The sequence below is a fragment of the Sarcophilus harrisii genome, chromosome 5 (genome assembly GCF_902635505.1).
Source record: "Sarcophilus harrisii chromosome 5, mSarHar1.11, whole genome shotgun sequence".
In the NCBI taxonomy this organism is placed as follows: domain Eukaryota; kingdom Metazoa; phylum Chordata; class Mammalia; order Dasyuromorphia; family Dasyuridae; genus Sarcophilus; species Sarcophilus harrisii.
In genome coordinates this window covers 13,255,938-13,393,492 of record NC_045430.1, presented here as the reverse complement: position 1 = coordinate 13,393,492, position 137,555 = coordinate 13,255,938, and the positions used below count along the sequence as shown (strand labels likewise).

Sequence of the window (137,555 nt, the reverse complement as noted above, 5' to 3'; positions counted from 1 at the left end):
GTGTAGAAAACAGCAGGTGTTTATTTAACCTTTATTGAATTGCTTGCTGTCTTGGAGGGGGAAGAGGAGTGGGAGAAAAATTTGAAACACAAAAGTTTTGCAAAGGTAAATGTTGAAAACTATCGTTAGGCCCTGGATAGCAGGCCATACACCCCCCTCCCCTTTTTTATTTGTGCAATTAGACTTGGAAAAATTGAGTTTAAAAAGAAAAATTCAAACCTTGAAGCTCCGACTCCCCTCCACATACTACTGCAACACAATAAAGGATAGAAAAGAAAAAGTCTCCAGGTGCTCGCCTCTCTGACTTCATCCCTATCCAAAAACTACCCTGGGAATAGAATTATTATCAGTCTGTCTGACAGGGTCTGAGCCACAATCTCCAAGCTGTAAGTGCCAAGTTAACTCTTCTCTCCCTCTCCTCTCTTTGAGGTAAACATAACAATAGCTACAAGACTAATTGCACTGTCCCTTCTGTATTTTGCTTGCTAAAAAACATGGTATAAACAGTGTGCTTATATATTGTATTTAACATATACTTTAACATATTTAACATGAATGGGACTACCTGCCATCTGGGGAAGGGGGTGGGGGGAAGGAGGGGGAAAATTGGAGCAAAAGCTTTTGCAATCGTCAATGTTGAAAAATTACCCATGCATATAACTTGTAAATAAAAAGCTATTAAAAAAAACCCTTCTCCAGGTTAAGGAGTCTATTTTTTTTCTTCACAACTACAATACTCCTACTCCTGGATGTTCTCTGAGCTGTCCACATCCCACAATATGGCACCTGGAACATACCCACCTTCTCCAGTGATGCATTAGCTGCTGGGATTCTGCTCTGTTCCACCCATAGCAAAGCCTCCCTGACTCACCCGGACACATTATGTCAAATCCACATTTGTTCAAACACCCAAGAGGGAAGATTTCTTCCTAACATTCTCTAGGGAGGCTCTATCTAAATCACATCTCTGCTGATTCTGATTGCATGATCATTTTTGAGTCTCTGGGTCTCAGTTTACGTTCCTGTAAAATGAAGGGGGTGGGGGCCGATGGTCTCTGCAGTTCCTTGCAGATCTGAGAATCTATGAGTGTGTGAATGATGGTCCTCTCTTTCCCCTCCAAATGCAGAGGGCCTCTCTTCACCTTGGATGCACAACCCCCTCTTCCCCATCAGTGCCCCCCCTTTCTGGAGAGCAGAAGCCTTAGGCCCGGCGTGCCCCAGAGACAAATGAAGTCCATCAATCTGTCTGTGTGGTGAGTTAGCTAGAGCACCGCTGAGCTCCCAGAGAAGCCATCAAATTTATGAGTTTTTCTATTCAGGCTGTAGGCTGCCGGCTGCCCCCCTGGCCCACTCTTCCCCCTCCCCTTTGCCAGGGGAGGAAGGAGGCTCAGACTCTCCAGGCCCTGCACTGATTACAGATGGAGCAGGAAACCAGTGTCTCTCACAGCAGGAAGATGGCGGCTGGTTCTTAGAAAGCCCATTCTTCCCTTGCCTCCCCCCCAGCATCATCCGTGATTCAAGGTAAGAAACATGAAGTATTTATATGTCCTTTAACTAACAGACAAGGGGTCCTCACCACCACCAGCAGCGTCCTGGGCACCAAACTGCAGGCCAGAAGGAAGAAAAGGCTTTATTCCCATTTCTACTGTGCCCTTCTCCCACCAGTCCCTGCCGACAGACACAAGTACTATTTATGCCCATTTTAGCAAGGAGGAAACTGAGAGTCAGTGAGCCAAGCAGCCAGTCAGGGGGGTCCATCCCCACACTGCTGGAGCTCTCCCTTCATAGTAATGTCCCATGAGGGGTAGCCAGGCCCCAACCGTGCCGCCCCTGGGTGCCGGAAAGCCAAAGACTCGGAGCCGACAAGGATTGTCTCACTTTCAAGATGGGGAAACCGAGGAACAGAAAAGTAGTCATGTGTTCAGGGCCCTCCAACTCGTCTGAGGCAGGATTTGAACTCAGCCCTAAATCTTTTTTCACAGAAATCAGTCAATCAACAAGCATTATTAAGAAAGTCATCTTCATTTGCAACATGCAAATGCCTGAGGAGTGAAAGTTCATTTCAGGGAGAAAAGGGAAAGCTATCCAGAGGCAGAGCAGAGTTGAACCCAGGTCTCCTGAGTCCCTGCCCCAGTGGCCAACTCCAGCATAAGCAGAACTGTGGCTGCCGCTAATAGCTTTCCGTCTGGGCTTGGTACGGCCAGTGCCAGCTCGATAAAGCCTTGGCCGGGCCCTTAGAGATGTGATCTGGGAGCCGGCCGACTCATAACGGAGCTGGGAAGGAGGGGACGGGAGGAGGCAGGAGGAGGGAGCGGATGGGAAAATTAACTTTGTCATCCACTGGGGCGAGAGGCGGGGGCCCTCTCTGCAAGCTCCTGGGGCTGATTTAAGGTGGCTGATGAAAGCTTCTGAGGAACAGATGGGCTTAATTATTCTAGCACCGGAAACCGAGAGCCAGGGAGGGGAGAATGAGAAGGTGGATGGGGGGGAAAGGGGGGCACCGTCTTGAGCCTGAGGCTGGAGCAGAAAGGGCTGCAGAGAGCCTGGCATGGCAGCAGATGGGTGGAAATACAGGAGCCCAGCTCAAAGCTTCGCTATAGTTTTCCAGACAGCCCCTCCCCTCTCTGAAGCCCCTCTTGCTTTAAGGCTGGGGGCTTGCTGGGAGAAGAGCCCCTGAGAAGAGCCTGGCTTTGGGCTTGGCCATCATTGGGGTGGGGCTCCTTTCTTTCTCCATCTTTACCTCTGTGTCCCCCTCACCCCATTCCTGACCTGAGATGGGCTTCTACTAGCAAAAAACAAAAGGATGTATTTATGGAAGGGGATGGGATTTACAAATATTATCTCATTTGATCATGACATGGAGGGGGGACAGATGCCCCCCTCTTCAATCTTCAATGCCCCCAAGGACCTTAAAGGAGGGGTTTGGGCACATTTCCACCAAAAAAAGCCCCCCCTATAGCAGCCTGTTCAGGTTGTATCTTGGGCACAATCTCTTCCAGGTACCACCCAAACATCCCAGACTTGTGCCGTGAGTGTAGCTGGGGGATGGGGAGCGTAGGAGGCTCGGAGAAATATAAGACAAAGACTTTCCTCCCTCAAGAGGGTCATAGTCTAGTTATGTGAGGGGATTTGGAGACCACAACCTCTACAGAGGCACGAAACCATCCTCTACGAGCATCAGTCTCCATTAGAAGCAGGGTCACCCCAGTTCAGCAGGCAGACTGATCACATCTCATCTCTGGTCGTCTGGGCAGAGACCTCTGCTTGACCAGCTCGATTCCTCTTCAGATCCTCTCTGTCCTTGATGATGGAGGGGTCACACCTTAGGAGTCAGTGACCATGAGTAATATCACACAGCCTAAGGATGTTCCTCTCCCTCTCATCTAATCTGCTTTCTGAGATGTTGATGGTCTAATAATGCTTTATTTCTATTTAATAATATATTTATTATATGTTATATTTATCATATATTAAACATATTTAATTGTGTTTATATTATTTTTATTTAATATATATTTTTATGTTTATATTTATATTAATTTGATATTTATATTTAATATAAAATTTAATTTAATATAAAATTTTTATTTAATATAAAATATAAATACATTATACTTAGTAACTTCCATCACTCAGGATTTAGTATCTCTGATGGCGTCCCACAATCCCCAGCCTTGCAGAGTCATTGGGAGAACATCAGTGGTAAGAAGGTGAGCCTTGCCTTGATTAGGAAACAGCTAAACATGCTGAGGTTCAAGGATGTAAAGGAATTACAACTGTGTTGTAATAAATGGCAGATATCTAGAATTCAGAGAAGCACCCGAAGACTTATATGGACTGGTACAAAGCAAAGGAAACAGAACCAGAAAATTAACATGCTAATGACTACAATGATGTAAATGATGGTATCATAACCCATAACAGAACAAAACTGAATTTTATTTAATTGCAATGATTATGCTTGACCCTACCGGAGAGTTAAAGAAAACATATTCTCTCCCGTTTTGTAGAGATGTGAGAACTCACAAAAACTGACAGATGCCCTCAATGAGTCGATTTACTTGAATTGTCTTTTTCTCCTTTTTAAAAATTCTTTGTTAAGAATATTAATATTAATATTTATTCTTTTGTTTTATTTTTTGATGTTCTTTGGACATCTCACTGGGTAAGATGGGAGGGATGGATTCAGAAAAAAAAAGATGATGCAAAAATAAAAGCTATCAATAAAATATCTTAAATGGGATTTAATGAAAGAGAGATGGAAATATACACATGATTAATTCATTTTCCTTCTGTTTGATTCTTTTTCATCCAAGATATGTGTTCTAATAGATTAAGTTAAAAGGATAGTGCCTTTCTCAACTTCATGTCATCGTCTGGACAATATGGATCTTTCATCCACTTGGTTTTTCCTATATAAATGATTGGAAGGACCATGGGTTTTATAGTAGCATGATAAAACTAGAGTGGTCAGAACAATGCTTTTTCTCTTCTCAAAAATGTATTGATTCAAGGCAATTCCATTAGATTTGGGATGGAAAGAGCCATCCACATCCAGAGAATGGATATTATGGAAACTGAATATGGATCGAAGCATAGTATTTTCACTTTTTTTTTTTTTTTTTGGTTTTTTGTTTGTTTTCTTTCTCATGGTTTTTTCCCCTTTTGGTCTAATTGCACAAATGACAAATATGGAAATATCTTTAAAAGAATTGCAGTCAGGTGGTGCAGTGGATAGAGCACCAGCCTTGAAGTCAGGAAGACCTGAGTTCAAATCTGGCCTGAGACACTTAACACTTCCTAGCTGTGTGACCATGGGCAAGTCATTTAACCCCAATTGCCTAAGAAAGAAAGAAAGAAAGAAAGAAAGAAAGAAAGAAAGAAAGAAAGAAAGAAAGAAAGAAAGAAAGAAAGGAGACATAGGGGTCCCTCACTCCTGACATCTTCTCAGTTACCTTTGATGGGGAGGGGAAATCTCATTATTTTGTTATTTTATTTTGTTAAATAATATTACATGTTTAAATAATTTTTAAAAAACAATTTTAGAAGTTTTGAGTTTTAAATTCTATCCCTCTCTTCTATTCCGTCCCTTCCCCTCTCCCTGAAACAATAAGCAATCTAACATAGTTTATACATGTGAAATCATATAAAACATTTCCGTGTCTTTTTGTATACAAAGACTTGATTATCCATTCTTTTGAAATCTTCCTCTTGTGCCATCTCCAGGATAGATTTCCTTAATTTGTATTTTTTTCTTTCAGGTCCAACTGTGTTTCCTGATTTCAAATACTAGAGTCAATTCCATTCTCTGACAGCTCATTGATTACCAAGGTTGAGACCCAGTGTTATGATGAGACTAGGCTCCTTTAGGAGCACAGTGGGAAGACAGCTTGTTCTGGGTTCTCAGGAAGTGGGTACAAATAAAGCCTCTCTTACTCATCCTTTCCGTGAAGGTGGGCAGATAAAATGAACTTCCATACGTAAGTATCCTCATGTCCAAATCAAGGGGGTTAGAATCTATGAAGTTCCTTTCTGTCCTAACTCTCAAATTTGTTTCAACTTTCCTTTTTACAACATTCTTGGGAAACAGACTCACTACTTTAGAATGATATATTTGGTATCATCTAATATTGGAAATCTATTTCTTTAATTTGTTTTGTATTATATTATATATTTTTATTATATCGTATAATAAGTAATATATTGTATTGTATATTGTATTATATTGTACATTATTAAAGTTCAAATACAAAAAAACACTGTCTTGATAAATCTAATCTTGTAACTATTTTAATTCTTCAGAAATAACTACTAATACATGTTTAAAAGATATATAAAATATTTAAAAGATATCTAAAAAGATATATTTTTAAAAGTTCTAAATTCTAGAATTATGCTGATCAGTCCTATTTTCATTGCTTTTTGTTGGTTTTTTTGCTTTAGGGATGATCTGGCTCTATGTTTCTTTTTCTCTTCAGTGGTTTTCACTGTTTTTGTGAGTTAGTACTCATTAACTAATGATCAATTTCAATTTTTAGAACTGTTGAATGAGACTCATTATTTCCTTTCCAGTGCCTTTTAATTCTCTTTTTGAAGAAAACATCCACAATGTACCCGAGTGTGGTTTCTGACTGCCTACAGGTCTTTGACCTCTTCCATTCTTTAATTGGAAACTATTCACCAGCATACAATTTGTTGTCTTTCTCTGTGTCCATTATCTCATACAATCCCAATACATGGCAAGCACTTCATAAAAGTCTTTTTGATTTAAGTAACCAAGCCTTGATTACTGGCTCTGTATCCCAAGGAAATCTTAAAAGAGGGTAAAGGACCCACATGCAAAACTGCTCGTAGCAGCTCATTTTGTGTAGCAAAGAACTGGAAAATGAGTAGATGCTCATTGATTGGAAAATGGCTGAACAAGCTGTAGGGTATGAAAGTAATGGAATATTATTGTTCTATCAAAAATGATGAACAAGCTGATTTTGGAAAGACCTGGAAAGACTTACATGAATTGATACTGAGCGAAACAAGCAGAACCAGGAACACAATGTTCACAGTAACAGCCAGAACAACTAGTGCAATGATTAACTATGAAAGACTCGGTTCTTCTCAGGAGTTCAGTGATCCAAAGCAATCCCAATAGACTTTAGACAGAAAATGCCATCTGCAACCAGAGAAAGAACTAAGAGACTACGTTCACTTTTTTTTCTGTTGCTTTTTTTTTCCTCTCCCATAGTTTTTCTCTCTTGCTCTGATTTTTCTCTCCCAACATGATTCATAAAGTAATATGTATAAAAAATAAATAAATTTGGGGCAGCTAGGTGACACAGTGCTACCCCTGAAGTCAAGAGGGAACTGAATTCAAAACTGGCCTCAAACACTTAACATTTCCTAGCTGTGTGACCCTAGCAAGTCACGTAACCCCAATTGCCTCAGGGGAAAAAAATTAAAATTAAAATAAATAAATGTACTAGGAAAAAAGAGTAACTGAGTTGGCTTGGACTAGAGAATCTGATTGAATAATTCATAGAATTTCTCTCTTTCATCCTCTACTGCAGACACTGACATATAGATCGCCACTGCCTTCATGGTAGAATTTTTATTTACACTTTTATCAGGTCCTACAAGGCAAGATGGCAGAGTGTCTCTGAAACGATGCCCTGTGGTACACGATGAAACCGACCCCACCAATCCCTCCCTTTGGCTGAGAATATGAGAATTTTCCTCCATGGTAAGCTACTAACACGGATATGGTTTGCCACTTCCCAAATTTCCTCGTATTTAATTACTTTGTACATATTTTTCTTTATCAACTTTGTTATTTATTAATATAGATATGTGTATATTAGTAATGCATTAAATAAAATACAAGTATACATTAATATATGACAAGTATATATAACATTTAAGCAAGTATTATTAATGACATGTTTATATTAAGTACAATTATATCTAATACACATATATAATAACATAAGTATATATTAATATACAAGACAAGTATATACACTAATATTTAAGACAAGTATTAATATGATGTGTTTATATTAAGTAGAATTATATTAATTATGTATCATATTAATTATATAAATACAAGTATATTAATAATGACAGGTATATATTAATATATAAAGCAAATATATATGAAAAGTATATAAATTGATATATGATAAGTATATATTTATATGTAAGACAAGTATGTTAATATATATGATGAGTGTATATATAAGACTATATATAAATATATGACAAGTATAAATTTATATATCAAACATAGATTGCATATGAATGTAGTGTGTGTGTGCCTGTTTAGTCTCCATCAGCAAGCTAGATTCTAGCAAATAGGGATTGCTTCATTCTCAAAGTGCTTGGTACACAGTAGGCGCTTACTAAAAGCTTGACTGAATGGTCACAGGACTGCAGATCTGGAAGTGTAAGAAGCCTGAGCTTGACTTCCTCATTCTCCCCTTTATTTATAGATAAGGAAGGGCAGTGACTCACCTAGTCAGGAAGGGACAGGGGCAGGATTAGAATTCAGTTTCTCCTCCTCCAACTACTGTATCATGCTGCCTCCTTATTTATTCATCTGACAAAAGGGGAAACTGAGGCTCAGGGAATTGAAGACAGCCCTCAAACCCAAGCCTCCTGACCTGAAATTCTTCACTCTTTCTGCCATCATAACTATGCAAACGAAAAAGTGACTCCCTGAGACTGTCTGTTGCAAAGTGCCCCCAAGGTGGTCCTGACCATAAGGACCCCAGGAGTCAGGAGAGAAACCTCCAGAGGTTGCAGAAAAAGGGACATGAGCTGGACTTGGAAGGAAGTGAGAGGGACACAGAAAGGAGCAGAGTCACAGAGGGAGTCAGTTCTTGGTCTGAGATAAGAGGCAGAAGGAGGAAGGCATTAATTAATTAAAAGGGCAGTGCCAGTGGTCAGAGCAGCCTGGCAGGGGCCCGTGAGCCACAAAGGTGCTGTCTGAGCTCGGGGACCAGATCTGAGGGAAAACTGAAGGCTGGGCTAGGGGTGGTCTTCAAGGCTACTGCCGCCATCTTGATTAGCACTGTGGAATGGACAGGGACAGGGAGAGGAAAAGGACTTTCAAGAGGCAAAGTGCACACTGGTCCTAGAGATGGAATCGGGAAGAGATGGATTCAAATTCTACCTCAAACACTTACCTGAGCAAGTCATCCAGAATCGCATCTGTAAAATGGACTTAACAGTGTCTAATTCCCTTCCAGTTCCAAAATGAGCCTTGGAGCCAGGCAAGTGCAGTGGTTTGGGGGGGCCGGTGATTTGGGCTGCTCTAGCTTCCCCTTCCTCTACTTGAAGCTGGCGGAGAGTAGCTATTTATCATCCAAATGGCTAGTACTAGGGGAAATAAATACTAATTAACCAAGCCAAGGTTTCCCATTAGTGAACATCAACTTCCCTACCCAGAGGCTCATTTGGCAAATCACTGGCTGGTTGCAAGCTGAGTAACAGGCCACCAGGGCCAGGGAGGCAGGGAAAAGAAAAATTATCTTTGGCTGGACTGGTTAAGTGGAAGTGACTACAGTTATGGGAGAAGGGGGGAGTGAGAAAGGATCCAGGCAGGACTTGGGGGCATAAACATGTTGGAGGAGGGGCCAGGCAGGAAAGCAGGAAAGTGGAGAGATAGAGAGCTGAGGAAAAAGGGAAAAGGGAGGGAAAAAAGCATCTAAAGCAATCTCCAGGTTCAAGCACCTGCCCAGCTGCTTAATATCTATCATTTTAGGGAAATTCCTGTTTCCTCATCTGCAAAATGGTCTCCCACCTCCATCATCCTGATACTCTCCAGCTCTGCCCCCTCTATATTCTCAGGGAGAGGAACGCTTCTTTGCCTTTGAAATAGAGACCATAGTTATATTTTGTTGGAGATACTGTGAGAATCTATTGAGATTAGAGGTTTCTCAAGCTGCCCTCTGGCCTTCTGGAGTCCCAAGAGTCTGGGCAGGGCCGGACTGACAATCTCAGCCAGAGACGGGGGACAAAATAGCTAAGTCACCTAGCAGGGGCTCAGTTCCTGTCATGTAGAAAGGCGGGGGGAGGTGGGACTAGATAGCAGCAAGGTGACACAGGGGATGGAAGGCTCCTTGCTGAGGGCGAGGACCAGGCCGTGGCAGCCCCCTCCCAGAGCTGTTGTGAGGATCCACTAATAAAATACATGTAAAGCTTTTTGCAAGTCTGAAAGTACTCATAAATGGAAGCTAAATGAAGAGATTATATCGCTTCTCTAAGGTCCCGCTCAGAAGGAAGCTAGTATTGCAGTGGGTACAGCTTCTAGAGGAAATATAGCAGTAATCCTGAGGTCCCTGACCTTAGAGGTTCTAACCATCTGTCAATAAAGTCTTCTGGCCTTAGGATAGTCCTACAAACATTGCTGATCAGGGATAACCAAGTTCCTGAGACAATAGTGAATGACCACCCCTCAAACCTACCTGTGAGCCATAAAATGAGCAAATAAGTAACATGAAATTCTGTTCGAACTTTGTCCTATACATTTATCTTCTTTATCCTGGTTCTTTGCTAAATCCTTTTGGAACTTAGTCCACTTCCATTGGCGTGACAATTACAATAAACTTTGCCCCTTGACTTGGAGGTGGGTTCAAGCCTGACAATTAAGGTACCTTGTGATAAATGGTCTGCAACCCCAATCTTTTGGGGTGTCCTGAACCTCAATATGATGATTATATCAGTTCTCTAAGGTCCCCTTCAGTTCTGGGATTCTAGTAGGCCTGGGGTCAGAGTCCAAAAGAAGGCCTGTCCCTGAGGGCACCTTGTCTCCCAGACATTGGGGCTAGCCCAGTCCCTCCTTATTTCAGTGTGCGCTCGGGACCCTGCTGAAGTGAGACCCCGCTGAAGTGAGACCCCCTACATATACACATGGGAGAGGGGGGCACAGTGATTATAAACAGATGTCAGCATTTTCTAAACGATGTGGGGTATGGATGGGTGCCTCTCTGACTTCAGTGGACATTGGCCAGGGATTCAGAAAAGATAATTTTCAACATTCATTTTTGTAAGATTTTGTGTTCCAAATTTCTCTCCCTCCTTTCCTTATTTCTCCCCTCCCCAAGACAGCAAGTAATCTGATTGATAATAGTTAAACATGTGCAATCTTTTTAAACGTAGTTTCATATTTGTCATGTTGGGCAAGAAAAATCAGACCTAAAGGGGAAAAAACACAAGAAAAATCAAAGTAAAAAATCTTACAATTCCATCCACATTCAGTCTCCGTGGTCTCTCTCTGGCTGCAGATGGCTTTTTCCATCCCAAGTTTATTGGAATTGCCTCGAATTGACTCATTGAAAAGAGCCGTGTCCATCAGAATTGATCATAGTATAATCTTGTTGTTGCCGTGTACAATGATCTCCTGGTTCTGCTCATTTCACTCAGCATCAGTTCATATAAGTCTCTCCAAGCCTCTCTGACATCATCCTGCTGGTCATTTCTTACAGAACAATAATATTCCATAACATCCATATACCACAACTTATTCAGCCATTCTCCAGCTGATGGGCATCCACACTCATTTTCCAGTTCCTTGCCATTACCAAAAGGGGTGCCACATTTTTTCCTCCAAGACAATTGGAGTTAAGTGACTTGCCCAGGGTCAAACAGCTGGGAAGTGTTAAGTGTCTGAGTCCAGATTTGAACTCGGGTCCTCCTGACTTCAGGGCTGGTGTTCTATCCACGGCACTAACTAGCTGCCCCTGTTGCGAATATTTTTGCACATGTGGGTCCTCCCTTTTTTATGATCTTTTTGGAATATAGGCCTAGTAGAGACATTAGTGGATCAAAGGGTGTGCAGTTTGACAGCCCTTTGGGTTCTTCAGAATGGGTGGATCCATTCACAACTCCACCAACAATGTATCTGTGTCCCAGTTTTCCCACATCCCCTCCAACATTTATCATTATTTTTTCCTGTCATCTTAGCCAATCTGACAGGTGTGTAGTGGTATCTCAGAGTTGTCTTAATTTGCATTTCTCTGATTAATAATGATTTGGAACACTCTTTCATAATGATTTCAATTTCATCATTTGAAAATTGTCTGTTCATATCCTTTGACCATTTATCAATTGGAGAATGGCTTGGTTTCTTAAATTAGAGTCAGCTCTCTATATATTTTGGAAATGAGGCCTTTATCAGAATCTTTAACTGTGAAGATGTTTTCCCAGTTTGTTGCTTCCCTTCTAATCTTGTTTACATTAGTTTTGTTTGTACAGAAGCTTTTTAATTTGATGTAATCAAAATTTTCTATTTTGTGATCAATAATGGTCTCTAGTTCGTCTTTAGTCACAAATTTCTTCCTCTTCCACAAGTCTCAGAGATAAACTATATAGACATATAAACTATATAGACATAAAGAACGAGATTATAAACAAATTGGAGGAACATAGGATAGTTATAGAGATATAAATATAGAGATAAACTATATAGACATATAAACTATATAGACATAAAGAACGAGATTATAAACAAATTGGAGGAACATAGGATAGTTTATCTCTCAGACTTGTGGAAGAGGAAGAAATTTGTGACCAAGGGCTTCTAAGGTATCTAAACACCTCCAGGAGCGGGGTTGCACTAAATTATCAGGGTCCTTCCCAGCATGCAGCCCTGATGTTCCAAGTTCTAAGCCCCTTTCAGCTCCAACAGTCCCTGTTCTGAGGTCCTTCCCGACCCTGCCATTCCATCTTCTAAAGGCCCCTCCCAACAGCATCCCTGGTCTTGGAAGGTAGGAAGTCGCTGGGCTTCTCTGGCTGTGGTCTGGAGGGTGTCCCCACGGTGCGGCTGCCTTGGTTTCTGGCCAGTTCCAAGGCTGCCCTCAGGGATTTGGGGTTCAGACCACTTTTCTACCCCCCCACTTCCATCCCCTCCTTAGAGGTGGGTCTCAGTCAGTAGTTGTTTCCACAATTGAGAGGAAATTGGGAACCAATCACAATCACTGGCATGATCCAGGCCAATTTGAAGTTTCTGAAACTCTAGCGTTGGCCAGGAACCCCGTGCATCTCATTCGAGCAGAAGGGCTGGTGTTCCAGGTTCTAAGAAGGGCGATGTGGGTCGTGGCTCCTCACTTGTGTAGATGGGTTTGTGACTAGCTTGAGGTCTCTTTAACAAGCAGCTGGAGAGGTGCTTCTGATTGTTGGGAGTTGGACTCAATTCTACCAAATCCTGCCAACTTCTTCCTCTTCAGGGCTCAACTAGAACCCACCTTAGGGAGAAAGCCCCCCCGCAGAGACCTCAGGCGAGACCCTCCACCCCCTGGCCTCTGGAAACCCGCCTCTTCTGTAGGAAGCTTTGGCCTTGATGGCCATTCTGAGGCTCCCGAAGGTCTGGGAACTTCCAATCTAATTCCCTCCAGTCCCACAAGCATTAAAAACCGGGCTCCCCCAACCCAGGTCAGCCCCAGTGAGAAGCCAACACGCTTCTTGGAGAAAAAGCTTACAATTTTAATAAGGGTGACTCCAACACATACACAAGAAAGAACCGGCGGGGGGGAAGGCTGTGTAAAACCGAGGCTGACCATTTTCAGCCGGAAGGGACGACTGCGCGGATCAGGGACGCTGTTCTCCAGCACAGGGAACAAGACCCAGTAAATGGCCCCGCTTCCTCTGCCCCACCATCATGAATCCCTCCTCTCACCACATGAGACTTCCCATCGCTGGCTTGTCCCCCCCAACAGCTGGGAGCCCGAGCCTGGGGCACGGTGACGCTGCCAGCCCGGTGGCACCCTCCCCCCACTTCCTGGTCAACAGTCCAACACAAGAAAACGGCAGCAAGAGGCCTGACCATCCCCGCTTTGTCCCTGCACCCTAAGGATCCTGAGGCGGAAGTGACGGGGCCAGCAGGCCGGCCGCCATCCTAGAGAGCGAGGAGCAACAGTGGCCACTGACTATATACATTAAACAACAAGAAACTGCACATACACACACACATCCCACCCCAACAACACACAACTTGTTTTCTGGGTCACTTCACTAGGACATTACAGCGAAGGCCTGGAGGAGGCTCCCTCCATCCTCCCCAGACCCTCACCCACAATGGCTGCCCCAGCTGCCTTTAGGACCCGCTAAGTGGTTGGCTTGTGGCTCTAAGAACATCTCCACTGCCCATGGGCTGCCCGGCGGGCTGGGAAACTGCTCAGGAGGGGGTTAGAAGCCCACAAGGCCTTGCACCCACAGGCGGCTCCCTGCCTCTGATCCCCTTCAATGTACTGGCCACATGGCCTGGGCAGGGGGGTGAAGCTGCTGAGAGAATGGGGGCAAAGTTCAGCCCCAACTGCCCCAGGGACCCCAGGAGCTGCCAGCCAAGTTTGGGCACCAGGAGAGCAAGCTCCCTGCCCTCCATCTCCTGACCAACTCCCTCACGGCCCCTGTACACAGCCGTGACTCCTCCAGTCTGCAATCCACGGCCTTGAGTTTGTCCCCCCTCTCCCAAAGAGAACCAGAAGCCGCAGGCAACCAGCCTATTTTCCTCCAGGGGGCCGAGACCCCAGTGAGAAGGTCCGAGGCAGTGATGGCTCCCCAGGCAGCTCAGAAGGCAGCAGCTGCCCTCGAGGCCCCAGCTCTGACCACAAGGGGCATTAGAAAGGCTCCTGCCTCGCCCTCCAATGAGGAGGCCCCAGTCCCAAGCTCTGGTTCCAAACTGGGACCTCTCAAAACCGCCTTAGACAGATTCCAGCCCCTCAAACTCCTGCCCCCCCCCAAAACTTCCCACCTCAAAAGGAAACCTTCCCTCAGCTCACCAGGACCGTGGTGAGATCCAAGCTCTGGTGGGAGGTGTGATGTTGCCCCCAGGACTTCCACTTCCTAAAACGGGCTTGGAAAAGGGCTCCCCCCACTCCCCTTCTCTGCTCACAGCAGCTTCAAGGAGAGGATGGGGGGAGGAGGGTCGGGCCCACCTGCTCCCATGGGTGATGAGCCATGGGCATAATGAAGGGGAAGGGGGTCTGGGAAACCCCTAGGCTGGGGCTCTGCTGCCCGGGCAAGGCCAACAGCATTAGCGCGGGAGGGCGTCAAAGAAGGAGGCAGCGGCTACAGCCTCCATGTAGGAGGCTCTGAAGAAGAGACCCCGATGAATCCTTCCCAGCAGGCCTGGGCCGGGCCAGGCTGGCCCCTCCCTTCTTCCAGAGCTGGGGATGGTCTGGCAGAGGTCCGGGAGGGGAGGCAGGGGAAGCCTTCTCTGCGGCTACCTCTTCTCCAGCTTCTGCATCTGCAGGCTGAGCGACGTGAAGCTGGCCAGGAGGTCGGTCACCTCGTCCACCTGTCAGAACCAAGCAAACTTCTAAGCTTCCTCATGGGTCAAATGGGAAGAATTCTAGCAAAAACCCAAGGAGAAAAGTCAGAGAACACAGGTGCACCCAACTCCCACTGTAGAGGGCAGAAGGCCCTCCCTCTTTCTCCACAAAGTACGGCTCCTGCTCTGGCCCTAACACCAGGCTCTGGGGGCCCTGGGATGGGCCAGCACTTGGCAGGCCTCCTGACCCCCGACCTCCCACACCAGCTGCCTCAGCCCCTCCAGAGAAGCCCCTCTGCAGGGCGCAGAAGAACTAATGGCCAAAGTACATGGGCACACATCCATCAAGAAAGGGGGGCTTCCCCTAGGGCGGCCGCCTCCTCTTCCTCCCACTAGATAGTCAGCAGAGCTCTCTGCGGGCAGTTCTGCCCACCTCAGGTCAGGGAGGAGCCAAACCAAAAGCTCCTTGGGGTTTCTCTAGAAATATAGCCCCTTGCCAGGCCTTTCCTGGGGCCCAGGACAAAAGGTCTTTCTTAGGGAGGGGGAGAGCCTGACTTCCCCTTGGAGCAAGTGGCCCACAACCAACCTGGCTCTCCTTCAGAAAGGATCAGGGCGGAGGGGAAGGAGCCCAGGCCCTAAGTGACCACTGCCCTAACCCCTGGAAAAGAAGCTGACCCCAAAGTGCACTGTAACGGAGCGTGACATTTCCTGGTTTGAGACACACCTAGAGATGTCAGCAAAAAGGACACCTGCCTGAGGGCATGGGACGGTGCCAGACCCGGGCAGGTCCTGGCAGAGGGGCTCCTATTGGGCCCAAGCAGGGGTAGCAGCCAGATACCTGCCTGTGTCCACCTGAACCGACGCCCACCTGTGCCCAGATACCCACTTGAGCCCGGACACCTGCATGTGCCCAGCCACCCGGCCAGGAACTCACCTGCTCTTTGGTGCTGGTCATCTGCAGGCGGGTGCAGAGGTCATCCAGCCGATCCCGCTGCTCGTGCTGTCCCAGACGCTCCAAGTACTCCCTGAGCATGTGGATGATCTACAGAGACAGGGGAGGGAGGGAGGACAGGAGGCTGGGAGGCGGCCTGCACCCAGTGTGGCTGCACAGTGCCCGGGCCAGTGCCAGCACCAAGCCTCCCAACAGCCCCATTTTTTAGCTGGAGAAGCAGAGTAGAAGTGAGGGTTCCGGCCCTCTGAGTCAGCTCTTCTGCCTTCAGTCTGTGCCCCATCAAACGGGGTTACCCCCTTCCCACTTCAGCTCAGTTTGTTTTAAGGGGATCCGCCTCAGAGAAGGTGTGCCCCGGGGGGGGGGGGCTCATGCCCTTGGGCAGGATCAGGAGATCTCCAAGGCCAGGGCAGCTTCCAACATTACTACCCTGACTCAGCCCCACCAAAAGCTGGGACCCTGAGTTAATGAGGGTGCCACAGGCACGTTGTGCCAGGGGTGGTGGGTAGGATCACATGAGATCCTGCCTGGCACTCAGGAGGCACCACAGAAAGGGCCAGGGCCCTGACTCAGGTTCCCCAGTTCTCAGGTTTCTCATCTGTAAAATGGCCCTGGGCTCTGAGATGCTCCACAGTATCCTCAGGCCAGAGCATGTAGAATGGTGCCTCTCTCCTTCTGGGGCTCTCTGGCTGGCACGGAGTCACCCCTTCCTTATCTAAGAGGAGGAGCCTATGCCCCCCAAATGCCCTGTCTGGTCACCGACATGCCAACCCCCAAACTCTTGACTCCTGGGTCGTCCCTGACAAGAGATCTCTCTCCCCACCAGCCCACTGAGAAGTCTCCTTGAAGGGCCTCCCCCTGGGCAGGGGCCAGACCAAATGCCCTTTCGTTTCTGCAGTAACCTGGGGAGCCCTGGTTGGGGCCCATGGTTTATGAAGGATGGTGGCTTCATGCCGAAGCACAGAATAAAAACCTAATCTGCCTCCCGACTCTCTGGGGGCTCGCTGTGAGCTCCCAGGGCGGCAGACCCCCAGGGTCCTCCCAGAACGCTTCCTTCTCATCGCCTCCTCAAGCCTCATTCTCTCAGCTCTGGGCCAGCCCTAAGCTGGGGGCGCACGATGTGGGAGCGAGGGTTCCCCTCACCTGTTTCACCTCCAGCCGGACAGCTTCTAAACACTGGGACTGCCCCTCCTGTAGAATGTTCAGCTTTGACTTGGCAAGGTGCAAGGGGGTCCTGCCGGCCCGGTCCAGGGCGTCCACCCGGGCCCCTGGGAAAGGAAGAGAGAATGAGGGATGTGAGTGGGGGTGGGGCTGGGGAAAAGTGGGGGCAGGAGTTAGGGAGATTTGCCAAGACTTTACCTCCTCGGAGCAGCGTGGTGATGACGGGCACATGGTTGGTGCAGGCAGCTGTGGGGGAGACATGGGACACATCAGGAAAGCACCAGATGAAAGGGCCTCCCCTTTCTGGGCGTGCAGAGCCCAGGCCTTCGATCACTACCCAGCCAGGCCCATTCAGACTCAACCTAACCATCCCTTGGAAGGGCAGTGGCTTGAGGGGGGAGGGAAGAAAAGTCTCTCTGGGGCATTTCTCACTAGCAGGGGAGGGAGAGAAGGGGGTTTAGGGACTTTCTTTGCCGAAGAAGCCGATCTGAGCTGAGGGTGGGGGCGGGGATTCTCCTCTCTCAGCGCCAGAGATGGGGTCAGAAGGCACTCTCCTCCTTGGCAGCTATTCTGCTGGGGCTCGGAGGAACCCTAAGTACCACCAAGAGAGCGCTGGGGGCCAGGATGAAGGCAGACACGGCGGCTTCTCACAGTCTCCTGGTCATGGCACATACCCAAATGCAGAGGCGTGTTCCCCAGCCCATCACGCTGGTTGGGATCAGCACCGTGGTCCAGGAGCAGCTGCACTGCAAAGAGGAAGCCCCCAAAGGAAGTTCAAGGAGCAGAGCCCCTCCTGCCCCGGCCTCCTCCTCCCACCACATGGGCAGGGATGCCCACCTTCTAGAGCAGCAAAGGGGTGCATTGGAGCTATTGTAATCCCAGCTCAGGAACCCCCTAAAAGTCACTTCCCTTGAGCCTGCTGCCTCAAGTACACAAGAACCTCGGAAAGAGCTTCTTAGGTCGACCCTTCCTGAATTCTATAGCTAATCAATTCACCCGCTTAATTCAGGCAGAAACCCCCCAAATTCTAATTCCAGAGATGATCCAGCCTGAGATCCAAGGGCTCCCCATTTCCCCAGCCACCATCCAGCTCCCAAGTGAAGGACCATTCAGGGAGCAAAAAGGGAGCCCCGAGGGAGGCGTCTGCGATGTCCAGAGAACATCCTCTGACAAGAGTCCAGAAGCAGTTGGCACACAGGAGGTTTCAGTACAAGAAGGACCTGGTTAAGGGGCATTCTGATGACTAAAGGGTGGTTCTGGCTCTCTCTGGTACACAAAATATAGAAGAAGCTCTCACCTGTTTGATATTCTATAAACTCTTTTGAAAAATGGAAACAGCATTTCATCAGGGGGTGGGGGGAGAAGAAAATGGCTCAGCACTTGTGCTCTCTCCCTCGGGCTACCTTGAAAATATATGGGGACCCCAGGTGTGAGAGCCCCTTCAACAAGCATCCTATCCTGGCCATGGAGAGTCAAGGGAGAAACTCCAAGATGGAGAATAAGGTGGGAGCCTCTCTCAGAGGAGGTGGTGGGGGGAGGGGGGGGGAAATGACAACAATGATGGGGCTAGCCAGGCACTTCAAAGCCCAATACAGAGTTTGGGGTGAACTGAGCAAGGATGAGGAGACCATTGGCTTTAAGAATTAACTCCATTCTTTGACAAAGAGACCTAATTCAGATTCAATTGATCAATGATGGACAGAAGCAGCTACACCCAAAGAAAAAACACTGGGAAATGAATGTAAACTGTTTGCATTTTTGTTTTTCTTCCCGGGTTATTTTTACTGTCTGAATCCAATTCTCCCTGAGCAACAAGAGAACTGTTCGGTTCTGCACACATACATTGTATCTAGGATATACTACGACATATTCAACATATATAGGACTGCTTGCCATCTAGGGGAGGGGGTAGAGGGTGGGAGGAAAAAATCGGAACAGAAGTGAGTGCAAGGGATAATGTTGTAAAAAACTTACCCTGGCATGGGTTCTGTCAATTAAAAGTTATTATAATAAAAAAATTTAGAAAAAAAAAAAGAAAAAATATTTTTTCCTTTTTTGCTAATATTACTTATCAATTGGGAAATGTTTTAATGCTCTTTTACAATCTTAATCAGTTCCTTACATATCTTTGGAAATGGGGCATTTTTTTTTTTAAAGAGAAATCAGAATTTTTAAAATTTCTTTTTTTTTCTCTTCTGATTTTGTTTCTCTTCTAATTTTAATTTCATTAATTTTGTTTGTACAAAATATTTTCAATTATATAATAAAAATTGATTGTTATCTTCTTTAAAAAAAAAAAAAAAAAAAAAAGAATTAACTCCAGGTGAGGGACACTTCCCTGCTGTGCTCTTGGCAAACCACTTCTGCCACCCCCCTCTCTGATGTGCCGGGATGGGGGGGGAAAGATTCAGCATAGTCAGGTGGGAAGAAGCCTCAGTCACCCCTTAAGTACAATTCAGTTCACAGAAGGGGAAACTGAGGCACAGAGTGGTTAAGGGACTGGCTCAAAGTGACAGGGGAATTAGTGACAAAGCCAAGACTAGCGAGACCCTGAGAGTCTCTGGCACATGGCCTGGGTCCAATTCACAAACTGACTGATCTAATTTTCCAATGATCAGCGGCATCTCCTAGTAGGACGAGCACCGTTCCAGGAATCCAAAATCCCAAGTTTTGCTTGCGTGCCCACCAACTCCCTTCTGCAGGAAACTCGCTCCCAGACCCCTCTGTAGACTCACCGATCTGGTCGTTGCCATTGCAGGACGCGAAGTGCAGGGCTGTGCGACCTTTGTCATCCGCTGTGCATGGATCCGCCCCGTCCTCCAGCAGCTGCTGCACTGACACCGCCAAGGGCAGAGAAGAGGGGAGGGCGTGTTAGCGAGGACGAAGGAGTCCCTTCCTGCAAGCTGGCCTTAAAGAACAAGGACCCTCCATTCTGGGAACTCTGAGCCAGCCTAACACAGGCTGCAGAGCAGGGGCCTGGACACGGCTCCAGCAGCCCCCAGGAAATTTGGCTCGAATCACCAAGGAAGAGATGAGAAGAGATGGGCACCGAGACAGGCGCCGATGCCGCAGACGGGCGGCAGCGCTCCACGGGCCAGCCCCAGACTGGGTCTGCGCATGCAGCTGAGAGAGCCCCCCATGTCCTGGGGCAGCCCAGGCCCGCCGGGGCAGCCTCCTGCTTAGCGCTAACACAACCTCCGCCCATCCCAAACTCCCAAAGGGGCGTCAGGCGGGTCTCCCCTCCGCCTCTTGCCTCCCACCTAAAGGAGCTTAGTTCTTCCGTTAACAAATTCAAGAACCTTCCCCATCCAGAACATCTCCAGCTTGCTTGGAAATCCGGAGCTCCCTTTAACGCTCCGCCCAGACCTGTTCTGACTAGGCCCATGCTCGTGCTCCCTCAGGCAGCGCCAGGGACAGAGCCCAGCCTTGAAGCCAGAAAGACCCGCGTTCAGATCATGCCCAGGCTCTTACTAGCTTTGTGATGGCAGTGACTGCCATTGAACCTTTCTCGGCCTCCGTCAAATGGGGCTGTTCACGCCAAGGGAGAGCATACAGATAAAGCACTTTGCTGCCTCTGGTTACTACGAGAGCTACCTGGAGTCCATCCAGTCAGTCCCAACCCCACGTTGGAGTGGTGCAGGACACGCTCTTGGAGGGCGGGAACCCGCCTCTGGGCCCTCGTCTTCCTAGGGACAAGTCTGGACTCTGGCACATACTCTGACTGTCAGTATCTCCTGTGTAAAACGTGGTGCCTAAATGGAGCACAAAGAGTCTGGCCAGGGCAGAGGTCAACAAGAGCAACGCTGTCCTCCGGCCCCTCGGTGCAGTCTGAGGCTGCGTAAGACACAACTATGGCAGCCCCGGCTGTGAGGATCTTCCGTGACCCTCCGCGGGTCACGGGAAGCTGGGGTTAAACAGCTCGCGCAGGGCTCCCAGCTAGGGAGCGCTAGGGGTCCCAGGCAGGACCCGAACTCGGGCCCTGCTGCCTCCGCTAGCGGCCCAGAGAAGAGGACTCACCTGTTTCTAAGTCATTGGCGTTGGCAGCTTCCCGCAGCCTTTTCAGCGCTGTGGAGGAGAAGGGCGGAGGACGGGCGTGAAGCCGGGGGGGCAGAAGCCAGGCCCCTCCGCCGCCCCCCTCCCCGGCGGTCCCCGAGGCTCCCTCCCCCGGCGGTCCCCAGGGCTCCTCCCCTCCCCCGCGGTCCCCGAGGCTCCTCCCCCTCCCCAGCGGTCCCCGAGGCTCCTCCCCCTCCTCCCCCACCGGTCCCCAGGCTCCTCCCCAGCGGTCCCGAGGCTCCTCCCCTCCCCCGGCGGTCCCCGAGGCTCCTCCCTCCTCCCCAGGCGGTCCCCGAGGCTCCTCCCCCTCCCGGCTCCCGCGCTCCTCCCCGCCCAGCTCACCGTGTACCTCCCGGCCCGTGGGCCCCAGGCGCCGATGCGGCCAGGCTGCCCGCTGCAGGCGGCCCGGCCGCAGCTTGCCGCTCCGTTCGTTTCCGGGGCCGGGATCCGGGCCGGGGTCCGCTGCCACAGCTCGTGCAGGAGGCGCAGCGGCGCGGGCGGCGCCGGACGGCCGGGCCCAGGCCGCCCAGCACCGCGGCGAACCCGCCGAACGAGAAGCTGGCCTCGGGCCCCGCGCCGCCCTCGGCCCGCGGCTCCCACCCCCCGGCCTCGGTGCCGACCCCGGGGCCCCCGCCCGAGGATGCCATGGCAACCGCGCCGACCCCGGGACCCGCCGCCGCCGCCGCCGCCGCCGCCGTAGCGTCAGGGCCGACGTCACGTCAGCCTGCTCCCCCACAGTCGGCCCCACCGACAGGGGCTAGGCCGGGGAGAGGCCCTCTGCGCGAGGTTCTACGGGGGCGGACGAACAGTCTTTTGGACCAATCAGCCTGTCATCGCTGAGCGACCAAACCAATGAAGCCGAGGCTGGCGTTAGGAACGAGCATTGGTCGTAGGAATCCGACAGACAGAGCCACAGTCCAATCAGATAACCCGGCGTTCCACTATTCCTGCCCCGCCCCCTCCATGGCCAATCAAATCGCCTCGTTTGGGACCACCCTCCCACCGTGTTAAAGTTGGAATTGAGACCCTTAAGCCTTAGTCAGTCGCTACAAGAAGCCCGCAGCAGTAGCAAAAGGAAACAGAAGTAGAACGGGGCAACTTTAAGTCTGACAGGGTTTGGGGGTATTTTTTGGAGCTTGCGGACTAAGCTCCCGCTCGTGGGAAAGAGTCGCCACTGGATCCTCGTGGGGGGGGGCGGGTGAGACGGGAGGCTTCAGAGCGCATGCGCTTGAAAAGAAGGCGGGGAGGCTATTAAATAAAAAAAAAAGAAGAAGGAAAAAAAAGGCGGGGGACTTTGAGGGGTTAAAATTTCGTTTGCGTGGGGTGAGGAAGACCGGAGGCGTCCTCTGCGGGCGGGGCGCTTTACGCGCTCAGTGGAATAAGAGTTTATGCCTATTAAATGTAAATACATAATACAATATTAATTATGTCGTTCTTTCCCGTTCAAATCCAGTCTCAGACGCTCCCCAGCAGGGCGAGCCTCCTTACGTCCCTGTGCCTCTGCCTCAGTTTCCTCAACCACAAAATGAAAGCAACAATAGCACCTTCTCAGCGCACCCCTCACCCTCCCGACATGTTTTTGGTTCTGACTTACCGAGGCAATTAAATTCTGCCACGTCATCCATTCTCAGACTATTTTGCATTTTTCCCAATTATGCGATGTTTGCATTTTTAATAGTATTTCATTTTCTCAAATACATGCGATGTGGCGTGATTTGGGGGTCCCCGGACTTCGGGGGCCTGTTCTAATGAGGCCTGGGTCTTCCGGCTTTGGAATCTGTCTCAGGAAACTGAGCACACCCAAGCTTATCTGAAGCCCACCCTTCATTCGCTAGGAGATTAACTTCCCAGCCCTATCCTGGAGCTATAGAATTAACATTATATATCCATGATTGACGGTCCCTTTACTGAATTTGCTTAGAATTCAGCCATCACGTTGCTTTTAATCAAATCTTTGCTCCTTGACTAGGAGATGGGTTCAAGCTTGAGACACCTCGCAACACAGGTCTGGGACTTTTGGGGTCCCCCCTTCTGGACCTCAACACCTGCAAAGACAGTTTTCAACATTCATCTTTGGAAACTCTTCGGTTGCAATTTTTTCTCCCTCTTTCCCCTCCCCCGCTCCCTTAGATAGCAAAACAATCTGATACAGATTAAACATGTGCAATTCTTCAAAACATATTTCCATAGTCTTCATGCTGTGCAAGAAAAATCAGATCAAAAGGCAAAAACAAACAAACAAAGGGGAAAAAAACCCAAGCAAACAAAAAGTGAAAATACTCCTGCTTTGATCCCCATTCAGCCTCTCTGGATGCCATGGCTCTTTCCATCACAAGTCTATTGGAATTGCCCGAATCACCTCATTAATAAAAGAGCCAAGTTTTGAATATTTCTAGTTTCACAAGCCTCTTTTTATTTTTTTCTCCATGCTGCAAAGAATGAACATCTGTGCAACCAATACCTATAAACCAGACTAGGGCCGGACATTTAAGGCCAGAAGCTTCAAACCGCAAAGCAACCGAAATTGCTTGTTTCCTCCTCCCCTACTTCTTTTGAAACCATTGGAGACAAACCTTTCAGGCTCAGAGTTTTTTTTTTTTTTTTTTTTTTTTCAGTAAAAGCACCTTCCCCTACACTGAATCAGTAAAAATTTCCATTCAGCAGGGAAGAGAGAATGAACTTTTGCTGAGAAACCTGAGTTTTGACTCCCTTCACTCATGCAATCACTCAGGCCATCACTCAGGGAAACTTTAAATCCAACCAAACCCCTTCTGCTAATCTCACTGGGGAAAGATCTGGAAAAAGCCAAACCCTAATCTTAACTCTAGTGTAAATCAGACAAAAAGTGGTCTCCCACTGAGGCGTGGGGTACTAATATGATAGTCTTGCACCCTACCTTTTCCAGGACAAATCTTGCAAAGTGGGAGTAGTTGAGGAGATGACATGGGAAGGCGCAAGGACAGGAGCATCTTGTCTTTAAGGGGGCCTTTGTGGTCCTTAAGTGGTTCCTTGCTGAATGTTTAACACTGATGGACTGATGGACTTCTCGACCCTCCAAATACTGTATACAATCAGGAGACCAAGCTATAAATATCAACTTTGGAGATTTTGTATAACTGAGGCAAACAACATAGACTTTGCTTTGAGTGATTTCTCATAAAAGGTGTCACCTTTCCCCTAGTAAATATCAAGTTCATCAGGAACTTTGCCTAATTTCTGAGTTCCATGATAAAACTACTCCCCTGGAATGGAAGACTTACCATTTATGATACCAAGTTTTTTTTAACCAATCATAACTTATTCCCTGACTCTGAGGCCTTATTCTTTTTGGACTCCCCAAAAGCAATAAAAAAGAGAGCAGTCCCTTTTGTTTGGGGGGTCTAAGTTATTTATTGGTAAATTTACACTTTGTTAATAAAATGATTATGCAGGGCAGCTAGGTGGTACAGTGGATAGAGCACCAACTCTGAAGTCAGGAGGACTTGAGTTTAAATCTGACCTCAAGACACTTAGCACTTCCTAGCTGTGTGACCTTGGGCAAATCACTTAACCCCAATTGCCTCAGCAATAAATAAATGAATGAACAAAATTATTATGCATAGAACTTTGTGCCTCAGTTTACCTTATTTAAACTGTTACACACTTCCCTAGAAGAGTACTGATGTGCTTTAGGAGCACGTGTTTTCGAAACCAAATGAAGAGACTGTAAAGCATCAAATGATGTGGTTTGGTCATGTGAAAAAATGCACAATGGCCATTCTCTTTGGCAAAAGATCGGTTTATTTAGAAAAGGTTCAGAAAAAATGAAGAGACACAATAGACATCAGAAATGGTAAATATGAACTAGAGTTGGAAAACCATATACATATATATAATTAGCAAGAAAAAGGTTTTAACAATTGATAATGGAAAAGACAAGTTCCCCAGTGGAACTCTTTTGGCTGACAGGTTAAATCTATAAAAGAGCTTTTCACCCTAAAAGAGTTATTTAACAGGTTTGTATCCCAAAGAAATCATAAAAAAGGGAAAAGGACCCACATGTGCAAAAATGTTGGGAGCAACCCTTTATGAAGTGGCAAGAAACTAGAAAATGAGTGGATGCCAGTCAGCTGGGAATGGCTGAATAAGTTATGGTACCATGAATGTTATGGAATATTATTGTTCTATAAGAAACCATCAGGATTGCAATAACTGTATAAATATGTTTACATATATTAGATTTAACATATATTTTAACATATTTAACATGTGTTGGACTACCTGCCTTCTAGGGGAGGAGGTGGGGGAAAAAATTTGGAATGGAAAGTTTTGCAAAGGTCAGTGTTGAAAAATTACCCCCGCATGTTTTGTAAATAAAACGCTTTAAAGGGATCAAGTGATCTTTAAAACCTTCTGAAGACAATCAGAATCGATTCAACCGAGTCTTAAACCTGGATCATATACCAGCACCATTTTAGGAAACTGGATCATATTTGGGCCAGAAGAGGCTTCAGTTTCTTAGGGTACACTTTTGTAACTTTTTAGACTTTCTGGAGTACAATCAATAGCATTTTGAGGCAGAGTGGAAGTGGGGGAACATGTAAACCTTGGGGTCGGAATGTTAACTCTGTGGTTCCAAGAGTTGCCAAAGTTCAGGTCTGTTCAAATGGGATGATGTTTTCTCTGTAATTCATCTTAGTAGAACACATTGTTTGAGCAGGCAACATTTAGGATAGTAAAGGCCTCCTGGAGATAATCAAATCAGGTACAAGGGAAATCAAATAGTCAAGAGGGTCTACCTCTATATACACAACATTCATGGTCTCAGAGGTTACTTTTCAATACTTTTGGAGGAGCAAATATCTCCCCCAAACTGAAGGTACACAGGTTTAACTACCTCCTCCAAATATTTAACAATTTGAGAGTGTTAAAGGGCCAGCACTTGGGACCCAATTTCTCGTTTCAAAAGAAAAGTCATCCCAAACCTATTCTGTTCCTTAAATTCTTGACACGGGGGATGCTGTGAGTCTGGAAGAAGAGGCAAGTAGTACCTGGCTCCTTCTTCAAAGGAAGGAATGTTCCTCTTGGGATTTCAGAGAAAATAACTGAGAAGGGCTCATCAGATCCTCCTAGATACATTGCTTCCTACAACTGGCAGCTGTTACCTTTTAATGTATAAACCGTGAAAAATAGCTGCTATACCCAGGGGAGAAAGAAACAGTGCACATAAGAGAAAGCCAGAGTTAAGAGGCTTGAATAAATGATATAAATGAAAAAGTTTCTATTAAATGTTTACTACAAAACAAAATCTGAGGATATTAAAAAAAGGAAACTGAGACTCTTGGTTTTTAATTAGAAAAGACAATTCAACTACAGGATGAGTAAAAATATTCCCAAAACCACAGGATAAAAAATGGCAAGGTCCAATGATCTTTAGGGATATAGAAGGATGTTCTTTATGGGTAGCAGAAGTTGCAGGTATAGTCCAAACAGGACTGGTCTGTAATATGGGAATGGCTAGAGTGAGACAGAGCAGGCTAGAGATAGTGGTGGTTCAATTCATTTCACAGTGAGGAAGGCAAGTTTTTAAAAACTAAGACCTCCTGGAGAGGTTTCATCTTTCTAGGCAAAGGCAGTGTTGATACACATAAAAACACAAGGAGGGAAACGTGCTATGTTCACTTTTTTCTGCTTTGTTTTTTCTCTCCCATGGTTTTTCCCTTTTGTTTTCATTTTTCTTCCAACATCATTCAAAAAAAAAAAAAAAAAGTGTATTTAAAGAATATACACATTAAAAAAAAAAAAAAAAACAACGAAAAAAGAAAACATAAGGGAGAAGGGAACTTGGATCAGAGCACAATGATTCCCAGGTTTTGAAACAGTTCCAACGGCAGGCCCACCCCTGCACAGGCATTTTAAGAACACGGGTGTTTTTAAGTCCTGAGGGAATAGTGCTTAAATTGATTGTGTCAAATCTTGAGGGTGACTGAGCCTTGTGACTGTTCGACAGGCGTACTGAACCAGAGTTAGCAGGACAGGAAGAGAAGTACAATAGTTTCTAGTTCAGTTCATTTCACAGTTACATAAGCACAGGAATTCGGGGATTGTGAGTGTGTCAAGAGTCTTGATTTATCACCTTCTAATGCAGCATGTGAGTTGTAGCTCTGGTTACCAAGCTAGACTATTTTCTGGGAAATTGGAAGTTCTAACATGAATTAATATGGAAATCAATCTTTTGACACAGAAGAGGTAGAGATGAGATGCTCTTCAGGTCTGTCTGGAGCTGGGTCTCTCTGTGCTATCAGAAATCTCCTTTTCTGTCTCTTTCTTATTTGGCTGCCAGATCTTACAAACTTACAAAGTCAGTGAAAGAATGACAGGAAGGATGAGAAAAGAGCAGTAGTTCCCCAAATGGATCCTGGGCAAGGGGAAGTTAATTATCCCAAGGATCTCAAGGAGATCAGAAAACTAGTGATAGTTTTCCTTTGGCTACATGGGTAACAGAGGTTTGTGATCTTGAATCGGCTAATGATGATTAAGGACATCGAAATGAAGAGAATTTGCTCAAGGCTATTCCAAGGTGCCTCCTGAGCTTTCATTTTTTTAATATAAGGGTCCCCTGCACTGGGCTATTGACAATACTTCCATTTTCATGTTTCCAGGATTCTAGGTAGTAATTGGCTTAATGGGATTTAGGGATCAGGTCTCCCCACTTATTTCCTATAGGGACCAAGGTGCCACCCCAAATACCCAAACTCCTTCAAGTGGGCTGACCTGAGCCTTTTTATCACTGTTTTAGGAGCAGAGATTTTCCCAACAAGTTGGGAAGGAGGGAAAGAAGAAAAGCAGGAAATTAGTAGTTATTGAGCATCTACTGTATATCATTTTATAAAGGGCTTTATAAATATTATTTAGGGAAGTAAGGCAAAAAAAAAAAAAAATTTCATAGGCAAGTAGACAACCAAATCTCCTAAAGAGTTGGTTTGTTTTTGAAACTGTTTCTCAGTGGTTTGATCAATGCTAAGGGCAGTGTTACTGATATTTACTTCTCAAGAAAATACCATTACAGATGCCAAAATTTGTTTTTGGTTTGTTTGTTTTGGTTTTTTAAAGTCAAATGGTACATTGAAACTTCACATTGCTCAAGGGATGGAACAGACAAACAGAGCTACTGATACAACAGGCAGGAGGCTGGGGAGAAGAAGAGCAATAGAATCAGGCAGCTCCCGCCTGTCCAGGAATCCAACAGGGTAAGCCTAGAACAGGGTGATCATTTCCGATGAGCACCAGAGAGGTCTTTATATGCTGGACTGCTGATCCAGCAGCAAAGCATGTTATTATGAACCTCCTGGAGGGCACAGATCATGGGTGAGAGATATCAACAATCCCTAAGGGTTCTCCACATCCACGATCTACAATTAAGGCAAAGTACAGCCATCTCCAAGGTAGGGCTAAGGCACAGGAACAGGGTGTTTGTTAAAACACCGCCATAATCCAGATGCTTTTTTTTTTTTTAAACCTCCCTCCCTCCCTTCTCCCAAGATTATATCTCTCACCTTCATTAGAGTTGTTTCCATTTTCAGGGTCCCAGTGCTGCTGGCTAACAGGGACGGCAAGCCTGGGCTTTTTAATTCTTTTGTACTTCTGCTTAAGAGAAACACAAAATCTATTCTCTCCAAGCACCAAGGGTCTATGAAGAGCATCCCTTCACTCAGTTTAGACTGGGCGTTATCCTTAAAATCTTGGAATGGGAAAGTTCCCCCAGATTAGGAATTTAAGGCAGAAGCTGAAATTACAAAAAGACGACAGAAATCACATCTCCTAATAAGAAGCCAGGGTTTGGGTTTTATAAAAATTATTTCTCAGTGGCTTGGGCCACATCAAGAGGATGGGTTTGGAGACTCCCCTACAGTCTAGGCTTTCAGAAGTGACTTGTCTCTTAGGACAGCTAATAAGTCAACTGACGTTGGCATTGGCGTATAAGCCAATAAGGGCACTCCCTTTTCCAATGACCAAGCTGTTTACAGTAAAAGCACGCATTAGGGTGATAGGACCTCTGAGGACTTTTAGGGCCTTGCCAAACAACCACCTTCAGCTCTGATCTAAGCTCCCAGTAGACTTCAGCTATGGTTACTAATTCTTGCATGGATAGTTCTTTCCACTTCACATAAGTATGCAACTGTTCTTGAATTTGGGGGAGAAGGCCTTGGACAAAAGTGATCGCCATCCCTTGGGTGGCACCATTGGCTGGGTCATCAATGCCAGAGTGTTCCTCAAAGACTTTATTAAATCGATCAAAATACCTGCTAGGTTCCTCATTCATTTCTTGCTTACAGCTTATAATTTTCCCCCAATTCGATTTTTTGCGGCAGACCATTGGAATAGCATTGAGTAAAGCCTGCCAGACCCAAATTAAGTGTTTCCCTTTCCCAGGATCATCCATTGGCCAAAGTGCCTCTTCAAAGAGGTCCTTTCTGACTTTTCTGGGCAGTTTAATTTTCAAAAAAGTGTTTATGTCTGCCCAGGAGGGGTTAAAAATATCAATGATATAAGACAGCTGTTTCCTAAACTCCATTGGGTTTTCCTCAATGCTAGGAAGCTTATGAACCATAAGAAACAAATCCTGAGGTCTAATAGCACAATCACCAAAACATTTGTTCCACTCTGGGTACCCCATCCCTGCAGGTCTGGGAGGACACAGCCAGGTGTGTCCAGCATTTGAGACTTCTAATAGGGGTAGGGGTAAGGAAGAGGAGGGAGCTAGAGCCGGAAGTGGAGGGGCAGCAGCTGGAACTGGAGCCGGAGGTGGAGGGGCAGCAGCTGGAACTGGAGCCGGAGGTGGAGGGGCAGCAGCTGGAACTGGAGCCGGAGGTGGAGGGGCAGCAGGAGCCGGAGGTGGAGGGGCAGCAGCTGGAACTGGAGCCGGAGGTGGAGGGGCAGCAGCTGGAACTGGAGCCGGAGGTGGAGGGGCAGCAGCTGGAGATGAAGGTGGTGGTGGAGGGGCAGCAGCTGGAGATGGAGGTGGTGGTGGAGGGGCAGCAGCGGGAGATGGAGGTGGAGGGGCAGCAGCTGGAGATGGAGGGGCAGGAGCTTTCTTTTTGGGAACTTTTTGAGAACTCGGGATCTTCTGTTTTGGTGGAGAGTGATTTAAAGACTCAAAAGTACGGATCTTATCTTCCAGTTTCTTAATGGTATCCATATGATGCCGATTCTGAGCTTCTGTGTGCCAATCAAAGAAAGCTTTCCACTCACCTTGCCTGACTTTAGAGCCTTGAGCTTCCAGGACCTTCTTCAGGTGCACTATTTTACCCAAGTCAAATGATCCTTCTAGTGGAAACCACTGAGAGCCATCATAAGGCTCATCAGCTCGTGTAAGCCTATTCCAGCGAAGCAGAAATTTGCAGCACTTTGGCTGGTAATGGACATACATATATGATACTGGCGTTCCTACCTCTGGAAAAGCTTGTTTTCTACCTTTAGAAGTGTTGTTCCCCATTCCGGCAGCTCTTCCAACCTGTCCAATGAACAGTCCTGTTCAGGTTGACCTGAACAATGGCCAACCAAAGTCTCAACCCTCACCAATCCCTCTTGAACCCTGGTATGATACTCAACAGGGGTAATTCATGTGGCCTTTCTGCTACCCTATCACCTCTGTCCTGGCTCTGGGGCACCTATTTGCCTGCCTTATACAAATAATCTTAACTCCTAATCATTGTCTATGTGCAAAAAGAACAAGGCCACATCCATTAACCAAGCTGTAACAGTGTGGAGAAAGAAGATTTCATCCCTTTAAGTAAGCCAGGAGGGAACCCAGGAGAGATGCCCACAGGACTTTTGGGATGACCACAGGTACCAATAGTTAAAGAGTTCTGCTATTCTTGCTTGCACATCAATAACGGGTACCTTGTGTCTGAAGAAAAGAGCAGTGTCTGGGGCACACAACCAGCATGTGCCCAATGATAAAAAGCCTTCCTATCGCTTCTTGGGATCCCAGTCCCAGGACAGGTTTCTAACCAATATTAAAGTAAAAGGGCTTCGGAAGATCATGATCACCTGGTTGGAATAATCAGATGCAAGCAAGCTATAACCACAGACACTTTCAAAGTTAGTCTGACAACTAACTGGTGGTGTAATCCTAAAATCCCTCCGAGAGATATCAAAATGTCTTCTACTTACACACAGCGCCCAGAATTTGAAGGTGAGCAATCTGGTGAGAATTCCCAATAGATGCTGGCACCTAATCAAGGGCTCAGAGAACTGCAGAAAAATGAAAGAGAAACCATTTAGTGGGCTACAAGGAAACTAGCAGCCTCCTCTTTTTCTTTTTCTTTTTTTTTAATTATAGCTTTTTATTTACAAGATATATGCATGAGTAATTTTTCAGCATTGACAATTGCAAGACCTTTTGTTCCAACTTTTCCCCTCCTTCCCCCCACCCCTCCCCTCAAATGGCAGGTTGACCAATACATGTTAAATATGTAAAAGTATAAGTTAAATACAATATATATATACATGTCCATACAGTTATTTTGCTGTATGAAAAGAGTCGGACTTTGAAATAGTGTACAATTAGCCTGTGAAGGAAATCAAAAATGCAGGTGGATGAAAATAGAGGGAATGGGAATTCTATGTAGTGGTTCATAGTCATCTCCCAGGATTCTTTCACTGGGCGTAGCTGGTTCAGTTCATTACTGCTCTATTGGAATTGATTCAGTTCCTCTCGTTGCTGAGGATGGCCAGGTCCATCAGAACTGGTCATCATATAGTATTGTTGTTGAAGTATATAATGATTTCTTGGTCCTGCTCGTTTCACTCAGCATCAGTTCGTGTAAGTCTCTCCAGGTCTTTCTGAAATCATCCTGCTGATCATTTCTTACAGAACAATAATATTCCATAATATTCATATACCACAATTTATTCAGCCATTCTCCAATTGAAGGGCATCCCCGCAGTTTCCAGTTTCTGGCCACTACAAAGAGCAGCCTCCTCTTTTTCTAAATGGCTCCGAGGCACAGCATTTTGCATTTTTGCATGTAAATTACCAGTGCTTGACTAGATAACAGAAAATGGGTAATTAATTCAGAGTTTCCAGTGGGATAGGGATCTGAAAGAAGACTTTTCAACCAACCTCAGTCTAAGTGAAGGGAGGAAAGAGAATGAGAATGAAGAGGTCAAGCTGACAGAGAGGCAGGCTGCCCACCGGGATCCCAGAAGGGAAGATCCAAAAAGAAATTTATGCTTGAAACACGTTCCAATTGTTCAGTGACGAAGAAAGCCATATACACCTAGAGAGAGGCTTGTGGGAACTGAGTGTGGACCACAACATAGCATTTTCATGCTTTTTGTTGATGTTTGCTTGCATTTTTGTTTTCCTTCTCAGGTTTTTTTTCTGTTTATATCCGATTTTTCTTGTGCAGCAAGATAACTGTATAAATATGTATACAAATCTTAGATTTAACATATATTTTAACATATTTAACATGTATTGGATTACCTGCCATCTAGGGGAAGGGGTGGGGGCAAAGAAGGGGAAAATTTGGAACAGAAAATTTTGTAAGGGTCAATGTTGAAAAATTACCCATGCACATGGATTGTAAATAAAAACCTTTAACTAAAAAAAAAAAGGGGGGGGGGGAGCCATTTGATTTAGCAATTAATAGATCATCAGTAACTTTGGAAAGAGCCGTTTTAATTGATGAGGTTGGTAGCCAAATTATGGAGAGCTAAAAGAAGAAAGGAAGCAGAAGCATCAATTACAAGAGTTTAGCTTTTCATGAAGTTTAAACTTTAGCCTTAAAAGGAAGGTATGATAAAGGACAATCAATAGCTAGCAGGGTAAGAGTATTTTTGATGAAGAGGCGCGGGCATAGCTGTAAGCAGTAAGGAAGCAGTCAATACATAAGGACAGACCAAAGGTAAGAGAGAATGTAGTTGATGAAAGGGGCAATATGCCAGAGAAGATGGAGTGGAACGGGATCATTCGTCTATCTAGAGAAATTTGCCTTGGCAAGGATAGGGACTACCTTATCACATGAGAAGAATGCTAGAAGAGATTGTAGAGGAAGGAGCTCAGTTGAATTGGTGACCGTAGGGTCAAGAGAGTAAAGCAAAGAGAATATAACAACTACAAGGATGAGTGTTATGCCTCAGTTTCCCCGAGTTGGTACTGATGAGAGTAAAACTCTGCTTGATCTGTGGGAGCCCTGTAAAATGATGTAAAATCACCAACAAAACGTCTCCTTTGAGTTACTCTTCAGTACTCATCCCTCGTCAGTAGATGGGTCCAAATCCCCCCCCTCTTTCCTGCCAGCTAGGAACTGGGCCTCAGGATTCTGGCTGCTCTGTGTCAGAAAGTCATAAAACTGCAGATGGCTTATCTCCAAATGCTTAGATGACCCCTTATCTTTATAATCTCAAACATGCCGTCTCTAGCTTCTTCACTTATTAGAATTTATGATCCTTCCTTCTTTATCCCTAACCTGTCAAAACTGAATTTATGGTCCTTCCCTGTAGTTCCTGCTTCCCTATAGACCCTATATGAGTCTGGAATCTCTCGATCCTTGCTTTGAGGTAAGAGTCCCATTCAGGCGGACAGTCCAAGCTCTCCATTAATAAAACAACAAAAACCTCTCGTCTCTATCGTGCCTCGGTTTCTCTGGCGCTACATGATCTGGAAAAGACCTGAGGGATTTAGAAATCAGAAGTTATGACGAGGGTTAAGAGCAGAGTTTTGAGCTGCAAGGCAAAGGGAAAGGGGCCATGACAACAGAGTGACTAGTTAAGGGGATGGCAGCGTTCATTTATGGGGTATGGCAAGATCAACTATCTGTCACTAAGGGGGGGAAGGAAGAGCAGGGGATGGAAAATAAGCAATTACATGGACTGGGAGGTTTAAAAAAAAAAAAAAAGAAATTACGCTTTTGCTTCTCAAGGGCTAATGATGCCGTTTATCAAACTTCCCCACGGTCCTCCTAGAAACAGAAAAAACAAACAAATGAGAGAGGGCTGGGGGGGGGGGGGGGGGGGGGGGACCGCCCGCTTCCTGCACGCTGGACACGGGATACAAAGTAACGCAAACAGAAACCTGCTTAACCTACGTTGGGATTGGAGGCGGAGGGAGGGAGAAATTCAGGGACGCAAGATTTTGCGAGGGTAAATACTGAAAATTATTTTTGTATGTATTTGGAAAGATAAAAACAGTTAAAACAGTAAAAACAGATAAAAAACAGAGAAGATAAAAACAAGTAAAGATATTGTCTTTGGAGGTGGAAGACATAGTCAGCAAGACCGTTAAGTGCATTTTACAAGGAGGAAACTGAGGTCGGCGCAGGATTCGGACCCAGGTCCAAAGGAGCCAGATGCGCAGGATTCGGACCCAGGTCCAAAGGAGCCAGATGCGCAGGATTCGAACCCAGGTCCAAAGGAGCCAGATGCGCAGGATTCGGACCCAGGTCCAAAGGAGCCAGATGCGCAGGATTCGGACCCAGGTCCAAAGGAGCCAGATGCGCAGGATTCGAACCCAGGTCCAAAAGAGCCAGATGCGCAGGATTCGGACCCAGGTCCAAAGGAGCCAGATGCGCAGGATTCGGACCCAGGTCCAAAAGAGCCAGATGCGCAGGATTCGGACCCAGGTCCAAAAGAGCCAGATGCGCAGGATTCGAACCCAGGTCCAAAAGAGCCAGATGCGCAGGATTCGGACCCAGGTCCAAAGGAGCCAGATGCGCAGGATTCGAACCCAGGTCCAAAAGAGCCAGATGCGCAGGATTCGGACCCAGGTCCAAAAGAGCCAAATGCACAAGCAGAGAAGGCTCTGACTTAGGGGCAGTCGAGGAGAAAAGGACCTCAGAGGCAGGTCGCGAAAATGGCGCCAGGGAGGATGCTTTTCAACTGAGGGGTTTACCCAGCACAATTTCAAAGTCTCTAGGGCTAAGTTGTTGGACGCCTCCCCCAAGGCATCTGGCCTCCCCTCCCCCGCCCCTCGCGGGAAAGGTTGTAGGCGTCGCCTTCTAAAGGAGGAGGGGCGGGTTCCCTAGCCCTGAAGCATCGTGGGATATATGCGGGGACTTAGCTAAAGCATAGGCCCAACGGATCCCAAAGCATCATGGGATACGTAGTTCAAGCCAGACTCCCAAGCATCTTGATACAGGCTAAGGAATAAGGGCCCCTTTCCTCGCGAGCTGCCAGCGTGAGGATTCTGCCCCATACCCGCGAAGGACACAAACGTTGTCCATGTTTTTGCCCCGCCCCTCCGACGTGACGTAACGCTCCAATGCCGCCCGCACCCGGGCTGTCCATGTGTATCGCCTGCTCCAAGCCCAATGTCCACCAACGCCGCCAGAAATTCATCTCCCTTCTGCTCGAGGGGCATAAAAAGAGCCTTAAAGCGCTTCCACTCGCTCAATATATAGCCATTAATTGGGTCTGGGTCGCCTGCAACAGAAGCAGGCTTAGTTTAAACCCCTAAACACGCTTTCCAGGCTCCTCGGTCTGGTTTACTAACGCTGGCACGTGACCGGCGCGGAGTAGCCTCCATGTTGGGTGTGGCAGGCCAGGGTGGTTTTTTTTTTTTTTTTAAAGTTGGATAAACACTTGCTTGTTATTCCTGTTAATATAAAAACTAATAAAGCAGTATCTCCATATCTCAGGCCCTCACCAGTCAAAAACCAGAAAGACGTTTAAAAACCAGCCCCTTCCGCCACTCTCATTATGGCGGACTCTCTCGCTCGAAGCCCCCGGAAGTACGCTTGCGTCCCTTCAGCTTCCGGGAACTCTGCGCAGGCTCGGGCGGCCGGCACTCGCCGCACTATTGCTCGTCCCTTCTCTGAGCCGCGACTCTGAGCCGCCGCCATGTCCTACCCGGCTGAGGATTATGACAACGAGGTAACGGGGGCCCTGCTCCCCGGGCTGGGGTTAGGGGTCCGGGGGCGGGGGGGCGGGCGCGCAGTGAGGCGCGCGGTCCCGGCGGGCGCTCTCCGGCTCCTCCTTTCCCGGTTTTTCCCACCTTTCTCGCTTCCTGCCCTCCCCCACTTCTCCCCCTCCTCCCCCTTTTCGTTTCCCCTCCCCCCCCTTTTCGTTTCCCCTCCCCCCCTTTTCGTTTCCCCTCCCCCCCTTTTCGTTTCCCCTCCCCCCCTTTTCGTTTCCCCTCCCCCTGTCTGCTGCTTGCTCATCCTCTCTCGCACCTTTCCCCCTCCCCCTCGGTCTCCGCCCCTGTCCCCCTTCCCCCCGGGGGGGGGTGGGGGGGAGGGTTCTGCCCTCAGAGATGCTGCCCCCAGCTTGCGGGCTGCGGACGGGACGGGCTCAGAAGGGAGGTGCGGAGGGGCTGGGAAAGGCTGGGCTCAGGAGGAGCGCCGTGGGGGAGGGCCGGCGCTGGGCAGGGATGGAATGGAGCCTTTTCCCATTCAGCCCCTTGTCCCCGGGCACCTTCCGCTCCCGCGGTAAATCCCTCCGCTGCTTTTGGCTCCTCCTGCCGTGGGCCGGAGAGAGTCCTTGGGAAGGGAGGGCTTGGAGCCTTGGGGTTGGGGACCAACGAGGTGTTCTTTCTTTTCAGGCTGCGTACGATCCTTACGCGTATCCCGGCGACTATGACATGCACACAGGTGAGCGCTCCAGCCGGGCGTCATCTGGCCCGAGAGCCGCCTTTGGGCCGCGGGCCTTCGGAAACCAGGATCTACGGGTCCGTTCCGCAGTCGGCACGAGTGTTCGGCGGTGGTTGCAAAGAAAAGGCTTGGGAGGAGGGGAGGCGGTCAGCGGATGTGGGGGTCCGTCCCCCGGGAGCCGGCGCCTCCTGGAGAGATTGTTTAGCTCTTCTGTATCTGTGATGCCGCTGCCGAACAGCCAGGTGTGGGAGAAATCCTTTCTGCTGGCGGAGAGGTGACCCGCGTCACTCTTCTTAATACACCAAGTCTTACAGCTCTTCATGCATTTTGGGAGGATGCGCGGAGTTTGTGTCAAGTTTTGGTTTTAAAAGTGCCCGCTACTTCTGTGACTTGGGTTCGCTCTAAGCCTTTGCTTAGCAGCTTTGCCCCATCCCTTTGGTCAGTGGTGACTGAGAAGTGGTCTGACTGCTCTTCCACCTTTTCATCTCTCTAACCTGTAGGAGACCCAAAGCAGGACCTGGCCTATGAACGCCAATATGAGCAGCAGACCTACCAAGTGATTCCAGAAGTTATCAAGAACTTTATCCAGTATTTCCATAAAACTGTCTCCGACCTCATCGACCAGAAAGTTTATGAGCTTCAGGCCAGCCGGGTATCTAGTGATGTCATCGACCAAAAGGTCTATGAGATCCAGGACATCTATGAGAACAGGTATGGAGAGTCATGAGGGGCCCCTCCCTTGGGCTGCTTGGGCAGCCGTCTTCTCTTTCCTTCCTATATCCCTGGGAGACATCTGGATGGGGCATGTTACTCACGAATTTGCTTCCTCTCAAACCGCGCGGGATGGTTGCCATGGTTCAACGGCTTTCTGGTCTTTCCTGTCTCGTTTGGCTTAGTCTGTGTGCTACAGTATTAAACCGCAGTGCTTGTGTGTGGCCTCTCTGACCACTGGGAGCCTTGGAAAGTGTCCAGCCCGGTGGTCTCCAAGTAGCTCTCAATTCTAATGGGAGATCAGCTGTTATTCTTAATGAGTATGAAAGTGTCTGGTGCTATGGAGGAGCATCAGTCAGCATTCATTAAGCGCCTACTATGTGTCAGGCCCTGATAGCCACTCAAAATTAGAATCACAAAAGTGAAACATTCCCTCTTGCAAAGAGTTTACATTGTAATGTGGAGACCCTAATGGTGTGGGTGTGCAAGCTCACATGCATGCACACACTTCATGTTCTGTGCGTTGTACACACACATTTGTGTATCTCACATATAGATGCATGGACAGTAGGTGGTGCCATAACGGATGGGGCACTGGGCCTGGGCTTTGCAAGACTCCCGAGTTCGAATCCAAACTTAAACACTTAGATGTGTGGCCTGGGCAAGGCACCAATCCTGTTTGCCTCAGTTTCCTCACCTATAAAAATGAGCCCGAGAAGGAAACAGCAAGCTAGTTTAGTATTTTTGCCGAGAAAACCCCAAATGGAGTAACAGACATGAACAAGAAGAAATCAATATAACATTAAGGAACAGTTGTGTTCAGGATTATTAAGGACAGAGGACTCTGGTTAAGGGAATTGGGAGTAGCATCATGCAGAAGACGGTGCTTGAGCTGGGTCTCCAAGGGAGGGAGGGTGATGTGATAGTCAGCAGTCTAAAGGCCCAATAGCTACAGATGGGGTGTTCCGCAGGGGGCCAGATTGGCTGATTGGCAAGCTCAAGAAAAGGAAAGTGCATTAAGGCTGGAAGATTGGTCAGGGCCAGATCATGTAGGGCTTCAGTAGATAGGAAGTCACTGAGATGAAAGAAGTGAGCGCTTTGGGGCTGGATCTGCACTTTAGGAATATGAGCACCGTGTAGGAGAGACTAGGGAATAATCCCAGTAGGATGTGATGAGAGTCTGGCCCCGGGTGTCTAGTGAGGACAGAAGGAGTCATGCAAAGAGCTCTGGAGCAGTGGAGAGTCTTGTTTGGGAGAAGGTGAAGAAAGGGCTATAAACAGGCCACACAAGCTCCATTTTTCTTTGGAGAAGTTTTTAAGAAACCACATGAATGGTGGCCTTCTTCAAAATCCTTGGTTTCAAAGTCTTAACTTGAGACTCTTGACTATTCATTCTTAAAAGACCTGGTCGCTTTTTCACTCAAGTTGCCTGGGGGTTCCTGTTACCTAGAACTAATCTTGGGAGTGGAGGCCACATCTGGAGCAGGGATGTCTTTGGACCAATCTCTTAGGAGCTGGGGCTGCTCATCTGAGACCCACCTGGATGATTTTAGGCAGATTTCTCCCATGGTGCCTAGACTAGGGAGTCATCCTTTGTTTTAAGTAAATGAAAAACTCTGAAACAAGCTTGATGCTAGCCTTTATTAGGAGTTTTGTCTTGTTTTGTGCAAATGCAAGTGGACACATCTGGGGTAGAAATGGCATCATTAAACTATATGAAACTGCCTACTTGAATCTCCCTAAAAAGGAATACTCGGGCATTAACAAATTGTCTTTGACAGATTTTGGCTGAAAACATAAGGTGCAGACTTTCTCTTCCATGGTTCAAGGTTTCTTACTTGACAACAATTCTCTCTCATTCTCTCTGCGCTTTCTCTCTCTCTCTCCCCCCGCTTCCCTCCCTCCTCTCTCTCCTCCCCCTCCCCTCTTTCTTCCTCTCCCTCTCCTTTTCCCTCTCCCCTCCTCCTCTCTTTTTCTCCCTCTTTCCCCCTTCTCTTTCTCTTCTTCTTTAGCTGGACCAAGCTGACCGAAAGGTTCTTCAAGAATACCCCCTGGCCAGAAGCAGAGGCCATTGCCCCACAAGTTGGCAACGGTAGGAGTGCTGCTTGGGGCTTTTTTCCTTTTTGTCCCGAAGGACAATCTTGGGGAGGGGATGAGATGGAAATAGCCAAAGAAAACCAACCTTTGTCTTTGGGGTTTTCTAGGGGTTGCAGCAATTTTCTCTATTGATTAGAGAATTTTTCCCTGTGGGATGTTTTCCTAGGTAAATTTTACCTGTTGTACACCAGAGGGAACTGGAAGATATCATCTTTCCAGCCTGTCAGTGTCCTCATGGTTAGCAGTTTGGTAAAGAAATATCCATGGACTCCTCGCTAGATGCTGCTGCCACCACAGACATTTTAAGAAGTGCTCTGGGCAGCTAGGTGGTGCAGGAGATAGAGCACCAGCCCTGAAGTCAGGGAGACCTGAATTCAAATCCCACCTCGGACACTTAACACTTTCTGGTTGTGCGATCCTGGGCAAGTCACTTAATCCCAAATGCCTAAGCAAAAAAAAAAAAAAAATGTAGTGCCCTGTATTATTTGTGCTCAGAGCATGGATTCAAGGTTTCTAAAAATGATCTGGAATTTACTGCTAAAGTAAAGATTTCTGTTTCAAAGATAAGAGCAAGTTAATGGAAAGAAAGGACGTTTGTATGTCAAAAGATGTTAAGTACAAAATCAGGGCAAGATGTGAATTGCTTCCCAAACACATAATGGGAGCTGCTCTGGAATCTAAAAATACTGGCCAGTGGTTTTCTTAGTCAGAGAGTCATTAATTTCTTTACTCATAACTAGTTCTTCATCTGGAGTTAAATTAGCAGAGATTGCCACTCGATTCCCTGCTTGAAGGAAAACCTCAGGCAGTTACAGATAAATGACAGCCATGGGACCAACTAGGAAGGATTTAGGAGCTCGTAGGTCAGAGGGAAGGGTGTGCTTCCAGAGAGGCTCATCCTCCTTTGTACGGGAACAGTAAAAGAGTAGAGGATGCCGCTTCTTTGGAGCCTTTCTCCTGAAATTGAGGTTGTTGAAGGGGCTTCAGCCTGCCAGGTCTCACATCCCCTGGCTTCAATCATTGACCATTTTGGGCTGTTAGACCCAGCATCCAGATTCAGCAGATGTTTCATTCTCTCTGAGGGAACTGAGTCTCCCTCTCGGGTGCTCTGAGGGGGGAGAAAAGACATTGAATTGGGGGGTTGGGACCAGGAGGAGCTGCTGCCTTCTTGGGTGCGCTTGCTCAGGGAGAGGACCCAGTGAGGAGAAGCCCAGCCCCCAGGTCCTCGGTAACTGCCATCTCTCCTGACCTCTGCCAATTTTCCTAGATGCAGTCTTCCTGATTCTCTACAAGGAGCTCTATTACAGACACATCTATGCCAAAGTCAGTGTGAGTATCTGCCTTGGGCCGCTTCCTGTCCCCATGAGTCCTGCCACAAACCACCTTGGTTTCTGTGGCAGCAGCCGCCGCTCCCCCTTCCCCTTGGTCTTGGCTCTTGCTGTGGCCTATTTTAGCCTGAGAGCCAGCTGGTGTTTTCTGACCCAGATCAGAAATGATAACCGGCCTGGTCGAGGCAGGGAGGGGGAGATGGCTGCTGCCATCTGATTGTTGGCAGAATTCTCTTCGAAGTCCCCTGGACCTTGGGATCGGCCATCCCCATCCCCACTTCCTACCTTCGCTGATTTGCTCGTTCTGGACTCTGCCAATGGTGCCCTCCTTCCTCCCTGGTGAGATGAAGAGCCTTCTCACTCTGGACTGGGTGCTAGTCATGAGCTTTTTCTCCCATGAATCCTTTACACACCACCTTGGCAGTGTATTGTGGCAGTGAATTATGGGGTTGAAAGGAGAAATTAAGTTTGGAATCCTCATGTTACTTTTCCAGGGTGGGCCTTCCTTGGAACAGAGATTTGAATCCTACTACAACTACTGCAACCTCTTCAACTACATTCTCAGTGAGTCTTGGGCCTCCTAGAGGACTCGAGTAGCAGGGGAGGCTCCAGCTTTTTTATCAAGTCCTTACATGTGGTGGGGGTCGGGGAGGGGGCTGGGGTTAACTTGTCATCAGTTAGTTTTATGGGATTATCGGTTATGTACTGTGCGAGCCCTTCAGCCTTGGAGTGCAGAAAGTCACTGCCTGATCTCCCACCATTTAAACTGCTGTCTGCTGTCCCCCGCAGATGCTGACGGGCCTGCCCCCCTCGAGCTGCCCAACCAGTGGCTGTGGGATATCATCGATGAATTCATCTACCAGGTATCCTATCTGTGAAGGCCGGCCCCGCTCCGCCCTGGGCTCTGCACCTCTCGGTATCCCTTCAGGGGAGCTGGGTCATGAGGAGCATCATCTCAGCCCTTCTGCCAAGTGTAACCGGGAGGTGGAGGAGCAGTCTGAAACCACCAGTTGGCGTGGCCCCAGCAGTCCTGGGGGGTGGGGTGGGGGAGGCACCTGTGGGGGATGACCAAGTGTCCCATGGACATCTTATCTCCGTGGTAATCTCTTCTGAACCTCATGGCATCTTGGGGAGAATTGGAGACCCTGTCCTAGTTTTTCAGCTAAGGAAACTGAGGCTCACTAAGGTTTCCCCAGAGTTGTACAGTTAATCAGCAAAGAGACTGGGGTTCCAGTTGGCTGGGATTTCCAGCTTGTGACGTAAATGATGAGGTCCTGTTTGGGGGTGAGGAAGACTGACACCCCTGTGAGCCTTTTGAGGTTGATCGCAGTGAGCTTAGGCCAGCAGGCAGAGGCCCTCAGAATTAGAAGCTGTGAGGGCCTGCCTGAGACACATGGAGAAACTGATGCTCAGGGCAGGGAAGTAACTTCGTCAGTCTCAGATAATCTAGAGAGCTGGAGCACAAATCAGGCTTTCTTCCAGGAGATCTCACATCCCATCTGTTCCTCACTCCTTGTCCTCCAGGGAGCTGGACAGTGGACCTGTGGGACAATATGGCCAACATTTACTCTTAGGATTTAGAGCCATTGAGTAGGACCTTCAAGACCTTTTTTCTAGTACAACCCCCTTATTTTATTCTTTTCTCTATTTTAAAGAGAAGAGAATCAGCCTAGAGAGACTCAATGACCTCCTTTCAGTAGCTGAACTAGGAATCACATCCCAACAGCTGGTTGTCAGTGCAGGCCGCCCCACACTGAACCATGGTCAAGGGACTGTCCAAGTGAACCCAAGGGACCCTTGAAGCATAGACAGTGACCAGTCATTTTCCTCTGTTCTAAATGTCACTCAGGCAGCAATGTGTCTTCTAATTGGACAATTTAAAGTTATCCACTTCATCCAGAAGGAAACAGACAGTGCATGAGGACAGGGTCTTGGAGGGGCATCTTGCTCCCTGTCCTTGGAGGCTGTTGGCCCCAGTTCCCACTTTCTTTGCCCATTTCCCTTTGGCTGACACACATACTCTTTCTGCCAGATGTCATCCTGGTTGCAAATTCAATTGGTTAATTGGTCTATGGGATTTAAGAGGATCAGCCACATTTATCCTTCTTAGAACCGTGGGCTTGGGTTTATCTAGCAACTTTCTCTTAGAGAGCTTCAGCTCCTTTATCTGTCCAGGACAGACAATGGGAAACTCCTCTGGTGACAGACACGAGCTTGCTGATGTACCTTTGATGGTTTGACTCTGGTGCTTTTTCATGGGATCCATGAGTTTAAGAAACTTAACTAAAATGCCTTCTTGTTGGACACTTGTAAAATATTCAGTGGTGAGCTCTTACTTTTTCTTGACTCAAAAATCCATTTTTTTGAGTTTACAGAGATGAATGCAGGTTAGCTCTTTGGGAGAGAGGCCTTGGGTAGAAAATCATGGCAGCAGCTAATGAAGGAGGCCTGGAAGGCCACAGATACCTTTCGAGCTGCCCTCTAAAAGCACAGAGACCCTTCACGTAGTGGGTCAGTCATGCTCCTTGGAGCCTCTCCAGTGACTCGTGCTTTTGTTTTTCCCTCTCCTCTAGTTTCAGTCTTTCAGCCAATACCGATGCAAGACAGCCAAGAAGTCAGAAGAAGAGATTGACTTTCTTCGTTCCAACCCCAAGATCTGGAACGTCCACAGTGTCCTGAACGTGCTTCACTCTCTAGTAGACAAATCCAACATCAACCGACAGCTAGAAGTCTACACGAGCGGAGGTGAGGGGAGGCCCATCCTCAGGAGCCTCTGGGGCTCCTCATATACCCCATAGTCATGGTGCTCCAGATGGACGTGGAAACAGAAGCTTGTGGGGTCCCCCATCACCTGCGTGCGAGCCGGGCCTGACACTCGGGCTTCCTGGGCTGTCCTTGGGGCTGCCGTGCCTGCTTAGGGTGTCTCCTTGCAGAATGTACCCCCAGGTTTCTTTCCTGAGCCAGAGGGGAGGGCAGGTACCCAAAATGGGTCTGGCTGATGCATTGCAGGTGTGGCAGTGGAAGGAGGCTGCTCAGGGGGAGTCACCCTTCCTGTGTCTCAGGATATGTTGGCTTTTGGGGGCCTGGCTCTGGGACAGTCCAGGACTCTCGGGCCCTGGCCTTGGGTCTTTGCTGCTACCTCCGTGGTATCAGACTCACTCAGGCCCTGCCAGACCATATAACATTTGCTTTGTCAGACATTTCCTAATTACACTTTTAATTGGATTCTGGGGGGTAGAGGGAGCAGGTTTGATGCTCCTCAGGGGCCTACCTTGCCTTGCCCCTCTGAGACCCTGTCCTCATGCACTGTCTGTTCCTTCGGGTAACCTTAAATTGCCCAATGAGAAGACGCATTGCTGCCTGAGTGACATTTGGAGCAGAGGGAAATGACTGGTCACTGTCTGTGTTTCAAGGGTCCCTTGGGTTCACTTGGACAGTCCCTTGACCATGGCTCAGTGTGGGGTGGCCTGCACTGACAAGCAGCTGTTGGGATGTGATTCCTAGCTCAGCTACTGTAAGGAGGTCATGGAGTCTCTCTAGGCCTTTGGCTCCCAAGCTGGTACAGAGGTGCTAAATGCGAGTCTCTCCCCTACCAGGTGACCCCGAGAGTGTGGCTGGAGAATATGGCCGGCACTCTCTCTACAAGATGCTCGGCTACTTCAGCTTAGTGGGGCTGCTCCGGCTGCACTCCCTCTTGGGGGATTACTACCAGGCCATCAAGGTGCTCGAGAACATTGAGCTCAACAAGAAGGTAACCCCTCCCCAGAGTGGGGGGTGGCCCCGGGCTGGAGGAAGGGTCTGGGAGGCCTCTGGGTAGAGAGCAGCGGGTGAAGAATGGCAAGGGAGCACCCTCTGTGGGCTCCTGGGCCTTGCTGAATTTGTCCTCCTCTTATTCTTTGAGAAAGTCTGTGTTCTTTTAAGCTTTAGTAGTTTTTCTGTTAGTGAATTTATCAGCTACTTTAAAAAAAATTATTATTAAGCATTAAGATTTTGGGGACCTTCCTCCCAGTGTCTCAGTGAGGAATTATTCATTTTCCCAGCCAGAATTTCATGTAGTGGTAGAAGCAGTTGGTGGTGATTGTTGGGCAGTTTATGGAGAGTTCAGGCTCTCCTTTGCTTCCCCCAACTCTGAAGTAGGTGAGCAGAGGCCTCGCTGTCCCCATAGCGCAGGTGCGTGGGAAGGTATGAATGGTGGAAGCCATTTAGCTTCTGGGCTAGTGGGAACCCAGGCCCCTGATTCAGGCCAGTTGCCCCATCACGTTGGCCGGGGGCCACCTGTGCCAGACTCCTGGGTCAAAGCGAAGCGTGTTTGGAGAGACCGTCGGGCCGTGAGGCACAGCCTGGCCTGAGCACCAGGGAGGGCTTTTATAACATGGGAGCTCCCACTGTCAGGAGAAAAGCAGCTCCGGCCCCTCTCAGCCTGTCAGGGAGCCATGCTTGTGGCGGGGAGGCAGAGCCTGCTGGGCTGCGGTCACTCACGGCTGCCCGGTCCCTTCCCAGAGCATGTATTCCCGGGTGCCTGAGTGCCAGGTCACCACCTATTACTACGTGGGCTTTGCCTATTTGATGATGCGGCGATACCAGGATGCCATCCGTGTCTTTGCCAACATCCTGCTCTACATCCAGAGGACCAAGAGCATGTTCCAGAGGACAACGTACAAGTACGAGATGGTGAGCAGGGGCGGCCCTTCTGTGTCCCCCAGAGGGTGGGTCTGCCCCCGGAGCCTTACTGAAGCTTCTCTCGCCTCCCCCACCCCCAGATCAACAAGCAGAATGAGCAGATGCACGCCCTGCTGGCCATCGCCCTGACCATGTACCCCATGCGCATCGACGAGAGCATCCACCTGCAGCTGCGGGAGAAGTACGGCGACAAGATGCTGCGCATGCAGAAGGGGGACCCCCAGGTGTACGAGGAGCTCTTCAGCTACTCCTGCCCCAAGTTCCTGTCCCCCGTGGTGCCCAACTACGACAACGTGCACCCCAACTACCACAAGGAGCCTTTCCTGCAGCAGCTCAAGGTGTTTGCGGACGAGGTGCAACAGCAGGCCCAGCTCTCCACCATCCGCAGCTTCCTGAAGCTCTACACCACCATGCCCGTGGCCAAGCTGGCCGGCTTCCTGGACCTCACCGAGCAGGAGTTCCGCATCCAGCTCTTGGTCTTCAAGCACAAGATGAAGAACCTGGTTTGGACCAGCGGCATCTCGGCCTTGGATGGGGAGTTCCAGTCGGCCTCGGAGGTGGACTTCTACATTGACAAGGTAGGGCTCGGCATCAACGCTGTGGATGTGCCGGCTCCTGGAGCTTTCCCAAGGGTAGTCCCCAAGTGCCATTGGAGGCAGCTCATGCCATGGAGGGGCTCACTCAGGGACCCCCCCCCGCTGCTCTCTGCCCTGCTCTGAGCAGCTATGCCTGGAGGGCCCCTGGGGTGGGGGGTGGGGTCTCTGTTCCAGGAATTAACCAACCCAGAGGTGGGCTAGAATGGGGAGGGAGAGAGAGGCATCCCCTCAGGGTCTGGAGTGTGGGAAAAGGTACCCAGTATGGAGGAGGGAGATTGTCCTACTCCTTCCTGTCTAAGGCTGGATGATCTAGGGGCCTGCGGTCTCTGATTCTGCAAACGGCCTGAAGCTTGGGGGGGCCTCTTCCTCAGCCCCTGTATTGCCAGTGTCCCAAGAACCCAAGGCTTATTGCAGAATGAACTGGGTCACTGAGCCCTGGGCTGTCATGGGAGGCTCTCATTGGCTCAGGGAGGTCGTGCTGGCCCCGGCTGCTAGGCTGGGGCCAAGACCCAGGAGTGCCGGGCGCGCGCATTTAGGGTTAACCCACACCTCTCTCACTGCCCCATAGGACATGATCCACATCGCCGATACCAAGGTGGCCCGCCGCTACGGAGACTTCTTCATCCGACAGATCCATAAATTTGAGGAGGTGAGAGGCCTGTGGGGCCCGGCACAGCCCACTTGGACAGCCCTGGGAGTGCTCACGAGCACTGAGGGGTGGCTCCCCTCCCTGGCCTGGAGGGAGGGCCTGGGGGCTCCATGAGGGTGTGCAGGCACCTCTAACCTTGCCTTCTCTCCTCCAGCTCAATCGAACCCTAAAGAAGATGGGCCAGAGACCCTGAGGGTGCCCCGTCTTTCGCCACTTTTATCCAGAATTCCTGTGGATGCTGACGTCTCAGGGACAGAACACGTTCTCCACCTTGTTGTGTTCTGGCCTTTTGATCCAGACCAGCAGGTCTTCCTTGCTGGGGTCGAACATTTAAATAAATCCCAGGAAGATAGATAGCCTCCTCTTGGAGTGAGATTTCTTTTCAGTCACTGTTTCAGAAGACCATGATCCCCTTCCCTGGCCCTGCCTCCCGGGGAAGACGGACCTTCCGCACTCAGTCCGAGGGGAATCTTCAGTTGGGTCCCACTCTCCAAGGCTCTAACCCTCTGAGCCTAACATCACCTCCAGGACCCCACGTGCTGGGGTGGGCAGTGTCAGGGCATTGGCAGCTGGGGCCTCCAGAGATCAGCAGACACCCAGAGGAGTTGGCACATGGAGATGATTGCCTGGGGCCTGTCGGTAGTGAGCCACTTGCTTCTTGGGATCATCCTGGTCAGCAGCCATGGTTCTGAACCCAGGCCCCAGACCTTGTTCCCTGCCTCCTCAGGTCCTGCAGTTTGGTTTGCCCTTTTGGGGGGTCGTTCCATGTTGGTGGGCTGACCTGGGCCTTGTCTGCATGCTTAGTACCCCTATAACTGATGAGGTTGGAGCCTCTCCCCAGCATGTGTAAAGTGGCAGGAAGCATGCTGGTATCGGGCCCAAGCAGAGCACTAACAATAGGTGGCTCACAGGGTGCCCGGGGACCCCGTTAGCACCCAGGAAGTGTCCCCCAAAGGCCCTGCTGGCAGGTATTGTGTCAGACTTCTTTCTGGCCTGTTTCTGTATCAGAATGTCCCTGAGGTCAGGCTGGGGAGGTTCTGCCCGGCACAGCTGGGGCTCTTTCCCCATGGGTCTGGGCCAGGCCACCCGGGAGCCCCGGCTGCTGGCCTGGAAGGTTGGTCTAGGCATTGGTACGGCTCTGGGCTTCTGGCTCCCAAAGGTCCAGCTGGGTCTGCCAGACAACAGAGAGGCACCCCCCCCCACACACACAGGTCACATGACCTCGAGTCTCACTATTTCTGGGGGGGCTTGAAGGCTTACTATGAGGTGGGGAAGGTTTCCCATTTTGCAGATTATAAAAGTGAGGTTTGGAGGAGGGATTGCTCTGCGGCCCATCATGACCTCAGACTCGCACCCAGGACGCCTGATGCCGTGGCCGAGGATGCCTTTGGAGTCTGAGCTCTTCCTTTTACCGGCAAAAACCAGGCTCGGGGGTGGGCTTAGGTGCTTGGCCGGGAGTCTACAGCTCGGGAGTTTTCCCGACCAGTCAGGTGCTTACGGTCACATCATGAGAACGTACACGTCAGCTGGCCTTAACACTCATTTATTAAAGATCACCTCACCCAACAGCATCTACCCAGGCCTGGCCACCAACATTTGGGGAAGCAAAGAACTAAGCAGTTATCGAGCACCTTTACAAATGCTCCTGCCAACCCTGGGAAGGGGGTGGTGTTGGCCCCATTTTACAGCTGGGGAAACTGAGGTAGACAGCGGTTAAATCACCAACCCAGGGTCACACAGCCCGGATGTTTTTAAGGTGGAGTTTGACATGGGGCTTTCCGGATTCTAGGTGAACCCCACAGCTGGAAACCCCCGTGGGATCTGGCGCCCCCTAATTCCTGCAAAAATCGTGCGGGGACAGCAGAATTTACAGTTGAGATCTGTTTTCACCCAAAAAAGTAGCTTTGGTGCATTTGCGTTCTCAGGCTGCCTTTGTAGAAGACCAGCGGCAGTGCCCAGGCTGCGGCCTTGGCGGGCTGTGCCCAGAGGGCTGGGCCTGGGGCCAGCTGCCAGAGGCCTGGGAAAGGTTCCTTGGCACCGCCTTGTGTAGGAGGGGGCAGGCTCTGCTCCACTCTGCCTGGCACAGGCTGGGGAAGGCCGGGCACCGAGCCTGTCCCACAGGGAGCACGGATGCTGCAGTCCTGCCGGGGAGTACGGGCCGTTATGTTTGTGGGGGCGGGAAGCAGGCTGGGGAAGTGGCCCAGTTATGGGCATCTGAGACAAGGACGGGCAGTAGCAGAAGCAGGGACTACTCGGGACTTCTGGTCTCGAAGGTTGGCAGGAGCTGGGCAGTGCGGTTAGGCCCAGGCCCCAGCCCGCCCTCCGGGCCTGGTCCAGATGGACAGGGCCTGGCACCTCCCAGCAGGACCTGTGTGCAGAGGGCTCCGGGAGAACCCCCATTGAGGAAGCACCCCTGGGTGTCCGAGGGCTTTTCCCATAAAGGCCCCGCTTTCCAGGGGAGGAAGCTGCTGATGGGCCGGGGGAATGAGGAGCAGGCCGACCAGCGAGCCTTAAGCCTTCTGTGTGAGAACAGTGAGCCAAAGTCCGGGGAGATCAGGGCTGAAGCAGAGCAGGGGCCTCCCGGGGCTGTTGCCAGAGCCCTGCAGTGACCGGCTGTGGGCAGGAGCCAGCATTCTCCCTGAGAAATCTAAGGCCCCAGCCCCACTGAGCCTTTGTGGGAGCTGAAGTCAAGAGAGGGTGCTTTCCAGGACTGGGGGGCACGGCAAGCTGGGGGAGGGGGGGAGGAGGAGCACAGCACGTGGGTCTCAGGTTCTTTTTTCGTAAAGTGGAAAGGCTGGATTAGAGGGTCTCTGAGACCCTTCCAGCAGGACTTGCCTTTAGCTGGACACATAGTAGGCACTTAATAAATGCTTATTCACCAATTCCCTCAGTAATTCTAGGAGCTGCTCTTTACAAGCCAGTGGAAGGAGAAGAAGGGAGGTTCACTTCCGGTTGCCTAATTGTTCTGTCACCTGCTGCCTGCAAATGGAACTTTTCCTCCTTTCTGGCTCCACCTTCAAAACCCAACTTCCCCATCCTCTCCCCAGGACGCACCCCATTTCCAGCCTCCCTGAGCTGGGTCACTGGGTCCTGGCTTGCTCTCTGATCTCTCTCCTGGAAGTGGGACAGAGTATCTTTCCTAAGATAAGAAAAGTTTCTTTTTTCTTGAGATCATTTTTTTCCTCACTTCATGAGGAAAATCATCATTTTCCCATTTAATGTAAAGATAGTTTTCCACATTCATTTTTTTAAGCTTTTGAATTCCACATTATTTCTCCCTCCCTTACCTTCCCTCTCCCCAAGACAGCAAATAATCAGATACATTAAAAATGGACAGTTTTCTTAATCTTATTTCATATGTCTAGAACAATTGTACACGTTTAACAAAAACTGGATTGTTTACTGTCTAGGGAAGGGAGGGAGAAAAATTTGGAACATGAGGTTTTGCAAGGGTGAATGTTAAAAACTATCTTTGCATGGATTTTGAAAGTAAAAAGCCATTAATAAAAAATTTTAAATTATTAAAAAGCTATTAAAAATTAAAAATGTATCGCATGTATTTTGAAAGTAAAAAGCTATTATTAAAAAATTTTTCCATATTTGTCACGTTGTGCAAAAAAATTAGAACAAAAGGAAAAAAAAAACAAGGCATTAAAAAAACATTTCCATATTTGTCATGTTGTGCAAGAAAAATCAAAACAAAAGGAAATAAAAATGAGGGAAAGAAAAGCAAACCAAAAAAGGTGAAAATAATGTTTCGATTGATATTCAGTCTCCATAGTTCTTTCTCTGAATGGGGATGGCATCTCAATTCTATTGAAATTGTCTTGGATCAATGTGTCGCTGACAAGAGCTAAATCTGTTACAGTTGATCATCACACACTCCTGCTGTTACTCTGTACCATGTTTAGAGATCATTTATCAGAGTCCAGCCACTTTCAGTTCAGCATATTTATTTTTTATATTTTTTTCCTTTTTTTTATTATAGCTTTTTATTTACAAGATATATGCATGGGTAATTTTACAGCATTGACAATTGCCAAACCTTTTGTTCCAATTTTTTCCCTCCTTCCCCCTCCCTCCCCAGATGGCAGGTTGACCAATACATGTTAAATATGTTAAAGTATAAGTTAAATACAATATAACTACACATGTCCAAACAGTTATTTTGCTGTACAAAAAGAATCGGACTCTGAAATAGTGTACAATTAGCTTGTGAAGGAAATCAAAAATGCAGGCGGACAAAAATAGAGGGATTGGGAATTCTACGTAGTGGTTCATAGTCATCTCCCAGAGTTCTTTCGCTGGGTGTAGCTGGTTCAGTTCATTACTAGCATATTTATTATTACTCTGTATAGATTCCTGATTAGGGTCTGGGGAGAACACTAAGCAGGCTTCTTAACCCGAGGACCTCAGCCTGAGGAGGATTTTCCAGGAAGTTGGCAATCTTGGATGGGAATGTTAAAATTACATTTTTTTTCCCCACTAACCTCTGACTAGAATTCAGTGTTTCCTCATTTTATGAATCATTATTTATTTATTTATTTTTCAGAGCAGGAGTTCTGGATACAGAAAAGGGGTGGGAAGGAAGGTCAGCCTTGGACTGGCAGGCAAAAGGTCTGGGCATAAAGCCAGCAGCTGCCCTGTGCTAGCTGCCTAATCTATACCCGGGAGATTGCAGATGTGCCCCCTCCTTAGAAAAAGTCCGTCAGAATGTCCTTACTGTGCAAGGGAGGGTTGGGAAGGAGAAAACGGAGAGGGTTCAGGAGAAAGTAAATCAACAGCTCGATTTAGCTGAAAAAAATCATTGATATTGAAGCTGGAAGAGACTGTTTCCATTCTCATATTCACTGGTTGTATGACCTGGGGCTTAATCTCAGTGGGTCTCAGTTTCCCTCATCGGAGATTGAATAATGTAAATCCGTAAAATGCTTTCAAAGCTTTGTGTCATACAAATATAAGTGGCAATTGTTATTATTGTCAGTGAAATGGAGAGGATGGTACTAAATATCATGTCATGGGGGGGAGAATCCCTGCTGTGCCTGGAATCAGGACTTGGATTTCATTCGTGATTTTGCCATTGCCTGGGCAATGTAGATCTCCATTTCCTTGTAGGGTCAGAATAGATTAATCAATCAGTCAATAAGCATTTATTAAACACCAATCTCGTGCCACTGTATGCTGGGAACACAGAGATAAAGGAAACTGGCTGCTGGGAAGGTTACATTTGTTGGGGAGGTGACCTCTGAATAGAAAGGAACTCAGTAGAGTTCCCTAGAGAGGGAACAGCTGGAACAAAGATCAGAGAGGAAAAGTGGGGAGGGGGCGGCCTGGGTTGGAAGAATGGGGGCCGGATTTGGGAGGCCCTGGGATGCCAGGGATGGGAAGCCGAGGCCAAAAGGTGACTGGTGGCGGGCAAGGTCACAAATCAACCTTGAAGTAGAGCTCTCCATTATCCAAATGGATGGCTGACTTCATGGGGCAGAAGCTCGCCCGTGTGCCAGGACAGCTGTGCCCTTCCTGGTGAACCTTCTGCCATTGTCTTAGAGGGATGGGGGAAGACATCTTGGGAAGGATTGGGTAGGATTGTTTGGGATGAACAAAAGAGAATAAAAGGATCATCTTTTTTATTAAGGGTTTAGGAAGAGCCAGTCCCTGTCCTAGGTGCCGGAGCTACAGATGCAAGACAACGTCTGCCCTCAGAGAGCTTGTGTTCTACTGGGAGAGAGGAAAGGAGCTGGGCAGGGGATGGAGAACCCAGAGGGAGGGGAAGCTGAGCTAGAGGCAATCACCAGTGCCACTCCTAGAAGAAATGGTCCTTCAGGGAGAGCATGTATTGGGGGGAGGAAGAAGGCCTAGGATAAAGGCCCAGCTTTGCCATCTGTTCTCCATGGGGCAAGTCACTTGGCCACGGAAGTCCCAGTTTTGTCCTTTGAAAAATGACCGAGGAAACCTTGAGAGCTCTGGGGGATGGGGAGGTAGGCAAAGATTCAGTTTCCTTGAGTCTCAAAAGGCTTGAATTAAAAAAAAAAAAATGCACCAGTTTCAAGGTGCTAAATTACCTTCTTGAACACCTCGGCTTTGTAACAGTTTCCTGTCCCGGCATGTTGACAAACCAAGAGGTGCTGTCATCTCAGCTGTCCTGGGGCCCCCAGTTTTGGCCCAGAGTCATTTTCTAAAGGAGGGGAAAGGGGCAGGGTTTCCTGGCCACATCCCTAAAGATTTTCCCAGGAGGCTAGACAGGAATAACCACTCACAAATTCTCTAGAGCACATGACAGTTTACAGAGTATTTTTTTTAATAATAGCTTTTTATTTTCAAAATATATGCAAAGATAATTTTCAACATTCATCCCAGCAAAACCTCGTATTCCAAATTTGTCTCCCACCCTTCGCTCCGCCCCTGCTCTAGATGGCAAGTAATCCAATATAGGTTGAACATGTGCAATTCTTCTATATATATTTCCACATTTATCATGCTACACAAGAAAAATCAAAAAAGAAAAAAAAATGAGAAAGAAGGGGAAAAAAGCAAGCAAACAATAAAAAAGGTGAAAATACTGTCTTGTGATCCCCATTCAGTTCCCACAATCTGGAATATTTTCTGATAAATGAAGCTAGTGCCGGGCTTATCATTCCCATTTCACAGATGTGAAAACTGAGGCTCAGGGAGTCGGCCACATAGTATCAGGACTAGGAAGATAACTCAGGCCTCCAATCTATGAGTCTAGTTCTTGGTCTGCCAGAAACTCCCCCTCCCCAGAACTTCCCAGAGCATCCCTGAGAGCAAAGGAGGTGACTTCCTCCACCTCATGAGGGCCAAGTGAAGATCTGAATCCAGGTCTCTGGACTCCACATTTAGAGCTCAGTCTCACATGATAGCATTAGAGCTGGAAGGGACCCCAGAGGCTGCCTAGTCCAATCCCTCAATTTTACAGAGGAGGAACCCGAAGACCTTGTCCAGCATCACATGGAGAGATCCCAAGTCATTTAATTCTGGATCTCCAATCTTCTTTCCACACTCTTCCTCAGGGCCTCCCTATCTGAAGGCCAGCTTCCTCTTCCTCTTCTTCCATCATAGAATTGTGTTTTCACTTCTTTTTTTCTACTTTTTAGGAGGATTATTTGAATAACAGAGCAATAGCACCTGGGAAAGGACTTAGATTTTATACAGTCAGTAAGCTAAGAATGGTTTTTACATTTTAAACAAAGTATTATTGTATTTTAAAGTATAAATATAACAATATAAGATATAAAATACATTCCCAGTTTAAGGGCCAGAGACAGGTGGTCTGTTATATCTGTACTTTGCTGAGATCTGAGGCTCTGCTGCCGTCCCGGCACTTAGTTATTTTGTTCAATCATGTCTGGCTCTTATCCCCGTCTGGGGTTTTCTTGGCAAAGATACTAGAATGATTTACCAGTTCCTTTTCTAGCTCATTTTACAGTTGAGGAAACTGAGGCAAACAGTGTGAATTGACTTGCCCAGGGTCATCTAGCTAGTAAATGTCTAAGGCTATGTTTAAATTCAGGTCTTTTTGACTCCAGGACCTCTCTATCCACTGCATCATCCAACTGCCTCTAGCACATAGTAGATACATTTTATGAATGTTTTTTATCTTAAATTTCATTTTTATGTGTGTCACACTTGGTGAAACTTATTGGGCTGCTAGGTGCCTCAGTGGATAGAGCACCAGCCCTGAAGTCAGGAAGGACTTGAGTTCAAATTTGATCTCAGACACTTAACACTTAATACTTCCTGGCTGTGTGACCCTGGGCAAGTCACTTAACCTCAATTGTCTCAGCGCCAAAAAGAAAGAAAGAAAGAAACATTAACTCTTCATAATCATAAAAATAAATTTGTAAAGGAAACTAATAATATTGAAGTACAATTATCAGAATATCTAATTTTTTTTTAAGTTCATGGACTCAAGGTTGGTACCCCTGGTATAATGAATTGGTCATAGGGCTTGTAGTAAAGGCAGTCTAGGTACAGAACCTTCATTAGTACCAGTGACTCCGGCTCATGTACCCCATTTTCTTCATCTATAAGGAGAAATGGTTAGTTTGACTTCTAAGTTCCCTTCTGTCTCTATTGATTATCCTATGAATCTTTAAGGTCTCTTGGTTCTAAGTTTCTGTGCTTTCATTAGTAGTGGGGAAGGAAGAAGCAAAATCATAATCTTAGATATTCAGTTAAAGGTATAGAATCACTTTAAGAATGATGAAAAATATGGCCAAGGTGCTAATGCTTTAGAAATTATCACCTCAAGAGGAAAAACTCATAGAGAGATGTGTTCCTGTGCCTAATGGCTTGGGTCCTCCCTTCAGCAAGCTGGTATAGAAAGATTCAGATTCTTTCCACTCAAAGGTTGGCTAGTGATTCTTGACTTTCCCAAAGAATTAACCAGGAAAAAACTTTAAACCATATTACCTAATTCCTCTTTTGCAAACAACATATTCTGGTTTTTAATTGATTTTGTTATCTGCTTCTGTTTTATGGGAGTGTTTGTGCCATTAACATTCACAGTTATGATTTCAGTTGGGAATAGGATTTCCAACCTAAATACAAAAGTGAAAAAATAATTTGACATTTAAAATCTTACAAAAATGAATCTTAAACATATACTTGAACATATTTAACATGTATGGGACTGCCTGCCATCTAGGGGAGGGAATGGAGGGTAGGAGGGGAAAAGTTGTAACACGTTTTTGCAAGGGTCAATGCTGAAAATTTACCCATGCATATGTCTTATAAATAAAAAGCTATAATAATAAAAAAATGAATGTTTAAAACTATCCTTATGTGAAATTGGAAAAAAATATTGAAAATGAAAAAAGAAAAAATATTGCCATGTATATAGGAGATCAGAAGGGAAGATCCAATATAAAATGATAAATTTCCATTTCAAGAAAACTTATATAATAAATACTACACATAATGTTCAAAGCTTCCTTGTTGATTTTTTTTTTTGTTCTCTGCTGTGAACTCTTCACTTTTAAAAAAGTATACTATTCCCTCCCTTCCCCACTCTAAAGAAGGCTTCAATTAAACATACACACATACACACATAAATATAGGAAAATATACATATATACACATATACATTGATATCTATAAGCATATATAAATATATATACATACACATAGACTCTCATAGACATATAAGTAAGACTATAGTAATTCCTCCTACCATCTGTTTCTCTAGGATAGCTCCTTCCTTCCTAAGTCTGAGTTTTTCCATGTTTTTCTAAATCAGCTGGCTCATCATTTCCTGTACCACAGTAATATTCTTACCCATTCACATCCTATCTGAGAGACCATCCATGAAAGTTTTTTTTCCCAATTTTATGCATTCCTTTTATACTTGATTCTATTTTATGTATATAAAAAATCAAATTTAAGAGATTCAAAATTATCCTTTTTCCATAGAATCATAGATTTAAGAGCTAGAAGATATCTTAGAGGTCACCTAGTCCAGCTTTTGAAAAAACAATATATCTATATAGAGAGAATTATAATAAGTTCTAATTTTCAAAGCTTGTCTATGCTTCCTTTTATTTTCTTCTGGGTATTTAAAAAACTGTTATTATAATAGCACATACACCCCTTTTTTGGCATTACTATTACTAGTTCTCTAAAAATTGAGAGAAAGGCCTTTAATTTACAGATGAGGAAACTGAGGCACAGGAAGGTCTCTGTAGTGCTTGAGGGCACACTCCAGGAAATGGCAGAATCCAAGGTCTCTGGCTGTGGTCTCCATTCTTCCTCCTTGGATCCCCTCCTTCTTTTCTGCTCCTGACCCTGCTGCCTTAGAGCTGATGATGACAATCCATCATTTTTCCCACTCTGTGTTTTAGATGCAGTTAAACACTCAGAAGGTGGAAGGCCAGGCCTGGGAGGAGGATAATAGTGCCTCGGAGCAGCCTGAGGTGCACCTGGCTGACTTGTTGAGGGACCTGAGGCAAGCTTCTCCCTTCTGACTATCTCCCTAGCTGGAGGCAGCTTGTGCAGAGGACCTGCTGTGTAGGGGGCATTCTGGGACTTCAAAGGATTTTATTAGGGTTCAGCAGGAGACACTCACTGAGGGATGGTGGTAATTAATGGAAGGGTTTCTTTTTCCCTGAGGCTGATGAACTGTGGGATGCATGGGAGGTGGAGGAGAGGGGAGGTTATCTTTACCCAAGCACCTTCCAGGGCCACACAGGAAAGGAACTCAGGTTGGAGCAGGGGGTATTTATGTGCCGGTCAAAGGAGTATCACAGGTGAGGGAAAGTGTTCCTGCTTTCTGCCAATAACAGATGTAGACCCCTTCCCTGGACCTCAGTTTTCCCATCTGCAAAATGAGGGGATTGGGCCAGAATGGGAGTTCTTCACTTTTTTGTGAGCGGGACTCTTCTGGTTATCAGTCTGGTGAGGTCTCTGGACCCCTTCATAGAACTGTGTTTGTCTCCTTTATTGAAGGGACTGCTAAATTTCAGATAAAGATTAGTAAAAATAAAGCTGTTATTTTTTCTCCATCCAAATCCACACACCCCCCGCCCTGAAATTTATCCACAGTCCCCTTGGTGGAGTGAATGGACCCAAGTTTAGTAACATCTTCCAAGTGTGTGCTTTTCTATGTCTTTCCCTTTTGTCTTTCAAGGTGGGGTCTCGTTGGAAAAAGAGGAAGAGATTCACCAGTGAAAGTGATACAAAAACCAAAACTACAAAAACTATGTGATACAACTATGGTAATAAAGGTCAGGACTTAGGCGTTCTCTTACCTACCAAACAGGGTCCCTCTGAAGTTAAACTTCTACGTTCTCAGAGCCTCTGTTCTAAGGTTCCCAGCGCTGACATTCCATGTTCTGAGTCATTCTGTTATGCCTCAGTTCTCTTTAAGTGTTCTGACTTGGTTTCCCCTGAACTAGTTTCCTTTGTTTCAGTTTCCTTAGCTGTTCTGTTAAATCCCCTTAGTCGTAAAAATCCACTCTAGTCCATTTACTCTAAGGTTATAAATTGCTAGCAAGATAAACAAGAGAGCAGAACTCCTGACCCACCTCTGTCCTCAAGAATTTACAATATCCCTCTAAAATATTCCAAGATACCTCACTGACATCTTTATCTCTGGGTATTCAAACATTCTGTCTCTGGGCTTTTAGGAGTTATGGTCTCCCCCCAACCTGACAGAAGCCTTCCCGCTTTTTTGGGGGGGTCTTTGTCTCTAGGGTTATTTAAAGGAAGAGGCCGCTCTTATTCGGGGCTGCTTCATTCTTTGAGATGACAGCCCTGGGACCAACATGGATTCCTTGGTCCCAGTATATCTTTATCTCTATCTGACTGGATAATTTGAGACGAGAGTCCTGTTCAGTCAATTATACTCTCCAATTAATAAACTATTGAAAACTCTCTAATCTCTCTCCTGCCTCAGTTTCTCCGGCATTACAATTCTAGCTCTGACATTTGCCTGTTCTAAGGTTCCCTCCAAGCTCTGACATTCCCTGTTTTAAGAGCCCTTCCAATGCTAACATTTCCTGTTGTAAGGTTCCCTCTCAGCTCTGACCATCTATGTTTTAATAGTCATCCCAGCTCTGACATCCCCTGTTCTAAGCTCCCTCCCAGCTCTGACATCCCCTGTTCTAAGCTCCCTCCCAGCCCTGACATCCCCTGTTCTAAGCCCCCTCCCAGCCCTGACATCCCCTGTTCTAAGTTCCTTCCAGTTTTGACCTTTCTTGTTCTAAGGATCCTCCCAGCCCTGACTTTTATGACTCCATAATTCAAAATAAGGATTGCTCAGTTGAAGATCTACAGGGGGCTACCCCATATGCTGACAAAACTCTGCCCTCCACCCCCACCTTAAGATTCAGGGTTGACCTTATTTCTTATTGCTTGCATAGTCAGGACTTTCTGTCCTTTCAGCTCCCAGCGGGGATGGCAGGAAACTGCTTGTTGTATTAGTCCAGCCCTCCTGAGGCTCCCAGGACACCTCCTGTTGTCTCTCCAGTCTTTGAAGCCCTCCTCCCCCAAGCTCCCAGGATTCCACAATCCCTCCATTGTTTTGGGCACCTCTGCGGCTCCACAGCTGCTCTGGGATGGGGATGCTGTGAACCAACAGGCTAGAGAAGTCTGCTCCATGGCCCTGGGAAGAAGTGACCTTGTAAAGTCCCCCTAGAAAGGACCCACAGGGCAGCTTTTCTAACTCCCTCATCTTAAAGGTTTCTAACTAAAATTCTCTCCTGCTCTGTAACCCCTGGACTGGCCCAGCCCAGGACAATGCTACTGGATAGGGTTCATTCTATATCCATTAATCAATTAATTCCATAGTTTAGAGGAGATGTGTCACCTGCCTTCATAGAGTGTACACCCTATCAGAGGATGCAAGGAGGGAGGAAAAAAAGAGAAAAAGAAAGGGGAAGAAAGAAAGGAAAAGGAGTAGGAAAAAGAGGATGGGAAAAAGAAAAGAAAGAAGGAAACAAAAGAGATAGAAAGGAAAGGAAAAAAGAAAGAAAGGGAGGAAGGAAAGAGAGAAAGAAGGGGAGAAAGAGGGAGGGAAAGAGAGAAGAAAGGAAGGAAGGAAGAAAGAAAGAAAGAAAGAAAGAAAGAAAAGAGAAAAAAGAAGGAAAGAAAGAAAAGAGAAAAAAGAAGGAAAGAAAAGAAAGAAGACAAAAAAGAAAGAAAAAGAAAAAAGAAAGAAGGAAGGAAAAAGGGAAGAAGGAAGGGAGGAGGGGAGGGAGGAAAGAAAAAAGGAAAGGAAAGAAGGAAAGAAGGAGAAAGAAAAGGAAAAAGACTTTCAAAAATTGATTAAGTGCTTATTCTATGCAAAGTATTAATACAAATAGGAAAGAAAATGGTCCCTATTCTCCAGACACGATAATCCATAGTCAAGTGCTTTATAAGTAGCAGTTTGCAGAGTGGTTAGAGAACTGGATATTTTTTTTTTTGGAAATGGCCAATGTAGGGATTTGCCATACTTGATTAAATATTTGTTACAAACATTTTGTGTTTCTTTTTTTTCTCACTTGGGATGGCAGTGGGGGGAGGTAGAAAGGAGAGAAAATAGATTTTTCTTCATTGAAAATTCTAAATATGGGCATAGGGGAAAACAATGAAATATATATTGGGAAATCTGATTAGGGATTTATTAAAAAAGGTGTGAAAAAATTCTAAAAAAAAATTTTAAATGCTTATTGACTCATTGGAGTCAATCTCATCCTTCAATCCAACATTCCTGATCCCATCCACAAGTCCAAGCTCCTGTTTAGTGAAAGTTTTCGTCTTTTAGTTTAATCTAAACCTACTATATGATCTCCAGCCATCTTTAATCACTTTCCCCACCCCAATATTAATCAGCTCAACACTGCCATTTCTAGAAAGGATGGTCAAGGCTGCCCTCCCTGTTCCTGTGATAGTCTAGATCAGAAACGGCTTCCCTTCCCACCACCACTTTCATTTATCTGTTGTCTTCCTTTGCTATCAGTCAATTGATCAACCAATCGACATTTGTTGAGTGCCTACTATGTGCTAATCATTGAAGATGCAAAATGAAGCAAAAGACAGATCCTGCCCTCGACAAGCTTACTTTTTAAGGGGAGAGAAAACATGAGAACAAATACATACAAAGTTAACTATATACAGGATAAAGAGGAAATAATAAACAGAGGGAAGGCACTGGAGTGGGGAGGAGTTGACAAAGACTTCCTCAGAAGGTGGGATTTTAGTTGGAGCTTAAAGGAAGAAGGGAAGGTCAGTAGTTGGAACAGAAGATGCAGAGAATTCCAGGCATGAGGGACAGTCCGAGAAAAGGCCCTAAGTTCCTCGAAGGCAGGGACTGCTTTGCGTTTTGCATTGGTGTGCCCATTGCTAACAGGGATTGGCACAAACTAAGTCCTTAATAAATGCTTTTCCCATCCATCTGTTCATTTGTTCAGTGCAAATATTGAATTTTCTGTCTGTCTCTGTCAAATTTCGTTTTCTTACGTTTGACCCAGATCTTTCTGGCTCCTGACCAAATCTATCATCCACCATTAGCTTCCCTTCCTAGCTTTGAGCTGTATCCCAATGTGACAAATATAACTTATAGACCTTCATCGAAATCTTTGATTTTCCAAGCCAAGACTGGCTCCCCACAGCACTCTAAATTGATATTGACCCATTAATGACTGATTGTCTTTGGGAGGAGTCACGTATCTAGCTCCATGTTAATTATCTTATCTTCTAACCCATCTGCTCTTCTCAAGTTTAGCACCAGAGATCTCATCACATGCTCTGCTGAAATCTGGATAAATCAAGATGACTGCATGCACTGATCCAGCAGTTTTACTCACCTAGCCAAAAAGGGAAATGAGGTAAGTCTACCGTGACTCACCTTCTTCTAGCCCAAAGGTGGTGATTGATGGGAAAAGGTCAGACTCAAAGACTCCAGTTTGGAGACAGAGTTTAATTTTTGGTAGAAAGAGAAAAGTAGGTGTCAGTAGAAGGACATTTTTATTTTATTTTTAAATTTTAATTTCATTTTTTACTTTGTTTTAACACACATTGCTTTATGAATCATCTTGGGAGAGAAAAATCAGAACAAAAGGGAAAAACCATGGGAGAGATTTTAAAAAAACAACAAAAAAAAGAAGTGAGCATAGAGTGTGTTGATCTACATTCAGTCTCCTTAGTATTTTTTCTGGTTGCAGATGGCAACCATCCAAAGTTTATTGGGATTGCTTTGAATCACTGAACCACAGAGAAGAACTGAGCCTTTCATACTTGATCATCACACAATCTTGCTGTTATTGTGTAAAACGTATTCCTGGTTCTGCTTGTTTCCCTCAATATCAGTTCCTGTAAATCTTTCCAGGCCTTTCTAAAATCAGCTTGCTCATCATTTTTTAATAGAACAATAATATTCCATGATCTTCATGTTCCACAGCTTATTCAAGCATTCGCCAGTTGATGGATAACTACTCATTTTCCAATTTTTTGCTACAAAAAACATTTTTGCACACATGAGTCCTTTTCCCTCCTTTATGATTTCCTTGGGATGCAGAACCAGTAATGATATTGTTGGGTCAAAGGATATGCAGTTTGATAATCCTTTGGACACAGTTTGAGATTGCTCTCCAGAATGGTTGGAGCATTTCACAGCTTCACCAACAATGCATTAGTGTGGAAGGATATTTTTAAAGATTATTTCTTATGGGATCACATTTGAAACCTTATGACAACTCCAATCAGAGTGGTATGATAATCCCCATTTTATTATTTATTATTATTATCATCCCCATTTTACAGGTGAGGAAACTGAGCCTGTACTCAGGTGACCTGTCCAAGGTCACACAGTTTGTGTTAGGAATTACATTCGAATGCAGGTCTTCTTGGCTTCATGTGCAATATTCTATCTACTATGCCAGACTGCTACCTCAAAAACAGCTGAGAGACACAATAAGAAGGTGACATGATGCAGTAGAATGTGGATGCATTTGGAGCCAGAGAACCTGGGTTCAAAAATGCTTCTCTTTCATTCTGTCGTATTTACTCTCTGGGACTCTGTTTCCCCTAAAGTGACAGAGTTGGATGAGGCAATCTCTGAGGTCCCTTCCAGCTCTGGATGGAGGATCCTAGGAACTTTATTTCCCATAATCCTATGAGGCAGCTAACTTAAGTTCCTTCTCCATTTTCTAGGTTCAAAGATATTTAATAGTGTCTATCAAATGGAAATCTTCTAACCTCTATATCTTCCAGTGAGGAAGATGGAAGAGTAAATAAGAGGCAGAGAAAGCCCTAAACCAGGTTCTGGTTTCTAATCCTGACTCTACCTTTGAGGAAATAGCTAGAAGACTTTAAATCAGGGGTGGGGAAACTTTTTTTTTTTTTTTTGCCAATGGCCATTTTAATATTATAACATCCTTCGTGGGCTATACAAAATTATGATCTTATAGAACTCAAGCAGTGGAGTTCATCATCTTCTGTGGTTACCTTAGCAAGGGATCTCGAGGGTCTTATATAGCCCGAGGGCCGGTTGTTCTCCACCCTTTCCTTGGATGAATCACTTTCATTCTCTCAAATTATTTCTCTTTATACTTTTAAATTATTTTTCTTTAATTTTTTATTTTGTAGAATCACATTCATAGGGTTGTGAGAATTTATTTTGGGGGGGAGAAATTTAATCACTTTATTAACAAGGTCAACAAGTATTAAGTGGGTGGTCATTTGGCCCTCTCTTTTAGACCAAAGACAATTGTGGATAAATGTCCAGCAAACATTTCCTCAAGAGTTTCTAACTGTGGGACTTACGAGGAGGAACGTGAGAGGGAAAAGGGAAATATGGAAGCGCTTTGACAAAAATCAAAGGCGGCAACCCCCTTTGATAAAGAGACCTCACTGATAAAAGACAAAACGGGAAAAAAAAACAGGTAGCTGATTCCCTTCTGCTAGAAACAGTCCTATGGCCTCAATCTCAGCTCTTCTCCAGCTAGAAATTTCCTACAGAATTGGTCTTAACAAATTTCAATTTACTTTGCCAATAACCAGGTAAGGTAACCCATTCACAGTTGATGGAGCGTTAGGATTTTCTGGATTTAGTTTTTCTTCTTCAGTTTTATGAGTTCTCGCCATATTTCAAAAAGAAAGGATTAACGTGTAATTCTTGTGTTAACCTTGCAATATAAATTAAAATTAAAGGCCATAATGATTCAATGAAAAGCTTGAGTTCCATTAAAATGGCATTTTTTTTTTTTAAGCAAAAAAGGGTTGACTTATGACCCCATATAGATGGTTTTAATGGTGTTTGTGCTCTGGACTCCAGAGGACCTTACTCTTTCTCATCAGGTATTGACCCTTTCAGAAATCAGTAGCTCTGGGACTCAGTTTCCTCATTTCGGTATAATTGTCACGGCTGGACCTATGACTTTCCTATGAAGAGTTCCCTAGAGACTATAAGGACTAAGGGTTTCTGGGAACTCCTCTGCTATTTGTAATCTTAGAGATGTTCTTGAGGGCTCTGAGAGACACGGTTAGGATGTATTGGGACTTGAATGCAGTCAGAAAGACTTGGAAGCCAGCGCTCTATCCAATGGCTTGCAGGGAGTGGCGCTTTGTGGCCTGGGATTTAGAGCAAGACTCTGGTCCATCCCATAGAGCGGTGGCTGGTGCAGAGTGCGTGCTCATTAATGTCAATGGTGATGATGATGATGGTCACGGGTTCCAGGGGTTCAGGGGAAGGTACAAATTAGCCAGGAAAGTCAGTTCTTGCCAGGCTCAGTGATGACGAACAGAAGAAGCCATCCACCAATGTATGTTATTATTGCTAGTCTTGCTTGGAGGGCCGTCCCTGGGAGGTAGAAGGCTTCCTGCTCTTGGAGGACTGTGGGGGAAGCCTCGTTCTGCCATCTCACAGGTATCCAAAGGAAAGAAAACTGAACTAACGGCCTCCAGAAGACCTGAAGTGCTCCACGGGAGACTGAGTTCTCATGTGATACTGTCCCCCATTTCCCTGTGTGACGGCAAAGTGATTTCCCTGATAAGGATCTGCTTTACCCGGAGGGCCCGGACAGGGCAAAGTACCACGTTAAGGGTTGCTTAATAAGTAGGTAAGGAGACCTGTGTTCTTCTACGGCCTGTAACCCACCCACCCCTCGTTGGTCTCTTCCTGAGAGAGGCCTTGTGGTGCTGTGAGCACAGCCAGGGTCCCAGGGCAGGTGGGCAGACCTGGTACCATCTATCCTCCAAGTCACTACCATCTTGCGCCTTCTCTCACTGACAGATAATTTAGTTCAATTCAATTGTACCATGGGAAAAACAAAAAACCTATCTCTGGGTCAGGAGATCTGGTCTATAATTAGGCCGCTGATGCATGAGAGGGTTGGAATGGAGGAACATGGGACTCCCTGGGCCCCAGTTTCCCTGTCTGTAAAATGGGAGAATTGGACTAAGGGACTTCTGAGGCACCTTCTGGCCATTATGATCTTATGCCTCCTTGAGCCTCAGTTTCCCTGTCTGCAAAATGAGAGACTTGGACTAGAGCACTTCTCAGGCTCCTTTGGAATGAATTCCTTCATTCCCTTCCACTTTGACTGGGGGGACAGTAGATGGGAACTACCTGGGGGGGGGGGTGTTACTCCATTTCAGTGGCCCTTTAAATTTTCCAAAGGGCTTTCCTGAAAGCTGGGACTAAGGCTTATTTTGTTTTGTCTCTAGCACCTGGATTTTGTTTTGTCTTGTTTTTCTCAGTGAGGAATCTCTATTTTCAAACATACCAGCATCTGCTCTCCGACTTATAGAGAGCACACAGTAGGCACCTACTCAGTGCTGATTGGAGTGGATCGGTGTCCATTAGCACTGTTTCAGCCGTCCATTTCACAGAAATTGCCCTTCATCGCTTCCTCCTGGAGCTGGATCACCTTGCTCAACCTTTTGTTATTTTACAGATAGAGAAATAAAAGGTCATATAACCCAGAAGCTGGCCCAAGGCCACACAACTGGGTTATAGGGGACATTAATAATGTCCCTCAGGCAATGACAGATTCAGACTGGAAGGAAGTAGATGGCTGCCTACTCCTGGAGGGTTATGGGAATGTGAGCCTGTGATCTCATAGGTATCTGAAGAAGGGAAAATAGAATTGGACCTCAGAAAACTTCTAGTCCAACCCTATCCTTTTACAGATGGGGAAACTGAGGCACAGACACCATAAGATCCTAGAACTAGAAGAGACCTTAGAAATTTTCCAGTCTAATCTCTTCCTCTTACACAGAGGAACCACAAGATCCCAGAGACCTCAGAAAGCTTCTAGTCCAACCTTTTTCTCTTACAGATGGGGAACTGAGGCACAGAGAAAGCATAAAATCCTAGAACTAGAAGAGACCTCAGAAAGCTTCCAGTCTAATCCCTTCTTCTTACAGATGGGAAACGGTAGCACAGAGAAACCACAAGATCCCAGAGATCTCAGAAAGCTTCCAGTCTAATCCCTTCTACTTACAGATAGGGAAACTGAAGCACAGAGAAACCACAAGATCCCAGAGATCTCAGAAAGCTTCCAGTCTAATCCCTTCCACTTACAGACAGGGAAACTGAGGCACAGAGCTGTGAAGTAATTTACTCAAGATCAAAAAAGGAAGATTTCAACCCAGGTTCTCTACCTTCAAAGAAAGTACTATTTCCACTGTACCACATCTATGAATCACTTTGTAAAATCCACCGGCATTATCTGCCACAGTGAAAGATCTTGGGCATCCAGAGGATTTGTGGTCACATGGCAATCCCTTTATTGGGGGGCATTTGGGCTTGACTGTAAACTCCCCATTGGGAAGCAGGTCACTTTCTCCTCTATCTAGCATAGCACCGGGCACAATCCTGAAGCTTAATGAGTGTTGGTTGACTGGATTGAAGAAGTCCTATTGCCCTTTGGGTAGTGATGCCGTGTTGGGTTTAAAGACCTCAGAAATGGGATAATTGCTGGAGGGAAACTTCTCCGGCAAATCCATGTGCAGTGTTCACTTAGCCAGCTTCTCCCTGACTCAGCTACCTGCCCCAAAGAGCAGCCTAACTAGGGGATGGGAGCACAGCTGTGCAGACCCATCAGAATGACATCACCGGGGTGATAATAATATAATAGTTAGTGTAGTGGAAAGAACATCTCATTTAGGAATCAGAAGGTCTGAGCGCTAATCCCAGGTTGTTGTTCGGTTGTTTTCAATCATGCCTGACTGTCTGTGACCCCACCTGAGGTTTTCTTGGTTAAGACACTGGAGCGGTTTGCCCTTTCCTTCTCCAGCGCTTTTTACAGGTGGGGAAACTGAGGCAAACAAGGTTAAGTGATTTCTTCATGGGCTTTTCTTGACAAAGTCACTGGAGTGGTTTGCTGTTTTCTTCTCCGACACTTTACAGACGGGGAAACTGAGGCAAAGATTAAGAGAATTCTTCATGGGCTTTTCTTGACAGAGTCACTGGAGTGGTTTGCCGTTTTCTTCTCTGACACTTTACAGGTGGGGAAACTGAGGCAAACAAGGTTAAGTGATTTCTTCATGGGCTTTTCTTGACAAAGTCACTGGAGTGGTTTGCTGTTTCCTTCTCCGGTATTTTTCACAGATGGGGAAACTGAGGATCACACAGCTCATTAAATGTTGGAGGACAGATTTAAACCCACAAACTTGACTCTTCCTGACTCCAGGCCCTGTGCTCCATCTCTTTGGGTAAATCCCTTCGGTTTCCCCTGTAAACCGAGGGTGTTGGACTCTGAGGGCCTTTCCAGCTCTGGACTTCTTATCCTAACATCGGGCTAGTCTCTTCTGCTTGAGCACCATGGACATGCCATAAATGCTGGTGGTAGCGGTGGCGGGTTTCAGGGGTCTGAGGCTCCCTATACCTGGGGGAGAATGATTAGGTGGAAGGACCCCCAGCAGGATTCTGGTGACAGAACTAGGCCGCTAGTCCCGAGACCAGTCTTGCTGATGGTACAGAGGCCATCTCATGGGTTTATATTCTGATAGAGGGAGGCCATGGACCAATCGGAGTCGAAGAGGAGAACTTTGGGTCGGGAGATTACAGGGATGGGATAGGGAAAATGCAGAAACCTTAGCCTGATTTCCAAGCCACCTTTCCAGATTTATTTCACAATATTCTCTCCTCCTATCTTGCTGGTGCTTGCACGGTTTGTCTCTCTCCAGCCTGAAAAGTGCTCCACCCTCAGCCGGGCCTGTGAGGACTTCTTCCCCAAAAATCTACCCTAGGGGCCACCTTCTCTAGGAAGCCTTCCTTGGTTGTAAGCCCGCTGCTCAGCCAAGGAAGTATTTTCTCTGTCTCCAACATACTTCATCTTATCTGGGATATACCAAAACTTGAGTGCAGAAAAAGTGCTTTTTTTTATTTAAATGAGTTGGAATTGCACCAGCACTTTAATGAACTTGACATTGCAAATAGATTTTAGGACGTCCCACATTCTCCTAATTCAGGGGTATGTTATTGCTTCCCATAACTGGGCTACAAACTCCCCGGGGGCCAAGGCTTTCCCTTTGGGGGACCCCGGGCTTTGCACTAGGAAGCACTTGATAAAGGTTTAAGCAGAAGAGGATTGGCGGTTATTGGAGGGGTCTCAGGAAGCCAGCGCGGTGCTGCGGAGGGCAGAGCACCGGCCCTGAAGCCAGGAGGGCCTGAGTTCGGATCCGACCTCGGGGACCCCAGTGGCCTCAGCCAAAAAAAACTAGCCCAATGTCCTTACTTTACAGATGGGGAAACTGAGGCTGGGAGAGGCTACAGCACAGCGGCGGGTCCCTGGCGCGCATGTCTGTGCGGGTTCTCAGCCTCCCACCCGGGGCCATTCTCTGGGGTCAGGTACGGGATCGGGCAGAACTGGGGAATGTTCCCAGGCTCCTCGGCAGAGGATGCTCCGGAGCCGGGGGGCAGCCCGGAGCTGACCCTCCGGCTCAGGGGACTGATGGGGGTCGGGGCAGGGCTTCCGCCCCTTGGGGGGGGCGGGGGCGGGGCTCACGCGTCCCTCTGGGGGAAGGGGCGGCGGGCCCCAGGCTCTGGCCTCGCGGCGGGGGGAGGCTGCTCGGGGGTGCGGAGCCCGGGAGGTGTCTCGGCGGCGGCCCCGGGGACCCCTGAGCACGTGCGCCGGGGCCGCCCCAGAGCGCCCTGGGGATGCCCGCAGGGGATCCTCTGGGCGGGCCGGGGAGGGGCCCTCCCCTGCGCCCGTGGCAAGGAGCCGGGCCGGGCCGGGCGGGTGGCAAGCGCCGAGGCCGGGCCGGGCGGGCGGGGCGGGGCGGGGCGGGCTGGACAGGTCTGAGCAGGGCCGGGGGGAGGGGCGGGGGAGGAGGGAGGGGAGGAGCAGCCTGAGCCCGGCCTCCGCAGCGCGCCTGAGCCTGGAGCGTCCGCGGGGCGCAGCCGGAGGACGAGCAGGGGCGGCGGCGGCGGCGGGACCATGGCAGGGCCCCGGGGCGCGCTGCTGGCCTGGTGCCGCAGCCGGTGCCGGGGCTACCCCGGCGTGGAGATCCGGGACCTGAGCGGCTCCTTCCGGGACGGCCTGGCCTTCTGCGCGCTCCTGCACAGCCACCGGCCCGAGCTGCTGTGAGGGCGAGGGCTGGGGGGAGGGGCGGGGGCGGGAGGCAGGGGAGGGGGGCCCCAGCCCCGAGACCCCGCCGGCCCGAGACAGGAAGTCGGGGAGCGCGGGTCTGTCCGCTTCACCTGGTCGGGGGCCCGGGCCCGGGGCCCGTGGGACGGCGCTGCCCGGGGCTCCTCCGGGACAAGGGGCTCTTCTCCTGCCCCCGGTTGTGGGAGCGCAGTGCAAGTTTGTGTCGCGGCGGGGGCTTGTGGGTAGTGAGTGTGTGTGTGAGTGTGAGAGACTGGCGCCAGTGTGCAGTGGGAGCACAGAGGGCAGCGCTGGGTGTGTGTGAGTGTATCTGTGTGAGTGTATCTGTGTGTGTGACTGTGTGTGTGTGTGACTGTGTGACTGTGTGTGTGTGTGTGACTGGTGTGTGTGACTGTTGTGTGACTGTGTGTGTGACTGTGACTGTGTGTGTGTGTGACTGTTGTGTGTGTGACTGTTGTGTGTGTGTATGTGTGACTGTGTGTGACTGTGTGTGTGTGACTGTGTGTGTGTGTGTGTGTGACTGTGTGTGTGTGAGACTGTTGTGTGTGACTGTTGTGTGTGTGACTGTGTGTGACTGTTGTGTGACTGTGTGTGTGTGACTGTGTGTGTGTGACTGTTGTGCATGTGTGTGTGTGTGACTGTGTGTGTGTGTGACTGACTGCGTGTGTGTGACTGTTGTGCATGTGTGTGTGTGTGACTGTGTGACTGTGTGTGACTGACTGTTGTGCGTGTGTGAGTGTGTGTGTGTGAGACTGGCGCCAGTGTGCATGGGAGCACAGAGGGCAGCGCTGGGTGGTGTGGAGTGCTGGTGTGTGGACGTGTGTGACTGTTAGGTGTGCATGGGAGGGTGGCATGACTTGGGTGTGTGTGACTGTTGTGCATGTGTGTGTGTGTGTGACTGTGTGTGTGTGACTGTTGTGTGTGAGTGTGTGTGTGAGACTGGCGCCAGTGTTCAGTGGGAGCACAGAGGGCAGCGCTGGGTGTGAGTGTATCTGTGTGTGTGACTGGTGTGTGTGTGTGCCTGTGTGTGGGGGGGGAGTGGGTGGAGGGTCCCGGGGGACCGGGGGGGGGTGTGTTGGGGGAGTGGTGACTGGTGTGGTGGCCGGGGGGTGGGGGGGTGACTGTGGTTGTGGGGGGTGGTGTGGGTGTGCTGGGGGGTGTGTGTGTGGTTGGGTGAGGGGGTTGTGGACTGGCAAGTGTGGGGGGCCGGGGGCAGGGTGGGGTGGTGGGGGTGTGTGGGCCGGGGGGTGGGTGTGGGGGGGGTCCCTTTGGTGCGTGGGGAGGGGGCACCCGGGTGGGGGAGGACCAGGCCGGGGAGCCCCCCAGCCTGGCCCCCCGCCCCCCGCCCCTCCTCCGGCCCCCCCGGGGCCTCCAATTCCTCCCTGTGGGGATAGATCCCTTTGGATGGGCCCAAGGGGGTTGGGGGAGGGGGTTGGAACCTGGTCCGAACCCCTGGTTTGAGTGAGAGTGGGGAACAGCCGGGGGGTGGCCTTTTGGGGAAGGATGGAAAATTGCCTTTCATGGTTTTGTTTTTTTTGTGACTGGCGGTGTTTTTGTTGGGAGGGTTTGGGTGGGTGGAGGGGTTAAGGTTTGGGAGGGAGGGCCCGAAGAGGGTTTGGGGGAAAAGAAGTACCGGGGCTGGGGGGGGTTAGGGGGATTTTGGGAAAGGGGGCCCCGGGGGTTTCCCGCCCTGAAAGGGGTTTGGGTGAGGGCCGGGGGCCTGTTAGGGGCCCCTTTGGGGGAGGGGGGCCCCTTTTGGGTGGGCTTCCCCTTTGGGGGAAAAAAGGGGGGCCCCGGCCCCCTCTGGCTCCCCGGGGGGGGTTTTCCCTGGGGCAAAAGCCCTTTTCCTGGCAGCCCGGGTTCGGACCCGGGGCCCATGGGTGGTCCCGGGCGGGGGGCCTTTGGGCCCGGGGTGGGGCCCTTCCCTCCGGGGGAGGGCGGGTCCTGGGGGGGCCCCAGCCCGTGGGGTGGGGGGGCCTGTCCCTTCTGGAGGGAGCTGGGGGGCCCCCGAGGGTGGAACCCGGCCCCGGGGCCCGGGGAAGCCGGGCGGGCCGCCAGCCGATTTCTGGGTCCCGCGGGAGTGGGGGGCCGCCTGAGCTCGGGGTTGGTTGGGGGGGGGGGGGGGGCCCCGAGGGTTCACCCGGGTGACCCGGGCCAGGGGGCGGGGACTCCTTTTTCCTCCTGTTTTTTGTGTTGGGGTTTGGGGTTTGTTTCTCTTGTTAGTGTGGGGCGGGCGGAGGGGAGGGCAGGGGCAAACCCGCCCGCCCCCTCCCTGATTTAAAGTCGGAACGGGGGGGGGCCTTGGGGATTGGGGTGGGGGCCAGGGGAACCCTTGGGGGAATTGGCCCCCCGCCCTTGAACCGTGTTTTGGGAAAATAATAGGGTTGGGGGTCCTGGGGCCGAAAGGGGGCTGTTACGGGTTTTGGACCAGGGACCCTGGGGGAGTTGCTCTGGGAGGTACCCCCTGCCCCTTGGGGATTTAACCCCTAGAATGGGGTTTCCCCAGCCCCAAATTTTCCCCCTTTTTTTGGTAAGATTGGGGTGCCCCTTTGGGAAGTCTTGGGTAGAATTAACCCCCACGTGCCCTCTTGGAATTTAAGCCTAAATTTCTGGAGGTTGGTTATCACAGCTGCTTTTTTGCCCCCATTTGGGGTTTTCTTGGCAGAGATGCTAGAGAGGTTGGCCATTTCCTTCTCTAGCTCATTTTACAGATAAGGAAATTGAGGCACAGCAGTGACTTGCTCAGAATCACGCAGCTACTAAGTGTCTGAGGCTGGATTTGAATTCACAAACAGCCCAGCCCCCTGGTTCCATGGGCCTCAGGGAGAGGAGCTCCCGTACTGGGATGAGTTCCCCTATATATGAAGTTACAGGACAAGCTCTCCTCCTCTCCTTGGAAAACAAAACAAAACAAAAAGCCAGGCCCAAATCTCCCCAATTTAGGAAAGGAAGCCGGCCTCCCTGGCCACGGATGGGGCTGCCCTGGGGCTTGGCTCCGTGCCCATCTGTGGGCAGCCTGGTCAACCTCCCGGGCCCCCTTACAAGGGCATTGCCTCCTGGCAGGGGGGAAGGGCTGCCTCGGCTGGTTTCAGCCGCCCAGGACCGAGAGAAAGGGGGGAGAGGATCCCCCGGGTGGGGGAGCTGGGTGAGTGAGGCCCTGGGTCACAGCTGGAAAAACAGGCTCGGAAGAGGTGTGCGGGCCCCTCCCAGGGCTGGCGAAAGCATTCTCCAAATGCCAGCTCTGTTAACGAAGGGCTCGAGGGTCTCTGGGGGCCAGATGCTCCCTGGATGTGTGGGGAAACTGAGACTCACTGAGCGGGACTGAAGGGGCCCAAAGCCACAGGATGTGGCAGGACCAGGGAGGACGGGCCTGTGCTGTGACCCATTGGTGAGGGGTGGCTGAGGGGTGGGAAGCCATATTAGGGCCTCAGCTTTAGCTATAAATGTCATTGGAAAAGATTGTTTCTAAGCCCCTTTCCAGCCCTGACACCCCCTGTTCTAAGCTCCCTCCCAGCCCCGAAACCCCCTGTTTTAGGCTCCCTCCCACTCTGACACCCCCTGTCCCAAGGCCCCTCCTTCCTAGCTCTTGTATGAAATGTTCTAAGCCCTACAGTGAAGTGTATAAGGAACCAGACTTGGACTTCAGGAGACCGGAGTTCCGGTCTCACCTCAGACACTGTGTGATCTCTGTGGCCCTCAGTTTCCTTCATCTATACAATGAGACTTTAAAGTTCCCCCCTCCCCCCCGATCTGGATCTGAGATCCCAGGTTCTAAGGGGGCCCCTGCAGGGTTCCGGTTCCCGGGCCCTCAAAGGCTGGGCCGGCCGCCGTCTGGGATCTTGGGCCCAGGAGGACACTCCTGGAGGCTCGCTCTGGCCCCTTTGCCCGCCGTGGAACGGGTGCCAGGAGAGTGCTTCACCACCTTTTGTGTGAGCTCTCTGTCCTATTTATGGTTTCTCGGCCAGGAGCATGGCCAGGAGCCTCAGACCGAGCTGGCCGCTCAGCAGCCGCCCCTCCCTGGCTCCCTCACCCTGGAAATGCCCCAGGACCTCGGTGCCAATGCAGGCCCCAGCCAGGCCCCGAGTGGTTGGGCCCGCCCTCGTTCCCCCCCCCACGTGGTCCTGCTCACGGGGCTCTCATCGCGGGGGGACCCGGTGGGGCCCAGGAGTCGTGTAGCCTGTGCCCGCCAGTCTGGGGGGCAGGAGGAGATGCACAAGTCAGAGAATGGCAGACGGGGGGCCCCACATTCAAGGGCAGCCCGCTTTGGGGGGGGCTGGCGGCCTGGCTCGGCGGGGGATCCCCCTGGGCCCCAGTTCCTTCCAGCCCCTTCTCTTCCCTACCTGCCCTGCAGAACCAGGTAAACCCGTCTAAGGGCACTTTTTTTTAGGTAGTTTGTTTTAAAAATAGGCGGAAGAACCTGCTTTTTGTGCTTTCCATCTCTGAAGCATTCTGGGCCTTGGTTTCTCTCTCTGTAAAACTGGCTCCAAGTCCTGTGAGAATCCCTTCTCCAGGGCTTGGCTCGGCTGCCACTTCTTCCTTGAAGCCTTCCTGGATTACTCCTCCCCTCCCCCAATTAAGAGTTGTCTCCTCCAGATTTCCTAGAGACTGAGTCCGGAGCTCTGGCTTGGACCTAGTGTGTGTCAGGCCCCGGCTGGAGTCCTGCCTCCCCTCCCCCGCGGCCCTCCGAGCCCCGTCCCTCCCTTACTCTCCTGCCTTTGTCTCTTCCAGGGATTTCGACTCGCTCTCCAAGGACAATGTTTATGAGAATAACCGCCTGGTGAGTCCAGACAGATGGGGCCTAGAGCAAAAGCGGGAACAGAAGGCGGGTGCCGGGGAGGGGCTGGGCTCTGGGAAGCCGGGCCACGTTGCCCAGGGATGGCAGACGGGCGGCCCGGGCCCAGTCCGGCTCCAGATGCCAGGGGAGCGCCGCCAGCCGCGGGGGCCCAGTGCCCGTCCCGCTTGCCCAGCTTGCCCCCCGCCCCCCTGCCTTTCCTTCTTCCACTGCCCCTTGGCCCGTGCTGCCTGGTGTCCAGGAAACCAGGCCGTCCGTCCCTCCCAGAAGCTATCTCCCCATCCTCTCTGAGACCTGGCAGGAATCAGCCTCTGGGGGAGGCTGGTCCCAGGCCCCAGGAGCCTCATGCTGCCTGTCTCTGTGCCCAGGACCCCCGTTTCATGCTGTCTCTGTGCCCGGGACCCCCGTTTCATGCTGTCTCCCATCTCCCCCCAGGCCTTTGAGGTGGCGGAGCGCGAGCTGGGCATCCCGGCCCTGCTGGACCCCAACGACATGGTCTCCATGAGTGTGCCCGACTGCCTGAGCATCATGACCTACGTGTCCCAGTATTATAACCATTTCACCAACCCCAGCCAAGGTGAGCCCCGACGCCTCCCGCACCTCCCCAGGTGGGGTCTGCCGGGAGAGGGGCCCGTCCTGCCTCCAGACACTTCCCAGGACCCTCCTACCCCCTCCGGAATATGGGGGGCCCAGAGGGGATGTCCGAGGGCAGTATCCCGGCAGAGGAGCTGAGCCGGAAGTGGGGGGCTTATCTGTCAGTAGCTACTTAGGGAGCACCTCCTATGTGCCAGGCGCTGTGCTGATCACTGTGGGGAGGGGGGAAGAAGGGCACAAAAGGAGCTGAGGCCGTCGGAGGCGTTGATACTTTGCTGAGTTGGGGGCAGTCATCAGGGGTCATTGTGTCCAGTCCCCTGTCCGAAGCACAAGTCCCCTCCCCCTGCAGACAAATAATCCATCTCTTGAGCCTCTTTGTTCTTGGGGGGCTTTGTCCCCTTTCTCCACTTCTCAAAATACCACAGAAAGGGAGAGGAGGGGTGCATCCTCACCCCACAGCTGTGAATCTTTGAGAGGAGGGGGCACATCCTCCCCCCCAGCCCTTGGGGTCGGGCCCTGCCACGAGCAGGAGTCTGAGACCTCTGCCAGCTACTGGTGCCCTCTCGCCGTCTTTCCCCAGCCGGCGTCTCTCCACCCAGGAAGTTCCCAGCTGTTCCTTCCTCTTCCTCATCCCTGACAGCTCCCCACGCTGACACTGATGGTGGCGGGATCCAGGTGGGTGCGAGGTGGGGGGCCTCCCCTCGGGGCCGTCGGGGTCGGGAGGGAAGGGGCGAGTCTTGCAGGGGCTCCCTGGGGAGGGGGGAGGCCAGGAGGCCCCGTGCCCCTGGGGTGAAGGCTGGGCCGTGAGCAGGCTGAGCTCGGAGCCGTGGGTCAGCGGCAGGCCCTCCTGTGACCAGGTTTGACCTTCCCTGGGCGGCCCAGCCTGGGCCCCTCCTCGGGCCGTGGTTTCAGAGCCACAGCACGAAATGCAGCGGATGGCAGAGGCGCCGAGCCCGTTGAAGTGCAGGCAGTGAAAGGTTCCGGCGGGTTCCAGGTTCAGAACCCTGGGGGCCCCGGTTTTGCTCTTGTCCCCTTGGGGGGCTCCGAGTCCCGTCCAGGAGCCGGCCCTGGGTGTGGAAGCGGCCCTCCAAGAGCCTGGCTCTGACCCCCGCCTGGGGCTGGCTCTGCTTCCAGGAGGAGCAGGCGGCGGCCCCCGAAAGCCTGGCGGAGCAGGGTTCCCGCAGCATCCCCAGCAGCACCTGCGCCTCCTGCGGGCAGCACGTCCACCTGGTGCAGCGGTACCTGGTGGAGGGCAAGCTCTACCACCGCCAGTGCTTCAGGTGAGTGCTCTGCCCGGGCCTGGGCGGTAGAGGCCCCCAGCGGGGGCAGGGCCGAACTTGCATGGAGCCTGCCCCGTCCTGGCCCCTCCCCTGGGCCTCAGTTTCCCTGGGTGTAAGGTGGAGGGTCAGACCGCCCTCTGGGGAGCTCCTCGGCGCTCTGGGGGTGGGCTCTGCTCGGTGAGGGGCTGGGCCCTCCCGCTCTGGTGCGCTGCCCCCCCCCCCCGCCCCTGGGGACCCCGCCCCCTCACCGCCGTCTCTCTCCCCCAGGTGTAAGGAGTGCTCCAGCACGCTGCTCCCCGGAGCCTACAAGACTGGGCCGGAGGCGGGCACCTTCGTGTGTACCCAGCACCGGGGCAAGCTGGGCCCCCTGGGGGGCGCCGAGGGCAGGCCCCGAGCGGCCCTGCTGCCCCCAGACGCGGCTGGCCCGGCCGAGGACGGCGAGGACGCTGCCGTCTCCAGGAGGCCTCAGGGGGAGCCCCAGCCCGAGCCCCCGCCTCAGACTGCGTCCAAACCCCCCCTTCCCAGCAAGCCTCAGGAGCTGGGCTCCCCGCCGGCCGCCCGGCCAACGCCCGCGCCCAGGAAGGCCTCGGAGACGTCCACCAGCCCCCAGCCCGTGCCCCGGCCGCGCTCCAGCGTGCAGGGGGAGAGCCCTGGGGAGCAGGGCGGCTGCCTGGTGAACGGTGAGTGGGGGCCGTGGGGCGGGCCCGGGTCTTCACAGAGCATCCCAGGGCCGAGGGGAAGCGGCCCCGGGGATGGACTGGCCAGGAGGGGGTCGGACTGGGGTCCTGGGCTGTGGCGGGGAGTTCCCCCCCCCCCAGGCCTTCCCCGGGCCCACAACCAGGCCCACTTAGTGGTCCCTTTGGGGGCCGGGGAAGGGTCCAGAGCTGGAGCTCCCCTCCCAGCCTCCCCCTGTCTCTGGGCTCACTCAGGCTCGGCCGGCCCTGCACTTTGGCAGGCTTTGGTGCCCCCTGGTGGACCCTCAGCACACGTCTGTTCCATGGGTGTGTCCTGGGTGGGCCCAGGAGCCTCTGAAGCCTCCCAGCCGTCCTTCCCCCCTCCCCCCCAGGGCCCAGGGACTCCACGACTTAGAGAACTGGAAGGGGTCTCGGGCTCAGGAGTCCAATGCCCCCCTTTTACAGAGGAGAAAACTGAGGCTGACAGGGAGAAATGACTTCCCCAGGGTCAGGGAGAAGGGACTTCCCCAGGGGCAGGAAGAAGTGAGAAGTGACTTCCCCGGGCTCAGGGAGAAGTGACTTCCCCGGGCTCAGGGAGAAGTGACTTCCCCGGGGTCAGGGAGAAGTGATTTCCCCGGGGTCAGGGAGAAGTGACTTCCTGGGGTCAGGGAGAAGTGAGAAGTGACTTGCTGGGGGTCAGGGAGAAGCGACTTCCCCGGGGTCAGAGAGAAGGGACTGACTTCCCCGGGGTCAGCCAGCTAGTAAGGCCCAGATCGGAGCTGCCAGGCCCCGGGCCCTGACCCCCAAGCCAGGCAGCCGCTTCCAGGGACCCCCTCCTCCTAAATGCTTCTGTATTTCTTTGCTCACACAAGCCCTGCTTGTGCTCCCAGTAGAAGGTTTGCTCCTTGAGGGCAGGAACTGCTGGACTCATCTCATGTCCCCAGGAGGCCTGACTTGCTGAGTGAACCCCCAAATCACAGTCCCCCCACCAGCTGTACCCCCATTTTATAGATGAGAAAACTGGCGGCCAGAGGGCTGCGATTTGCTCAGAGTTGGTGCTGGGGAGCATTTGCTTCTCTACTCCTTCCAGGCCCTGGGAGCGTGTGGAGCCCCGGTGGCTATGGGCCCCTTGCCCACCTCCTCAGAGGCCCCCCAGACCTGGCCCTGCCTGCCCCGGAGGACAGGCCCAGAGCAGCCTTGACATCCGCAGGCCGGGCTGGGCCTCTGACTGGAGCTGTCTCCCTGCCAGGAGCTGATAGCGGCTCCTGGTGGGTGCTTTGAGCCTCATGATGGGGGGAGGTCCTGGTTCCCAGGCACCTGCTGGGCAGTTTTCTGATGGAGGAAGCTGCTGTGTTCGCTGTGCCCCTGCATCAGGGTGGCGAGAGTCAGGACCTGAGCCCACAGCTTCCTGACCCCCCGCTCCAGGCCGGTCCTTCGGGTCACAGTGCCGCCAGCTGTTGTGGAGGAGGCAGGCCTGGGGGTTTCGAGCTGGCTCTGTGGGACCCCGGCTCCCTTGCTGGCCTTCGTCTCCAAAGAGAGGGGCTGTCTGGAGGAGCCCCGGGGCCCCTTTGTCTAAGAGTCTGCACTTGGGCCTGGGGAGCTGATGCTTCCTCCTGCCTCCGGCCCCTGCCTTAGCCGGGTCTTGGATGCTTGAGCTCTTTCTCCCGTGCCCTTTGCCCTGGGCAGTTAGTCTGGGGGAGTGTTGTACAGCTGGCATCCCCCTCCTCGGGGGCCTCCTCCCTGCTGCAACACGAACCCCCAGGGCTTCTGTTCAGAGCTGGGAGGGGAGGGGGCAGGCTCACTGGGTGCCTAGGTTTGCAGTATAGACAAGGAGTTGGGTACCATAAGGTGGTTTACCTATCGGGCTGTGCATTGGGTCAGTGGGGGGGAGTGGGGGAGTTCCCATCCCATCAGGCCCGGCAGTTGCTATAGTGATGGAATCCTATAATCTCCCTCAGAGAGTCTCCCTCCCTAGGGAGCACAGGCGTCCTGGCCACTCGGGTGAACCTCCCACGGCCACCAACAAGGGCCCGTCTCTCTCTTACTTTCCATCTAGGACGGCTGCATGACTCCAGCCCCCCAGTCCCCAAACCACGTGGGCCGCCCAGGGCCTCCGACCGGTACGTTCCTGTTCCCACTGCCCCAGGGCTGCCCCGAGCCTCCATCCTGGCAGCTGAGGAACTGCAGGCTTGGGACTCAGGGAGCCGAGTCCGTGCGTCTTTAGGAGATAATTGGGGAACACTTGTGTTCTGGAGATGAGCTTCTCTGGGAAGCTGTGGAGGGTCACTGGACCTCCCTGGGTGCCCCTACGGTAACCCCTGGCTGGTGACCCCTGCCCTAGCCTCCGAATACAAACTCCAGGGAGCTGGGTGGGGGGGGCGGGGGACGGCAGGACTCGGTCCTCAGCACCCTGGAGACACGGAGGGGTTTCAGCCTGTGTCATCCGGGAGGGGCGGTCCCCACGCTGATGAAACAAGAGGGGGATTGCTGGGAGGCTCAGAGCCGTGAAAAGGGAGGAGGGAAGAGCTGGCTAATCTGCTTCCTTGGAAGCTTCTCCAGCGGGCAAGGTCCAGTGAAGGCCGGCCTGGGGGGCGGGGCTGGCCGCTGGTCAGAGGGACTGGGGGCCTTCCAGTATGTGAAGGGATGTCCCGAGGCGGTAGCGTCTGCCCGGCCTGCTTTGGCCTTGGAGGAGGGAGCCAGGGCATTGGGTGGAAGGTACAAAGAGATGGGTTTCCGCTGGATGTTAGGAAGAATTAACAGGGAGGAAGTAACTGATAATGAGGAAGCCAGTGAGCAGGCCAGAAGCCCCCGACTGGAGGGAGGGGCCCAGGCTGGGCCAGCCTCCCCGAAGGCCTCTGGGGCTCACTGATGATGAGGATTTTTTATCAGCAAATGTCTGGTTTGGGGGCCTCTTTCATATCCCCATATTCTCATGGTTGAGTAAAACTTTTTCAGGTAAAAAAGGGCAAGTTTAAGAAGCCGTATCTGGGAGGGCAGCAGCTGTCTCTGGCCCCAGCCTCACCTTCCGTCCTCGCCGGACATTAGCCCTCTTCCAGCCAAACGGGCCTCGGCTCACTCCCACGCTTCTCTCCCACCTCCGAGCCTTTGCCGGCCCTCCGCCCCACCTCCCCCTCAGCTCCCCTGGTTTCCTTCAGGGCGCAGATCTAGAACTTTCCCCATCCCCTCACCCACGCTCAGGGCACTGAGTAGTGGCCTTGTATCCACTGGGTCTGCTCTCCATAGAGGGAGGGGCTTGCGGTCCCGCGAGGCCCCTGGCGAGGCCCCTCCTTCCTTCTGGACTAAGTGAAGTGGCCGGCCCAGGGTCAGGCGGCCGGCGGAGCGAGGCCAGTGCCCAGGATCCCCCGGGGCCTTCATTTGTGTGTCTCCCACAGAACATAAGCTCCCGGGGGAGGGGAGACATCTCTGCCGGGCACACAGTAGGTGCTTCACATGTGCTGTTTGACGGAGGGATTGGTTTTTGCTTCCTCCAGAGCTACAGCCCCCAAGAAGAAGGACCCCCCGTGGATCGCCTTGGTTCAGGCAGAGCCCAAGAAGAAGCCCGCCCCCCTGCCGCCCGGCAGCCGCCCGGAGACTCCCTCGCGGGCCGCAGAGGAGGGAGAGAGCCAAGGAGAGAGCGCGGCCCCCGAGCAGGAGATGCGGCCGCCCGCCGGCGAGCCCAAGCCCTACAACCCCTTTGAGGAAGAGGAAGAAGCAGCAGCGGCGGCCCCGGGCCCCCCGGATCCTGCGGAGCAGGCCCCCAAGACCTTGCACCCCTGGTATGGCATCACCCCCAACAGCAGCCCCCGGACGAAGAAGCGGCCGGCGCCGCGAGCCCCGAGCGCCTCCCCCCTCGGTGAGCCCCTCCCCTGCCCTCCTCCGCTTCCCTTTGGCCGGGACCTTCCAGGCTCCGGCTCCCGAGCTGGATGCAGCTCGAGCCTCAGCTGGGACTGGGCTTGCTCAGCCAGGCCCTGCCCGCTCTCATCGAGCCGCGTTCCTGGGGCCGCCCGCCTCCAGTCTGGCCTCCATCCCTAAGGCCATCGGGTGTGGCTAGTCTGGGCTCCACCCTTGGGGCCACACCCAGTCTGGGCTCCGCCCCCACGGCCACACCCAATCTGAGCTCCATCCTCATGGCCACTGGGTGTGGCTAGTCTGGGCTCCACCCTTGGGGCCACACCCAATCTGGGCTCCGCCCCCACGGCCACACCCAATCTGAGCTCCATCCCCATGGCCATCGGGTGTGGCTAGTCTGGGCTCCGCCCCTGGGGCCACACCTCACTCCATCCCCCAGGCCAGGTGCTTCGGCTCCTTGGCCCACACCCCAATCACTCCATCCCCATGGCCACTGGGTGAGCTGCCCTCCAAACCCAATCTGGGCTCCCCCCCACCAATCGGCTCCATCCCCACCACCGGGGTGGCTAGTCAAACTCCCCCCTGCCACATCAATCTCCTCCATCCCCATGGCCACGGGTGGCCTAGTCTCTCCCCGGGACACCCAATCTGGGCTCCCCCACGGCCACATCAATCTGGCTCCATCCCCACCCTGGGTGTGGCTGTCCAAAACTCCCGCCCCGTGCTCCCCTCCCCTGAGGACCGGCCAGGCAGGATGGCTTCCCACAGGCCCTGGCACTCCCCGGGGCCCTTTTTCCCCATTCTCCTTGCCCCCCCTCTGCCCCCCCGCCCCCACACCCCGCCTCCCCAGGCCTTCCTCGGCCCCGTCTCCGGCCCTCAGCGTGAGCCTCCTGGGAGGTTCCGTCCACCCCTGGGGGGCCCCCCGTGGGCCAAACTCCTCTACCCCCGTCCGCCCAGGCGCCCCCAACCTCCCTCCTCCCGAAAGATGGCCCTCCCAGGAACCTCCCCCAGCCCTCCAAGCCCTCCCCCCGTGCCAAAGGGGCCTACCCCTCCCTAAACCCTGGAAAGCCACCCCCCCTTCTTGTTGGTGGAAAACGCCCCTCCCCTCAGCTGCAAGGTGAAGGTGAGTCGGCCTCCTCTTTCCCTTTGCCCTCCCCTCCTGGGCCCCTAGAACACGGGTGGGAGCGGGGAGGGGCTCACCCCGAGACTCCCCCTTCCCCCCGGGCCCGGTACCCCTCCCTAGTGGGGCCTCATCTTTCAGGGTCTCCTTCCCAACCCGGACTCATTCTCCAAAGGGCTAATTCCCTTAACCCCCTCCTCCCACAGGAAAAAACCCAGCAGGGTCCCCTAGTGACCCCAGGTAAACCTCCGCCTGGATGGCTCCCACAAGGGAACATCAAGGAAAAAAACTCATTGCCCCGGGGTCTGCACCACTCGCACCCAAGGGGTCCCCTCGGCTCTGGAAAACATCCCAATCTCTTAGAAAGGGGTTTTCATCATTTCCCTCTGCCCTCCCCCACCTTCTCCTCTCCCTTCTTTCAAATTCCTACAAAAAAACCCCTTTAACGGTCCCCATGTCTTCCCCAACAGAAAAAAAAACCAGAGGGCCCCAACCCCGAACCCCCTCGGACCCAAACTTCCCCTCATCAAAAAACCTTTGGCGTCCCCCCCCACCCCCTGCCTCCCATTCGGGTCCTCTGTGAGCTTGGGCTGGGACCCCTGAGAGTCCCCGGGCCAGGCCGGGGGTGAAACAAGGACGAATGGATGGGAGCGCGCCTCCTGTGTGCCCGGCACCGTGCTTCTTTGTGGGTCAACCCCCATGACTGCAGGACTGGAAACTGGGCTGGGAAATTTGGGGCCACCAGCCTCTCCCTGGCCTTGCCCTCCCCAGTCCTCTTTCCTCCTTCCCCTGCTCTCTCTTTGCTTTTCGCCTTTTTTCCCCCCTCCTCTCTCTCCCTCCTCCCTCTCCCCTCTTCTCCCCCTCCCTTCATTAAGGATGCTTTCGTTCCAGTGCGGGTCGGCCGTGTCCATGGCCCAGTTTTAGAAGGCTTGCCCGGGCCCGGGGCTGGCCCCCCGCGGGCTCCCCTTGCCTTGCCTCGGTCCTCACCCACGTGCCTTTTGGGCAGGTCCAGGCTGACCAGTACATCCCAGAGGAGGATCTCTACGGGGAGATGGATGGTATCGAGCAGCAGCTGGACCAGCTGGAGCACCGTGGGGTGGCCCTGGAGGAGAAGCTCCGCAGTGGGGAGAATGGTACGCGAGGCGCCTGGGGGAGGAGCCGGGAGGTGGGCTGTAGTGGGGCGGCCACGACCCGTTCCCGGGAGCTCCAGGCCCGCTGGGTTCCGGGCATCCTGGTGGGGAGGAGGCTGTGCCCACCGCTGGGGATCTGGGCAGGCGGCAGTGTGTCCTGCAGCAGTGTGTCCTCCCGGCTCTGTGCAGTTCCCTTCCAGGGGGAGAGAGGCAGACAGAAACAGCCCAGCTGGCCTGGGGGCTTTCAGGAGGTCCCCCCGCAGGCCTCGGGGCCAGCCCCCGACTCAGGCTGCGCACTTCCCCTTGCAGACGGGCGGGAGGATGACCTGCTGGTGGACTGGTTCAAGCTGATTCATGAGAAGCACATGCTGGTCCGGAGGGAGTCGGAGCTCATCTATGTGTGAGTGCACAGATGAAGAGGGCTGCTCTCTGCTCCTTGGGGCCTCCCCTGAGGGAGGGAGGGAGGGAGGGAGGGAGAAAGACAGAGACAGAGACAGACAGAGAGAGAGACAGAGGAGAGACAGAGAGAAAGAAGACAGACAGAGAGACAGAACAGAGACAGAGAAACAGAAAGACAGAGAAACTGAGACAGAGAGAAAGAGAAACAGAGAGAGAGAGACAGACAGTAAGTAAGCAGCAGAGGGCTGTCTCTGTCTCTGGATCTCTCTGCCCTAATTCTGTACATGTAGATCGGCTCTTGGTCCTTTTTGTCTCTCTTTGTGTTCACCTGCTTCCCAGAGAACCGGGCCCTGTATGGGGATTGGGCCTGGGCCATTACAGTGCAGGGAACTCCCAGGATGGGGAACTCCCTCCCCTCGGCACCCTCCAGCCTTAGAATGTGCAGCGTCCAGGAGTCAGAGGCAGGCGCCAAGCTCAGGTTTCCTGACTGGTTCCCCCCGCCCCCCTCACCTCCCTCGCCTTCCTCATCTCCCCTGCTTCCCTCGCCTCTCATGCCTTATAACGAAGAGTAAAAAGGAAGGCAGGGAAAGCCATTTCCACAGAAGTGGCCAGTGCATGGGAGCCTGAGGGTGTGTCTTCAATGTCCTGCACCCATAGCCCCCCACCCTTGCAGAGGGAAGCTGCTGGGGTCTCCTTCCCATTGGCTCCCACTCTCAGGAGCCCTTCCAGCTCTCAGCCTTTTGTCTGTGTCCCCAACAGCTTCAAGCAGCAGAACCTGGAGCAGCGCCAGGCCGACGTGGAATATGAGCTGCGCTGCCTTCTCAACAAGCCAGGTGAGCGTGGCCCAGGTTACCGCCCTCTTCACCATCTCCCCTCCTGCCCAGGGCGCCCTCCTGTCATTTCTCCCCCCATGTCCTTCCCCACTCCTAGGTCATCCCCTGGGTGGTTCCCCCACCTCATCCTCCTCCTCCTCCCCCATCATTTCCCGGGTCATGATGGGAAAGCAGGGGGTGGGCGTGGCGAGGGCAGTGTGGCAAGGCCGGCTGCAGCCCCCTGCTCCAGGGCTTGAGTGGGAAAAGGATGGGCAGAACTAGGCTTGGTATAGCACAGAAAGCACCGGACTCCCGAATCTGAAACACCTGGATTCACATTTCTGCCCCAGAATCTCATTAGTGATGAGACCCTGGGCATGTCCCCTGCCCTCTGGGTCTGTTTCCTCACTAATGTTGAATTAGATGCCCTCCAAGAATCAGGGCCCTTAAGATGCAGTTTGTGAGTCAAGCCACTTTGTCCAGTGGTGGCCGGAGCCAGGGCCCGGGCCTCCTCACTTCCCCCTCAGCCACACTGCTCAGTCAGGTAGTGAGCTCTCCATTGAAGAGGAGTATCCAAGGGCAAGCCCAGAGAGTGCCGGCGGGAGATGTTGCTGGAGGGCTCCCTGTGGGTTAGACCAGGGGGTCTGAGATGATTTTTGTGGTCTGAGCTTGTGTTATTCTCTCCTCCCTCTATGGGCAGATAAGGACTGGACAGACGAAGACCGGGGAAGGGAGAAGGTGCTGATGCAGGAGCTGGTGACCCTCATCGAGCAGCGCAATGCCATCGTCAACTGCTTGGATGAAGACCGGCAGAGGTGAGTGAGCAAGGGGCGGCCTAGGCTTCTGTTCCCATGATGGGGGTGGGTTTGCTTAGCCCCATCCCCTCTCTCCCATCCCCCCCACTGCCAGGTACTTGCCTCTGCAGGTTGGTACCTTGTGGGGATGGCTCCTCCAAGTTCAAGAAATTCTCTGGATCCACAATGCTAAAACTAGACTTCCTGAGCCCCCACCCGTGTGTGCCCTTTGCCTCCATCAGTCAGAGGTGACAGCAGGCTCAGTGCAAAGGCATTTACGAAAAGGGCATGGACCGAATAGGAACAACAGAAAATCTGGTTCATTTCCTGGTCCCGGGGAATCTTTTATCTATACATTATGGCCATGGTTTCTTGAGGAAGGTAGTCTGTGGTGCAGAGGGAGGAAAAGGAGGGGCTCCTTTCTCTCATTACTCAAAGGGAATAAAGGGTTGAGTGTTGGACATCAGGGAGAGGGCTCTTCCCCTGGGCATTGTTTCTTGGTTTCCTGATCTGTTAGATTGTATGAGTGCATGACCTTGAACATTAATGTGGAGTTCTAAGTCCTGTGATTTATAGGTTAAAACTACACTAACACTTTTGGGACATTCTGTATTTGTTGAAAGGCACTTAGGTGCTTGATAGAGTCGGGTTAGGGTTAGGGTTGAGTGCTGGATCTGGACTCAGGCACTTCTTAGCTCTGTGACTCTTGGGCAAGTCATTTTACCTTTTTGCCTCAGTTTCCTCATCTGTAAAATGAGCTGGGGAAGGAAATGGCAAAACACTCCAGTGTCTGTTGCTAAGAATCCCCACATTCTCAGGGGATTTTTAGGGGTCATGAAGAATGGGACATGACTGACGATGAATATTTTTTGATTGAATGAGTAACCTATGTGACCTTGGGCAAGTTATGTGTCATCTCAATGGGACTTAGTATCCTTTTCTGTAAAATGAAGGGGTTGGACAAGATCAAGGGATTCTTAGGGTTCTGGACTCCTGGCACACTGGTGATACTTAAATACTCCTCAGAACCAGGTTCTCAGATTTATTCTGTAGGATTATAAGAGAAGAATCTGGATACAATAATACAAGAAATCTTTAGTTAAATTAAACTAATTAAAGAAAATTATCCTGAAGTGTTAGAGGGAAAAGTAGAAATGGAAAAATCCACTAATCGCCACCTGAAGAGATCCCACAAGGAAACCCTACAGGAACATTATTGCTAAATTTCATAACCCCCAGATCAAAGGGAAAATTTTACAAGCAACAACAACAAAATTTTGGCTATTTTAGAGCACACTCAGAATCACACAAGACATATCAACGACTACAATAAAAGACCACAAGGCTTAGAACGCTGAATATCAGAGATCTTAAAGAACTAGCAAAATTAAGTATAATACTGAATGGAAAAAATGGACACTCAGTGGATTGCCAGATTTTTGTGGTAAACAGACCTGAACTTAATAGAACAATGTGACCTATAAGAGTAAAATCAAAGACAAATTTCAGGGACTTATCAAGGACAAAGTTCGTGTTTTATATGTGGAAATGTAAACCGTATGTCTAAGACTGTCATTAGTAACTGAGGAGTTCCAAAGAAAGATTGGGGCAGAGCTGAGTATGATGTGATTCTATAAAAAGTAAAAACCATTTAGGAAAAAGTAAAAACACTAATTAATGTTACACAAATAAGGTGTCGGAGCAAGAACTGACACAGAGGAATTAGACGGGGGAGGAGGACGGGTAGTTCTGAAATCCTACTTACATCGAGAATAGGTTAAAGAGGAAATAATACAAATATATCCAGAAGGTATAAAACCTTCCAGAATTTATAAAGAAATAAGAGAGGAGGGAATAGGATAAGATGGGGTATAGAAGGGTGTGTAGATTAATGGGAGGGGGATAAGTTGTGTAAATATTAATGAGGAAGACATAAAGAAGGAGTGAAAGGTAGGGGGAGAGGATAAGGAAAGGATCCTTGGGGAATGGGGTGGTTAAGTAATAGCAAAGGTAAGCTGGTGGGTAGAAAAGTAAAGTAGAAGAGGATGATAAAAGAAAACAATTATACTGAAAGTCCGTCTGTTTCTATCTTCATCTTTATATCATTCTGTCTTTCTGTTATCTGTCCAACCATCCATCCAACCAACCATCTCTCTGTCTACCTATGTGTTCATCTATCTATCTATCCATCTATCCATCCATCATTCTTTCTCTCCCCCATCCATCCATCATTCTGTTTATCCATCCATCATTCCCTCTCTGCCTCTGTGTGTGTGTGTCTCTCCCTTCCACCCATCCATCCATCTATCTTTCTGTCTGTCTCTACCTTTCTACATGTCCATCTTTCTGTATGTCCTTGAAAACAAGGCCCTGGATCCCAGGTTAAAAGCCCCAGAATTAGATGGTCTGTATGGGCCCTCCCAGCTCCAACATGCTATGATTCTAGCTGGGTGGCTGACCCTGGGCCTTTGAGCCTCAGTTTCCCTGGCCCTAACCTCTGAGTAGAGTCCCCGTTTGCCCCCCTCTCACAGGATAGTTGGGTAGGCACAATTGATACCTTGTTTCTGAAGGCACATGGAGGGACAGCTGGATGGCGCAGTGAATAGAGCTCTGGCCCAGAAGTCAGGAGGACGTGAGTTCAAATCTGGCCTGAGACACTTAATACTTCCTAGTGTGACACTTAAGTTAAGTCACTTAACCCCAAGTGCCTCAACAACAAAAAAGGCACATGGAAGAAGCATCAAATGGTTTTAGGCCGGTTCCTTTTCTTCTTTGCTGACTTTCTCTCTCCCCTTCTCATTCTCATTAATCTCAGGGAAGAAGAGGAAGACAAAATGTTGGAAGCCATGATCAGGAAGAAAGGTGAGTAGATCTCTGGGGCTGCTGTTCCCTGGTCAGGACCCCCAGGGTCTTGTTCTCTGTCCTTGTTCCAGGGGAAGCTGGTGGCTGAGGCTGGTGTTTCCATTGGCCTTTGGGTGGTCATGGGTCATGGATGTGGATGTGGTGGCCTGAAGTGGGGGAGTGAATCAGCATTCACACACACACACACACACACACGTATATATGTCTGTTGTGAATGTATGGGGGCAATTGAATGGTACAGTGAAGACCTGAGGGCTTCAGGTAGCTCAGTTTCCTCATCTATAAAATGGGCTCATAATGGGTAAGTGCTAGATCAATACCGATTCCCTTCCTTTCTCCCCAAATCCAGGCACATAAGTATATAGAGAATTAACACAAATAGAATGACATAATTATGGGTAGGGATCTGTGGTGCTACGTGGGTCCGTTGAGCCAGCTGGGGGTAGCCTTCAAGCGAAGGAGTCTCTGTCCGGGCTTATTGGCCTCTGATGCCAGCAGAGGAGCTGCGTGAGTCCACGCCACTGATAGCAAACTGCCCCGTCTCTACCCTCCCTCCCACAGAGTTTCACAAGGAGGCGGAACCTGGGATCAAGAAGAAAAGCAAATTTAAAAGCATGAAGGTGCTGAAGCTATTGGGAAATAAGCATGATCCCAAAAGCAAGTCCTCGAAGGACAAGAGCTAAGAGCCCCATGGAGTGCGTGGCCACCCATTTCCGCATGGCCGCCTGTTTCTGTGTGGCCTCCTGTTTCCGTGTGGCCGCCTGCCTCTTCCCTGCCTGTTGGCTTCCTCCTGTGTTGGGCTGGGCCCATACTTGGTCTCCTCAATGATAATGGAAGCTGTGGCCCCTCTTTTCTCTGGGGGGGGGGTCCCAACACCAATGAGAGGGCTTCCAGGAGGGGGAGGTCCCCCTTCTCTGCATCCTACAGCTGAGTAGGGCCAAAGAGTTCCTCCCCCTTCCCTGGCTGTGGATGTCAGGAAGCCACGGCAGCAGGAAAGTAGATTCTATTTATTCAGCGATGTTTTCACGGTTGTTATTATTATTGACTAACTGAGCAGTAAAGGATCTGGGGATTGTACCCCGTCCCCCCTCTTTACTCTCCTTCCACTTCTAGAAAGCTTCCTGTGATTGAGGTGGCTTCTGTGTCCCAGAGGCAGCAGTCCCTTTTCCCCCTTCCCCCCACATACACATCCCCTGCAGGAGCTATTTATTAGATGATCAGTGGGGTTGGAGTTCGGTCCAGACTTGCAGATGGGGCTGCCCCAGTTGGTCTCACAGGGGAAGAATAGAAGGGATTACCACCAGAAGTGTCCTTCCCACAGCCCTGAAAGGCAACAGAGTGGCTCCTCCCAGGCAGCACCAGGAGACGCCATCCCTCTCCCCTTCTCCCGCTAACTTCCCGGCCCAGCGCTCCCCAGCACCTGTCACTTGGCACAGGTAGAGCGGACGGCTCGTTTCCATTTCCATGTGGGGAAGGGAGCTTCCGGAATGTAATCCTTGCAGAATGGGAAGTCCCCTGGACTCCGAGATCTCAGCTCGTCCTGATCAGCTCCTTCAGAGCCAGCATCTTCACTTCCCACTCCTGGGCTGGCCCAGTGACCTCTGGGGCCGGGCTGGCGTGGTCACAGAGCTCAGTGAAAGACCCCACTGTATCATCTTGGGGATGTGCTTTTCCCCCAAATAAATTGAACCCAATTAATTTGCCCCTTTGAATCCTGCTGGTGATTTGTCTACCAGGCCGTCTGTTGAGCAGCTGTGGTTGAGGAAGCTCAACGGTGTCTATCCCCTTCCTCCCCCCATCTCAAGCCGAGACGGCTGTGCTGAGTGTGCCAGCCTGAGTCTTGCTGGCAAGCTCTGGTGCCACATCCGTGAAGGGGGTGTTCCTGTTGCTTCGTTCCCTCACCTGCAGGCCAACCTTTTTTGATCAAAGGTTCAGACCGGCAGGATTGGAAGGAAACAAATTCACACTAACTGGGGACCCTGGAGATACCCAAGCCCAGAATCTTAGGATGTCACGACTGGAAGGGAATTTGGAGACCATCTAATTCTAGCCAAAGCTGATGGAGAATCCTTCCTCTCCAGTCTGGTGAGGGGAAGCCCACTGCCTTCTGGGCCGGTCCTTCTCAGAGTCTCATCTCCAGCCTAAATCGACCCCTCTGGGACCATCTGGTGTCTGATTCCTTCATATAACAACAGATTTCCCCCCATCGTTCCTGAAGATGGCATTTACCCCACACTGCCACACCACCTCCAGTGCTGATCCTCTAGACTACATTCCCATTTTCTTGAGAGGGGAAACGTTGAGGCTCGATGGGTGACTTGCTTGAGCTTTAGACATTCCCGGGACATGAACCTGAGCTTGGTCTTTAGATATCATCTCCAGTGCCCGTCCTGCCGGGCCCATCCGACCGGGACGCCTGCGTCTTCATCTTGATTGGAGATGTGACCGGCAGCCTTTCAGGGGGAAGCCCTTTGATGGCTGGGAATCCCAGCTCCTTTGTCCCTGTCCTTAGTACTTGGGGACACCCCTGGTCTTGGGGCATCGCCCAGTGGCACTGCCCAGGTATCCCTTCAGCTTGAGCTGGGAAAGGGGGCTGGCAGCTGCTGCTGGGATCGAAGGAGCTTTGTGGAAAGCACTTGGTAACCCGTAAACTGCTACTAATACTTGAAATTTCGCCATTAGAGATGAGTGGTGGGGGAAAGCATGGCGTGAGGGAATGCAACTGGAGGTGGAAGGGCAACTTGCTTTTGCATCCTGCCTCTGAGGTCAAAGCATGCTGGGCTTCATTTAGAAAGTACTAATGCCACTTGGTTCCTCCCTCCCTAGGCTGAGAGGGTCCGACTGGGGATCCGCAGCAGTCTGGGCCGTCTGGGATCTGGAGAAAGCTGGACAGTGAGCTCATCCGTGTATGGGGGCCATGGGGTGGGGGTCAGGGGGTACGGCTCATGTGGGATCCAGACATGACAGGCTGGAACATGGGCCCGTTACTAGAGAAAAGCAAGATGAGGGGGAGAAATGGCAAGTCTTACACTTGATGTCAGAAGGACCAGATAAGGGGGGAGTTTGGTCAGCAGTGGGGCTACCCGAGTCTTGGAGCTGGAGCGGACAGCAAGCTCCACGAGTTAGCCGTGCGAGGTGGCTGCCAAGAGAGCCGGGGCTGTCTCCGGCCAAGGGGCTGCCGGGTCCTGGGCAGACGATCCCGGCCGGAGTGTCCAGAGGAGGCAGCATCCATGGGGAAGGGCCTGGAGTCTGGCAGGGGAAGATCCTCTGAGGAAGCCGATTAGGCTGAGTAAGGGAAGACCACCAGGGCAAGAGCTGCCTTGTGGAGGGAAGGTCAGCCCCACTTTGGCCCTAGAAGGCAGAGCCAGGCGGGGAGTGTCTTCAAGCTAAGGCTGGATCTGTTGGATACTTGGGGAAGGGGGGACTCCTGTTGCGGTCTCTGGGTAGAGATGATGTTGGGCGAACCCTGGAGTGCTGGCAGAGGGCAGCTTTAGCTCCTGGTTCCCAAGCACTTGAGGCCCTCAGATTCTAGGGCGCTAAATGAGATTTGTCCTAAAGAAACCAAGCCACTGTTTCCCCAAGACAGTTTTATTGGTCCTCCCCCTCTGGTGGTTAAGTGACCCTGGCCCCCGGTTGGGAGATGGCGGGAGGGCCGGGAGACAGTTCCCGAGAGCATGGAGCTAGTGGAGTGTGAGCTCCCTGCTGCCGCGGTCTCCTCAAGCTCGGAGGCCTCCTGCCTCACGGGCAGTGGCGGCTTGGGGCTGGGCACTGTCTCTTGGGCTCTGGCCGGCCCTCTGGAAGCGGGGCCTCTCTAAGCAGAGGGGATCTGTGCCCCCACCGGTGACAGGCTTCCAGGAACATGGCGGGCAGGACTACAAAAGGGCGAGTGGCTGACGCCACCCTCTGGGCTGCTGCCCTTGCCCCCAGGGACGGGTGGGCTCCTTAAGGAGAGGCTTTGGTCAGTGCCTTTTGAAGCTCATCGTTTCTCTTCTGGTCAATATCTTCCATCTCCCGCAGTTTCTGCAGAAGGCGGGGTAGAAAGGACAGTCAAGGGAGAGAGCCGAAGCGGCCGCCTGTGCCCCCCGAGCCGTGGGGTCCGGGGGCGCCCCACCTGTGAGATTTCAGTAAGGATTATTCCTCGGTATTGCTTGCCTTGGCCGAGGGCCTGCATCTCAGCCAAGAACTCTTGCCTTTCTCGGACTTCTTTCACCACTGGAGAGGAGACAAGACTCATTTGTTGGGAGGTGAGGGTGGAGCTCCCCAATCCCGGCCACCTCTCAGGGCCTGCCCTGAACTGTTTGGAGGCAGGGAAGGACCCCCGCTGGGAGGAAGGGGAGACCCATCACGCCCTGTCCCCTCCCCTGTGCCGCCCCGGGTTCTGAGCAGGATGGAAGCCCCCGGTGGCGGCAGGACCCTCCTCCCCCCCCCCAGAGGCCCGGGTGGGCTCCTAGTGCCTTACATTCTTCAAATCTATCTGGCTCTGGGTCCGAAGGCAGAGGCTTGGCCTGCCGAACAGACTGCTTCTTTTTCCTCTTCTCAATGGCTTCTTTCCCATTAGTAAATATGTCTTGGAGCCGCTCCTTCTCCTTCTCTGTGTCTCCTGCGGGATCCCAACAAGAGCCCAAGTCAGGGGGAGGGGCGGGAGACCCAGGGCCTCGGCGTCTCTGGGAGGCAGAGAAGGGGAAGGGCTCTGTGCTGGGCACCCACAGGGCAGGGAGCGGGGCCAAAATGGCGACGGGCACAGGGAAGAGTCATTTTGTAGGAGCTGAGGTGGGACGGGAGGCCCCCTCCCAAGATGAAGCTCAGGGAGGAAGGAAGGGGGATGGGAGAGGGCAGAGCTCCCCAATAAATTGCCTTTGGACACCCTGTTTCCTCTTCCTTTGTGTTGCGCTCATTCTGAGGGGTTTGGGTGGGAGCCCTTGACGAGCTTTGGGGTTTGTTTTAGAGAGCATTGCCCTGTTCTGGCATCCATCCTCAGCCAGGGGCCGCTCCCCCCGGCCTGGGGCTTCAGCACTCACGACAGGGTCTCGGCTTGAACTGGTCTCGGCTGTAGGCCTCGTTAGCCTGGCAGACTTCGGCAGGGCGGAGGTGGGGCCTCGGGCCCAGGATGGGTGGCAGGCAGAAGGTGCTGACTCTCTTGGGCGTTGGCTTCTGGCTGGATGACGGGCTGCACCGAGAGGGCAGGGCATCGCCTCCTGGGGAGAGGAGAGTGGAAAGAAGGCAAAGGCCCACGCCCCTGGAGCCCACTTCTGGCCCTGTGGGCCTCAGTATCCCATCCCAATCTCTCTGAGAGGGATGACTGGTCTTCCTGGGCTCCAGTGAATAAAGGTGGCACATCCCCACCAGTGTTGGGGACTGTCCAGGTGGCAGAGTAGGGATGGGGATGGGGACAGGGGGAAGATGTGAAGGAAGATCCAGGGAGAAGGAGAAGGATTGAGTCCTCCGAAGGAGGGAGAGCCAGGACTTAGCAAGGGAAGAACATTCTAATGGGGCGAAATGCCTTTGCTCTGTACCAGGGCCTCCAAGATCTAGACAGCAGCTAAGCAAGATGCGCTCGCCAGGGACTTGCTCCTACCTGAGGATTGCTCTTCCAAGGAAGTGAGTGACCCCCTCCTGCCTCCTAGCCTTCATTAAACTTTGCAGTTCCTTAATGGGCTTAAAGTCTGGACAGGTTAATCGTGGCCTTCTATTAGGGAAGGGCTACTTAGCTGTCTTTACGTCCCGCTTCCAGCACTTAGGTCAGGGTGTTCCATCTAACAGGTCCTCAACAAATGGGCCACAAGAATGGCTATATCACTGAGCTCAAGCTAATTCTTGTGCATGAGCCGAGGGAGGGAAGGAGCAGAGCCACGGACACCAAAGACGAATGTCTCATGAAAAGACCATGAGAGTATCTGTCATATAAGGGAGACCATCACTGGCTAGTACAAAGGATGCTGGGAAGAGTAGCTAAGGAGATAGCCGAGTGCCCCAGCTCAGATCCTGGCTTGGCTTCTAACTGGGAAGGGACTGAAATGGATGGTTCCAGAGGCTCCAACTCTCCAACTGAAACCCTGAGATTGGCACGGGAGAGGGAGCAAGGCACTGTGGGTACAGCTGGCCTGAGACAGTAACACTCAATGTCCTGGCTAGGCGACCTTTTCTCTGATTTTAGCAGCTCTCCAAGGCTGCAGAGCAGAGAATATCATCGCCTGGACAGTCCATCATAGGTCCAGCTCCTGTACCTAGTCCTAGGAATGGCCCAAGAATGATCCACCGAGGAGTGGAAGAGAGACTAAAGCTACAACCGACTAAGGCTGGAAATCCTCTGCCAAGAAGGTGGAGTATGAGCGGTCTTAAAAGATGGACAAGATTTAGCTAAGGGGAGTGGGACAAAGACCCACTGGAGGTGAAGAAGAATGTCCACAGAGTATAAGGGGAATTCGTTTGGTCAGGAAGGAGGCTCCCTTAGGGAAAAGGGTGTGGAGAGCCAGGTTCCGGCCAGATTGTAGAACACAACATTTCCCACAGAATTCCAGTTGGACAGCTTTTCAGAGGACTATTCTTTTCAAGACTAGATCCTTATCCTTCAAGTCACCAGATAACCCATCTCCCACTTTTCTGAAAAAGGCCAGCAGAAGAGAGCTCCCTCAAGATTTCTCTCCCCAGTGCAATCTGGAACTATACCCATAGGGCTATCAAACTGGCCATATGCTTTGACCCAGCAGTGCTGTTACTGGGTCTGTATCCCAAGGAAATCAAAAAGTAGGGAACAGGACCCATATGTGCAAAAATGTCTGTAACAGCTCTTTCTGTGCTGCCAAAGAATTGGAAAATGAGTAGATGTTCATGCATTGGGGAATGGCTAAATACATTATGGCATATGAAAGTAATGGAATATTGTTATTCTATGTAAAATAACGAACAAGCTGATTTTAAAAAGGCCTGGAAAGATTTACACCAACTGATGCTGAGCGAAACAAGCAGAACCAGGAATACATTGTTCTCAGGAACAGCAAGATTGTGAAATGATCCATTATAACGACTTGGTTCTTCTCAGCAGTTCAGTGATCCAAGGCAATCCCAATAAACTCTGGATGGAAAATGCCATCCACATCCAGAGAGAGAACTATGGAGACTGAATGTAAATCAACACATGCTAGGTTCACTTCTTCCCCCCCCCCTTTTTTCTTCTGCTTTTTTTATCTTGTGGTTTTCCCCTTCTGATTTTTCTTTCCCAACATGATTCATAAGGAAATATGTAAAAAAAAAATGTACATGTATAACCAAAAAATTTTTTCTTAAATAAAAAAAATAAGATTTCTCTCCCAAATATCCCAGTGAAACTAAACAAATGACTTCTGTGAAAGGAAGAGAGTCTCCACCACCCTCCAAAAAAGGCTGTAAAGACTAGTTTCAGATGGGGAAAATGAGACATACACAGATGACACATAATAATATAATGATGCCAAACCACCCATCCCAAAGGAATCTAGGCAGTAAGGAAGAAGTGTCCAATCAGCTATATAGACAGATACTGCTGTGCCATTAGAATGAAGGGGTGGGGAGGAGGAGGATCAGGGCTTCCAATTACTTTTCACCGAATCCATGAGATGCCGCTGCTGGAAATTGGTAAGTTTGGACTCCTCCATCATCACTGCAAAACAAACAGTTGTGATGAGAGCCACGGGGCTTCTGGCCATGCCGGGGTTCTTTCCTGATCAGCCCTTCCATTGGTGCCGTCCTTCCACTGACCTTTCAGCAACTGACAGGTTTCTGGGGTGTAGCCAGACTGGGGTGCTTGCCAAAAGCCAGTACCTTTGGCCACAGCTCCTGATTTCCCCTTTGCTGCCATGGCAAATCCCTAGGGGTGGAAAAGAAAGCTTTTGGCTTCCCAGAAAGCATGGGGCTAGAGAGCTGGGAGGGGGGGAGAGGAAGGGGAAGGTGTGCCACTGAGTGGTAAAGAGGCTTTAGGCCTGGTCATGTCGGTTGGAAATAGAGTTCTTGGGGGAGGAAATGCTAGCTGTCCTTCGGTTACTATGTGGATGGATGTCTGCTGCTGCTTGCGGTCAGAGGTCGGTCTGGCAGAACTAGGAGGGATGGATGCAAATTTATGCTTGACGTCAGCAAACATCCCTTGGCAGAGCTATTCCAAAACAGAAGAGGGATTCCCTCTAACTAAAAACAGGATGATCAGTTAGTTATCACTGAATCGGGGTTGAAGGAGGTCCCAATATCCTAGATCCGGAAACGGAAACAATCTCCCCAACGTTTGGAACCAGCAGTCATTGCGACTCTTCTTGAAGACCTCCACTGACAGGGACTCGCTACTCCCCAGGGCACCCCTTCTGCTTTGGGGCAGCTTTCAGAAGTGCAAGCTGGGGGGACGGGGGATTCCTAGTGGGGGCGTGGCCTTCTTCTGACCGCTAGCAGTCCGGCTTCAGCCTTTCCCAGGCCAGGCCTGATGGGAAACATCTCGCGCTCTCCGGAGATGCCCGAAGCCGGGGGCAAGGACTGCACTCGCGGTGTCCAGCAGACCCGGTTCGACGCAAAGGACCAAACTTCCCGCTTACGCTGTCAGAACTATCGCGACAGGCTGACCTTGTCGGGGAAGAGCCACGTGACAAGCCCCCCACGGCCACCCGCCCCCGGGCTTTCCTTCTTCCCCAGGGACGGGCTCCGGACCACCCCGGTCCTGCAGCTGGATCCATGGGGCTCAGGGCAGCCGCTGCCTCGGGCTACCATGGCAACGGTATGGCAAGGGTAGGCCCGGCCTATCCCGTCAAGACAACTGCTCAGGCTCCAAGCTCTCCTCCGGAGAGCTAGGCTCCGCCTCCGGTACCATAGCAATGGCCGACTCCGCCTCTCGGAAACATTCTGGGCCCCGCCTCTGGCACCTCCTCCTCAGCCACACCCCTCCCCGCAAGCCCCGCCCCTTTTGCCGACGCTTACGTATCCCACCTCCCGATTCTAGGCCCCGCCTCCAAGTGCCATGGCAACACCCGCTCCTCCCCCTCCAGAGCCGCTCTTCTAGCTTCCCCACCCCTTTGTAACTCCCAGCTCTGCCTCCGCTGCAAAGTACGCGCACCGGGCTCTGCCGCTGCGCCTGGACAATCTCGGCGCCCTCTCCCCAAGCGCTCTCGGCTCTGCTTCCGGCTCTGCTTCCGTCTCCACCTCCGGCTACCGAGGGAATAGCCGCGCTCCAAGCTCAGAGCTCTTCGGCTCCTCTTTGCCATGGCAACGGCAGCCCCACGCCCCCTCCTGGCACCAGGCTCCACCCCTTGGCTTTTTACCGCCCTTTCTTGGAGCGGGAGTTCGATTTTCCGCCCCTACTTTATTCCCGGAAATTGCGTATACGTTGTAGTCACTGCGCAAGCGCAGCCGATTCTGGAAGAGCCAACCCGGAAGTGGATGCTAGCAGTCGTGAGGTTGGTCGCGGAGGCGCGAGTCCGAGTAGCGCCTGACACAGTGCCCGGCGGCTGGGGCTAGTTGGGTTCTGAGAAGAAAGCGCTGTCTCAAGACAGCTTCTCCTGGCCCAGGCGGCCATTCGGCCCAAGCCCGAGGACCCGCAGGCATGTCTGACAACGAGGACAAGTGAGTGCGGGAAAGTGAGGCCGGGGGAACGGAGGGGAAGCGCGTGGAGGGGCGGGGACAGCGGGGATAGGGAGAGAAGGGACGGAGTGGGGGTGGAGGGGCGGGGCTAAGAGGGATAGGTAGAGGGGGGATGGGGGCGGGGCTAGCATTGGGTATCCCAGGGGAATGAAGGAGGCGGGGTGGAGGGGCGGGGCTAAGCGAGATAGAGAAGGGAAAGGAAGGAGGAGAAAGGGATGGAGGATGGACTGGGGGAGGAGGGATGGAGGGAGTAGAGAGGGAGAATGATGTAGGGGAGGGGCTAAAGGGATAGTAGAGAAAGGGAGTGAAGGAGGAGGGGGTGGAGGAGGGAGCTAGGGGAGATGGAGGGTAGGACTAGGAGACAGGTAGAGAGGAGGAATGAAGGGGGAAGGAAAGGGAAGGACAGGGTTAGGGGTCAGGTAGAAGAGAAGGGGATGGAGGATGATTGAGGCCAGGAGATGGGGCTCAGTGTTAAAAGGTTAGGTGAAAACGGTCGGAGAGCCATTGTGGTCCAGGTTCAGAAAAATCCGGGTTCAGATCTCGTCCCTGATCCTGACAACCTAGATGACCTTGTGTGGGTTTGCGCCTTAGTGGCCCTGCTTGCCTCCTCTGTAAATGTTTTCCTCTGAGCGACTGCTCCCAGAAGGCAAGGACTTCGGGCTGGTTCTCCATTCCCAGTGCCCTGCATAGCTTTTGGCACACAGTGGGTGCTCAGTAAATGCTGTGGACTGGGAGTGTGGATCTAGTACTGTGGGGATCCCAAGGTCAGACTGGGGACAGAGATACAGAGAAAGACGGGGCCTGGGACTTTTTACAGCGAGGGGTGGAACGCAGTTTCTTCACTTTCTGCCCCATCAGCGCCAGGCTGGAAGTGGGGAGCTGGGTAAAGGCGTTCAGCCCTCTCTGAGCCCCAGGTCACAGGATTCTGGTTCTTTCTTCCTCTCTAGTTATGATGGAGATGACTTCGATGATGTCGAGGAAGATGAGGGCCTTGATGACCTGGAGAATCCCGAGGAGGTCTGTACTTCTCTCATGGGCTCTTACTGCCACAGCACAGCACAAGGTGCAGAGCAGGCTGTCATTCTAGTTCGTGGCTCTTCTCCTCACCTGGGACCACAAAGAAAGCCACTGGTCATTGAGTGGAACAGCCACCCTATGGGAACCAGCAGCCCCGTTTGCAGACATGCTGACTACAGGCTTTTAGTCCCATCCTTTGACTGTCCTGGGCTTCTGGGGCTGTCGGTCCCTTATCACAGGTGAAGCATCCCAGAAGGGACAGATCTAGGATAGAGTAACTTTGGAAGACAGGCCCCTACTCTGGGATCGAGAAGGATGTGGCAGCTCAACAGGGGCTTCCCCACAAGCCTATATTTCCATTTGATTAATAATGTGGACAGTCAACGGAATTTTGGTCTGGCAGGCAAAATCTTTTAAACTTTTATTCCTCCAAACTGACTTTGCCAGACACTTGGAAAATGGGAAACATGCTCCTAGACTTCTGTTGGGAGGACCTATAGTCTTACTTCTCCATTATGTCTGGTGGAAGTTACCAGGAGCCTCTAGGTCTGAGCCAAAAGGAAACTTCCCACTTTCCTCTCCCTCTTTTTCTAGGAGGGCCAGGAGAATGTGGAGATCCTCCCCTCTGGGGAACGGCAGCAAGCAAACCAGAAGAGGATCACTACTCCCTACATGACCAAGTATGAGCGAGCCCGGGTCCTAGGCACACGGGCCCTTCAGATTGCGTAAGTGGGAATCCCCCTTCCTGCCCCCCCCCAAAAAAAAAAACAAAACACTTCCATTGACAGCTCATTTCAGCAGACTTTTGTAGGTATCTTCTCTAAAAAGCACTGAGGCATAATAGCTTAAATGATGAGTTTGAGAGCCAGGACAACTTGGGTTCAAGTGCAGCCCTCACAGCCTTCATCCAACCCTGTTACTTCTGCATTATTCTCTTGGTGACCCCTGCCTCAGATCTAATCCACTCAGCTCGTAATGGGTTGCAATCTGCATTTATGATAGGACTTCCTACACTTTGGAAGACTTAGGAAATTGACACAGTTAAAAGTCAAAGGTTTTGCTGTGTTCTTGAGTTGTTTTTCAGTCATGTCCAACCCAACTCTTCACGACCTCATTTGGGGTGTTCTTGGCAGAGGTGCTAGAGTGGTTGGGCGTTTCCTTCTTTGGCTCATATTCTAGATAAAGAACTGAGGCAGACAGGGTGAAGTGACTTGTCCATGGTGACACAGCTACTAAGTGTCCGAGGCCAAATTTGAATTCAGGTCAGCCTGACTTCAGACTTTATGTTCTGTCCACGGCAGTGCCCCCTAGTTGCGTAAGTCACCCAGAAATCCAAGGTCCAGAGCTCAATTTGACTTAACGAAAGTCATTTTGTTCCTCTGGACTTCTTCATGAACGGGATGACTTGAGAGGTCCCTCCCCTAAGTCTCCGATCTGGGGATCCTTGCCTTCATGTCTTTGGTGGCATTTAACAAATGGGATCAAACGTTAAATTTTTTGAATGGCAAGAGCCTGTGGTCAGAAGTGGAGCGGGTACACAGAGAACTGGGATAAGCAGTATTAGTGCACTGTAGAGATGCAGCAAAGAGCCAGGAGCATAAATGCGTTGAGGAAGAGATTGCTTTCCCATGAAGGGTTTGATTTGGGATCTCCCAAGGCAGGGGCAAGATGAGAAGGGGGGATGAAGGGAAGTCTGGGTGTGCCAGAATCTAAGTGGTAGGAATGAAAAAACAAAGCATGTGTTAGGCTCTTTGAACAAATCATTTGGGGCACGTAGAAAGTCAGCTTTGTCCTGAAGGAGCTCACGTCTGAATGGAGGAGATGGCACTGAAGGAAGGTTTCAGTAGGCCGTCGGGTGGACGTGACCCAGAGTCCTTGGGGGGCAGGGCAAAACAGATGTTTGGCCTCTTCTTTCATGTCATTGCCACTGATAAAGTCATTAGTGATTACTGTTAAATGATTGGGCAGTCCCGAGATTTGGGGGGCAGGAACTTCTCTTCTGGGTCTGAGGGACGTGCCTGGCAGTCCATTCTTGGCCGTGTTCTGTTGGGCCTTTCTGTCAGCGGCTGGGATGGAGGTGACACGCTTCTGGGAGCGATGGTGTTCCCCTGGGCTGTGTCTAACTGGACAAAATGGAAAGAAATGAATGTTCCCCACAGTGTGCGAGTTCAGACTTGGCGGCTAAATATGAGCCGACCGAGAAGGCCGTGGCTAAGCCACGGGGAACAGATGCGGAGGTAGCAGTTTCATCAGTGTGTTGATCTCATTGGCATAACTGGTGTGGTGGCAGGGCAGCACGGGGAGCCCAGAGAACTGGAGGCTCAGGAGAGGCGTGAGCCGCCCGCCGGGGGAGCAGGTGGTTAGTCCCGGCAGCCTCTGCCGAGGGCTGCCATGTCTGCAGTCAGTGGCGTTCGGATGCTACATTTTAGGAAGAGTTTTGACAAGCAAGTGCTTATTTGGCAAGTACAGGATGATCTGTTTGAAGGAACAGGGCTAAGAAAAATTGTAGTGGTGAGAGGAATGGGATATCTAGAGAATTGACGTGGCAGGAGGGACAGCTGTGCTTTGCTCGGCTCAGAGGGCAGGATGAAGAATCAGTGACATAGAGAGGTAGACTTTGGCTCGATAAAATGAGGGTGGGAGTGTATGGAGCATCAGGGAAGAAGCAGGGGCTGGGGAGCTCCGATCCCAGCTTCCCCTTGGGCCCAGTGATCTCTGGGGCTCTTTGCACTTCTGTAAAATCAAGGGTTGGACAAAGGTCAGGCTCCGAAGAACCTCAGGGGCGAATTGTGTCTTCTTCTTCCCAGCCCAGGGACTTGTTGAAATGGATAATAATTATTGGGCAGGATTCACACTCAAGTCTTCTGACTCATGAGCTCTTAAAGTCACGTTTCTGATTTCAGTAGAGGGAGAATTTTCTACTAATGGAGCCTCCATCATTGAGGTTTGTAGGTGGAGGCCAGAGGAGAACCCTGCTCAGGGTGGACTGGAGGACGGGCCTTTCCTTCCAGCAAGGAAGATTGTCTAAAATGTGTGTGAAAGTAGGGCTCTGTGACCTCCAAAGGGCTGGACGGGCTCCAAGGGTTCCTGTTATTTGAGATCATTCTTTGCTGAACGGCTCTTCTCGTAGATTTTTCCAGGCTCCTTGCAGCCAAGGCTTCTGTTTTAAACATCTTTGTGTCCTTTTAAGGATCCAGCTCAGGGCCTTCCATATAGGGAGAGTTCATGGAAGAGACTGATTGAAGGATCCATAAGTTCTCTGTCAGGCCATGAGCGAGCTTAGCTTAAAGTGACATTGAATTTTGGAATTAAAGTAGAACCGGAACAGTAGGCCTTGGTGTGCTTGTGAGCCCTTCTCGAGGTTAACGGCCGCCCTGGGTGGGGTTTGGGCAGGAAAGTGGCCAAGCTGGCAGGGCTGGTGGTCAAGGACTGCTCCGGCTGCAGCCTGCCACCTGCTGGTCACTGCTGCCCAGGCCGCGTGGTCTGTGCCACGCCACCTGCTGGCCACATCCCTGTACTGCAGGCTCCTCCCTCTGAGCCCTTGAGGACTTGGAACTAAAAGAGGTCGGAGATCATTTTTGTCGGGACCCTTCCAAACAGAAAATCTCACAGGAGGGGGTAGTTGGACTCTAGTGCCTCTAAAGGTTTTATTTCACGAATCCCTGGATTCAAGGCCTTTTAAATATTCTCCCCGTTTGCTAGACTAAATCACGTGCCGAGAGGCAGGCTGGGGCTGATTTTTAGGGAATCAGATGGCTTCTGCTCTAGGTCTGAGACCTACAGGATGGAGAGAGACATCAGTCCTGTAAAAGTATCCTCACAAAGCTCATGCACTTCCCCTCGTGAATAAAGCCTGGAGGGAGGGGGGTCAGTATGAATGGACCCCAGATCTTGGCCTGTCCACTCCTCTCGGGACCCAAGGCCTGGTCCCGCCCGAGTGGCTGAGGCAGAGCCTTAGAGGACAGAGGGTCAGAGCTCACCGGGGCCCCGGCCTCGGGGTCCAGCTCAACTGCTCACTTCACCACGGGCCCCATTTCAAAGGCCACCAAGTTCATTAGTAATAATCAGATGGAAGACTGAGTGAGAAAAATTTTTGTAAAGCGCTTCATAGACCATCAGTTGCTTGATGAGCCATTGTCTTCCTTACCATGAGCTTCCCTCTCCCAGGCCAGGAGGCTTCAGGGGGACAGCCTGCTTGGGCCAGACAGGGCCTGCCCCTGCCCTGACACAGCTGCTAGAGACAAGGAGCGGGCAGCATCTTTCCCAGGTGACCCCGGGCCTGTCATCAGTCTCTCTTGGGGCAGAAAGGTTTCTCCAGGGTTCACCCACCCGTCTGTTCTTCCTCCATCAGCTCTGCTGGGTAATTACATCCTCCGGCAGAGGGAGTCCCTGTCCTCTGCCTCCCTTAGGGTGTGAAGGAAGGTGGTTTCTCCAGCCACTAATTATAAGGGGATAGTGCACCCAGAGCCACTCTCCTGAGGCTCTTTTCATGGTCACTCCTGGACGGAACCATGCAGAGCATTTCATTCAGTCCCCCGCATTCTCCTCCAGGCCAGGCCCTGGGGCTGACTCAGCTTGGGCCACAGGGCCTCTTGGCTTTGCTGTGGCCTAGGTGGACTGATGTCTCCTAAGGTTACTTCCAGCTGAGTTTTCCTGTGATCTGGTGGAGGGAGAGCTGAGGTGAGGACATCCACAGAAGGCCCCTTCCTGTGAGAGAAGGCTCCCTGGAAGTGTCCAGCCGCTTTGACAAGAGTGGATTGTACCGGCCTTTGTGTGGGATCCAAGGGAATCCGAGTCCCCGGTGACCCAGGGCAGGTGACTTTCTCTCTCCACCCCTAGCTTCCTCTTCGGTGAAATGAGGAGTCCTGGACTGGATCAATTCCAGGGTCTCCTCTGGCACTAATGGTCTCTAGTGCTAATGAGGGGAGTTTCATTTGATGGCCCCTCGAGGGTTTATAAAGTAGGGAACTTGGCAGCTCAGTAAAGGAGCTGACCCCGGTGTCGTTCTCTCCGTTTTATGGATGAGAAAACTGAGGCTCGGGCAGGATTCCTGGGGAGGTCTCTCCTGGCCCCGAGACTAGGACTAATAAGGCTGTGTTGCTTTTGATTTGCCAGTGGTGTGATCTGTAATATTTAGGTCGAGTATCCATTTGGAGTTCATTGTGGAATAGGATGTAAAGTGTGGGTCTGAGGCTGAAAAGGGGAAGGAGAAGATTGGCTAAGAGGCTTGGGATCCAGAGGTCCAGCCAGCCCCAGAGAAGTAGGTGACCCAGAGCTCCGCCATCCTAGGCAAGACCCTTAACCTTCAGAGCTAACTTCCTTATCAGAGTATGAACTTGTTCCTGTTGTCCATGTGCCTGGATTGCCCTTCCCAAACCCTGCCCATTTCTCATGGTGCAGTGGAAGGGTCTTTCCTATGACATCTCCCTCATCAGCAATTACAGAATGTCAGAGCAGGGCCACGAAGGACCTAGAACGGCCGAGCTGGGAGGGTTCTCAGAGAGCCTCTGAGTACGAATTTAGACCTGAGAACTGGTCTAGAACATCTGGGCCCAGCTGGGAGAGGCCTGGAGCATTTAAGAGTTCTCAGCTGAGGGCCTGAGGCCGGGGGAGCCCACTGGTTTGCTCCTTACTCTTTGCCAGCTCAGGGATCCAGACTTTTCATGTCCAGAGCTGTCTCTGCACCCTGCCTCTTGAAAGCTCTTCTTCCAACCCGTCCCATTCTTCTTCCCTCCCTCAAAGGGAGTGTGCCCATGTTGTCCCTTTGTCCCTGCAGAATGTGTGCCCCTGTGATGGTGGAGTTGGAAGGGGAGACTGACCCACTGCTCATCGCCATGAAAGAACTCAAGTGAGTTATCTGAGAGCCCCGCATTCACCTCCCTGCCCTGCCCCTCGCCTCCTGTGCCCCGGCCTCCTTGGCTCTCTGGCAGCCCCACACAGCCACCCCCTGTGTGGCCATGCTGCCTCCAAGGAAGGGGCTTTCGTGCCCCCTTTCCGAACCTCCTAGGTTCTCGGCCTCCCCTTGACACTCTGATAAGCAGACCTTTTCGTTCTGCACCCTTCTGTTCCTGCCTTTGCCCGTGGAGGTGCCCATGGAGGCTTGCGGTCTCTTAAGCCTCTCCTTCTGCCCACAGAGCTCGAAAAATCCCCATCATCATCCGCCGCTACCTGCCCGATGGGAGCTATGAAGACTGGGGTGTGGACGAGCTCATCATCACCGACTGAGCCCCGGCCCCTGCCCCTGCCCCCTGGCAGTTTTTTGTTCTCTTTGTTTTTCTATATGGATAATAAAGCCTATTCACCCTCTCCTGCTCTCCGTACTCCAGCTGCCTCCCCCTTTGGGTGCCACTGCCCGGCTCCTGGGAGCTGGTGCCAGGCTCTGGCTTGGCCCCCCAGCAGCTCTCTAAGAACCTCTGCAGCCCCCTGCATGCGGCCCCCCCCAGCCCAGCTCACAAGAGACTGTGGCTGCTGCAGGGAGGGAGACACTTCAGCTGCCTCCCCAGCACACAGACCGGCCTTTGTGCCCAGGGAACTGGTTGCCATGGAAACCTCCAATTTCCTCCGATGGGGACTGACTTCGGGGGCTTCTCAGGAGTATCACAGAGCAGGTCTCATCAAGCCACCCATTGTTTCCTGAGGACCTGCCCCAAGCCCCTTATCACCCATCGGGATCCCCTTTCAGGAGCGGTGTACCAGCAGGAAGCACAGGACTGGAGTTGGCCTTCCTCCTCCTCCTCCCCCAGCCCCACCTGGCCCTGTTGGGAGCCTTGGACAAATCAGCTGCCCAGCAGAGGGTCTGACACCCTCTTTCCCCAAGGTGCCCCCTCTCGGGCCCTGGCCCTGGCCACACCCCTCTGGCCCCTCCCCTTTCCCTTTGCACCTTCTCTGGGCCAAGGCAGGAATGGGTAGACCCCAAGTGCCGGCCTCACTCCTGACTCAGAAGAGGGCCTCTGTATTGTAAGGCAGGCCCTCCCCTTTGTAGCTCCTAGGGCCACGTCTGTGATCTGAGCTAACGAGAAGTGACCGAGCCCACTCCCTGCCTCACGGGGGATCCATTGGTCCTTTCGGTTGCTCCCTCGCACTTCATTTCACCCCAGGAGCTGGAAGAACCCCAGCCCTCCTCTACCAGGATGGGCAGGGGTGGGATGAGCTGTCCCAGGTTATCGGCAGCCCTGGCTGGGCTGAGGGGGACAGCCGATAGCTGTCCAGGTGGGAGAGGGTTAATCTGTGGAGCTAAGCTGTGCCCTTTCTGGCCCTTCCCCCCCATCACCCACCCTCCACCCCCGCCCCAAGCTCATGGAATCCTTTAATCACATCGGGCGCTGAAATTTCAGTCCTGAAATGCCGCCTTTGTGCAGGCATCCCGGGCCGCCGCCCCGGAGTGCGGGGGTCATTTTCTCTGCCCCATTTCTTTAAATGGCCTCTTTGTTCCCTGCTGGGCTGCTCAGTATCAGATGTGATTAAAGGGAGGTGGGGTTGGGGTGGCAGGGGGGTGGGATGGTTGGAGGAGATGGGGGGGAGGTTAACCCTCAGGGGGCCAGTAGAGTCGGACTGCTGCCCTCCCTCCACCTTGTTTCTGTGGTGGCCCGAGCATCTTCTGACCCCGCCACTGTCGACACTCCTCTGGGGTCTGGCCCACCGTCCCTTCACCCTCTCACCTGAGACTCGCTTGGCTCTTCTCTCCTGTGAAACTCGCTGGAGCCCCTTCTCCACCCCCACCCTCTCGTCCCCCGGGACAGGTCTTTCCTTTTTCTTTGCCTCATTCTTGTCCCCCTTCTTCGCCCCGTGTCCTCAGCCACCTCTAGTCTCTCCCAGACCAGCAAACTGAGGCATCGATTTTGGACTTCTTGCCTTCCTCATCCTACCCCCATCTCACTGGGGGAGAAACACATTTAATTTAAATGGAATCCAAAAAGCTTTGTCCATTTTTTTTTCTCAATAAATTTAAACAAAACATTTAAATTGCTACAGTTTTTTCTTACATGGTGGAACACTTCCAACACCCAAATCCCTTTATTAAATACTTGTTTACTTGTTGACTTTGAAAGTGCTCTGTCTGAAAAGTCGAGCAGGATAGCATAATTATCTTGTTCAAGACTGAAAATATGATTGTCAGTAATTAAATCATGGAGCCCAGGAAAGATGTTAAAGCATTTGGGATGGAGTAATGGTCTGATTTTTCAAGATGGGAAATAAAAGTGGATTTCAGAAAGTACAGACCTACAAGCTTAATACTAATCACTTAGCAAGATTCTAGTTGACATTCGTGGACTGATGGTGCAAGAAAGCAGTGGTCATTGGGAGCCAGCATGGAGTCATTAATACTTAGTGGAGTTCCCCTATAATGTTCTGTTGGGCTGTTAGATGATCAGAATGCTGAAGATGTAGCCTATCTTAGGTTCATTACAGTGTCCATATGGATAAATGTGGGTCAGGTGATAGTACGATTAAGTAGTGCCCCAGTCCAGCCCCACGGGAGAGAGATTTTGAGAGGGTTCCACCAAAGGATCAAAAATCAGTTATTAGTAAAGATATAATCCTTTAGTGTGACAAAGTTTAATTCGCTCAGAGGAGAAGCTAGTGCCTGAAATGCATGAATCCATTGGAGGCAGGAGAAGTTCAAGGCAGAGGGACATCTGGTCTCTGTTGCCAGAAGGGGAGGGAACCTGGATCAGGATGGTCCTCACACCACAGCAGGAAGAAGGGAATGGATCTAGGGAGAGGCTGCTCACGGACATGGTGCGCCCAGTTTCTGTCATGCTCTTAACACGTGGATCACCTGAGTCCTTTATCTCTTTGCCAGGGCAGCTTGTTTTTTTTTTTTTTTTAATAGCTTTTTATTTACAAGTTATATGTATGGGAAACTTTACAGCATTGACAATTGCCAAACCTCTTGTTCCAATTTTTCCCCTCCTTCCCCCCACCCCCTCCTCCAGATAGCTGGATGACCAATAGATGTTAAATATATTAAAATATAAATTAGATACACAATAAGTATACATGACCAAAACATTATTTTGCTGTACAAAAAGAATCGGATTCTGAAATATTGTTCAATTAGCCTGTGAAGGAAATCAAAAATGCAGGTGGGCATAAATATAGGGATTGGGAATTCAATGTAATGGTTTTTAGTCATCTCCCAGAGTTCTCTGTGTTTGGTTGATTGAATATTTTCCCCCAGTTACAATTGAAATTTTTTTTACATTTGTTTTTAAAATTTTAGTTATAGCTTCTATCCCTTATCCCCAACCATAATTAAGGGACTACATGTGAAGTTATGCAAAACATTTCCATAAAAGTCATGTTGTGAAAGGAAACCCTGATCTCCCATCCTAATGAAAATAAAAGCCCTCAGGAAAAATAAAGAAAAAAAGAGAACGCTTCAGTCTGTATTCAGACACATTCAGTTCTTTCTCTGAGTACGGGTAGGATTTTTCATCATAAGTCCTTCAGAATAGTCATGGATGATTGTACTGCTGGGAATAGCAAAGTCATTTACAGCTGGTCATCCCAGAACATTACTCTTACTTTGTATATGGTACATTTCATTTTGCCTGAATTCGTGTAGGCCTTTCCAGGTTTTTTTTTTTCTGAGTGCATCCTGCTCATCATTTCCCATAGAACAATAATCCATTGCAAATATGTACTACATTTTATTGAGCCATTCTTCAATTGATAAGCATCCTCTCAATTTCCAATTTTTTTTTTTGCCTGAAAAGAGAGCTGCTATGAATATTTTTTGTATATATAGGTCAATTTCCTTTTTTCTTTTTTAATCTCTTTTATTCGTGCCTAATAGTATTGTTAGGTCAAAGGGAACACATGAATTTATAACCTTTTGGGCACAGAGTATATCTTTTGATCGTTTTATCAACTGGAGTATGGCTCTTAGTTCCTTAATAAGAGCCTTAGTAAGACTCTTAGTCTTGAATTCAGCTCTTCCTGACTGAATTTAACACTTATCTACTGAACCATTTAGCTGTCCCGTCCCCCATACAAAATTACCTTAGTTGTTTTGCATATGTTTCTCTTTTTATGAATTACTTCCCTTGGTTGATTGTAAATTCCCTGAAAGTAAGAACTGTTTAATGTTTATCCTTCTATCTCTGATTTCTAGTACTGCGCCAGGCATATAATAGGTGCTTAATAAATGCTTATTAATCGTTTGATTTCTTCATCTTCACCTACCAGCAATTTAAAAACAGGGTGGTTGAGCTAGGTTCCCTCCAGTTTTAAATTTTTATGTATCAATGCTAACCTGGAATGAGCTCTCTAGTAGGGAGGAAGAAAGTAAACATTTATTAAATGCCTATCATACTTGCCAGTTGAAACCTTCCTTCAGTGTGCTTTCCCCTATTAGAATATAAGCTCCTTTAGAGCAGGGACTGACTTTTCTATGTATGCATAGTGCTTTACACCCAGTAAGTGCTTATTAAATGTTTTATTCATTCATTTCTATCCTTATGTAAGCTGTTTTTATAAAAATTTCCCATCCTCCCTTTGCATCGGTTTATTCGTGTCTTCCAGCCTTGTCCAGGGTCCCATAGCTACTAAGTGTCTGAGATCGGAATGGCAAACTAATATTCTATTACATTCAGAAGCTGTAATCCCGTTCCCCGATCTTGCGATGCATCTTATTTCTGTTATCACCAATAATGCTGTTGTGAACATTTTTATCCCCGTGGGTCTTAACTTGCAGTCAACAATCTCCTGGCATATTGTCCCAGTAGCGGGGTGGAATGGCATGACTCATTTAGTCACGGGTTGTACATAATTCCAAATTGTTTTGCATCAAATTCCCATATGCTTACTGAATACCCTGATGACCCTAGACTGGAAGGGTAGGGAAGGAGGGGAGCTAGCTAATAGATTAAATTACAGGATCCCACAATGCTTTGACTGGCATTTAATAAATGCCCATCAACTTGACTTGGAAAAATCTATTGCCCACTGACAATTTGACGGGAATAAATGTCAAGTTTTACAGTTGGTTCAAAGAGTCGGCAAGATGAGTAGAAGATAAGGTCATATGGTCTAGATGTGTGAAAAATGAGACTTGATTTTAGTTGACAGTGGGCTTGATCATGGTAATAATAGTATTAGTTCCCCTTTGTCTATTTATGTTTTCCCTTGTATCCACCCTCTGGCAACCCTGTGAGGTGGGTAGTATGGACAATTATTAACCTCATTTTATAGGTCGGGAAAATAAACTCTAGAGAAATGACTTGAGGGTCATTCTTCTCCCCTTCCATTTTCTGGAGCCTCCAAATCATCTCTTATTTATTTAGTAGATATTTGTTTTTGCTTTCATGTGTTGTCATTGTTTCCCCCAGTAGAATACAAACGTGTTGCGGGCGGGGACTTTTATGTTGGTCACACAACTACCAAGTAGCATGGCTAGGATTTGAACTCATGTTTCCCTGAGCCAAAATCCATTACCTGTCTACCACATCGAACCGTCATTGGCTCATGGGCTTTGTACTTCTCTTACCTCTGCCCAGACTGACCGGTCCTTGCCGGTCCAGATCACAGACTCTTCCTTTTGTGGCCTTTTTGTGCTTTTCCACAAATTCACCATCCACTATTCCAACGAGCCGGGGGCCTTCCTCTGAGTCTTTCCTTGTCTTGTGTACACCAGTCTCCCGTTCACTACAACATGAGTTTAACGTGGAGCAGAGGAGAATTTGGGGGCCATGACCAATTGCCTTTAGGTGTTTGAAGGAATATTTTGTGAAAGCAGAGTCGGATTCACCGACTTGACCCTGCTTGACCCCAAAGAGCAGAACTAGAAGCTTGGTATGAAGAACCTCCAGCAATTAGATCTCCCCAGCTACGGAGCAGGCTGCCTTTGAGGTAGTGAGCTCCTCATCAGGGGAGGGATCCGGGGGAGATAAGTCTGGCTTTTAGTTAAAGGAATTCCTGCCTGATGGGAGGTTGGCCCAAATGATTCTAACCGGCATTTCTGTGCCATCTACTAACCTTCCAGGGGCTGCGCAGGTGAAATGTCAGAGTCCATCCCAAACCAGTTATCCAAAGGCAGTGTGTCTCAGTCCCATTTTCCTCACCCGGGAGGCGGGTGACTCAATGACTCTGAGGGTCTCTTGGAGCTCTGAGACTGTTCCCGAGATTCTAGGAGTCAGTTTGTGAATTGGGACATTTGTCCTCCAATCTTGGGTTTCCCATTCCCTGTTAACAGCACTAACAATGGCTGGTAATCACACCTTCCGTTTCCTCCGTGACCCGGGGATGTCATTCGTCCGGGCCAGGTGGTTTGCAGTCATGGCCGCTGGGTTTCGGAGGGCCCAGTCGGATGAACTCTACCCCAAATCTCTGTGAATAGATTCGGAGACTTCAGGACCTTTTGAACCTCCAGCCCCTGGCCTCCCACATACCTCTGGTCCTGATGGGCCCTCCCCTCTCAGGCCGTCCCTTCAGGGTGTGGGAGTGGGAACAGGGTCCTCCCAACTTTGGGATGGTGAAAAGGGCGGGGGGTGGAGTGGAGACCATGGAACATCCCCTCTTCCATGGCGGGAGCCAGGAGTATGTGTGTGTGGGAGCGTGTGGGTCGTGTGAACATCATGTGTGGGTAAAGTGTGCACATGTGTGAGCCTACGTGACCATGTGGGAGCGGATGTGTACATCTGCCCCATCAGGAAAAGGGGCTCTGCTTTGGTCCCCAAACCCCTCCCTCGGGGCTCCAGGAAGACCTCTGAGCTCCCTTCCGAGCCGCTGTTCGAAGGGCTGCCGTATCCCACCCTCTTCCCAACAGACCGACTAAGGCCAGGCCCAGGAGGCCAGTAACTGAAACCTTTAATTTTATTATTCTGGATTGCTTAATGCAGAGTTAATAGGGAGTCTGGGCAAGGGGCTACTGAGATAAATAGGGGGAAAGGGGCAATAATGCGTTATATGTGGACTGCGGGGTTGGGGAACGGGGCAGACGCAGCTACATATTTTATTTAAACACCAGGGGTTGGGCTGGGGGCTGGGGGCTGGGTGGATAGGGCCAATGACCGGGGGGAGGACAATGTACATAGTGATATTTTGGTGTCTTCAGAGAGGCCCTTGCTCCCAGACAATGGGGTCTTTGCCTCCCACTGGGACCGGGAGCCCAAACTCTGGGGGCAGATTGACCTCTCCAGCCTTGGAGTCCAGGGACCTGGGACACGGTCAGGGAAGCGGGGATTATTGTAGGGACAAGGGGGGACATGGGACGTGGCAACACCTCCCCCCATTAGCTGTTTCTAAATCCTCTCTCCACCTCCCTTCCCCGTCACTGCCGGGGGTGAAGCCCCCCCTTCATTTAGCAAAGAAAACAGGAGGGAGGAGGATGGAGTCTCTGATCCTTGCCGAGCGGGCAGCAAGGGCGTCGGTACTGAGTCTGTCCCCGGAGGGCCCTCTCCACTGCCTCCTCCGCGGATCCTCAGCTTGGTGGTGGTGGGGGGAGGCCCCACAAACCTTCCCTTCTTCCCCTTGCATACACAGCTGCCCCACATGGTCCTCAGAGGGTCTCTGCCTCCCCCACTGCCATGCCAGTCAGGGAGTCCTTTCTTGAGGCTCTGGCCAGCCCTGAGGACTGGGCTGGCACCCCAGGGCTGCACAGGATCCAGGACAGGAGTCTTCCCTCCCTGACGGAGATAAGCAAAGTCTGTAGGGAGGCCCAAAGGAAGGGCTGCCTTCAAGGGAATCATAACCGAGCAGGAGAAGAGCACCCCACTGAGGTCCTGAGTGGACAAGGTCTCCTCTCGCCCATGGGAGGCGAGTGGGGGCGGAGGGCTGGGGAGAGCCTCCTGTAGAAGAAAGGAGACTTGGCAGTCCTTGGCCTCCATAGCCCCCACCAATCCTGTGGCAGAGAGGGGAGAGGGCTGAGGAGGGGGGGCGCAGCCTCCGGAAGGGCCCCCCTCTAGGGTCTGGAGAGCGTCGTGTACACAGGCTGCTCCCAGTGTGTGGGGCTGTGGGACTGTGGCCCCGAGGGGCTGGGGTCGGAGATGGCCGTGTAGAGGGGCCGCTGAGAGGGCCCCATGTAGGAGAAGGCCGAGTAGAGGCCGGAGGCCTGGCCCGAGTGGCCATAGTAGGGTCCCGAGGGCTGGTGATCGGAGTAGTCGAACTGCGGGCGAGAGATGGATGGGAAAGCGGAGCCATAGTGGGGCAGGCTGAGGGAGGTGTAAGCGATCTGGGAGGTGGATGGCTGCTCAGCATAGTGGGGGGGCCCGGGAGGGCCCGAGGCCTCCGTTTTCACCTGGGCCTTGGCATCCACTCCGGGCGGCGAGGCAGCCGGCAGGGCCACGCCGGGTGGCTTGGAGATCCAGGCTGAGTGTCCGCTGGCCACGGCCAGGGCGCTGCCCAGCCCATAGCCGGCCGCGGCGTAGCCCCCCACGTGACCGGGGTGGCCGGCGTGTCCGTTGGGGGGCAGGTACTGGTCAAACTCGGCCACGTCGAAGGTCTCCATGTTGGACATCACCTCGTGGCTGATCTCACCAATGTCCATGGTTCCGAAGTCGATGTGGGGCTTCCCGCTCTCCCCCAGTGAGCGCCCGTCCCGCTTTGACTCTGCCTTGCTTGATTGCAGTTCTGTCTTTGGGGTGGTGGGAGGGGTGGGGGGGCCATGGCTCTGGCCTAGGGATGGGCAGAAGGAGAGAGAACAGGGACACTGAGTCATGGCGTTAGGGGGTGATCCCGGGCAGACTCAGAGCAGTAACTGAGCCCCCAGCTGTGCTCCTCACCGCACATCCCTCCCTCCGTGCACACTCACCGTGGGCCAGCAAACCTGCCTTCTTTCTGTTCTCATCTACCACCTCCACGTCCTTGCCCTCGCTGCCCCCTGCAATGCCCTCCCTCCTCAGCTTAACCTCAGGGAAGCAGCTCTTCCCCCCCAGCCTTGCCGGATCCTCTGCCTAAAGTCACCTTGTATTTTTCTGGCCTCTGTTTTGTGTGGGATGATGCACGCCACCTTCCTTGGCTAGCAGTAAGAGGGCAGGGATGCTTTTTTGGGGGTCTTAGTATCTGTGGTACCAATGCCTATCACATAGTAGGTGATTCATAAATGCTCGCTGATCGACAAGTTAATGGACTGGCATCAAAGAGCATGTATTGGACACCTCCAGGTTACTTTTCTGTGAGCCTCAGTTTCCTCATCAGTTAAATGGCAACAGTAATCCTCGACAGGATGGTCACTGTGTCCTCTCCTAATGGGAGAAGACAGTGGGCTCTTCCCCACACTTCCCCTCCATCCCTCCACAAAATAGGTCAGTTCCTTGAACACAGGGAATTTTGTCTTTGTAATACAGTAGGTATTTGATAAATGCTTATTGACTGATTAACTCAAGGAGCCACTCAGGGCTCTGTTTCTATTGTTATAAACTCTGCTGAACCAGAAGCTTCCATTTGTACTAAGACTTCTGAGACATCAGGACAAGGATTATATTATCTGTCTTCATGTCCTGGTTCTTGCGACTCTGCCTAGTAAACAGTTGGTGTTTAATAAAAGCTTGTTTCACTCCACTGAATTAGTTCAATTGAATTTAAATCTGATGGTTTATTTTCTTGGTTGGAAAAAGGACACTGACATGAGTGTCAGGCACTTCTGATCACTATAGGAACTGGAGGGACCTCAGAGACCCTCTGGTCTGGCCCCTTTCAATTTACAGATGGGGAAACTGAGACTTAGTGACTTGCCTCTAGTTGGTAACAGGCAGAGTCATGATTTGTTCACTTCTGGTATGGTACACTGTGCCAGAAATTCTACTTGCTTATCCTGCTTACTATCTGCCCAGGTTGTTTATATTGCCTCTGGGCCTCAGTTTCCACACTTGAACTCTAAGCAGTGATTCCTTGGATTCAAGAACCGTTCTTATCTAAGTTTTGTTAGCTTTGAGGGTCCCCCACACAGTGTAGGTGATTAATAAATGCTTATTGATTATTCTGGGACTTTCCTTATCTAAGTTTTATTTTCCTGCACACAGTGGGTGCTTAAAAAATGTTTATTGTTTAGCCAGTAAAATAAAGAAGTTGAACTCAATAGCCTCTATGGTCTAGGTACTCTCTCAGGCTTGTGCGGGAGTCAGTTTAAACTTCATGCTGATTGTTAAATTTTTCAGAGGGAGCATTTCCATTGGAAATCCAAAAATGCTACAGATTAGGGCTTGATTTATTGCTCTGTGGATTGTCTAGACTTAAGAAAGTGATGGAAAAAATGTTAATTTTGCAGACTAAACTTAAATGTATGCTCCGTGAGTTTATTCCCCGTGAAGAGAGCCGGCTGTTAAACATTTACCAGACTGACGTGCTTGCCTAACTGTAACTTCCTTGTCCAGAGATCCCGGTGTCTTTCTGCCATTTTTCTAGAATATTTTGTCCGGATCTCTCTTATATTCTTATCGCACCCTACCTCAAATTAGGTAAATTAGAGATCTACCTAGTAGATCAAGTAGATTGAAAACTTCCTAAGGGCCAGCGCCCTATTTATTTTGAATCCCTAGTGGGGAGCAAAGAGCCCTGCATACAGTGTTCAATAAATGCTCACACAATTCTACCCACTGATTCCTTATGTCTCTCTAGCATTTAGTCCTCTAACCTGACCCCTGTTTTATCTCTTTTGAGATTTTCTTCTACTCCCGCTCCCTCCATTCAGGAGGCTCTGCTCCTGCCAGGCTCCATCCTGGTACTTACCTTTGCTCAAATGCCCTCCCTCTCTTTTTTCTGCCCTCCCTCCTCCCTTCCTCTTTGCCCCAAGAGCTCTTGTCCTTCAAGTCCAAGTTTAAGCACTGCCTCCTCCAGGAAGTCTGCCGACCTCACAAGGAGTCCCTAAGGTATTTGGGAGAGTCTGCTCCAAAACATAGCCAGATATTTGGATGTAGACTGTCTCCAGATGTTTCTTGGGCTTGAAGGCTGGAAGCCAGCTGCTTCTGTCCTCTGTCTCCTCTCTAGCTGTCTCTGTCTTATCTGTGTGTCTCTGTCTCTCCTCTCTCAATCTTTCTTTCTCTTGCTCTATGTCTCTCCTTCATTCCCTCTTCCTCTCCTTTTTACCTTCTCCTTCTCCCTCTTCCTCTACTTCGCTCTCGGTTTTTTCTCGTTCCCTCCCTTCTCTCTGTTTTTCTCTCAGTTTCTCTTTCCTCTCCTTGTCTCTCTCTCGGTTTCTCTTTCTCCTTTTCTCCCTGTGTATTTCTCTCTGTTTCTCTGTCTTTCTCTTTTCTCTCTTTGTCTCTATTTCTCTCTGTTTCTTTCTCTCTGTGTCTCTGTTTCTGTCTGTCTCTCTTTCCTCTCTCTGTTGCTCTCTTTCCTCTCCTTGTCTCTCTCTCTCTGTTTCTCTTTCTCCTTTTCTCCCTGTGTATTTCTCTCTGTTTCTCTGTCTTTCTCTTTTCTCTCTTTGTCTCTATTTCTCTCTGTTTCTTTCTCTCTGTGTCTCTGTTTCTGTCTGTCTCTCTTTCCTCTCTCTGTTGCTCTCTTTCCTCTCCTTGTCTCTCTCTCTCTGTTTCTCTTTCTCCTTTTCTCCCTGTGTATTTCTCTCTGTTTCTCTGTCTTTCTCTTTTCTCTCTTTGTCTCTATTTCTCTCTGTTTCTTTCTCTCTGTGTCTCTGTTTCTGTCTGTCTCTCTTTCCTCTCTCTGTTGCTCTCTTTCCTCTCTTTGTCTCTCTCTCGGTTTCTCTTTCTCCTTTTCTCCCTGTGTTTTCTCTCTGTTTCTCTGTTTTCTCTTTCTCTCTTTGTCTCTATTTCTTCTGTTTCTTTCTCTCTGTGTCTCTGTTTCTGTCTTCTCTCTTTCCTCTCCTTTCTCTCTTTCTCTTTGCTCTCTCTCTGTTTCTCTTTCTCCTTTTCTCCTGTATTTCTCTCTGTTTCTCTTTCTCTTTTCTCTCTTTGTCTCTATTTCTCTCTGTTTCTTTCTCTCTGTGTCTCTGTTTCTGTCTGTCTCTCTTTCCTCTCTCTGTTGCTCTCTTTCCTCTCCTTGTCTCTCTCTCTCTGTTTCTCTTTCTCCTTTTCTCCCTGTGTATTTCTCTCTGTTTCTCTGTCTTTCTCTTTTCTCTCTTTGTCTCTATTTCTCTCTGTTTCTTTCTCTCTGTGTCTCTGTTTCTGTCTGTCTCTCTTTCCTCTCTCTGTTGCTCTCTTTCCTCTCTTTGTCTCTCTCTCGGTTTCTCTTTCTCCTTTTCTCCCTGTGTATTTCTCTCTGTTTCTCTTTCTCTTTTCTCTCTTTGTCTCTATTTCTCTCTGTTTCTTTCTCTCTGTGTCTCTGTTTCTGTCTGTCTCTCTTTCCTCTCTCTGTTGCTCTCTTCCCTCTCTTTGTCTCTCTCTCTCTGTCTTTCTCTCCAGCACAAACTGGGAACGAAGAACACTGGCTAAACAAATTAACCGCTGTGTTTTTCTCCTTGAACCCAGGCCTACCTTTTGCCAGCACAACCTTTTTTATGCTGTGCCCACCCTCCTAATAGTGGTTAGGGACATTGCCTGGAACAGGACCGCAGGGCTCCCTTGTCTCGGTCCCGTTAGAACCCCCCGCCCCGGAGGAGGCCCCGCACGCAGCTGACTCCCTCCGGGCTGTCACAGACAGTGCGGCCGGGCGGGGCAGCCCCTTCCTCCCTGGGCCCGAGGCTCCCCAAGGGGCAAGTTCCCCCTCAGGTCTGGGGTTCCTCGGGCTCAGAGACTTCGGCCTCCCGCCAGAGGGACTGTCCCAGCCTCGCGCCCCGCCCTGGCCTTCACCCGAGCCCCCAAGTCTCCAGAAGACGAGGGCGCAGCCGAGCTCCCCAAAGGGACGCCGGGCTCTAGTTCCTCCCCCCTCTCCCGCCCCCAGAAAGGGCCTATCAGGGCGCGAGCTTGGGGCTCCTGGGCCGCGCCCCGCTCACACCCGCCGTGCAGCCCCCGCCCCGTTCTCACCTGAGGAGTGCTCCGGGTTCCCGTCGGACATGGGGGAGCCCTCGCCCGGGTGCCTGTGGTCCAGGTGGGAGTTCTTGTAGTGCGCCTGGATGGCGGCCGCCCCGCCGGGCTCCCCCTCGCCCGGGGCCTCCCCCTCCCCCGAGGCCGCCTTCCCGTTCTTCCTGCGCCGGGGCTGGTATTTGTAGTCCGGGTGGTCCTTCTTGTGCTGCATCCGCAGGCGCTCGGCCTCCTCGATGAAGGGCCTCTTGTCGCTCTCGTTCAGCAGCCTGGGGGCCCCGAGGAAGAGGAGGGAGGGGGCAGGAGGAAGGGGAGAGGGGGGTGGGGCAAGAGGAAGAAAAGGAGAGGGTGGGATGGGGGGAGGAGGAAGAGGAGGGAAGGATGGGATGGGATGGGGAGAGGAAGGAGAGGGAAGGGTAGGATGGGGACAGGAGGAAAAGGAGGGAAGAGTAGGAGGGTGGGATGGGGGCAGGAGGAAGGGAGGGGGGTGGAAGAATAAGGTAAATGTCGCATCTTGGAGGCCCGGAGCTCATCAGCAGAAATCCTTTGGGGCGCTACAGGGGCGGGAGCGTGGATAACCACTGAGAGATCCTGCCTAGTCACCTGCGAACTGCGGGGTCTCGGGCAAGGCTCCCAGCCTCCTTCCCTCAGTTTCCCGGTCCGCAAAGTGAGAAGGTTGAACCAGATGATCCCCATGTCAAGGGCTCCGCGGAGATGCCCGTTCGTACCCGTATTTATTCTCATTACTCTCGCTGCCGCTAGGGAGGACCCGGCCCGCTTCTGCGGGATCTGGGGGGGTCAGGCTCCCAGAGGTCATTGAGGCCGCCCCCTCCCCCAGGCACGAAGGAAGCGCCCCCAGAATGCCCCAGCGCGCATCTGAGTATCCAGGGCCGGGGAGCTCACCACCGGCCTCCCTGTCGGTTTCGCTGTTAGGAGACCCGTCTTTCTGCTCCTTCCCCCTCCACGACTCCTTGCTCCTCCCCTAGGAACCCAGCAGATCAAGAGTAACCCCCTTCCCAGCCTGGGCCCTCCATCCAGAGATCATCCATTATGGCCCCCAGGTCTTTCCTTCTTCTTTCTCCCCCACCCCCACCCCGAGCTGGGACGTTGGGAGGATGGCAACGGAGAGGACTGTGGGAAACAGCGGCTCTGAGCCCTCACCACCTGGGAGGATCTGACCTCCGGGGCAGAGAAGGGAGCACTGGTCTGGGTTGGGACAGGACTCATCCCTTTCCTGGCTTCCAGAACCTGGGCTCAGTGGGCTCTGAGGAAGCCATCCTGCCTTGGCAGACAGAAGGGCATGACCCTGGGGACCAGGGCAGGGATTCTCGGGGTCCCTGTCGCTCTCAATGACCCCACCCTCCCAAGCCATTCTCAAACCTGGGTTCTTCTCCCCACCAATTCCCCTCTTGGTCTCAGGAGCTGAAGGCTCTCTGGCTGTTAAGACCCCAGAGTTTGGGCAGGCACCCTGCCCCGTCTTTCCCTCTGAGGGCTGAGGTTCCCAGAACTCCCCCGACCTCCAGAGATCTTTTAGCTCATCTCTCAGCTGCCAGGAAACGAGTGCACGAGAGAGGCTGGGATTTTGCTTGCTGAGGCCCATGGGCTCCATCCCAGTGAGACCCTGTCAGAGCCATTTGGTATCTGAGTGTGTGTCTGTCTCCCTAACAGAGGCCAATGTTTGCTCACACTTGGGACTCCCCCTGAATTTGAAGTAAAAAGACCTGGGTTCAAGGAGCCTGGCTCTGCTACTTGATTAGCCCGACTTCCTCATTTCCTGCCTCAGTTTTCTCATCTGTGAAACAAGGACTTGACTAGTGACGTCCCAGAGTTCTCTCTAGCTCTAGCAAGGAGGGGAGGGGGAGACAGACTAGGAAGAGAAATTTGTTGTTATGGGAAGGGACTGGGTGCAGAGCAGCTGAAAATTGGGTTGTCCCCGACCACTCAGGGGAATAAGGAACAGTGTCCTGGCGCTCCGACCACTGTCCTACCCTGCCTCCTAACCACTGTACTACCCTGCCTCTGCCATGACTGGGGACAGAGAGAGCCAAAGGAAACTCACTAGAGGACCTTTTCCTTCCTTTCTTTCCCAAAGCCTTCAGAGGGGAACAGGGAGGGGTCTTTATGTGGAAGTGACCCATTTCTAACTCCGGGGGCAGAGACGAGAGACTGGGAGCACCCTAAGTAGCGAGGATATAAGGCAGCAGAGAAAATGCCAGACATGTTCATTTATGTGCCAGTTTCTCCGGGAAGGGAGCCACTGGGCAGCTGTCTCCCCCCCCCCCAGCTTTATGCCTCCCCCTCCCCTACCAGCTTTGGGCCCCCTCCCCCACTAACTTTGTGCCTCTCCCTTCCCCCTGCCCCTGCCCGAGTGTGAGGGCGGGGCCATGCCGGGTGTCCCTGCCTGCCCAGCATTCCTAGGGCCAGCATTCCTGGGAGACTTTCATTCCTGAGCCTTAAATCTCTGAGCTGCCAGGCCCTGGCCCGGACACCAACTGCTCCTCCCCGCCGCCAGCTTCCCCAGCCCTGCCCTCCAGCCAGCGGCTCCAGGGCCCGGGTTCGAGTCCTCTCATGCCATTTGCTACTCGTGTGAGCCAGGATAAACCACTTCTCTCCAGGCCCCGGATACCCCCCCTCCATCCTATCACCCCCCATCCCTGGTATGTGCCGCCCATCAGCGCCGGGGACTTTGCTACTGTCTTCTGGGCCCAGAGCAAGGTGCCGTATGGGCATATGCCGTTCGTAAGGGAGACAGGGTTTTAATCCTGCCTCAGATCCTCTAGCTGTGTGATCCTAATCGAGTCATTTCATTTTTGAGCCTCAGTTTCCCCATCTGTAAAATGGGAGTGACCAACTGGGTCAAGAGGAGACATGAGATTGTGTGTGTAAAGCACTTTGCAAATGCTTGAAGTGTTCTGGAAAGTGAGATATTCTTATTTTTACCCAAGGGTCTGTAACCTCCAGTGTCACATTGCGACCCTGTACCATTACAGGGGAATATAAGACAAGAACAACAGCAGCAACGATAATAATGAAGCTGACAGAACATTTATATGACGCTGAAGTTTACATGTAAGCTCATTTGATCCTCACAACAACCCTGGGAAGTAGGGGCTGTTATTATCCATATTTTATAGATGGGGAAACTGAGGCAGACAGGGGTTAAGGGACTTGGTCAGAGTCACACAGCTAGTCAGTGTCTAAGGCAGAATTTGAACTCAGATCTCCAGCATCCCTACTCCCTGACCCTGACTCTGTCCCTGACTAGCCTTAAACACAACCTGAGCCTCAACCTCAGCCCGAGTCAGGGTCTGCCTGGGGATTCCAGCCCCTTGTCCCGAGGCTGACATCCTTCTAATGGCAGAAGGGACTTGCCGACACATTCGTCTGACTGTTCTCCCCTTGAGGGAGGTCACTGGGACCCCCGGGCAGTGACTTGCCCAAGCTGGCGCAGTAGCCAGCACCAGGGACCAGGCGCCTGTGGACTGGCCCACTCTGCTCTGGGCGGGGAGCAGTAGAGGAAAGGGTTTGACTCTGTGCCCCGTCCCTGAGTAGCTCACCAAAGGGACCCATTCATGAACACAGGGAAGTGGGCTACGCTTCTCCCTGGCTCTGGTTCCCCCGTTCCCTGGCCTGGGCCACTGGCCTTGGCTTCTGAGCAGCTGGGATCTCAGGGAATTTCAGGTTAAGAGGCAGAACTACATTTGAGACGCCCCGGTGGGACCCTGGACGCTCCCCCAGCCCCCAAGGGTGGGCACCCAGAGCTCTCACCCACTCCCGATGTACCCGTCTCACCCTTTGGGACAAGGACAGGAAGTGTCCTAGATAAGGGGTTTGGGGGCCATTGGGGAGGTCGGGATCTCTCCTCCCACCCAATCCCCACTTCTGGAAAGCTCCAGGAAGGAAATCTGGGTGGGTAAGTAGAGGCAACCCCGGCTGCTTGTTTCCCTCCCTGGGCACCTTCTGCCAGACTGAGGCTGCTTGCCCTTTCTGGGTATCTTCCTGGAAGGCCGCCCACCCAGTGGTGGGAAAGGGGAGGTGTTCCTGGGGTCTCAGCCCTGTCCCCCGGGGTCCTGAGCTGGCAAGTCCCAGGGGGCTCCCAGCAGCCTCTGGGGAGCGGCCATCTTGGCTTTCTGACCCCCGCCCCAATCCCTGGACACACAGAGCTTTGGGGGCCTCTGGCTCCCGGCCTGCTAACCTCAGGCACTGAATGTGTCTGCCAACCCGGCCTGCGGCAGTCCCCCACCCCCTGCCCTGCCCCCAGCATGCAGTCACACCTAGCACTCTCCTTCCTCATTCCCGTCCTCCATTACCCGGCCCAGGCAGGAGCGCACCTTGTGACCAGACAGGGCCTAGGGCTTGCCCGTCGCCAGGTCCTGGGTGGGAGAATCTAGGGGGGGATGGTGGGGAGGTTGAGATCTGGACGTTGGGATTGAGGGGGCAAATCTTGGCCCGGAAGGCCCTGGGAGCTCCCTTGATCCCTCAGCTGCCAGGGCTTCCTCTCCCCACCCCTAGCATCTGTTATTTAGAGAGTCTTTTCCAGTTATACCGTCAGCTTTTCAAGGGGCAGGGACTGGTATGTCTACCTTTGTAACCAAGCTCGGCACACAGAAGGCACTCAATAAATGTGTGCTGATTTTGTTAATTGTACCCTCAGTGTCTAGCATACAGTGGGTGCTTAATAAATATTTGCTGTTGTATCTGCAGGGCCTGGTACACAGTAGGTGACTGATAAATATTTGTTAATTGTATCCTCAGTGTCTCGCATACAGTAGGTGCTTAATAAATATTTGCTGTTGTATCTGCAGGGCCTGGTACACAGTAGGTGACTGATAAATATTTGTTAATTGTACCCTCAGTCCTAGCATACAGTTAGTGCTCAATAAATGTTTGTTGATTGATTATTTGCAGTGCCTGGTATAGGGAAGTGCTTAATAAACACTTGTTGATTGTATCCTCGGTGTCTAGCATACACTGAATGCTCAATAAATGTTTTTTGACTGATTATCTGCAGTGCCTGGTGTAGAGCAAGTGCTTAATAAACACTTGGTGTCTAGCATACACTAGGTGCTTGATAAATGTTTGTAGATTGATAGAGTAAGCTACAGGCCCCAGTGGTTTAGAAAGCATTTTCCTTCCAACCACTGATGCAAGCCGGGTCATTGGATCGTTGGCGGGGAGCTACCGGGACCTTCAAGGCCACCCCAAGGAGGAACCTGAGGAAACTAAACGACCTGCCCAAAGTCATACAGAGAGCAAGAGGCTGAGGCAGGATTTGAATCCAAGCCCTGACCCCAGCCCTGGCACTCCGTGCCCCACTGCCTTGCTAAGGTGTTTCCCCAAAGGGCCTGGGGCGGCGGTTACTTGTGACTTGCTTAGGGCCCCTTCCCAGCTTCCCCCCCCCCCCCGCCAGCCCCTCCCGCACGCTAGGACAGAGGGCCCGTCTCCCCAGGCAGGCTTTGTTGCTCGTCCCCCGGTGGTCCCAAGGGGCCAGCGGCTCTGCGGGGGCTCTGGGTACCCCCTCCTGCCTATCCCCCGAGCCTTGGGACTGCCATGGAGGGCAGCTCCCGGGCTCGGGACAGGCTTCTCAGCAAACCGCCCTGCAGCAGGGGCCCAGAGAGCCCTGTGGTTCAGGACTGGCTCGGCCATTGTGGCCTCTGGTCCCAGGCCTGCCCTTGGAGGGGTGCTAGGGGGGCAGGGCCCAGAGGGTCTGAGCCAGGGCCTTTCTGTAAAACCCCCTCTCCCCTCCTTCCCCTCCTGGGCTACCCGGTGGGGGAATGGGGCCAGGAGTGGTTGGGTTCAGGCCCCATTAAATCTGCCGGGGGTCCAGCCAAAACCGGAACCCAGAGCCTGACGAACTAGGCGGGAGGAACCGGACAGGGAAATGGAGGGTCGGCACTTTGGCCACTGGGAAGGCCTCGGGCCCCGAGGTGGCTCCCTCCTCACCTGGGGGCTTGGGAATGAGGACCCCCAGGTTCAGCTCGCCTCCTGCTCCCTAACACAACCGGGAGGCCCAGGAGTGCGGTTTCAGGCTGGAATGGAGGGAGCAGAGGTGGGGAATTGTGGGGCAGGGCAGTGCGCCAGCAGGGACCCGCCCTAGTCCCCTGGTCTGAAGACCTGCCCTTTCCAGATACAGGCTGGGGGAGGGGCCCCCGCTTCGGTGGGTGAGGAGGTCGGCTGTCCCAGCTCAGCCTTGGGGGGCAGGGAGCCCGCCAGGGAGAGAGAGGGGGCACTGGCAGGGTCCCGAGAGGAAAGATGGCGCCGGGGTGGGGGGGGCAGCAGGTCCCAGCAGGAGGGCCGCGGGCAGGGAGAGAGAACACAGCCTGGTCAGGAGACAGTCCCTGACTGGGGGTCCGCTGCTAGCTCTTCCTTCTTAAAGGGAGAAAGGGAAACCTGGGAGCCGGCTGCGGCACATGACGGGGGATCAGGCCCGGGGAGCCTGTGCCAACTGGTGCCGAGGATGACTTGGGGCTGGCGGCCGAGGCGCGTGTGCCCGGGATGGTGGCCATGGCAGGGGGCAGTGACCGTGGGTCCTGCTGCTTCTCACCAATTTCTCTCTTTCACGCCCCGATCCCCGGGATTGTCCCTAGCCCAGGACTAAGTTGGGAGGAAAGCTCCCGCCCTTCCTTCCCCTTATGCATGTCCCCCGTACATAGTCCCCTACCCTTAGTCAGCCATCAATCACAGTCCCTCAGAACTGGGGGAGGGGAGGAAGGGGGGGCCCAAGCTACTCCTGCCCCCCACAGGAGAGGGCAAGGGCCAGCTCCTTGCTCAGTGTCGCCCAGTGGGAAATGGCGGAGTCGAGCCTCGGCCCGGAGCTTCCGCCCAATTGTCGGGCTTCTTGTCCCCCGGCCCTGTCCTGCTCTCAGGCTTGGGAAATGGGGGACCCTGCGGCTGGAGAAGGCTGCCCGGGGACGGGGACGGGGGGAGGACTCGGTCTCTCGTGTGTAAGGTGGGACCGTGGGACCAGAGGGTCCCTTCCCAAGGGCTCTTGGGGGCTCGGGGACCCCGCCGTCCTGCCAAGCCACCCACGGTCCCCAACCCAACCCAAGCCCTCGTCCCCTCCTTCCCGCCCCATCAGAATACCAGCCACTAGAGGGCACTTGGGGGGCCCTGGCCTTGGGGAGAGGCTCCCGGAGGCTGGGGTCAGGTCCTGGGGGGGGGGCAGGCGGACTTCTGGGGGACGGGAGAAGGAGGCAGAGAAGGCCGGGCGGGAGACAGCCTTGGGTTAGTCAGGGCCGGGCTCAGCTTTGGGCTCTGCCGGCTCAGTGCCCGCCACCTCGGACCGCCGCCCTCCTGGGCCTCAGTTTCCCTGACTTTTCCCGCGGCCCCCCCTCGCCCGGCGCAGCCACTCACCTCCACAGCTTCCCCAGGGTCTTGCTGAGCTCGGCGTTGTGCAGGTGCGGGTACTGGTCGGCCAGCTTGCGGCGGGCGGCCTGCGCCCACACCATGAAGGCGTTCATGGGCCGCTTCACGTGGGGCTTGCTCTTGCTGCTGCCGTTGACCCGCACGGGCATGGGCACCAGCGTCCAGTCGTAGCCGCTGAGCACCTGGCTGACGGCCTCGCGGATGCACACGGGGAACTTGTCGTCGTCCACCTCGGGGTCCTGCTGCTCCTTCTTCACCTTGCCCAGCTCCCCGGGCGCGGGGCTGGCGTGCAGGGCCGCGCCGTCCGGCCCCAGCGAGGGCCCCCCGGGGGACAGGCAGCGGGGGTCCTCGGAGCCCACCGGGCTCAGCTCCACCTCGGACAGGTCCTGCTCCTCGCTCATGGCGCCGTCTCCCTCCGCCTCGGCCTCGCCCGGAGACCTCTCGCCTCTGCGCTGGGGGAAGGCGAGAGGGAGATGGAGCGGGAGCCTCCCGCTGCCGGGGAGCACCCACGGGCCCTCCCTCCCCGGCCTGGCTCCCGGCCCGGCGGGGTGGCAGGAGGGAGACGGGCCAGAGGCTGGCCCCCAGCTCCCACCTCGCGGGCTGAGCCCCAGCCCCGGCCCAGGGGAGCTGCCGCAAGTCCCTCCCAGACGGCAGAGACCTCCCCCTCCCCTCGCCCCGTCCCAACCGCCCCTCGCTGTGGGTGGGTGCGAGGAGGCTTTTTGTTTGTTTCTGCTTTCAGGTGGGGCTTTGTGGGGAGAAGGGGAGAGCAGCGGGCTCCCCGAGGGCCCCAGGCTCCCCGAGGGGAAAGTCCCACTCCCCCTCCCCGCCCCTCTCCCGCCGCTGCCCCGTCCGGCCGGGCCTCACCCCCCGTTCCCCCTGTAGAGGCAGGTGGCCCAGAAAGGGCCAGGGCCCCCTCTCCCCGGCCCGAAAGGGGGCCCCCAAGGGGAAGGCAAACCAAAGAAAAAGGAAACCGGGGAAACTCACCTCGGTCGGCCCTCCCAAGGCCTCTAAACAACAAGGTCCCAAACGGAATAACTCCAAAACCCGGGGTCTGGCTCCTTCTCTTGGGCAAAGGGCAAAACCCAAAAACCCTCAAACTCTACCATCCCCAAACAACCACTTCCCCAATCTCCCCACCCCTCCCCTGGAACCCACCAACCCAACTTTTCCGGCTGCAAAGGGCAAAGGGAAAGGAAAGGGAAAAAAATCCCAAACTCCCTTTCTTCCCCGGCCCTTTTCCCTCCAATCCCCAAGCCCCCCTCCCTCCCCTCCCCTTCCCTCCCTCCCCTTTTCCACCGGGAACCCCCGGGTAAGGCCCCAAACTTGCAAAAACCCCAAACAAAAACCCCTTCATTGAAAACCCCTCTCAAAGGGTTCCCAAAGGAAACCTTCCTGGGGTAAACCCCCTCCCACCTTCCCCAACCACTCCCCTTCCCAATCAACCCCTGGGCGTAAACCCTTGGGGGAAAAAAAAGGGAGGGAGGGGGCCCGGCTTCTTCCGGGCTCAGACCCGTGGCCCAAGGGATCACCCACCTGGGGGGGACTGGAGCTGGAAAGGATGTGGGGTGTTCAAGGGCAGAGTGTCAGTGCTAGGAGAGCCTCACAGCGTGGCCTGTCAGGGCAGAGAGAGGCCTCAGAGCAGGGGTGTGAGGGCGGGAGGGGGCTCAGAACGGGGCTGTCAGGGCTGGGAGGGGGCTTGGAGATAGACCATCCCATCCAAGTCCCTCATTTAACAGAAAAGGAAACTGAGGCCCCCAGAGGAAGGTTTGGACTCTTGCTTTGCATGGGGACATTAGGCCTGTTTTAGGGACCAGGGCAGCTGAAGTCAAGAGCAGGGAGCCGCTGCCCACCTTCCCTCTAGGTGAGACATGATGTGGAGCGAGGGAGACTACAACTTCCAGCATGCCCTGGGGGAGGGGGTGAAGGCAGTTTTGTCTGCAGGAGTCCTTTCATTTGCGGGGGGAAGTGTGTGTGTGGGGGTGTCTAGTGGTTCCCCATGGAGGAACCCATGAGAAAAGGGGATGGGGAGGAAGGAGAAAAAGAAGGCAAAGACCGCTGAGGTACAATGTAGAGTAATGAGCAGTTCTGGAGAGGTTAGAGGACCCTGGGGTCATTTTGGACAGCTGCTGCAAATCTTCCTCTCAAGCTCTAATGTTCTTTATTCTAAGGGTCTTCTCAACTTTAAAGGTCCATGTTCTAAAGTTCCAACAAGTTCTGAGCTTTCTCTGATACCCTCCAGCCCTGACACCCCCTGTAATAAGCTCCCTCCCAGCTCTGACATTCCCTGTTCTAAGCTCCTTCTCAGCTCTGACACCCCCTGTTCTAAGACCCCTCCCAGCTCTGACATCCCCTGTTCTAAGACCCCTCCCAGCCCTGACATCCCCTGTTCTAAGCTCCCTCCCGGCTCCGACATCCCCTGTTCTGAGCCCCCTCCCAGCCCTGACAGCCCCTGTTCTAAGCTCCTCCCAGCTCTGACATTCCTTGTTCTGAGCCCCCTCCCCGTTCGGACATCCCGTTCTGAGCCCCCTCCCAGCCATGACAGTCCAAGGGTCTGTGTCTCCCCTGTGCTCCTGCCCGGGGCCAGAGGCGTGGAGATGACCTGGGATGGGGGAGCTGTTTCCCAGCCCTTGGGGAGGTGGTCCCCGCGGGGAACACTGGTCTCTTCTCCTTCCCGCTCTGTCCCCTCCCTCTGTTCACCAGCGGAGCTAACCTGGGGCCAGGGGGAAGGGATGAGCAGGATAAGGTTGGGGAGAGGGGTGGGATGCCATCCCTCCCCGTCCAGCCCAGGGGGAAAGATGGGGGAGGGGAGGGTTCATGGGAAGGGTGGGGAGGGAGGATTTTCCCTCCGGTCAGGGGCCCCCTCCCCATCCCCAACAGAACTTCCCGTGTCTGAACCTTGGAGAAAAGGCAGGTTCTGGGCGGGGGGCAGCCCCCACCCCCAACCCCTGCTTCTAATGCCCTCAACCCTGGCTCCTCGCAGGGGCCCTGACTGGGAGAGGGATTGTGGGTGCGGGCTGAGGGAGACTAGATAACTTAGTGACCCTCAAGCCCACTAGAATTTCCCCTCCGTGCCTCATGGGACTTTGTGGACAGCTTCAGCCCAACCCTGTGTGACCTTGGATGTTCTGAGTCCGTTTGATGGGGCTGGGGGGGCTGGGAAGGTTAGGGCCCCCCAGTCCCCAGTGACTCCGCCCCAGGCCATCGCCCCTGACGGCTCTTCCCTGCCCCTAGAATCTCTTTTCGTTTCCATTTTCCCAGGCCCATCCTCCATCCTCACCTCTCTTTGTGATGTCTCCCTTTGCCCTTCCTCATTATGTCCCCCCACCCCCCCCACCCCAAATCAGGACACTAGCAGGACACAGAAGGGATCATTTAGTCCAAAGTCATTTGAGAAACAGCCCCAGAGAGGTTGGACTGCTTAGGGTCACCGGCTAGTGTCAGAGAAGGATTTGAATCCAGATCCTGGACCTCTCCCCCCAATTGCCCACCCTCTCTTTTCCTCTTGTCCATATGGTCTCTTCTGGGTTTCTGAGGGTGGGCTTTGGGACCTTAGCCTGGAGCTGGTCTCCTGACCTAGGCCTGAATGGCCTTCCCAGCGGACCCCGGGCTTGGGGGGAAGGAGCGGTGGGGAAACCCCTCGGAGCTGGAGTCCCGGACACCTGAGAGCCCCAGCAGCACTGGGTGAGCTCAGATGGCTGGCTCTGCGTTCAGGGGTCCCGTGGGGGCGAGGGCCACAGGCCGGCCCATGGCTGGGGGAGGCCAGATTCAGGGGAGCCAGATCACAGTGAAAGAGTCACACACAGGGCAGGCCAGGGGGTGTGCAGGGGGTGGACACTGTAAAACCCCCCACCCGGACACACATACACACACACACACATACCCCGGACAATCGGACCAGTGTGTCGGGACTCGGGAGCCCGATGAATTAGGAGTTTGATAAGGGTTTTCTCTTTCTCTCCCTCGCCGGACTCTGACAATCCCCCCCCAGTTTTCCCGACGCCACCCCCAGTGTGGCCAGCCCCCACCCCTCTACCCGCCCTTCTTCCCTGTGCCCGGCCTCGGGTTTGGGGCCTTGAAACAGTGAGCCGTCTTTGTTCGGAGTACAGGTGAACGGCAATCATGTGATGTGCACCACACACACTCACACACACACTCCCTCACATAAAAAGCTTTTTGAGAGCAGCCGGCGGGCCAGCCTCAGAACCGATGGGACGGGCGCCCCAGCCGGAGGCAGCCTCCTGGCCCGGCCTCCCGGCCTCCCTCCCTCCGTCCCTCTGCGGCGGACGGCCTCCGGCCCCGGCTCCTGGCTCCCGGTGGGTCCCCCTTTTCCATTTCTTTTCTCCCTTAGCTCCTGGGCCCTCAGTCCCAGGGCCTTGGGGGCAGGGCAGGAGTGGAGAGATCCCTGTTTTGGGGAGGCTGAGGAAGGAAGGTGCGTCCGACCTCTCCCTCTCTGGGGCACCTCTCCCTCTAGAGCGGGAGGGGGGATGGGGGATATGTTGGCTTAGGAGGGTCCACAGCTGGGGGAGCCCCCAGAAGGAGGCCACGGACCACCAAAGTCAGGCTTTCTGTTCCCCGAAGAATCGTTGGTGGACGTGGTGTGTGTGTGTATATTTGGGGGGGTGGTGTAGGGAATAGGGAAAAATCTCACTAGAAGGACCCGAGGTGGAGACGGAGGCTTCTTCCTAACCCGCCCCCAGCCCCCCATTCCCAGGCTGCTTTCTCTGACTCCACATATTTTGTCTCTGGAGTTGGAAGACCATTCCTCTAGGCATGATTTTAACTTTCCTGGCCTCAGTTTCCCTCTCTGTAAAATGAGGGAATTGAATGAGATGGCCTCAGAGGTTTCTTCTAAGATTCTATGATCCTAACGTTGTCTGTAGCCCCTCCCTTCCCTCCACCCCCCAAATATCAAGGGCCAATCCGTCTTTCGGGGGAGGAAAAAAGGATGGAAACATTTCTTTTAGAGGGCTGAGTTTAAGGATTGTCCCTGTTGGGGGAGGGGAGGGTCAAATCATGCATCTATCCCTATGAGATTTGGGGTATAGAGGGAAGTGTAGACCCCCCAAAATCTTTCCAGCGATGACTGAAAACAAATCATAACCTCCCCCCATCCCTAAGTCCCCAGACCCCCCTCTTCTGTCTGTCCCCAAGCAGCGTGTGCTCCCAGGAGAAGGTCTGACACACTCGTCAGTGGTCCAGGAGAGCCTAAGGCTCACTTCCCCACCATCTTGCATTTTAACAGAGCGCAGAATCAGAGAGCAAAGGGATCCGGCTTTAAGGATGGCCTCATCAGGAGGTGATCATCTTATGGGGCAGCTCTAGGGGATGGAGATGAAAGGACCCTTGAAGAAGGCCTCCCACCCGGGCTGGCCATTGATTCCTTCCAGAGGATGGCACTCCTACTTTCAGAACAGGTAAACTGAGACTAGCTGACTTTTACTGTCCTAACAGTTACTGTTCTATGGTACTTCCAGGCTCTGACATCTGTGTCCTAAGTCTCTTCCTAACTCTGTTCTAAGCTCTCTTCTAGCTCGGCTATTCCCTATTTTAAGATCCTCCCAGCTCTGCCATTCCAAGTTCTAAAGTCCTTCCTAGTTTTGACATTCCATGTTCTAAGCATCCTCCCAGCCCTGCTATTCCCTGTTCTAAAGCCCTTCCCAGTTTTTATATTTCCATGTTCTAAGCTCCCCACCAGCTCTGACATCCCCTGTTCTAAGCTCCCTCCCAGCTCTTGTTCTAAGTTCCCTCCCAGCTCTGACATGGCCTGTTCTAATCTCCCTTCCAGCTCTTGTTCTAAGCTCCCTCCCAGCCCTGACATCTCCTGTTCTAAGTTCCCTCCCAGCCCTGACATCCCCTGTTCTAAGCTCCCTCCCAGCCCTGACATCCCCTGTTCTAAGCCCCTCCCAGCTCTGACATCCCCTGTTCTAAGCTCCCTACCAGCTCTGCCATCCTCTGGTCTGTGTTTTTTTGTCTGTTTCTGTGATTTTTCTCCATTTACTAACAAGGCTGGCCCTAGAAGCCCACACTGGCCAACTATACCCTCGAGAGACTGTAGGTAAATCAGAAGTCCACAAATCGCCTCTCACTCTCCTCTGGACGACATGGCCAACCCCGGGCTGCTTTTTGTGCTCATTCCTTCAGGATCCTCTATTCTTAACCCTTTCGTTCCCAGCATCTTCCTCCTCCTCCTCCTCCTCCTCCTCCTCCTCCTCCCTCCTCCCTCCTCCTCCTCCTCCTCCTCCTCCTCCTCCTCCTCCCTCCTCCTCCTCCTCCTCCTCCCTCCTCCTCCCTTCCCCTCTGTCTTTCCTGGTCTGTGAAGGAGCCTTTTGTAAATGGAGGATTAGCAAGCAGGCGCTCCCCTCCCCTCTAATTTGTTTCTGCTGGGCTTGGCTAGTTTAAAGGGAACCCCACCCTGATCCCCACAGACTCCCGAAGGTGTGCCCAGAGGCCGTGAATGGCCACCCCTCCCATCTCCCAACCCCCAGAGCATGAGGCCCCATCTGGCCCAACTAGAGCTGTTTCAGAGTAAAGACATAGAGTCAGAATGGACTCCTTGGGGACCAAGTCAGAGAATGGGAGATTTTCCCAGAAGTTAGAGGGAAAGAGCCTTCTGGGGATTATGGGTATTACATGGGGTAAATCCTGCCAGTTGGGACCTCGGTGGGCTTAATGACCTCAGAGGTATTGAATTTGGCAATCTCAGGAAGTGGGGGGGGGCAGTGCTGTGTGTTGTTAACCCAAGGGATGCCCAGAAGAGAAGTGTATCGTGGATTTTGTTGGCAAGTCCTGGGGGCTCATCCCCAAGACAACCAGGTGACACAAGGAATGACTTCTTGGAGTGAGAAAGGCCTTGGAGCCAAAAAGGCACATCCTGCTTTAGGCACCGGCTTTGTGACTCTGGGTGAGTCCTGGAAGCTCTCTCAGCCACCTCGGTTTCCTTATCCATAAAATGGGGATAATAATAGCATCTATTGTGAGTATCAAATGAGATGGCAAGCTGTAGAGCTACATAAATGCTAGCTGTTATTGTTGTTGTTACTTGTTGGTTTGAGTCAGGGTTTGTGAAGAGCATTAGAGACTTGGGGACTTTAGTCCTGGATTCCCCTCCACCCCAATCCCGTGCACATGGGATTTCTGCCAAGGTGATGGCAGAAACAAGAAGAGCCTTGAATGACCCATTTTTTTTTAAAGGAGAAGTTGCAATGAGAGGTCCCTCCCATTGTATGCGAGCACCCCCTTTTACAGAGGGTTCACACCACTAATCAGTAGCTGAGCTGGGACTTGAACTATCATCTCCAAATCCAGTTTACCAGGGAGACTCAGAGGGGCCCCAGGGTTTTAGATTTAGAGCTAGAAGGGACCTGAGGCTTTGCTGAGACTTTACAGAGAAGGCCTTTGAGAGGCAGGTGACTTGCTCAGGGTCACTCAGCTAGGAAGTGCCCGAGGCAGGATTCACACCGCCAAGTCTAGCATGGGCTCCTTTTGGGAACAAGGGTGAACAACAATCTGTGGTTCTCTCCACAAAGATCACCCAAGGGAGACTTCCTGGAGGAAGGTCCTGGAAGGCTGCTGCATGGAAGAAGAGGCTGTCGTCCCCTCTCTCCCTAGTCCTCTGCCCTGCGGGTCTGCACCGCTGTACCCCAACTCTGCTGGGGGATCCCCCAGAGCCAGAGAAGGCCGAGGCCTCTGGGTGTCCCAGGACCTGGCCGACTGGGATTCACGCCTCCTGGCTGGGCAGTGGGAGGGAAGGGGGAGGAGGCCTGACGTCCCCTGGCTTCCCAGAAATCTGAGAACATGTTGCCACCTTCCTGGATCACACAGCCCTCCCTGTCTCACCTTCCTGTTGTCCCAGCCCAATCCCCTTCACGAGGATCCTGGGCTGTCTCCCGTGTGATCGGGTGCTTTCTTGAGGATGGGGGAAGGGATGGAAAACTGGTTCCTTCTATCGCTTGTAACTCTAAACTCGGATCCAGAAAGCCCCTATAGCCATCTCAGCCTTGCACTTAGCCAGGTGCTCGTGGACCAGTCGTTCTTTCTCTGAGCTTCCGTCCCTTCTTCTGAACTTTACTGCCATCAGTCAACTCACAAACATTCATGAAGGGCCTATTGTGCGACAGATCCAATGCTGAAAGATAGGGAGATACATTTTAAATTCAATTATCTAACTTTCCCCCTCCCTCCCTCTTACCCCATCACTTCTAAACTGGGCTAAACAGCTTTTTGAACAAGCACAGTTAAGCAACACAAACTCCCACATTGGTCACGTCCCAAAATGTGTGTCTCATTCTGCATCTTCATCCAGCTCTTCTCTATCAGGAGGTGATTTCCCGTTCACTTAGGATTGACCAGAGTTCATAATTCTTTCAAAGCTGTTTGTCTTTCTCATTTGTTTTTTTGTTTTTGTTTTTTGTATAAAGTGTTTTCCTGGTTCTTCTCACTTCACTTTCTATCTGTTGATACAAGTCTTCTCAGGATTCTCTGAAAGTTTCTTCATTTCCCGTAGCCCAGAAGCATTCCACTCCATGTCCCTAGTAGATGGGCACCCCTTTAATTTCCAATCCTTGATCATCACAAAAAAAGCTGCTATATATTCTATTGGTATCACTATAGGAAGCTATATGTAGAGCTATAAGCTGCTATATGTTCTATAGTATCTTCATCTTTGATCTCTTGGCACAGTGCCCAACACATAGTACCAATTAATTTTTATTGAATTGAATTAAGTTGGGGTATAGTTCTGTTAATGATATTGCTGGGAAAATAGGGATACGAATGAAAGGGAAAAAAACCACAAGCCAGTCTCTGCCTGCTTTATGTGTGAACAACATGAGATCATAGATCTAGATATCATCTTGTCTGGAGGCTCCTCACCTTTTTCTGTGACCTGGATCCTTTTGTCAGTCAGTCCAGCTAAGCTAATGGACCTCTTCTGGAAATCATTTTCTTTTCTTTTTCCTTTTTTCTTTTTTTAGCTTTTTATTTTCAAAATACATGCATAGTTTTCATCATTCACCCTTGTACGATCTTGTGATCCAAATTTTTCTTCTCCTCTCTTCTCACCCCCTTTCTTAGACAGCAAGCAATCCAACATATGTTAAAGCATGTGTAATTCTTCTATACATATTTCCACAGTTATCACACTGCACAAGAAAAACCAGATCAAAAAGGGAAAAAATGAGAGAAAACAAAAAGCAAACAACAAAAACGTGAAAATTCTATGTTGTGATCCACACACAGTTCCCACAGTCCTCTCTGTGGATGTGGATGGCTCTCTCTATCATAAGATCATTGGAATTGGCCTGAATCCTCTCATTGTTGAAGAGAGCCACGTCCATCAGAAATGATCATCGTATAGTCTTCTTGTTGCCGTGTATAATGATTTCCCAGTTCTGCTTACTTCACTCAGCATCAGTTCCTATAAGTCTCTTCAGACCTCTCCGAAATCATCCTGCTGGTTGTTTCTTATAGAACAATAATATTCCATAACATTCATATACCATAACTTATTCAGCCATTCTCCAGCTGATGGGCATCTACTCAGATCTAAATCATTTAAATGAATAAGATAAAATGCATAGGATTACAAAGGAAACCACTTATATTAAAATTATAATATATAATTATGTGTAAATATATATAAAATTATAATATATATCATATATAATAAAATTAAATTAAAATACAGCAATCAAAATATTTTTGAAAATAAGGTCACAGACACTATATTGTGCCCCGATTTAGTCCAACTCCTTTATTTTACAGATAAAGTAACAGGTCCAGAGAGTGATTTGTTCAGAATCATACAGATTATAAGTGGTCGAGCCGAGATTTGAATCCAAGCCCAGTGATGTCTTCTTCTTCCCGCTGCATTACATTGCCTCTCCATGTGCACATGTGCAAAATATGTGCAAGGTAAGTATAAAGTGTTTTTTTTTTTTTAAGGGAAGACATGGACAAATAGAAGGGCTGGATCAGGAAAGGTCTCATATAGAAGATGGCACTGGAGCTGAGCTTTGAGGGAAACTAGGGCATGTAAGCTATGGAAATGAGGAGGAATGGCATTCTAGGCCCGGAGGATTGCCAGTGCAAAGGCAGGGAGGCAGGAGATGGAATATTACCTTCGAAGAATGACAGATTACTCAGTTTGGTTGTGGAGAAGATGGAAGAATAAGGCTGGAAAGAAGTGGTGAAGAAGCAGACTTTGTATTTGCTCCTACATTCAAGGTTTCTGAAGCAGGGGAGTGACGTGCTTTGTGAATCTCCCCTTTTAGGACTAATAGGATTGCTGAGTTCCTTCCCATCCAGAACTCAATGGTCTCACTACTTCGGTGGATGGTCTGCCTGAGCCGCCATGTTTAACCCAATGCAGAGCCCAGTGGCCAAGCTTCTGGTAGCGAGTCTCTCCAACTGAGCCAGGCTGGGCTTGTCTTAGGCTCCCAGAGTAGGAACTGTCAGTCTGAAGAACTGCCAGCTTGGGCAGGAGTGACCACACTTTGTACTCCCTTGGCCTTTGAGAGCCTCCGTGTCCTGGAGACGGCCTTGGGTGGAGATTCTCGTCAGTCAGTGAGGTCGGTGCATGGCTCACAATTTTTCTCTCCTCTCCAACTTCTGCCCTCATTCCAGGGGATATCAATATACATCTTGCCTCTTCCTCAAACACCTTGACGGTTCATTCCCTCAACCTACTCACTTCCCCTGAGCTACTACTCATCCATTCCCCCTCAGTGCACACAAAGTTGGCCAAACCCTTTATCTTGCAAATATACCATGTCTGTGTTGAAGAATTCAGAAATTTCTTTAATCTTTTGGCTTTTCACCTCTTCCTCTGTTTTCCTTTCTGTAACCCTCTCGACATCTCAGTTCTCCGTTGTCTCCCTCGCACTAACCACTCTCTCCTCATTTCCCCATCTTGACTCCTTGGTGAACCAATTCAACTTCGCTCTTCAATCCCTCACCTTATTTGAGTTATCAACCCTGAATCACTTACACTGTTGGTCCCCTTTCCCTCAACATGTATTTTACTGAATGAAGATGAAGAAATACAATTGTTCTGGTTGGGTCCATTACCAACTTGGGTACACAACTCAACAGGACCCTTGCTGTTCTTCAGAAATTCTACTTTACTTCTTTCATCAGCTCCACTAGCCCACTCTCTTCCTTGGCTCTTCCAAACATTTTCATCCTTTTTTGAACTTCCCATGGCTTCCTTTCTCCAACTCTCTCAGTTAAAACCCTTCTCTTATTTTACAGAAAAAATGATGGCTATTCACCATGAGTTTTCTCTTCTCTCCTCTTCCTCCTCTGTCACTCAGGTGCCCTTTATCACTCTCTTCACCATAGATCTCCATAGATTAATCAATTCCTTATACAAAAAAGACTTTTTTTTTTCCAGCACAAGAGCACTTCATTCTCATTTATTTTTATTTAAATTTTTATAATTGATCCTGCACTTAGCTCTAAATAACAAGAACAAGAAGAACAAAACAAATAAGCATCCATTTTCAAGTATTTACATTTTAAAATAAATTTATTTGTGAGATGTCTCTAACAGCTTTTTAGTTAAGCTCTTTGAGCCTCATTGGCTCTCAAAGTCCCTATTCATCTCTCTGTTTTTGTTCACATTTTTCCTTTCATATAATCCTGGTCAGTTTAGTGTTTTTATTCTTCTAACTCTGCTTTCTTTTTATATAAAAATACTTTTCCTTTCCTTCCTTCCTTCCTTCCTTCCTTCTTTCCTTCTTTCCTCCCTCGTTCCCTCCCTCGTTCCCTCCCTCCTTTCTTTCCTTCCTTCCTTCCTTCCTTCCTTCCTTCCTTCCTTCCTTCCTTCCTTCTTTCCTCCCTCCTTCCCTCCCTCCTTTCCTTCTTTCCTCCCTCCTTCCTTCCCTCCTTTCCTTCTTTCCTCCCTTCTTCCCTCCCTCCTTTCTTTCTTTCTTTCTTTCTTTCTTTCTTTCTTTCTTTCTTTCTTTCCAGGCAATTGGGGTTAAGTGACTTGCCCAGGGTCACACAGGTAGGATGTATTGAGTGTCTGAACCCAGATTTGAATTCAGGTCCTCCTGACTTCAGGGCTGATGCTCTATCTACCCTATCTCTGTAATAAAGACTTTTTAAAAATAAAAGAAAAAACTACAAAACTGATCAGCATGTTGAAAAAAAAAATCTAACATTATATATAGTGTCCTATACCCGTGGATCCCCACTTATGTAAAGGAGCTGGGAAAGGTTTAATTTCCTATTCTTTTCTTTGGGATTTTTGTATTATAGTCATTATTAAGAGGCACGAACTGTATGTACCAGGGAACATCATTCTGGCTTCAGTGATGTTCATGCTGGAGAGAGCCCTGAGCAGGGAGACCCAGAATCCGGACCCCAGTCCCAACTCTGCCATTCACCGTGAGATCCTGGGCAAGTCATTTCCCTCTTACCTTTTTCCTATGTGAAATGAGTTCTCAATGATCCTAAAGGTTCTTTCCAGCCCACCTCCGTATGATTATGTGAATCCTCACTGTCTGTGTTTCTAACTGTTAATGTTAACAGCAGGTTAATGTCTGTCTTTAGCCAAGGGGGTTGGCCACCATTCAAGAGTCAATGTAAATGCAAATGGAAGAAGAGCTTTCCCCTTTCAAGTGTGAGAAGTTAAATGCAAAGACTCAAAAATGTAAACACAAACTTGGAACTGGGCTCAGGGCTCAAGCCTGGGACTTGATCGCTGGAAGGGGCCTTGGAAGCATTTCCCTTTTTGTGTCCCGGACACCTCCACAGTCAGGCTGGTGAACTGAGTCCTTCTCAGAATTCTGTTTTTAGAAGCAAAAACCGAAGTGAACAATTACAAAGAAAACCAATTCTATTGAAAACATGTGGGGGGAAAAAAGAAAAGGAAAAAATGTGCCATTATTTGCCCATTCACACTCATGAATCCCCTCATTCAGTGGCTCCCAGGTATTATTCTGATTTATTTTCCAACTCTTTTTTTTTTTTTTTTTTTTTTGAGGCAATTGGGGTTAAATGACTTGCCCAAGATCCCATAGCTAGTATGTGTTTGAGGCTAGTTTTGAAGTCAGACTCTCTTAATGTCAGGGCTAGTATTCCCTGATCTATCTATCTATCTATCTGTTCATCCATCTATCAATCCATCCATCCATCCATCCATCTATCCATCTATCCACCATCTATCCATCTATCCATCTATCCATCCATCCATCTATTTATCCATCTATCCATCCATCCATCTATCCATCCATCTATCATCCATCCATCTATCCATCCATCCATCTATCCATCTATCCATCTATCCATCCATCTATCCATCTATCCACCATCTATCCATCTATCCATTTATCCATCCATCCATTTATCCATCTATCCATCCATCCATCTATCCATCTATCCATCTATCTATCAATCTATCCATCCATCTATCCATTCATTTATCTATCTATCTATCTATCTATCTATCTATCTATCTATCTATTTTTTGCTGAGACAATCAGGGTTAAGTGACTTGCCCAGAGTCACACAGCCAGGAAGTGATAAGTGTCTGAGACCATATTTGAACTCAGGTCCTCCTAACTTCAGGTGTTCTATCCACTGAGCCACCTAGCTGCCCCCCCTCATTTATTTTCAATAGAGCTTGTGGGCAATGTTGGATAATCCAGATTTTCCCTGCAGTCACCCGAAATTCATGCCTGACAGATGTTCACTTTCATTGTTAAATGATGCAGAAGTGGGTTAGAAGACAGAGTTCAGGACTGAGAATCAGGAGAGCTGGTTTGGATCCCGGCTTCGCTACTTATTTGCTCTAATCCTAGGC

General features: G+C 51.0%; 7 protein-coding genes and 1 long non-coding RNA gene across 14 annotated transcripts; 4 read left to right on the top strand and 4 right to left on the bottom strand.

Annotated features, from left to right (window-relative positions):
* Positions 1–13,190: 13,190 nt before the first annotated feature.
* On the bottom strand, positions 13,191–22,140 carry ANKRD54 (ankyrin repeat domain 54). The gene is given in 10 exon segments (XM_031937736.1): positions 13,191–14,788; positions 15,696–15,803; positions 16,854–16,978; positions 17,070–17,117; positions 17,546–17,617; positions 19,607–19,705; positions 20,889–20,936; positions 21,267–21,386; positions 21,389–21,433; positions 21,436–22,140. Coding segments are annotated over 10 exon segments (876 nt in total). The 5' UTR covers positions 21,572–22,140; the 3' UTR covers positions 13,191–14,713.
* A 7,654-nt stretch (positions 22,141–29,794) lies between these two features.
* LOC111721217 lies at positions 29,795–35,752 on the bottom strand. Its single transcript, XM_031940131.1, has 6 exons — positions 35,619–35,752; positions 35,109–35,256; positions 34,243–34,932; positions 33,820–33,874; positions 31,080–31,160; positions 29,795–30,417 (listed from the first exon to the last, which is right to left on the bottom strand). Exons 1-4 carry the CDS (start codon positions 35,750–35,752, stop codon positions 33,854–33,856), a joined length of 993 nt encoding a protein of 330 aa, XP_031795991.1. The 3' UTR covers positions 29,795–30,417; positions 31,080–31,160; positions 33,820–33,853.
* EIF3L (eukaryotic translation initiation factor 3 subunit L) lies at positions 35,636–46,919 on the top strand. 2 transcript variants are annotated; one of them, XM_031940971.1, is made up of 13 exons: positions 35,636–35,783; positions 36,451–36,499; positions 37,000–37,210; positions 39,223–39,302; positions 40,575–40,636; positions 41,130–41,199; positions 41,425–41,498; positions 43,209–43,380; positions 44,232–44,386; positions 45,136–45,306; positions 45,396–45,893; positions 46,480–46,560; positions 46,715–46,919. In XM_031940971.1, the coding sequence occupies exons 1-13, from the start codon at positions 35,751–35,753 to the stop codon at positions 46,751–46,753; spliced, it is 1,695 nt and encodes a 564-aa protein (XP_031796831.1). In that variant the 5' UTR covers positions 35,636–35,750; the 3' UTR covers positions 46,754–46,919. The 2 variants fall into 2 exon arrangements, with proteins under 2 accessions (XP_031796831.1, XP_031796832.1); XM_031940972.1 differs by lacking the exons at positions 35,636–35,783; positions 36,451–36,499; positions 39,223–39,302 and having other exon boundaries at positions 37,132–37,210.
* Positions 46,920–68,400: 21,481 nt separating this feature from the next.
* Positions 68,401–88,621, top strand: MICALL1 (MICAL like 1). The gene is made up of 15 exons (XM_031940130.1): positions 68,401–68,590; positions 73,341–73,389; positions 73,840–73,981; positions 74,579–74,673; positions 75,133–75,278; positions 75,546–75,958; positions 78,009–78,072; positions 79,444–79,975; positions 80,759–80,924; positions 81,797–82,054; positions 82,361–82,451; positions 83,210–83,283; positions 83,963–84,077; positions 86,872–86,918; positions 87,480–88,621. The coding sequence occupies exons 1-15, from the start codon at positions 68,445–68,447 to the stop codon at positions 87,599–87,601; spliced, it is 2,460 nt and encodes an 819-aa protein (XP_031795990.1). The 5' UTR covers positions 68,401–68,444; the 3' UTR covers positions 87,602–88,621.
* A 1,876-nt stretch (positions 88,622–90,497) lies between these two features.
* On the bottom strand, positions 90,498–96,171 carry C5H22orf23 (chromosome 5 C22orf23 homolog). 5 transcript variants are annotated; one of them, XM_031940639.1, is made up of 7 exons: positions 95,322–95,806; positions 94,653–94,761; positions 94,492–94,554; positions 91,937–92,113; positions 91,378–91,518; positions 91,071–91,130; positions 90,498–90,938 (listed from the first exon to the last, which is right to left on the bottom strand). In XM_031940639.1, the coding sequence occupies exons 1-7, from the start codon at positions 95,370–95,372 to the stop codon at positions 90,913–90,915; spliced, it is 627 nt and encodes a 208-aa protein (XP_031796499.1). In that variant the 5' UTR covers positions 95,373–95,806; the 3' UTR covers positions 90,498–90,912. The 5 variants fall into 5 exon arrangements, with proteins under 5 accessions (XP_031796499.1, XP_031796498.1, XP_023361166.1 ...); XM_031940638.1 differs by having other exon boundaries at positions 91,030–91,130; positions 95,322–95,801; XM_023505398.2 differs by lacking the exon at positions 95,322–95,806 and adding an exon at positions 95,941–96,171 and having other exon boundaries at positions 90,498–91,130.
* Positions 96,172–96,291: 120 nt separating this feature from the next.
* Positions 96,292–103,832, top strand: POLR2F (RNA polymerase II subunit F). Its single transcript, XM_003772336.4, has 5 exons — positions 96,292–96,491; positions 97,457–97,526; positions 98,121–98,251; positions 103,303–103,374; positions 103,661–103,832. The coding sequence occupies exons 1-5, from the start codon at positions 96,472–96,474 to the stop codon at positions 103,749–103,751; spliced, it is 384 nt and encodes a 127-aa protein (XP_003772384.1). The 5' UTR covers positions 96,292–96,471; the 3' UTR covers positions 103,752–103,832.
* Positions 103,833–110,319: 6,487 nt separating this feature from the next.
* Positions 110,320–124,742, bottom strand: SOX10 (SRY-box transcription factor 10). The gene is made up of 4 exons (XM_031941251.1): positions 124,733–124,742; positions 123,737–124,195; positions 116,387–116,652; positions 110,320–112,142 (listed from the first exon to the last, which is right to left on the bottom strand). Exons 2-4 carry the CDS (start codon positions 124,147–124,149, stop codon positions 111,430–111,432), a joined length of 1,392 nt encoding a protein of 463 aa, XP_031797111.1. The 5' UTR covers positions 124,150–124,195; positions 124,733–124,742; the 3' UTR covers positions 110,320–111,429.
* A 3,168-nt stretch (positions 124,743–127,910) lies between these two features.
* On the top strand, positions 127,911–135,473 carry LOC105750778. Of its 2 annotated transcripts, none has more exons than XR_001121234.3 (4): positions 127,911–128,061; positions 128,991–129,162; positions 133,511–133,660; positions 134,020–135,473. It is a non-coding gene; the product is annotated as an uncharacterized LOC105750778 (long non-coding RNA). The 2 variants fall into 2 exon arrangements; XR_004229931.1 differs by lacking the exon at positions 127,911–128,061 and adding an exon at positions 128,121–128,177.
* Positions 135,474–137,555: the final 2,082 nt, after the last annotated feature.

Bases quoted from the DNA above. Each gene is read 5' to 3' on its own strand.
- MICALL1 (XM_031940130.1), top strand. From the start codon at position 68,445: ATGGCAGGGCCCCGGGGCGCGCTGCTGGCCTGGTGCCGCAGCCGGTGC. The intron at 68,591-73,340 runs GTGAGGGCGAGG...TGTCTCTTCCAG, and splicing joins AGCCACCGGCCCGAGCTGCT to GGATTTCGACTCGCTCTCCA. The intron at 84,078-86,871 runs GTGAGTGAGCAA...CATTAATCTCAG, and splicing joins TTGGATGAAGACCGGCAGAG to GGAAGAAGAGGAAGACAAAA.
- EIF3L (XM_031940971.1), top strand. From the start codon at position 35,751: ATGTCCTACCCGGCTGAGGATTATGACAACGAG. The intron at 36,500-36,999 runs GTGAGCGCTCCA...TCTAACCTGTAG, and splicing joins CGACTATGACATGCACACAG to GAGACCCAAAGCAGGACCTG. The intron at 46,561-46,714 runs GTGAGAGGCCTG...TCTCTCCTCCAG, and splicing joins AGATCCATAAATTTGAGGAG to CTCAATCGAACCCTAAAGAA.
- SOX10 (XM_031941251.1), bottom strand. From the start codon at position 124,149: ATGAGCGAGGAGCAGGACCTGTCCGAGGTGGAGCTGAGCCCGGTGGGC. The intron at 116,653-123,736 runs GTGAGTGGCTGC...CGGGGCCCCCAG, and splicing joins ACCCTGGGGAAGCTGTGGAG to GCTGCTGAACGAGAGCGACA. The intron at 112,143-116,386 runs GTGAGAACGGGG...GCCCATCCCTAG, and splicing joins GAACCCGGAGCACTCCTCAG to GCCAGAGCCATGGCCCCCCC.
- LOC111721217 (XM_031940131.1), bottom strand. From the start codon at position 35,752: ATGGCGGCGGCTCAGAGTCGCGGCTCAGAGAAGGGACGAGCAATAGTG. The intron at 34,933-35,108 runs GTATGGGGCAGA...CTTCAGGGCTAG, and splicing joins AACGTTTGTGTCCTTCGCGG to GGAACCCGCCCCTCCTCCTT. The intron at 33,875-34,242 runs GTCCGAATCCTG...TTCTGTTTCTAG, and splicing joins TCTGGCTCCTTTGGACCTGG to GAGGACCGTGGGGAAGTTTG.
- POLR2F (XM_003772336.4), top strand. From the start codon at position 96,472: ATGTCTGACAACGAGGACAA. The intron at 98,252-103,302 runs GTAAGTGGGAAT...TTGTCCCTGCAG, and splicing joins ACACGGGCCCTTCAGATTGC to AATGTGTGCCCCTGTGATGG. The intron at 103,375-103,660 runs GTGAGTTATCTG...TTCTGCCCACAG, and splicing joins ATCGCCATGAAAGAACTCAA to AGCTCGAAAAATCCCCATCA.
- C5H22orf23 (XM_031940637.1), bottom strand. From the start codon at position 95,372: ATGTTTCCCATCAGGCCTGGCCTGGGAAAGGCTGAAGCCGGACTGCTA. The intron at 94,762-95,321 runs GTCAGAAGAAGG...TTCCACCCCTAG, and splicing joins CTGAAGCCGGACTGCTAGCG to GGATTTGCCATGGCAGCAAA. The intron at 91,519-91,936 runs GTGAGTGCTGAA...GGGATCCCGCAG, and splicing joins GTTCAAGCCGAGACCCTGTC to GAGACACAGAGAAGGAGAAG.